Raw genomic sequence first — 144179 nt, forward strand, 5'->3', positions numbered from 1 at the left:
ATTTCTCTTAATGAATGTCACCCATAAGCATTGCTTATATGACCTCAAACATCCTCAATAATGAGAGCATACTTACAACGCAATAAAGATATATATAATTGCACAATTCGGGATGTTGCATATTAGAAAGCCAGCCAGGTCTTATTTCTGAAGACAAAGGATAATGTGTAACTTGTTTCAAAATCAAGTGGAATTGCGATTGCAAAACTCTCACATGAATAATAGCTTCACAAACATAATAAAAAAATAAAAAAATGTACACAAACTAAGCAAATAAAATAACCCTCTACAAGAACTCGAGACCTGAGCACCGATACTGGGAGATAGGAGGACTACAACTATGCAAGATGGCATTTACATGATGGAACTACAGACCGAAGGCAGAGACATAACATATTCTTGCAGGGGTCGACAAATCCCGGGCGCCAGGTCGCCATGGCGACTAGAAATAGGGTCCTGGCGACTTGGCTTGGAAGGGGGGGCAAAAAAAAATAAAAAAAAAATATATATTTTTTTTTTTTGTGAGCTGGCACCATCTGGTGGTGAGCCGTTGGTAATTACAAGTTATTACCACCAGATGTGAGCTGGCGCCATCTGGTGGTGGCCGTTGGTATTACAAGTTAAGCATTACAAGTTAAACAGCAATTCTAATGTTATTTTTCACTATTTTCACTGCCATCTTCTTCCCTCTAATTAGAACCCCCAAACATTATATATATATTTTTTATCCTAACACCCTAGAGAATAAAATAAAATGGCGATCGTTGCTATACTTTCTGTTACGCCGTATTTGCGCATCGGTCTTACAAGCGCACTTTTTTTGTGAAAAAATTACACTTTTAATTAAAAAATAAGACAACAGTAAAGTTATCCCCATTTTTTTTATATTTTGAAAGATAATGTTACGCCGAGTAAATTCATACCCAACATGTCACGCTTCAAAATTGCGTCCGCTCGTGGAATGCCGACAAACTTTTACCCTTTAAATTCTCCGTAGGCGACGTTTAAAAAAAATCTACAGGTTGCATGTTTTGAGTTACAGAGAAGGTCTAGGGCTAGAATTATTGCTCTCGCTCTACCAATTGCGGCGTTACCTCACATGTGTGGTTTGAACACCGCTTACATATGCGGGCGCTGCTCACGTATGTGTTCGCTTCTGCGCGCAAGCTCGTCGGGACAGGGCGCGTTTTCTGGCTCCTAACTTTTTTACCTGGCTCCTAGATTCCAAGCAAATTTGTCAACCCCTGATATATATATATATAGAGATATATATATATATATATATATATATATATATATATATATATTTTTTGCTATAAGTAAAAATATATATATTTTTTGATATTTAACAAAATGGCTTAATCAGTTTAGGCCAATATGTATTTTACATATTTTTGGTAAAGCAATAGGCGTATATTGATTGGTTTGCGCAAAAGTTATAGCGTCTACAAAATAGGGAATAGATTCATGGCATTTTTTTTACTAGTAATGGTGGCGATCAGTGATTTTTATCAGAATTGCGGAGGACAGATCAAACACTTGACACTTTTTTGGGACCATTGACATTTATACAGCGATCAGGGCTATAAAAATGCACCGATTTTTGTGTAAATGTCACTGGCGGGGAAGGGGTTAACACTAGGGGGCAATCAAGGGGTTAACCGTGTTCCTTAGGTGCGTTTCTAACTGTGAGGGGATAGGACTGACTAGAGGAGGAGCCAGATCGTAGTACCTACTTAGTAAGAACAGGTGATCGGTCTCTCCTCCCCTACCAGAACACACACACACACACACACACACACACACACACACGTCCCCATTCTGGCTCTCGTGTCCGCGATCATGGGTGGCCGGCAAAACAATCATGCCCGCCGCCCAAGCGCAGCGGGCCCCCCCGCTGTGCAGTGGGCGTGCCTGGTACGGCTCTTAAAAGAGCCGCTGTATGGGTGCCATTCTGCCAAAGTACATCACCGTGAGCCGGTCAGCAGTGGTTAACCTGGGCTTTGCAAAAATAATAATAAAAAAATAAAAAAAAATAAAACACACATTCAGCACCTTTGGCCAAATGCTGTACTGCACACTCCATTGGATTGACTCCTGCTCGTTTTGCGAGACAACACTCGCAAAACCGAGTCAGGATTTAAAAAATAAGAAATAAAATAAAAAACTTGCTTGTCTTTCAAAATGCTTGTTAACTGCATTACTCGTTAACCAAGGTTCCACTGTACATAAAATCAACCTTCGTTCAGTAGCATGAAAAGTTGTAGCATCGCCCACTAGTGGTGAAAACAAGTAAACATAAGAAAATTATTTACTAGTTGAATTTTTTTTTTTTTTTTTACATTTTAAATATAAATTATCTCCTAAAAGAAAAATGAGAGAATGCCTGCCAGAGACCAGTGTTCTATTTGTGCATGAACAAAATCTCTCTCTCAAACAGGAAGTGATAAAAAATAAATAAAAATCAGACAACGAAAATAACATTTAGAAGGGAAATCGAAGGAAAAGGTAAGTGAACCAACAATGCACTAGCTTAGGCCTCAACAAAATCCGGGCGCCAGGTCGCAATTGCAACAAGAAATTGTGACCTGCCGCCTGGGGAAGCTTAGAGCTGCAGAAGGCCGCAAAGCCGCGGCCTCAATTTACCCTTTAAAATCTCCATAGGCGACGTTTAAAAAAATTCTACAGGTTGCATGTTTTGAGTTACAGAGGAGGTCTAGGGCGCAAGCTTGGCGGGACGGGGTGCGTGTTTTGGCTCCTAACTTTTTTAGCTGGCTCCTAGATTCCAAGCAAATTTGTCAAACCCTGCAGTAGCTTAAAGGAACCTATTTAGAAAATAAAAAACAAACCTTTACAACCTCTTTAAGGGGTGGAAGAACCAAGATAGAAAAGGTTAGTTGAATAGTCAAAGGTGCCAGTCATGTGCATATATGTGCCAGCGTACAGCGTGCCATGTTTTGAGAGTGAGCTCACTCAACTAGCCCAGCACAGTGACCACGCTGTCACCAACAGCTCCTGTTCTAGTGGGGGTGCGCTCCTGATCCATGTGATCTCTGTTACAGCCAATCACAGTAATCACACACAAGTAGCTGACTGGATACAGACACTGGGATTTGTTTGAATCTCATACACAGTTCAATTCATAAATAAGGTTTCTCCCCCTGATATGGGTATCACAGTCTACACTACACAATGGTATCCAATTTGGTATACATCACATGGAAATATCTTTACTTATATAACCAACTCCAACCTGAATGTAAACAGGCACATGCCGTTCTTTACAGCTTATCTGCAATATAGCATTTTCTTTATCTAAAACACTATGTAAGTCCTGTTGAGAAATGTTATACTTTGTCAATGGCAAACATCAGCAAATCCTCTGAGCAAACAGCTCATTGCCTTTTCAAAAAGGGCAAATAGAAATGGAAAAAGGATCACACAATTATAAAATATTGGACTCTACTACCACATATCTGGTCCAGAAAGAATCCTTATGGGATTACCTCCTTATCCCAAACTTCCTGCTCCCCAGATCCTTTTTTTTAACTAATTGTTCTTATTCACCAATATGTATAATACATTTAGTATAATTTATTGATGTTGATTCTACTTTGTTTTGCCCATCCATTATGCTTTATCTGTGTCATTCTAATAATTCAAAAATGATACTCCCCCACCCCCCTCTTTTTTTTTTGTAAGGGCCAGTTCACACCACATGCAGTCCAGTGCATTTTTTTTCTGCATCAAAAACACATGGAAAGTAGGTTATATGATTTTTCAATGGCATAGTTCACACCAGTGCTTGCAGTTTAACCATATGCCGACCGCCAATGACAGATTGACGGCGGCAAAGTGGTTGCCTAATCCTGACTGGACGTCATATGACGTCCTCAGGATATTGAGCCACTGCGCGCCCCCTGGGGCGCGCATCACTGCGATCGTTGTTGCGGGGTGTCAGTCTGACACCCCGCAACACCGATCTAGGTAAATTGTCTCTCACGGAGACACTTTACCACGTGATCAGCCGTGTCCAATCACGGCTGATCACGATGTAAACAGGAAGAGCCGTTGATGGCTCTTGCTCACTCGCGTCTGACAGACGCGAGTAGAGGAGAGCCGATCAGCGGCTCTCCTGACAGGGGGGGTTCGCGCTGATTGTTTATCAGCGCAGCCCCCCCTCAGATCGCCACACTGGACCACCAGGGAATAAAAAATAAAAAAAAAGGGCAAAAAAAAAAAAAGATGCCAATCAGTGCCCACAAATGGGCACTGATTGGCAACATGGATCTATCAGTACCACCCCTCAGTGTCCATCAGTGCCACCCCACAGTGCCAATCCGTGCCCACTGCCAACCTATCAGTGCCCATCTGTGCCACCCATAAGTACCCATCAGTGCCACCCATAAGTGCCGCCTATGAGTGCCCAGTGCCGCCAATGAGTGCCCTTCAGTGCCGCCTGAGTGCCCATCAGTGTGCCCATGAGTGCCCATGAGCGCCCATCAGTGCCGCCCATGAGCGCCGCCTCATTGGTGCCCATCAGTACTACCTTATTGGTGCCCATCAGTGCCGCCATATCAGTGCCCGTAATTGAAAGAGAAAAAAAACTTACTTATTTACAAAAAAATTAACAGAAAAAATAAAACTATTTTTTTTCAAAATTTTCAGTCTATTTTTAGTTGTTGCGCAAAAAAAAAAAAAAAAAATCGCAGAGGTGATCAAATACCACCAAAAGAAAGCTCTATTTGTGGGGAAAAAAGGACGCCAATTTTGTTTGGGTAAAGTGTAGCATGACCGTGCAATGTCATTCAAAGTGCGACAGTGCTGAAAGCTAAAAATTGGCTTGGGCGGGAAGGTGTGTAAGTGCCCTGTATGGAAGTGGTTAAGTTCCAGTTCCAAAAAAAAATAAAAAAAATAAAAAGTAAAACATGCTGCATTTTACCTGCACTGGAACGCTGTAAAATGCATCAAAAACGCACTGGAACACACCTAAATAGACCAAAAACGCACTGGAACACACGTGTCCTTATCTAAGGTTAATATATATATATATATATATATATATATATATATATATATATATATATATATATATATATATATATATATATATATATATATATATATATATATATATATATATATATATATATATAAAAAAAGGAGGGGTTAAAAAAATAAATAAAAAAAAAAAAAAAAAAAAAAAAACACTGGACTGCATTAAAAAATGTACCAAAAACGCACCGAAATGCATAAAAAACGCGTCAAAAACGCACATGCAAAAAAGCACCTGGAACGCATCCGGATTGCGTTTCTATGGTGTGAACTGGCCCTTAAACGCAATACAATGTATTGTAAAACAGAATTTATCCCAAGGCTAGTTATAGCCAATAGACACAAGTCAGACATAGAGGTAGGACACACAGCCTGAGAGTACATATTTCTGCTATGGTGGCAAGAAGTGGAGGAGTCACTGGCAGACACCTCTGGCGTCAGCTTATCTTGAGGAAACAGATCTATCATTCAAACACATAGACTACTATCTCCCTGAGCTTTATTAGTCAAGGGAGTCTTCCACCACCCACACATACAAGGTCAACCAAATGGCCACTAGGATCAATTGCTCAAAAACAAAAATGTAATATATACCAGTTCTTTGATGTGGTGACTGCATTCGTTTTCCTTTCTTAAGAAGTGCTATAACAAGCCCATTCTATTGCATTAAACACACCAGTCATGAACATACAAGGCCCTGTTCTCACCTTGGCGTTTCGGAACGTGGCAAAATCGCTACGATGCGGCACGCGGTCTGAAAACACACTACAATCGCAAAACATATGTTCGGGTTTCATTATTTTCAATGGCACCTAAAGAGTGGTGCGGTTTGCTGCTATTTATCAGATCACATGAAGCTCGTCACCCAAAAAGGAGCAGAAGCTTCTTTTGGGCAACAAGCTTTGGGCAAAGCCATTTGCTGTAATTGCCAAATGATAAATTGCAATTACTATTGCAGCAAAATCACATTGCGTTTTAGGTGCCATTGAAAATATTGGCACCTGAACATCTGTGCCCGCTCAGTTTCTGCAAAGTGGACACGGACAAAACCTGCTCTGCTCTATGGCCGGCCGGGTGTAATGGACTCTGCTGTCCACATACATTCAACTACCCTCTGATCCTCCTAGATGGAAGAAGACGGATCCCCTTCCATTTTATTTTTAGCAAACTGAATCTCACCCACCTGTTCATAGGGGGAATGTGACCAAATATGCCTGAAAAACCGATAGGCAGATCTGATCAGTCTCCCTGTGTGAAAGAGGTCAAACGTGTGCACATTCACACCTCAGCATTTCATAGCTTGGAGCTCTAAAACACTGGAGGAGGAAAATAAATAAATACATTATGGAGATGGTTCACATCTCCACTCCAAGTCGCCTGAAGCTCAAAAGTTTTGGAGCTTTGCTTGTAGCTCAAAATGGGCAGATTTGCGCTTTTTTATTCCCACAGAAATTAATGGAAATGCACGATTTGCCAAGATTTTTTGCTCAAATGAAAAAAAAAAAAAATTTGTGTAATATATATATATATATATATAAAAAAAAATTATATTTATATATATATATATATATATATTTTCCATTTGAGCAAAAAATCTTGGCAAATCGTGTATAATATATATATACACACACACACACACACACACACACACACACACACGATTTGCCAAGATTTTTTGCTCAAATGGAAAAAAAAAATAAAAAATATATAATATATATATAATATATATATATATATATATATATATATATATATATATATATATATATATATATATATATATATATATATATATATATATATATTTATTTTTTTTCCATTTGAGCAAAAAATCTTGGCAAATCGTATATATATATATATATTTTATTCACATACATATACACACACTAATATATGAATAAGGAGTAGTAAAATAGATACACAAATAACTAAAAATCATAAATAAATATTAAACAAAATAATAATTAACCCTTAACCTTAATATTTAAAGTATTTTTGTAAACACCCAAACAAAAAATGTACATAAATAATTATTATTAATTTTGTGTTAGGGTTATTATTTTTATTGGTTAGGGGTCATTTATTATATAGTAGTTATTTATTGTATTATATAGGATTATTTTTACTTGTGTATTTACTTAAAATTTATTGATTTATTATTATTAGTTGTAGTATTACCATCCAAATAAAAATAATAATAAGCCAAAAAATAAAGTATTAACCGCAAACCCTAACCTCACCTCAACTTCAACCCCTTACCCCAACAATAAAAATAACAACAAATTAATAATAATATTATTATTAATTTAGTTTTTTGTTAGGGTAAGGGGTTAAAGTTAGGTTAGGGTTTGGGTTAAAATTGTATTTATTGTCTTAATATTATTTATTATTAAGAAGAAATAAAAGCTGATGGAAAAAAAAAAAAGCTGAAAAACCTAGCAATGAATGATGCAACAGATGAAAGTTTTCTCTATTGGCCAATAAAAAAAGTCAAAAGATCAAAAACGCTCTATAAAAATGCACAAAAAATAAACACCACACAGAAAAACATGCAGAAAATGCTCAAAGACGCTACACGGAGGTGTGAATTTGACCTTAAAGTAAAGATCTCTGTCATCTCCCTGACAATCTGTAACGCCTCCTTTCACACTGCTCTGTAGCAAAATTGCGTTAAAAACAATTTTGCTGTTCCATATGCGTTTCTGGTGCCTTTTTAGGCTACCTGCATCTATGAAAATTGGACGCGACTCAAAAAAGTACGTTTTTACCGCAATTTCAAATCGTTTCAATGGGAAGCTGCGTTTTTGGTGCGATTTTGAAAATTGCACCAATGATGCAGCATGCAGGACTTTTCAAAATGCATCGCACCCACAGCTCAGTGGTGTGAAAAGTCCCACAGGGTTATTAACCACTAGCCGACCAGCTCATGCAGATAAACTGCAGCACGTCAGCTCTCCTGCGCGAGTCGCCATACCTGTACGATGACTCTCTCAGGTGCAGTTGCGGGCCGGCGCGCTCCGCCACACTCTTCCTGCATGCTGCGAAAGCGGGCCCGTGGGTCGGGCGAACTCTATGTCTGCTGGCGACCTGCGATTGCCTAGTAGATAGGCAGAAAGGGGATCTGCCAGTGTAAACAAGGCGGATCCCTGTTCTGACAGGGGACATGTCAGAGATCTCCTGTTCCCAATGATCGGGAACAGTGATCTCTATCATGTCCCACTGAGCCCATCTCCCTTACAGTTAGAACACACTTATCCCCTTAAATCGCCCCCTAGTGTTAACCCCTTTCCTGCCAGTGTCATTTTTACATTGATCAGTGAATCTTTATAGCATTGATCAATGTAATAATGTCACTGTTCCCCAAAAAAGCAGGGTGGATAAAAATCAATCTTACCATAGGTATGCCTCATTTGCGCCACAATGTCGCAGTCCCACAAAAAAAAAAAAACACACACACCAATCACACACAGCCCAGCTACTATATGGGAATCAGTGTGAGTTGAGCCCCCCAATCACACACAGCCCAGCTACTATAAGGGAATCCAGTGTGAGTTGAGCCCCCCAATCACACACAGCCCAGCTACTATATGGGAATCAGTGCGAGTTGAGCCCCCCAATCACACACAGCCCAGCTACTATATGGGAATCAGTGCGAGTTGAGCCCCCCAATCACATACACAGCCAAGGTGCCATATGGGAAGGAGCTGATTGGTGACTTGCACTATCCAGCTGTCATTACCATCTCGGCATTTAAAGCGGCACAGTCCGTCCTCGCCCCCCAGCAGGTCCAGAGCCGCGTTCAGGTACATGTCAATCTTATGGACTCCGTTCCGGATCCTCTTCAGGGTCATCCTCCAGTCCGGGGTCTCCGGCTGCTGCTGGCTTGAGCCTAAAGAGCTGGAACAGAATAAGACGAGCAGCAGGATCCGGATCATCCTGAATGTCTGTACACCGGACGGCTTGTCTGCTCACCACACAACTCTCCGGCCACACAGCATGTGACAGGCGACACTCCTGACCTCCCAGATCTCACTATCCGTTCTGCTAGACCGAGCTCCTTTCTTCCACACACAGGCCGACACCTCTTCTCATCCTTACGGCCAAGCACTTCTCGACAGAACACCTGCTGGGATCTCCTCTACGGCTTGCGGGCATAACAACACAGTCCGGGCAATCCCTGAGTGCCCTGCCAAGGATGACATCATCATTACGTGACACCTGCCCGTGGGCGCTCACCCCTCTCCTGTACACAAGTCATAGGGCGGCCTGAGGGGAGGACACGCCCAGGGATTGAGGGCACTCGCTTACTGTACAGGAGAGATTGGGCTGCCTGAGGAAAAGACACGCCCACAAGTGACGGCCGCTCACCTGTATAAGAATGACAAGGCGGTCTGAGGTAAACAAGGGATAGGGCGGACACGCCCATAACTGAGGGAGAACGCGTCTAAGACTCCTGTAGAGCAGCGATAGGACAGTCTGAGGGAAGGGCACGCCCAGGGATTGAGGGCACTCGCTTACTGTAGGAAAAGACACGCCCACAAGTGACGTCCGCTCACCTGTATAAGAATGACAAGGCGGTCTGAGGTAAACAAGGGATAGGGCGGACACGCCCATAACTGAGGGAAGACTCCTGTAGTGCAGCGATAGGGTCAGCCTGAGGGGAAGACACGCCCATAACAGAGTGAAGAACGCATCTAAGACTTTGTAGACCAGCGATAGGACAGTCTGAGGGGAGGGCACGCCCAGAAATGAGAGCGTTCACCTTTCTCCTGTGCACAAGTGATAGGACAACTAGAGGGGGAGGAAACGCCCAGTTATGAGGGCACCCGCCTACTTTACAGAAGTGATTGGGTGGCCAGACGGGAAGACACGCCTAGAAGTGAAGGTTGAGTTGTAAAAAAAGTCTCAACTCATGTAGGATCTCGACCGCGTCACTTCCGTCATCAATACGACTCCACTGCGCATGCGCGACTTCACTGGCCTTAATCACGCATGCGCAGACGCTCAGTTCAGTCCAGGAAAATTATAGACTCGAGTGGGCAGGCGAAGGCGGAGCAAGATGCTTAAAGTGGATGTAAACCCAATTTTTTAATTTTTTTGTTCATTTCACAATGTACAGTATAAGATTTCCTATCATCTGTGCCCAGTCTTGCCACACAGAGTTAATCCAGCTCTGAGCAATCCTCTTTTATTGTTCAGTGAAATAAAACAGACTTTCAGAGAAAAACCTTGGTCCGTTCCGCCCCCTTGCTGTGAGTGACAGGTTATTTACATATCTCATGCACTAGCCTGGAGACAGGCATTATTTTTTAATTCCCACCCCCTTTTCTGAAGTCATGTGGTTACTTTTCTGGATTTTGACTGGATGTTAGTGATCATAGCAGAATTTAGTGTAAGGAATACACAATAGAAATGCATGTTGACAAGGGGAGTGTAAAGGTGGGCGGGGAGTCTACTGACATCACGATTTCACCCACAGAGCTCTAGCCACTTAACCACTTGAGATCCGCGCTATAGACGAAATACGTCCGCAGCGCGGCTCTCAAGTGCCAAGTGGCCGTTTAAAAACGGCCTTGTATGTGCATTACCCGCGCGCGCCACTGGGTGGCGCGCGGCGGGTAAAAACTGTCCCGACGCATCGCCGAAGACCTGATGCGTGTACCTGGCGGCCGCGATGTCCGCCGGGTACACGCGATTGTCGGTGACACGGCAGGTGACAGCAGGACGTGGAGCTCTGTGTGTAAACACAGAGCTCCACGTGCTGTCAGAGGAGAGGAGACCGATCTGTGTCTCTTGTACATAGGGACACAGCATCGGTCCCCTCCCCCAGTCCCCCCCTCCCCCCACACAGTTATAACACACCCAGGCTACACAGTTAACCCCTTCCTCACCCCCTAGTGTTAACCCCTTCACTGCCAGTCACATTTATACAGTAATTCGTGCATTTTTATAGCACTGATCGCTGTATAAATGTGAATGGCGCCAAATTTGTGTCAAAAGTGTCCGATACGTCCGCCGCAATATCCCAGTCCCAATAAAAATCGCAGATCGCCGCCATTACTAGTAAAAAAAAAAAATAATAAAAAAAATCATAATTCTGTTCCCCATTTTGTAGGCGCTATAACTTTTGCGCAAACCAGTCGCTTATTGCGATTTTTTTTTTTTTTTACAAAAATACGCCGAAAAATACGTATCGGCCTTAACTGAGAAAAAAAATAGTTTTTTAAAAAAAAATTGGGATATTTATTATAGCAACAAGTAAAAAAAATATATATTTTTTTTAAATTGTTGCTCTTTTTTTGTTTATAGCGCAAAAAATAAAAACCGCAGAGGTGATCAAATACCACCAAAAGAAAGCTCTATTTGTGGGGAAAAAAGGACGCCAATTTTGTTTGGGAGCCACGTCGCACGACCGCGCAATTGTCAGTTAAAGCGACGCAGTGCCGGACGCTGAGATTTCGCCTGGGAACGAAGGGGGTTTATGTGCCCAGTAAGCAAGTGGTTAAAGACCTTAGGTGTTTTTCAGATTTGGTGTTTGCAAGACTAAAACAGTTTTTTCTGCTAGAAAATTGCTTAAAACCCCCAAACATTATATATATATTTTTTCTAACACCCTAGAGAATAAAATGGCGGTCATCGCAATACTTTTTGTCACACCGTATTTGCGCAGCAGTCTTACAAGCGCACTTTTTTTGGAAAAAATTCACTTTTTTGAATTAAAAAATAAGACAACAATAAATTTGGCCCAATTTTTTTATATATTGTGAAAGATAATGTTACGCCGAGTAAAATGATACCCAACATGTCACGCTTTAAAATTGCGCCCGCTCGTGGCATGGCGTCAAACTTTTACCCTTAAAAATCTAGATAGGCGACGTTTAAAAAATTCTATAAGTTGCATTTTTTGAGCTACAGAGTAGCTCTAGGGCTATAATTATTGCTATCGCTCTAACGATCGCGGCGATACCTCACTTGTGTGATTTGAACACCGTTTTCATATGCGGGCGCTACTCGCGTATGCGTTCGCTTCTGCGCGCGAGCTCGTCAGGACGGGGCGCTTTAAAAAAATTTTTTTTTTGTTTTCTTATTTAATTTTATTGATTTTATTATTTTTTACACTAAAATATAAAAAAAAAAAAAAGATCACTTTTATTCCTATTACAAGGAATGTAAACATCCCTTGTAATAGAAAAAAGCATGACAGGTCCTCTTAAATATGAGATCTGGGGTCAAAAAGACCTCAGATCTCATATTTAGGCTTAAATGCAAAAAAAAAAAAAAAAAAAAAAGGAAAATTTGTCATTTAAAAAAATGACAAAAAAAAAATTGTCTCTTTAAGACGCTGGGCGGGACTGACGTTTTGACGTCACTTCCGCCCAGCAGAGCTATGAGGACGGGTGGGGGCCATCTTGCCCTCACTCAAGTCCTCGCTCTCCAGGCGGCAGCATCGGATCTCCTCCGCCGCTACCGACGGCTCCGGTAAGCGGCGGAAGGCGCGGAAAAGCGGCGGGAGGGGGGGGGGCCCTCTCCCGCCACCGATAACGGCGATCTCGCGGCGAATCCGCCGCGGAGACCGCCGTTATCGTTTACACGGCCGCCCGCTGAAAACATGGATATCTCAGTTGTGGCAGCAGCTGCTGCCGTTACTGAGATATCCATGTTTAAAAAGAGGACGTACATTTACAATACGCGGGTCTTTAAGTAGCTAGACAACAGACCCGCCCACAGAATCTGCAGTTTTTCAGTTCTTATAACAGACAGAGGGGAGACATTTGACAGGTAAAGATACACGCAGGAGGCATGTATATCCTTATAGATCAGCACTATGGCTGTAGTTTAGAAGGATGAGAGTGGGTTTACATCCACTTTAATTGCATCATCGGCAGCACCGCCTCCAGCCCCGTCCCTAACACGCCCCTAGCCTGCCCTGGAGAAGGGGGCGTCCCCCTTGCAACTTAGCACTGTGTATAGCAATGGGACCGTGGTCGAGAGAAAATATAGAGCGGCACCGCTACCAGCCTCGCCCTTAGCCTGCTCTGCTGAAGGGGGGGGCGGGGGCGCGCCCCCTGCATAGCATTGTGTATATCAATGGCAGGTCCAGGAAAAATATAGAGCTTTGCCTGTGGGAGGCCTGCAAAATGCATATACGGGAAGTCAAGGAAAATTCTATAGCAGTGTCTGTGACAGTTCTCCAATTTTTTTGGGGGGGGGGGCGCAAACAAACTGAACCCCCCAAGCAGTTGCAGCCTCACTGTGCCCGTCAAATGCAGCCATTGTGCCCACCATATGCAACCACTTGTGCCCATCATATGCAGCCATTGTGCCCACCATTTGAAGCCACTTGTGCCCGTCATACGCAGCCATTGTGCCCACCATATGCAGCCACTTGTGCCCGTCATACGCAGCCATTGTGCCCACCATATGCAGCCACTTGTGCCCATCATATGCAGCCACTTGTGCCCACCATATGCAGCCAGGCCCATCCCTGTCACTTCACTAATTCCCCCCCCCCGCATGCGCAGGCGGTTTTGGCGACACTTATCGAATGAGGGGGCTTCCTCCTTCTCTTCTGTAGCGGCGGCTGTGGCTCCTGTGTCCGCTCGGCTCCTCAGGCTTCCTCCGCCGTGTCTCCTCTTCCGCCAAAGCGTTAGGCATCCACAGGGCCGGCCCTATGATGGGACCGGGTGGTACCATGGGTACCAGGCAGCACTTTTAGGGGGGCAGCATACTGATGCCCACCAGCCCGTTCCGCCAGCTCCGCTACCCAAATAAAATTGATGTCCTTTTTTTCCCACAAATAGAGCTTTCTTTTGGTGATATTTGATCACCTCTGCGGTTTTTATTTTTTGTGCTATAAATATATATATCTTTTAACTTTTTGCTATAATAAATATCCCCAAAATTTAGAAAAATAAACAATTTTCTTCAGTTTAGGCCAATATGTATTCTTCTACATATTTTTGGTACAAAAAAAAAACACAATTAGCGTACATTGATTAGTTTGCGCAAAAGACATTGTGGCTGCCGGCAATTCACAGATCCCTTTATACTCCTGGATACATGTATAGAGCCATGGCAGGTCCTTTTATACGCCTATATGCATGTATAGAGCCATGACAGGCCCTCTTTATACATCTATAGAGCCATGACAGGCCCTCGTTATACTCCTTTATACATGTATAGAGCCATGACAGGTCCTCTTTATATTCCTTTACATGTAAAGAGTCTCGACAGGTCCTCTATATACATGTATAGAGCCATGACAGGTCCTCTTTATACATGTATAGAGCCATGACAGGTTCTCTTTATACATCTATAGAGCCATGACAGGCCCTTGTTATACTCCTTTATACATGTATAGAGCCATGTCAAGTACTCTTTATAGTCCTATATACATTTATAGAGCCATGACAGGTCCTCTTGATATTCCTTTACATGTGAAGAGTAATGACAGGTCCTCTATATACATGTATAGAGCCATGACAGGTCCTCTTTATACTCCTATACATGTATAGAGCAATGACAGGTCCCCTTTAGTTGATAAAGACAAGTCTCCTGCACTCCGGAATTTTCGAGAGGTGCTATGGGGTGGTGTAGTTCAATTTAAAAGCTATCTTCTAGAATCTTGCAGCCCTCCTCAGAATCGTGGGAATTCATAAAACTAGGAAAAAAAGAAAAGAGCGGAGGGAGCACCGACCTAGTGTGATACTGCTAAAATGAATTTATTCAAATGTAAAAATCAATCATTGTACTCACAATGTGAAAATTAAAATCAGGCTTTCAAAGACAGCAGCAATCCAGCAACATCAGTGGAACACGACAGTCTCTTGAACCAACGATCGATGTTGACGCTGACGTGTTTCGGGGGCGAACCCCTTTCCTCAGAGCTAGGTGGTCTGCAGTGCTCTCCTGCCATAAGGCTTGTGAGAACATATATACACACACACACACTTAAGCACAGGTGAAATGGGCATGTGCTGATGGAACGGGGGCGTGACTCGCCCCACCTACATTAGAGGTGGGCCCCTCTAACGTTGGTTCAAGAGACTGTCGTGTTCCACTGATGTTGCTGGATTGCTGCTGTCTTTGAAAGCCTGATTTTAATTTTCACATTGTGAGTACAATGATTGATTTTTACATTTGAATAAATTCATTTTAGCAGTATCACACTAGGTCGGTGCGCCCTCCGCTCTTTTCTTTTTTCTTAGGTCCCCTTTAGTTACCATGATATAAAATAATGAATGTGAGGGGCCTTTTGGTTGGCGTGATTTTTTTTCTGGGGGGGGGGGGGGGGGCAGCATTTCATTCTTGGTCCCAGGCAGCTCAATGTCTTGGGCCGGCACTGGGCATCCAGTAGGATCGCCTAATGCTTTGGCTAATCGGGAGACATGTTTTACTGACCTGCCTGCTGATTGTCAGGGAGGAACGTTAGTGTGAAAATAGTGAACATTCATTTGCTATGCCACACAACAGGGTGGGAGCAGGATGCAGTGCTCTGCGCCCCAAGCTCACCCTATTTTGAAGCCTATTTGAGCCTCTGACTCTAATCACGTGCTTCAAAGTACACACCCCCGCCTATCCCCACCATAGTATTTCATGTGTCTGAAACGGGCCGGGCACATGAATAGGGAGGGCGGCAGAGGTGACGGGGGGGGGGGCGATGCCCTTTTGCATTGTGGGCCCACAATGCACAGGCCACCACTGGTCTTTGATCTCTGTTAAGTGCTGGGGACTGGATCGCCTCCGCTGCTTTTCCTCCAATCCTGCCAAAGAAGCTCAGTGCGAGTTTATCCTGTCTTCTCTGATCCTCCTCTTCTTTAAAGGGGTTGTAAAGGTTCGTTTTTTATTTTCTAAATAGGTTCCTTTAAGCTAGTGCATTGCTGGTTCACTTACCTTTTCCTTTGATTTCCCTTCTAATAGCTGTATTCAGATAGAGTTAGGCTGGCGTATCAGTAGATACGCCGACCTAACTCGGAATCTGCGCCCACCTAAGTTTAAGTGTATTCTCAAACTGAGATACACTTAAACCTATCTAAGATACGACGGCTTGCGCCGTCGTATCTTAGGGTGCAATATTTAGGCTGGCCGCTAGGTGGTGCTTCCATTGCGCTCGGCGTAGAATATGTAAATCACTAGATACGCCTATTCACGAAAATACGCGCGCCCGTCGCAGTAAAGCTACGCCGTTTACGTAAGGCATTTTCAGGCGTAAAGTTATTCCATCAAATAGCTGGACTAGTAATGTTAAGTATGGCCGTCGTTCCCGCGTCGAAATTTGAAAATTTTACGTTGTTTGCGTAAGTCGTCCGTGACTAGGGCTGGACGTAATTTACGTCCACGTCGAAACCAATACGTCCTTGCGGCGTACTTTGCCGCAATGCACACTGGGATATGTACACGGACGGCGTATGCGCCGTTCGTAAAAAACGTCAATCACGTCGGGTCACAGTTAATCTACATAAAACACGCCCCCCCACATCCTCATTTGAATTTGGCGCGCTTACGCCGGCCTATTCACGATACGCCGCCGTAACTTAGCAGGTAAGTACTTTGTGAATACAGTACTTGCCTAGCTAACTTACGGCGGCATTGTGTAAATACGATACGCTACGCCGCCGCAAAGATGCGGCGGGCTACTTGAATCCACCTATAAATGTTTTTTTTCTTTGTCTGAATTTCTAACTTCCTGTTTCTCCTCAGTAAGCTTGCCCCCATTATCCAAGGGGGTTAGTCAGCCAGAACAGCTTACTGAGGAGGAACAGGAAGTGAGAAATTCAGACAAAGAAAAAAACATTTAGAAGGGAAATCGAAGAAAAGGTAAGTGAACCAACAATGCACTAGCTTAAAGAAACCTATTTTGAAAATAAAAAAAACAAATCTTTACAACCCCTTTAATTGACTCCAACCCATCGCTTGATAGAACAGAGCATTAAGAGTCAGGCTGCACATGATCAGTTTGGTGTGTATTGCTAGAGAGTTTTATTTGGAGGGTGCATGTGATCAGCACAGGGCCAATCGGCGCTGTCCAGACAAAGGGTGAGGGGAGAATGAAAACCCCTCCTACAACTTAAGCAGACACTGATACAAATCACAAGACTGCTATAAGTGCTAATGAAAAAATAAAACAGCCTTCTCTTAAAGACCCTGATGGCTCACTCAGAAGATGGCGAGAATCAGATCCGCCACAATAACGGGTAGTGGGGCTCCCAGAGGAAACCAAGGGCTCGCATCCGGAAACAGCTGCCTCTGCCCTGTGTCTCTAGTAAATTTCGACCTAGTCTTACCCATAAAAACGTTCCTGCTGCTAACCAATTTTACACTGTTTTTCCATTTGCAGTCTCTTAATTCTTGATCGTACCCTATAGTTACAGACAAGGGCCCAGATTCAAGAAGCACTTGCGCCCGCGCAACCATAGGTTGCGCGGCGCAAGGGCTTACTTGCTCCGGTGTAACGAGTGCTCCTGATTCAGGAACCTCGTTACACCGACTGCAGCCTAGGATGTGACAGACATAAGCCTCCTTATGCCTTCACATCCCAGGCTGCATTCTTGCGTTGGCCGCTAGGGGGCGCGGCCTTTGTGATCGGCGTATAGTATGCAAATTGCATACTACCACCGATTCACAAAAGTTGCGCGGGCCCTGCGCACGCAAGGTACGGAGTTTCCGTACGGCCACTTTAGCATAAGGCTGCTCCTGCTAATAGCAGGCGCAACCAATGCTAAAGTATAGCTGTGCTTCCCGCTCGCGATGTTCAAATTTTACGTCGTTTACGTAAGTGAACCGTGAATGGCGCTGGACGCCATTCACGTTCACTTAGAAGCAAATGACGTCCTTGCGACGTCATTTGCCGCAATGCACGTCGGGAAAGTTTCCCGACGGAGCATGCGCTGTTCGCTTGGCGCGGGAGCGCGCCTAATTTAAATGATTCCCGCCCCCGGCGGGATCATTTACATTAGGCGCCCTTACGCAGGGCTATTTAGCATATCGCCCGCGCAATTTACGGAGCAACTGCTCCGTGAATCGCGGGCAAAGCGCAATATTTGCGTGGGCGCAGAGAAAAATTTTTGCTCTTTGCCCACGCAAATATTGCGCAATTCTACCTGAATCTGGGCCAAGGACTGTGTTTTTTTCCATGCTACCCTCAAGGCAGGGACCTTCTTTGTGCTGTATGGTATACAGTGCCTAGTTTCCTGTTTCTTTAACAATGGCTCCCACAGGCACCAAAGGGACTCACCACTAGTATTTTGATATTATACATTGCATATAACATCGCAAAACTCTAAGTAAATGGAATAATGTTTATTTACTGCAAGGTTACTATAAAAAGTGTGATTCTCAGTCCAAGAAGAACTGTTGATCAGTAAAATGTTTTAATCCATAAAAAGCATAGTGACCCACAATCCTGCCTTGTGTAAGGTTGTTCCATGTTAGATATCTAGGCTACTTTGAAGCTTTGCATTGTGTAGCCCCTGTAGTGATTCCTCATTCAAATGTAGCTCAGGGGCGGCCCGTTCATTAAGGGCGCAAGGTGCCACCCCCTATTCATGCATCTGGCCCCTTACAGGACACCAGGTGCAGGAATTACAGTGGCTGTTTTTTTTTAAGCACCTGATTAGATCCAGAGGAGGAGGAAGGAGTAAGAAAGAAAGAAAAAAAGCTCCCCGTTTGTCCGATTCCTAGATGGGGTAAGTTTGGGGCTTTGATGTCCCGATTGTCCTCCTGGGGGGGGCTGTTTGCCATCCCCCCAAATTAAAAAAAACACCAGCTGCCATGATGTGTGCTAAACCGAAATATTGTGTACTGCCATCTCGAATCTCTGAAACCCATATACATTTCACTATACACTGTGAGGACAACCAATCTGTGTACAAAACCATGTTCATGAAACCGTAGACAAACATTCAGAAAATACTAAGGAAATAGGAAAACTTTATTTTACTACATAAAAAGGTAAAAATTATGAAGCAGTAGTTGAAAAAGCATAATATATTTCCAAATTGCTGATAAGCCATCTGCACATTGTAAAATATGGATAAATCAGATGTTATATTTAGAGATGAGAGCTCGTCCAACATGTCGGGATATCCACTCAAAGTAGTATGCAACCTTTGAGTATACTCCAGGGAAACCTGCCACTCCACAGTTCTCACCCCAACTTACAACTCCCCAAACATAAGCCACGTTATTAGCATCATAGCAAATTAGGGGACCTCCTGAGTCACCTTTGCAGGCATCTATGGATCCATCATATGTCCCTAAAACAAAAAGAAGGAATAACCATCATGGACATTACAATTAAGATAACAGCAAAAAAACGTCCTCGTCTCTGAACATAGTGGGGTAGATTCAGATAGATTAGCGGATCTTTAGATCTGCGTAATCTATCTGATTTACGATCCACCGGCGCAAATTTTAGAGGCTAGTGCAGTATTCAGAAAGCCCTTACCTCGAAACTTGCGCCAGCGGATCGTAAATCCCCCGGCGGAATTCAAATTCCGCTGCTAGGGGGAGTGTAGTATTTAAATCAGGCGCGTTCCCGCGCCGATTTAACTGCGCATGCACCGTCCGCGAATTTTCCCGGCGTGCATTGCTCCCAATGACGTCGCTAGGACGTCATTGATTTCGTCGTGAACGTAAATTACGTCCATCCGTATTCGCGACCGACTTACGCAAACAACGTAAAAATTCAAAACTCGTTGCGGGAACGACAGCCATACTTAACATAGGATACGCTGCATATAGCAGGGGTAACTATCAGCCGGAAAAAGCCGAACGTAAACGACATAAAAAAAAAAGCGACGGGCGGGCGTTCGTTTCTGAATCGGCGGATCTCCTCATTTGCATATTTGTCGCGTATACAAATGGAAGCGCCACCTAGCGGCCGGCGGGAGATTGCAGCCTAAGATCCGACGGTGTAAGTCACTTACACCTGTCGGATCTAAGGGAGATCTATGCGGAACTGATTCTTATGAATCAGTCGCATAGACCCGACCGTCGGATCTCAGAGATACGACGGCGTATCAGGAGATACGACGGCGTATCTCTATCTGAATCTGCCCCAATGAAATTATTTAAGTCGAGGGGGGGGGGGGTATGGGGACTGTGAATTAAAAATGTATCTAAAGATTCAGGAGCAGGATAACAATACTTTGAAAGCAAAAAAAGTGAAAAACAGTGACAAATCTCTGTTTTTAACCGCTTGCCGATCAGCCGCCGTCATAGGTCAGCAAGATCCCACGAACTGTCGTAGCTGTACGTCAGTCCCTTTAAGCGGGATAGCAGGCGTGTGCGTGCTGCATTGCGATGTCGACGATGCTCGTGACCAGCAGTCGTGATGACCACCAGCTGCGGGCACGAGAGGCAGAACAGGGACGTGTGTGTGTAACCACACAAATCCCTGTTCTGTTCTGTGAGGAGTGATAAGCCCCATACACACGGTCTGACTTTTTGTCAACAAACTTCAAAATGAGCAAGTTTTAAAAAAAAAAAAAGACTGTGTGTATGCTCCATCGGACAAACCTTTTCGGTTTTCATCGGACAAAAGTTCGCTCTGCAAACGGACAAACTTTTCAGCAACAAAAGTCCTACGGTGCAAAGTCCTATCGTGTGTACAGAAATCCATCGGACTTTAGTCCAAAGTACAAACACGCATGCCCAGAACCAATGTTAAAATCAACCAACAATAGCAGAAGTTGACCAAAGGGTGGCAGTAAAGAGCAGAAAAATCACGTGATTTTGGGAAAGTTTGCAGAAAAAGTCCTGCCGTGTGTATGCTATGGGCGTTCATGGCCAACTCGCTCCGATCGTGTGTACGAGGCTATAGATTGTGAGTTCCTAATAGCTAGGAACCATGATCTGTCATTTTCTCTAGTCAGTCTCCTCCCCCCACAGTTAGAACACACAGTGAGGGAACACAATTAACCCCTTGATCGACCCCCTGGTGTTAAACCCTTCCATGCCAGTGACATTTGTACAATAATCAGTGCATTTTTGTAGCACTGATCGCTGTATAAATGCCAATGATCCCAAAAATGTGTCAAAAGTGTCCGATGTGTCTGCCATAATGTCGCAGTCCCAATAAAAATCTCTGCCATTACTAGTAAAAATAAATAAATAATAAAAATGCCATAAATCTATCCCCTGAACTTAACGGAGGCGAATGTCATCCGCCAACGTCCACTAGCCCATGGACATACATGTATGTCTGTTTTTCATCAGCCAATGGATGGAGGAAAAACGGACATACGGAACGCCCGTATGAAAGGACCCTTAAGCCCTGTACACACGATCAGTCATCTGATGGAATCTAATCCGATGTATTTTTTCGTCGGGTTTAACCGATGAAGCTGACTTTCATCAGTCTTTCCCACACACCATCAGTCAAAAATCCGACCGTGCCGAAACGTGGTGACGTAAAACACTACGACGAGCCCAAAAAAATGAAGTTCAATGCTTCCGAGCATGCATCGACTTGATTCTGAGCATGCGTGGATTTTTATGCGATGGAGTTCCACACAGACGATCAGATTTTTCTATCGTTTTTTTATCCATAGGAAAAATTTAAAACATGTTCTATTTTTTAACACCGATGTAAAAAATACAGATGGGGCCCACACACGATCTGTCTGTTTGACCTAGAAAAATGGTGACACGTTCAATACTTATTTTACCCGCTGTACGTTGTATTGCTTAGTGTATGCTGACACTAATGGTCAAACTTTATAAAACTCCTACCTGCACATTCCATTCCATTCAAAAATCGATCTTTGTAGATTGAAGTACAGTTATTCATCAGATTAATATTTCCCCACTTTAGATGAAATACTTTAGTAAAACCTACAAAGAAAAAGAAAATAAGTCAAATTCCTTATCACCACCAGGGGCAGCAGCTATCTGCCCAGTCATTGTCATACTGATAGTTAATAGTGCATCTCCTTGTGTAACGCAAAGTTACAGACTGTCACACTGCCTGCCAGTTTCTTTCAACAAGGTTCTCGTTCCTACTGCCCCTGCATGCCTGTCAGGGCACTGCCCTTTACGGTCACATTTCCCCAGTTGGCTCTGGGTGGAATTGAACCTGGGACCTGTCCATTGTGAGTCCAGCTCTTTGCCTCTGAGCCACTGCTCAAGTATTACATTGCTTGCTGTCCCTTGGAGCCTGGTTCTGAACCCATGTTACTTTGGACCAATCAGTGGCCAGTGCGGCCTATTTAAGCCAGCCCCTTCCCCTCTGCTAATTGCTGGTTCGTTGTCAGCTTTACCCTGTGAGAGAACCTTGTAACCTGAATACCCTGACCTGTTTCACCCGGATTGGACCTTGACTATTCTCTGCCGTCTCCTACACTTGACCCCTGCCTGCTTATCGGATTTGCTGTTGTCTCCTGCCCCTTGACCTTGGCTTGCTCTCACGGACTTCCTCTGATCTCTCCAACTCCTGACCCACGGCCTGTGACCCGGATTTGCCTTGTTTCCTGTTGATCCCTTCTGGACTTACCTGCCTGTTCCTGCCTGATCAACGACTATCTCCAGTCCTCTGCACCTGCCCTGTTTTCGTCAGCTGCACCAAGTCTGCCTACCAGTCCCCGGCACCGGTGCCTCCTTGTGCCGTCCCTCCTCTGTTCTAACTCAAGGGAGTGGTCTGCACAGGGTCGCAAAGGTGAGCCGCCCTCAGCATCTCGGCCTCGGTGAGTACTTGCCTTAATGGTCCTGACAGTACGAACCAGCCATTATGTCTGAGGCCGACAGGGCATGCTCACCCCTTGAAAACCTGTGTCAACAGGTGTCTGTTTTGACGGTTGCCATTCAAAAATTGCAAGAAGGTAAACCCTTACATAATGGACTAACTAATAATATGGAGTCCGCAGACTTGTACAAGATGCTCACCTCCCTGGCTCTGCAAGTCTCCAGCCTGAACCATACTATTCAGGAACTACAACAAGAAGTCCAAAAATTTAAAGGGACAACACGTCCAGCCCCGGAACCAGCATGTTATGAACCTTTTGTTGTCATGCCAGAAAAATTTGATGGTAGCCGTGCATCCTTCTTGTGCTTTAAAACCGACTGTGAACTATTGTTCACCCTTAAACCTAGGACCTATGCCACGGACTATATTAAGGTTAGAGCCTCCGTCAACTTGCTAACAGGGCAGGTCAAATCGTGGGCTCACCTGCTGCTGCAGGAAAAAAGTCCAGTCTTGGACAGCTGGGAGACGTTCATGTCTGCTCTGGACTCATATATCCCTGCTTCCAAGAGGACCAGCACTCCCAGGTCTGCTCTTAGTTCACGGGGCCTACGGGTACCCAAGGATAGGAAGCCCCAGTACGGTCATGACCTCCAGCCAGCCCAGTGTGTGCCAAATTATGAGACTCCGTATGTGCCCAGCCTGGAAGTTTCCCCATCACAAGGTCTTGACATTTCTGTGGATGCACACACGCCTATCTTGGAGGAGGAAGAACCCATGCAGATCGGGGCCATCCGGTCCAGCCTATCTACGGCAGAAAGAGAGCGGAGAAGAGCCCATGGACTTTGCTTTTATTGTGGTGCTAGCGGGCACCTTATATCGCTTTGCCCAACTCGCCCACCTCGGCCAAAGCTTCTTCAGGTGGGTACTATTGGGAGTTTCTTCTATGCCTCAGAATCTGTGCCTACCTTCCCAGTGTCTTCAGTCCCAGTGTCTTCAGTCCCAGTGTCTTCAGTCCCAGTGTCTTCAGTCCCAGTGTCCCCAGTTCCAGTTCTTATGTCCTCAGTTTCTTCAGTTCCAGTGTCCCCAGTTCCAGTTCTTATGTCCTCAGTTTCTGTGTCCCCAGTTCCAGTTCCTGTGTCTTCAGTTCCAGTTCCTGTGTCTTCAGTTCCTATGTCCCCAGTTGAAGTTCTCCCTCCAGACTGCACGTATGCCTCGGATGGTACTATGGTCCGTAAACAGGATCTGGTAGTATTTGAACAGGCCTTACAAGCAAGGAGGGCGCCCCCTACCAGAACTTCAGGATCAAAAAAGCCCAAAAAGAAAAAGTAAAGATCTACATGCTCCCTGTTTGATCCATCAGGAGCATCCGGAACTAGTGGACAGTTTGGGCGTCCGGAGTCCGCCCCTAGGGGGGGGCACTGTCAGGGCACTGCCCTTTACGGTCACATTTCCCCAGTTGGCTCTGGGTGGAATTGAACCTGGGACCTGTCCATTGTGAGTCCAGCTCTTTGCCTCTGAGCCACTGCTCAAGTATTACATTGCTTGCTGTCCCTTGGAGCCTGGTTCTGAACCCATGTTACTTTGGACCAATCAGTGGCCAGTGCGGCCTATTTAAGCCAGCCCCTTCCCCTCTGCTAATTGCTGGTTCGTTGTCAGCTTTACCCTGTGAGAGAACTTTGTAACCTGAATACCCTGACCTGTTTGACCCGGATTGGACCTTGACTATTCTCTGCCGTCTCCTACACTTGACCCCTGCCTGCTTATCGGATTTGCTGTTGTCTCCTGCCCCTTGACCTTGGCTTGCTCTCACGGACTTCCTCTGATCTCTCCAACTCCTGACCCACGGCCTGTGACCCGGATTTGCCTTGTTTCCTGTTGATCCCTTCTGGACTTACCTGCCTGTTCCTGCCTGATCAACGACTATCTCCAGTCCTCTGCACCTGCCCTGTTTTCGTCAGCTGCACCAAGTCTGCCTACCAGTCCCCGGCACCGGTGCCTCCTTGTGCCGTCCCTCCTCTGTTCTAACTCAAGGGAGTGGTCTGCACAGGGTCGCAAAGGTGAGCCGCCCTCAGCATCTCGGCCTCGGTGAGTACTTGCCTTAATGGTCCTGACAATGCCCTGCTTATTGTCATTGGTAGAATAGTGTACTGTATACTTCCTACTCTGTGTGCCTATAGATCTACAAGTAAATTGCCAGCAGAACAGGACAACAATTGGCTCTACACCCCAAGCGGTCAATTTTAGGTATACCAATTCAGGCTGGGCAATTGGTTGCTTTTAGACACTCCTCTGCACTTCTGGCATTTTTTTTGCAGCTATGTCTTATCTAGTCAACCACTAGGTATCCACAGTCTGTAGATTGTTTCCAGGTAAAAAAGATTTTTGCTAATTTATAAGCAAAAGATATAAATTAAAATAGTGTATCAAATAAAAGCTTTATATAGTATATCATTAAAGTGATACTAAAGTCTCAGGCTTTTTTTCTTTAAAAATAACAAACATGTTATACTTACAGTGGTTTTACACAGAGCAGCCAAGATCCTCCTCTTCTCGGGTCCCTCTTCGTGTTTCTGCCCCCCCCCCCCCCCAAGTGCCCCCACAGCAAGCAGTTTGGGCCCCCAACAGTGACAGGGCCCTGGGCAGCTGCCCCTGTTTGACCTATGGTAAAGACGGCCCTGGGTGTGTCAAAACAGCAATTCATCTAAATCTTCAATTACTGATGGTTTCCAGTAACCGGAAGTGATGTAATTGGAGATCTCGATGACTTGGCTATTTTGACAGAACACCGGTCCTATTAAGTTTGTTTCCACTATAAACAGGTGGACACGCTGAACTCGCTAGATGTAAACAGACTCGGTTGTCCGTTTACATTAGGATCAGTCACATTTAGGTTTGGAAGAACCTGGACGGACTCAAAGGTAGGAGGGTGTAAATGGACACAATTCTGTTTATATCCGCATCAAAAACTGATACAGGCCTGATTGGAAAGTCTGTGTGAAAGGGCCCTTATGTGCCCTTATGTGCAAGCATGCACTCTTTACATGGAGCAGCTTTTAGACAAGTTCACTTTAAAACTGATCTATCTGTAAAATAATGATAGAGGGCCAGATTCTCGTAGATCTCCGGCGGCGTAACGTATCTCCTTTACGTTACTCCGCCGCAAGTTTTACGGGCACGTGCCTGATTCACAAACCACTTACCTGTAAACTTGCGGCGGCGTAGCGTAAAGTCCACCCGCGCAAGCCCTTCTAATTCAAATGATCCTGGTAGGGGGCGTGGATCATTTAAATTAGGCGCGCTCCCGCGCCGATCGTACTGCACATGCTCCGTCGGGTAAATTACCCGACGTGCATTGCGCTAAATGACGTCGCACGGACGTCATTTGTTTTGACGTTAATGGAAATGGCGTCCATCGCCATTCACGGACGACTTACGCAAACGACGTTAAATTTTCAAATTGCGACGTGGGAACGACGGCCGTACTTAACATTGAGTACGCCACCTAGGGGGCATGTTTATCTTTACGCCGCGTATCGCTTACAGAAACGACGTAAAATCACTACGACGGGCAAGCGTACGTTCGTGAATCGGCGTGACTAGTCATTTGCATATTCTACGTTGACCGCAATGGAAACGCCACCTAGCGGTCAGCATAGATATTGCACCCTAAGATACAACGGTGCTGGCCGTCGTATCTTAGGCATGTTTAAGTGTATCTCAGTTTGAGAATACACTTAAACATACGACGGCCTTAGATTCGGACTTACGTCGGAGTATCTGCTGATACGCCGGCGTAATTCTATGTGAATCTGGCCCAGTATTGGAAGATGACCTAAGAAATTCATTTGCTGTATAGTCACAAATGATCTGACATTGGTATCGCATCTATTTTTATATTATTTTGTACACGGCAAAAATAAAAATAACATGAACTCCATATACCTTCTTCTCTGCCCCATCCTGAAACTACGCAAGTGTCCCCTGTCTTGAACAGATGAGTTGACCAAGGAACACACGCAGGCACTAGATTATTGTCCACCTGCATACAAGCTGGCTCCTTGTAAATGTTGACAACCTCCAGCAGAGCAATATCATTTTCATAGGTTCCAGACTTATAATTCTCATGCACTTTCACAGTTTTCACTGGGAAAGAATCCACATTCTCAGATACAGACAGACGGTCTAGGAGCTCAATGATTACACGATACTTGTGCGGCTGGTCTGCCCTAAAAATATTGGTGTTATAGGAAGAATATTAGCATTATTCAAATAAAATCAGTATTAATCAGTAAGGCAAACAGCAATGTGCAAAGTGTAGTACAGTAACCTATATCAGCGCATCAGAATATGGATTTTAGTGATCTCAAATCAGTGAGCTGAAATGGCGCTTTTGGAATTATAGTGGAAGATCCCACTGTTGGTGTCAGGTCAGACTGCAGGGTGGTGGTTTTGTGTGTGTAGGGGATTAAAATAAATTGGAATTGGACTTTTAGAAAAACAAACAACTGTGTGAGGTGAGGTTCTATCTGACTGAATATAATTTAGATAATTTGTTCATCATCCAAGCAGTGGTTAGTCAGCCAGAACAGCTTACCGAGGAGGAACAGGAAGTGAGAAATTCAGACAAAGAAAAAAACATTTAGAAGGGAAATCGAAGGTAAAGGTAAGTGAACCAACAATGCACTAGCTTAAAGGAACCTATTTAGAAAATGAAAAACTAACCTTTACAACCCCTTTAAGGATAAGATAATAAGATAAGGTGTCTCTTGCTATGTAATACATTACTTCAATAATCTAAAGAACATGTTTATACCTGACACAATGGGCAGCTGTCAGTACCCAGCAGCCACCAATGTAAATTCCACCACAGTTAACCTTGGCCCCATCTTTAATTGCGACTTGCCAGGGAAACTGATTCTAAAAATAAAAAAATGAATTACGGTAAGCATGGAAAAACATTTCTGGATAGATCAGTTTTATGCAAAAACAGTAAATCAAAATGACTAACAAGTTAGTACAACAAACAAATACAGTTTAAAAAGGCTTTCAAGCAGAAAGTGAAAATTTACAGCTCTACTATTAGAAAAAATAGCCTGGAAAAAGAAAACTATTGCAACCAAAATGATCTAAAAGGCTGAAAAAGTTTTTGGATCTCTCCTGGAAAAATTGTGCTTGTGATTGATCGCTGCAATGTATCGGGTGGTATACGAAACACATCACCGATCTACAAAGGATGAACCCAAACGATCCATCTGGAGTTTTCGCTGAAGCATTTGTCTGGCTTCCCATGCTTGAAAGATCCACCGCCGTATGGTGAGTTGGATCCACGCTGTCCGGTAAGTGATCTGTTCCCACATGAAGGTGAATGAAGGTATAACTGATAATAGCTGTGTGACTTCCTACCTTTCTATCCAAGCAGTGGGGCAGACCGGACCGGCAGATGCTCAGGTTAGATGGATCCAGACTTAGACATGAAGATGAAATCAACGTGGGTTTATTCAATCCAGATAAAGCAATAAACGGTGATACAATACTGTTCTGTAGTAGTGGTATCAATGCTGTCTTGTTAGTATCTATCCTGAGGCTAACTGCTGTTCAAAAACTGATGCCTTCTCAAGCCCAAAAAATGTGTAGTGTCTAATCCAGGGGTGTCCAAACTTTTTTCAAAGAGGGCCAGATTTGATTAAGTGAACATGCGTGAGGGCCGACTATTTTTCCTGACATTCTTTTTTTTTCACAAGAAATTCCTGACATTCTTTGAACCATTAAGTGTGTTCGTCTGAGCACTAATACACGACCCAACAAGAATTCTCTTGCCTTTGTGGCTGTGTGTGGTGAAGAGATGAGCTTGGGCGTGTTATTTGGATATACTGTATATATTTTATTTGTGGCCCCAATGAATCCCAGAGCGCTGCTTAGGACTAAGGATGAGCTTGGGCGTGTTATTTGGATATACCGTATTTATTGGCGTATAACACACACAGGCTTACCATTGCCATGAATGCAGCCTCACCATTGCCATGAATGCAGCCTTACATAGTTACATAGTTACATAGTTAGTCAGGCTGAAAAAAGACACAAGTCCATCCAGTTCAACCACAAAAAATAAACAAACAAAATAAAAAACACAGTACAATCCCATACACCCAACTCCATACCCACAGTTGATCCAGAGGAAGGCAAAAAACCCCAGCAGAGCATGATCCAATTTGCTACAGCAGGGGAAAAAATTCCTTCCTGATCCCCCGAGAGGCAATCGGATTTACCCTGGATCAACTTTACCTACAAATCTTAGTACTCAGTTATTTTATGTACATTTAGGAAAGTATCCAGGCCTTTCTTAAAGCAATCTACTGAGCTGGCCAGAACCACCTCTGGAGGGAGTCTGTTCCACATTTTCACAGCTCTTACTGTGAAAAAACCTTTCCGTATTTGGAGGTGAAATCTCTTTTCCTCTAGACGTAAAGAGTGCCCTCTTGTCCTCAGTGTTGACCGTAAAGTGAATAACTCAACACCAAGTCCACTGTATGGACCTCTTATATATTTGTACATGTTGATCATATCCCCCCTAATTCTCCTCTTCTCAAGAGTGAATAAATTCAGTTCCTCTAATCTTTCCTCATAGCTGAGCTCCTCCATGCCTCTTATCAGTTTGGTTGCCCTTCTCTGCACTTTCTCCAGTTCCCTGATATCCTTTTTGAGAACTGGTGCCCAAAACTGAACTGCATATTCCAGATGAGGTCTTACTAATGATTTGTACAGGGGCAAAATTATATCTCTGTCTCTGGAGTCCATACCTCTCTTAATACAAGAAAGGACTTTGCTCGCTTTGGAAACCACAGCTTGGCATTGCATGTTATTATTGAGCTTATGATCTACCAAGACCCCCAGATCCTTCTCCATTACAGATCCCCCCAGTTGTACTCCCCCTAGCATGTATGATGCATGCATATTCTTAGCCCCCAAGTGCATAACTTTACATTTATCAACATTAAACCTCATCTGCCACTCAGTCGCCCAATTAGACAGAGCATTGAGGTCGGCTTGTAAATTGGCGACATCCTGTAAGGACGTTATTCCACTGCATAGCTTGGTGTCATCTGCAAAGACAGCCTTACCATTGCCATAAATGCAGCCTTACCATTGCAACCATTGCAGCCTTACCATTGCAACCTCACCATTGCAACCAATGCAGCCTCACATGTGCCATAAATGCAGCCTTACCATTGCCATCAGTGCAGCCTGAACGATGCCCATCTGCAGCCTCGGAGGGCAGAGGGAGGGGGCGGAACGAGTGCTGACAGAATACAAACAGGAGAATGTCTTGTTTACCCTATGGCCTCTTTAATACAAAGTCCTGCCTCCTATGATAGACAGAACAGTCATCCAGTGGCATCCCAGGAGACGGGACTTCCAATAGAGACGCTGCTGAGTAAACAGGAGATTCTCGTCATGTAATCTGACGGTGCTCGTCCTGCCCCCTCCCTGTCCTCTCCAAGGCAGTGCCAATTAATACAATATATTTCTTTTGTGGCCCTGGCCGCCACAAACAATATATATATCCAAATCCCCAGGGGGGGCATATTAAATCAACAGGGGGGCCACATTTGGCCTCCGGGCCTGACTTTGAACATGCCTGGTCTAGTCACACAGCCATGAGGCACTGCAATGGCTGCCCCCACATGATAAGGCCAGCCCTGCTTGAGTCCACACCCCCCGATTGAAAAAACTTTACTAACAAGAACAGAGGCGTGCGGCATGCAAATTCTGGCCAGCAGATGGCAGCAGTACAAAAGATGCATGAAAACAACATGGTGAAAGAAAGGTTGATAATGCAATGTACAAATAACTATGAGGAGGACAGCACAGTAAGAGTATCCATCTTTTCTTCCCCATATTTGGAAGGTGAAGGCACTCCGGGGTGTTTGATGGTTTATGCCGTTTCTCTTCATGTTGAAAGACTATTGAAACTTTTACAGCCATAATAGGTTTATTTGCATATAAACCTTGAAGATATCTATTTTCTATGGGCAATTACATTGCTCACTGTTTATATACATTGCTTGATGTTTCACATTCACATGTGGTTTTCATTAATATATTACATTGTTGCACATATGTTTGTGTTATGAAGGAATACATCTAGTGTTTCTTCTCTTAGATGACACATATCATTATAGAGTCCTTTACACTATTGTAGTAAGGGTATACCTTACACTCACTATTTGTGTTTTTTTCACGGTACTAACGGCACACTTTTATTATATATTATAGAGCTTAGTAACCACACAAAGAGTTGGGCAGTTTTTTTATGACTTTAGACTGTAGTTTGCTTTTATACATTTTCCTGCTTGAAAACAACTATTGGATTTGCATTGTGTATACATGTGAGCGGACTATCAAAACTTTATTTTAGTTACCTCTTTTGCTTTTGTCCCTCCAATGATTCTCTTGAATCTCTTTATGTCAGGTTGTTTTACTGGAATACCACAAGACACGCTGCTAATACTTTCTTTTATAAGCTTTATCTCTTTATGGATAAGGAAAAAATGAATAATGCATATTTTAAGACAAAGTTAACTTTAAAAAAAACAAATTACAGTAAATACAGACGCATTCTTTTACAAAATAGGTGACAATTGACTTTGTTTTTGGACAGTCACTATACAGTGCCTTGCAAAAGTATTCACCCCCTTGGCTTTTTACCTATTTTGTTACATTAGAGCCTTTAGTTCTATGTTTTTTTTAATCTGAATTAAATGTGATGGATTAAAACACAATAGTCTAAGTTGGTGGAGTAAAATTTGAAAAATATATACATAAAACTATTTTTCAGAAATAAAAAAATGATAATTGGCATGTGTGTATGTATGCACCCCCTTTGTTATGAAGCCCATAAAAAGCTCTGGTGTCCCAATTACCTTCAGAAGTCACATAATTAGTGAAATGATGTCCAACTGTGTGCAATCTAAATGTCACATGATCGGACATTACATATACACACCTTTTATATATTTGTATATACATACTGTATATATAGATATATCTACATACTGCAGATATAAAATCGTATTCATCATATACAATTCACTCACCTGCTTCAATGTCAAAATTTACTGCATTAACAAGATCTGCACAGAAAAATGAATCAGTTACCACAAGGATATGAGAAAAAATAACCCTTCTTTTTGCTTTTCTGCCATTTAGGCCTGCTCTTGCAGGTACCATAATACAATATCCCCTGTGTGCTGCAGTCTATTTACATATGGCATGTGGCTCCCAATTCCTTGTTTCTTCAATTGCAGGTTCATTTTCTTATTTTTTTTTAAACAAGACAGTTTTTATTAGGAAAAAATTTAAGTTTACAAAAAAGAAGACCTAAAAAAAGGCAATAAAATAAACTAAGTAACAATAGAACGAATACAGAGCTGGACAATATTATACTGTATATTTAGGTTATGCATACATATGTTCATCCATCTTGTATACAATAAAATAGTAATGCTCAACTGCAGGTTCATTTAGCAAAGCATGCTTAGTCCATTCTCCCTATGCGAGATTTGCATTTACCTACCTGTTTTCTTGTCCTGTGGAACTTGAGGTTCTGAAAACCAGAAAAAAATAAAATGTGTGAAACAGTTGTTCTCACCTGTAAACGTTCTCTAATCCTTAACCACTTATATGTAAACTTATATGTAATGTATATGTAAACCAAATAACTAAAATGTCATATAATGTTAATGGACGTTCAAAAGGTATTTCAATATTTTTAAATCTGAAGCTTTCATTTAAATAATATCTAGTGAAAACTAGCATTACTTCCGTAAAGCCGCATACACACAACCGGAAATTCCGACAAGAAAAACGTGGATTTTTTTCTGACGGAATGTTGGCTCAAACTTGTGTTGCATACACACGGTCACACAAATCTTGTCGGGAATTCTGACCGTCAAGAACCCAGTGACGTACAAGACGTACGATGAGCTGAGATCAATGAAGTTCAATAGGCAGTTCGGCTTTTCTGCTAGATTCTGAGCATGCGTGGTTTTTTGCGCGTCGGAATTGCATACAGACGAGCGGATTTTCCGATAGGAACTTTTTCTGTCGGAAAAATAGAGAACCTGCTCTCAATCTTTTGTTGGCTGAAATTCCGACAGCAAAAGTCCAATGGAGCATATACACGGTCGGAACTTCTGACCAAAAGCTCACATCGGACTTTTCTTGTCGGAATTTCCGATTGTGTGTACGCGGCATTACGATTGAACTGAGAGGAAAGAACTAAAATTAAATTTTTTAGGCCCTCTATTTTAGTTGCATTCGTTTTTAATAACCTTCTTCCAAGTGAAATCAGAATAATGGCAGCTACCGATACCAACTGCATTTATTGCAAAGTGTCTGCATTGTTTATTATCATAAGTAAGATTACACCAAACCACCAGTTGTACATATTGCTTTATATTAACCACTACAGACCCGCGCTATAGCCGAATGACGGCTTCAGCGCGGATCTGAATATCCAACAGGCCGTCAATTGACGGCCGCCCCTTTGGGCGTTCCCCGCGCGCGCTCCAGAGCGCGCTGCGGGGAAAGTCTGTGTTGGCCGTGTCACTTGGACACAGCCAATCACAGATCGCCACGAACGGCCAATCAGAGTGGCTGTTTGCGATACGATCTGTGCGGCCAATGAGAGATGATCTCATATGTAAACATATGAGATCATTTCTCATTGCCGGCTCACACAGAGACAGCGGTGCTGTCTCTGGAGAGGAGACCGATCTATGTCCCTTGTACATAGAGACACAGATCGGTCACCTCCCCCAGTCACCCCCCTTCCCCCACAGTTAGAACACTATATAGGGTACACATTTAACCCCTTCCTCACCCCCTAGTGTTAACCCCTTCCCTGCCAGTCACATTTATACAGTAATTAGTGCATATTTATAGCACTGATCGCAGTATAAATGTGAATGGCGCCAAAAATGTTTCAAAAGTGTCCGATGTGTCCGCCATAACGTCGCAGTCGCAATAAAAATCGCAGATCGACCGCCATTTCTAGTAAAAAAAATAAAATAAAAAAATAATAATTCTGTCCCCTATATTGTAGGCGCTATAACTTTTGCGCAAACCAGTCGCTTATTGCGATTTTTTTTTTTTTTTACCAAAAATATGTAGAAGAATACGTATCGCCCTAAACTGAGAAAAAAAATGTGTTTTTTTTTTAAAAAAACTGGGATATTTATTATAGCAACAAGTAAAAAATATTGTATTTTTTTTCAAAATTGTCGCACTTTTTTGTTTATAGCGCAAAAAATAAAAACCGCACAGGCGATCAAATACCACCAAAAGAAAGCTCTATTTGTGGGGAAAAAAGGACGCCAATTTTGTTTGGGAGCCATGTCGCACGACAGCGCAATTGTCAGTTAAAGCGACGCAGTGCCGGAAGCTGAAATTTCACCTGGGCAGGAGGGGGGTATATGTGCCCGGTAAGCAAGTGGTTAAAAAATACAGCCAAGTACATATAATATTTGATGAAAAGTATCATTACCAACATCATCGTTATTGTTTTCTGATCTCTCCCCTAAGGTAAAGAAACAAAAAGTTTGAAAAAATATTGCACATAACATTAGCCTTTCAAGGATAATCATGGTACCTAGCACAGAGGGAAAACAAATTGTGTTATATCCAAAGTATGATGTAAGGCCCACACTGGAAACACTGGGCCAGATCCACATACAATTGCATCGGTGTAGCGTATCAGAGATACACTACACCGCCGTACCTTACCTGGCGTATATTCGAATCCTCAGCGAGTTCGCTCCTTAAGTTACGGCGGCGTAGTGTATTTCTGGAGGCGGATTTGAAATTGGGCGGGTTTCATTTAAATGAAGCGCGTCCCCGCGCCGAATGAACTGCGCATGCGTCGTCCCGAAATTTCCCGCCGTGCATTGCGCTAAATGACGTCGCTAGGACGTCATTTTTTTAACTTAGACGTGAGTTACGTACATCCCTATTCACGGACGACTTACGCAAAAAAAAAAAAAAATTCAAATTTTGACGCGGGAACGACGGCCATACTTAACATGGCAATTCTATCTATATGCCGCAAAATACCAGCTCTAACTATATGCCGCAAAAAGCCGACTACAGACGACGTTAGAAAATGCGACGGCCGTGCGTACGTTCGTGGATCATCTTAAATAGCTAATTTGCATACCCAACGCGGAAAACGCCACCCAGCGGACGCCGAAGTATTGCATCTTAGATACAAATTCAAGGCGTATGAAGACGTACACCTGTCGGATCTAACCCAGAAGCCGTCGTATCTTGTTTTGAGGATTCAAAACAACGATACATCGCGGGAAATTTAAAAAGTACGCCGGCGTATCAGTAGATACGCCGGTGTACTTCGTCTGTGGATCTGGCCCACAGACTGTAATTTTAGCTTATGAAAAGTGAAAAGAAAATAGAGCAGTTACAGAGGCTAACCAATCAAGTAAAGACTTGAGCAGGTGGCCTTTTAAAAGGCAAATGGGGCATAGAGCTGGGACAATTTTGGCCCCAAAAAAATCAGCGATTTTTAAAAATAAAACTTGACTCACGATTCGAATCAAGTTATTTTTTCCTGATGGACACCGCCCTGGTACTAAGTTTTTAGGCAAGGCCGCGGCTTCAGCCTAGTCTGCTGTGTGTTAGCATACAAGGTTTGTATTTAATGAGCACCAACCATTATATGTCAATGCTGTGTGCCTATTACATTGTATGATCACTAGATGGCAGTGTTACGTTTGTGAGTTCATGTTTTGTCTATGCCTCATAAGTAATAAAAGAGTTCCTGCTCGTGTCGCAGATTTTTCACAGAGAAACAACAGACTGTTCTGCCTGTACTTTGTTTAGCCCCTGAAAGATTATATCTAACAGGTTATGGGCCCAGGACATGTTACAGAAGCCCAGGATATAATACAGATTACCCCTAGATACAGTGAGCTAAAGCAATTGAGTGCAGGAGACAGCAACAGAAAGACAAACAGCAGAAATGGCTGCTGCCATCCCCTCAGCAAAGTTCTCCATTGCAAATCTGACGAATCAGAACTACCAATCTTGGAAATTCAAGATGAAAATGCTGCTTATAAGAGAAGGTACGTGGAAATGTATAAATGAACCAAGACCTGCACAGCCCACAGAGGAGTGGTTAGACAGAGATCAGAAAGCGCAGAGCACAATCTCCCTGTGCATAGACAATGATCAAATCATACACATATGTAACTGTCAGGCCGGGTACACACGGACAAACATGTATGGTGAAAGCGGTCCGTCGGACCGTTTTCACCATACATGTCTGCCAGAGGGCTTCTGTACGATGGTTGTACACACCATCGTACAGAAGTCCGCGCGTAAACAATACGCGGGGCGTGTCCGCGGTGTCGCCGCGTCGATGACGCGGTGTCGCCGCGACAATGACGCGGCGACGTGGGCGGCCCGCCTTTAAAATGCTTCCACGCATGCGTCGAAGTCATTCGACGCATGCGAGGGACGGCGGGCGCCTGGACATGTACGGTAGGTCTGTACTGACGACCGTACATGTCCGAGCGGGCTGAATTCCAGCGGGCTGTTTTAAAACAAGTCCAGGAATATTTGCCCGCTGGGAAAAGGCCCGGCGGGCAAATGTTTGCTGGAATTCGGCCCGCTCGCGCCCACACACGAGCAAACATGTCTGCTGAAACTGGCCTGCGGGCCAGTTTCAGCAGACATGTTTGCTCGTGAGTATGGGGCCTCAGACTGCTAAAGACATGTGGGAAGAGTTACAGAAAGCACATGAAAGAGTTAATCTCAGCAATAAACTGTATTTAATCAGAAAGCTCTATCAGACTAAGCTACAAAAAGACCAGGACATGCAGGACTATATAAGACAGACCTTAGAGATGGTGGAGAGACTGCGAGGGATTGGAGAAGAGATAAAAGATTTCCATGTTGCAGCGCTATTATTAAGTGGACTTCCTGAAAGTTATGAGACACTTGTAACAGCACTAGATGCACGTCCAGATGATGATCTAACACTAGAATATGTTAAAGGCAAGCTTGTGGATGAATACAAGCGCAAAACTGAAAGCATGAGTAATGTGAGTGTGTGTTCAGAGACGGCTTTAAAGACGAAATACAAAAATAAACACAGTAACGTGCAGCTTGAAAAGCGGGAATGCTTTGTGTGCAAGAAACCAGGACACCTAAAAGCAGATTGTAGAATCTGGAAAGCTAGAATGCAAAAACAAAGTGCATTGCAACAAGCTAAGAATGTCATAGAAACAAAGGAGTATGCATTCGGATCCAAAAATGGTGTCACCTCTGTGCAAGCATGGTGTGTGGACTCAGGTGCTACAAGTCACATGACAAATGACCGAAGTTTCTTCGCTCAGCTTGATGAAAGCAAAACAGAAGGGATAACTACAGCTAATGGACAATTCATGAAATCAGTGGGAATAGGAGATGGCTTTCTATACTGTCCTATCTCTCCGGATATCACTAAAAAGATCCATATGAGTAATGTTCTGTATGTGCCAGATCTTGAAAGCAACCTTTTGTCAGTAAAGAAACTCACTAACCAAGGCAATGTAGTCACATTTCAGGGTGACAGTTGTATCATAACAAAAGGGGATTGCTTGCTTGCAAAGGCTAAAATCATAGATGAACTATATCAGCTGAACTGCAGTGAAATGGTTAAAATAGCCAAAGAGGATAAACATTCAAACTGCATCCACACTTGGCACAGACGATTGGGGCACAGAAATTCTGATACAATAAAGAAAATAGTTGAGAATAACTATGCAAGTGGTATTAAGATTAATCCATGTGATCACATAATGATTTGTACCAGCTGTATTAAAGGAAAAATGGCAAGGACACCTTTTCCCAAGCAGACCAACAGCAAAGCTCAAAAACCTCTGGACTTAATACATTCAGATCTTTGTGGTCCAATGAAAACTATGACTCCAGGAAAGAAAAAGTACTTCCTGACCTTCATTGATGATTACTCCAGATATACCACAGTATTTCTACTTCACAATAAGGATGAAGTGCCAGAGAAATTAGAAGAGTATCTCGCTCAAGTAAATAATAATTTTGGCGGAATGCCCAGAGTACTACGAACAGATAATGGCTCAGAATATACAAGTGGTAAAACACAAGCCATTCTCAGGAAGCATGGAATTATGTTCCAGACAACAGTTCCATATAACCCGGAGCAAAATGGAGTTGCAGAGAGAATGAACCGCACACTGTGTGAAAGTGGGAGGAGCATGCTATTTGATGCTGATATGCCAACTACATACTGGGGAGAAGCTATCACAACTGCATGTTATCTTCAAAATCGCTTGCCGGGAAAAGCAACAATAAAAACTCCATATGAACTGTGGAACAAAAGGAAACCAGATTTAAGACACATCAGAATTTTTGGAAGTAAAGCTTATGTACACATTCCAAAAGAAAAACGTACAAAATGGGATGCATGTGCAAAAGAAGGTGTACTTGTGGGGTACAGCGAATCTCAAAAAGGATACAGGATTTTACATCAAGACACAAACAAGGTAACAGTCAGCAGAAGTGTGATTATTGATGAAACATCTTTGTGCTCAAAGTTTGAACAACAGACACAAACTGTTCAAACTGAGAAAGAATCAACATCAGTCACTCAAGAAAATAAGGAAAGTGATACAGAAATAGAAATTACTGCAGAAGAATCAAAACCTGAATCTGAACCAGAAATACCTTCAGTCAGAAAATCAACCAGAATCAATAAAGGTGTTCCAGCTGAACGTTTATCTTACATAGCTCGCAGAGCTGTTCAAACTGAACCAGGTTCATGGAAAGAGATGCAGAAACTGCCAATGCATGAGAAACAAGTATGGAATAAAGCTGCTGATGAAGAAATGACATCACTCGAAGATCTCCAGACATGGACACTTTCAGAGCTACCTCAAGGTAAACATGCCATAGGATGTAAATGGGTTTTTAAAACCAAATGTAACTCTGAAGGGAAAGTCTGTCGGTACAAGGCAAGGCTGGTTGCTAAAGGTTACTCACAGAAGTTCGGTGAGGACTATGATGCTACTTTTGCTCCAGTTGCTAAACAAAGTACTTTCAGAACACTAATGACAGTGGCTGCCATGCGTACAATGATTGTGAAACATCACGATATTAAGACAGCTTTTCTTAATGGTGATATTGAAGAAGAAATTTACATGTCACAGCCAGAAGGATATTTGAAAAAGGGACAAGAGCATCTTGTCTGCAAGTTGAATAAATCTCTTTATGGCCTTAAACAATCAGCTCGAGCATGGAACCTGAAGATTAATCAAGTTCTACTAAATGAAGGATTTACAAGGAGCAAAGCTGATCCGTGCCTATATGCTAAACAAGTAGACACTGAGTGGATGTATCTGCTAATTTATGTAGATGACCTGATCATTGCTCACAAAAACAACAATGAAATTGCAAAGTTAACAGGAGTACTCAACGAGCACTTTGAAACTAAAGACCTAGGTGAAGTGACATATTATCTTGGAATTGACATCCAGCGTGAGAAAGATGGAAGTTTCCTGTTGAATCAGAGTGCAAAAATGTAATCTATTCTTCAGCATATCTACATGACAGAAGCGAAAGGAGCAAGCACACCTATGGATACAGCCTATCCAAAGCTAGAAGGAGAAGATGATCTTCTCACATCCAATGAACAATACAGACAAGCAGTGGGGGCACTTCTCTACATTGCAACCACTACACATCCAGACATTGCAGCCAGCATGTCTCTTCTTTGCAGGCGAGTTGATAAACCACGTCAAAGAGACTGGAATGCGATCAAAAGAGTTATGAGATATCTGAAACAGACAAAAGACTTAAATTTGAAACTGTCAGCAATTGGTGATTTAAACCTCGTGGGATATGTGGACTCCGATTGGGCAGGTGATCACAGCACACGCAAATCCACAAGTGGTTACTTATTACAATTGTGAGACAGTCCTATATCATGGTCCAGCAAGAAACAGATGTCAGTGGCATTGTCCTCTACAGAAGCCGAATACATATCTGCAGCTTATGCCAGTCAAGAAGTTGTGTGGTTACAGCAATTACTCAAGGATCTTGGAGAAGCAACATCAGAACCTACCGTCTTATTTGAGGACAATCAGGGTTGCATTAAGCTTGCAACAAGTGAGAAGATTAATGGAAGAACCAAGCACATCGATGTCAGACATCATTACATTCATGACTTAGTTGATCAGAAAGTGATTGAACTTGTGTATTGTGAGTCGGAAAAAATTATTGCTGATGCTTTGACAAAGCCACTAGCTAGAAACAGATTTGTTGATCTTAGATCAGAAATGGGATTGACATAGATAGTAGTTGTTGAGTGGGGGTGTTAGCATACAAGGTTTGTATTTAATGAGCATCAACCATTATATGTCAATGCTGTGTGCCTATTACATTGTATGATCACTAGATGGCAGTGTTACGTTTGTGAGTTCATGTTTTGTCTATGCCTCATAAGTAATAAAAGAGTTCCTGCTCGTGTCGCAGATTTTTCACAGAGAAACAACAGACTGTTCTGCCTGTACTTTGTTTAGCCCCTGAAAGATTATATCTAACACCGTGATCCTGGGAAAAGGCTGCGGACTAGGCCGAAGCCGCGGCCTCGCCTAAAAAATCCTGCCCGCAGCTCGCTGCGATCCTGGGAAAAGGCAGCGAGCAGCGTCCAGCCTTGCAGCCTTTTCCCAGGATCGCGGCGAGCTGCGATTTATGAAATATTAATAATTTGTAACTACTTGAATATCTATAGCCTGGTTACAAATACTCCTGAAGCTGTCCATACACCTTAAAATCAGATTGTGCTTGACTATTCTTAATGAGGCCACCCATATACTCTCCCCTAGTCAATCTTTATGGTTTAACCCTTGTCTTCCACACTTTTCCACCTTATTTCAAACTTTACTATGGGCCGATCGAGGCTTAAAGTACCTCCACTAGTTATACAATCATGGGGTATTTAAAATGTTTTTACAGTTACAGCAAGAGTTTCAGGTTCCCCCAGCATGGAATTTTAAATACTTATAGCTCGGCCATGCGGCAGAGGCCCAGTTGGGACTGCGTGATGTGCAGCTATGCAATACCAAACTGGAACGTGCACTGCTTTCACCTATTCACTCTAAACTTATCTCTACCTATTTTGCCCTACTCCTAGATAAACCATCGCCACATTTGGAGAAAGCCCAAGCCAAATGGGAGGGGGATGTACCAGACCTCACCCAAGAGGACTGGAAAGCAGTGTGCATCTCAAACCCGGATACAGTAATTTCCGCCAGGGCAAGTTGATACAGTTAAGGTACTTACACCGCACATATTTTATTCCCAAAATACTTTTCCTGATGCGCAAGAGGATCTCCCCCACATATCATAAATCTGACATAGAACAGGGAGACGTTCTTCATATGGTATGGTCCTGTACTGAGGTCAAACCCTTTTGGTCAACAATAACTGCCTTCATCTCTGAAGTCTTTGAGTTCCCTAACATCTGTAACCCTAAATGGTGCCTTCTAGGTGTGTTTGACCTAATACAGTACTACAAAGTAGTTTGCTTAGTAGTTTTAAGCAAACCTGAAGGGGGTTGTACAATTAGGTTTTAATGTGCGTGGCCAACTTTAGGGATCACTGCAACTTTTCTATCAAAATTTTGGTGAAGCAATTGTTAGTGTTAAAGGGGTTGTAAAGGAATTTTTTTTTTGCATAATAAGCATCCTTTACTGCAGACATTCCTCTTTTCACTTCCTCATTGTTCGTTTTTGCTCAGAAGTTGCTCTATTTCTTCTCTGTTCTGTTCATTTCCTGCTTGTCTGATTGTTACTGACCACCGTGAAAGGAGGCTTTACTGCGGTGGTCAGTGACGTGCTCACCCCCTCCTGGGAACTAAATCTGTGCGGCAGGACGCTCTCTACGTGTTAGAGACTTCAAGGAGGTGTGAATTACTGGGCGTGCCGCAATTCATACTGGGAAATGTAGTTCTTACATGAACGAGCGCCGCAAACCAGGAAGTGAATGAGAGAACAGAAACTAGAACGCCGGAGGTGATATAGATGAAGGAATTTAATAGGTATTTACTAGTTTTTTAACAGAATCATTACACTATTCTGTCTGTCTACCTTGCAGACATTAATTTTAGGGACATTTTTTTTTTCCTTTACAACTCCTTTAAGTTGTTTCAATTCCTTTAGCTTGCTTTTGTGATCCAAAGCTGGTTGAAGGTTGTTGTTTTTTCATTGTCAGAAAATTGAAAAGCTTTTAAGAAAGTTAACAATCTTGATAATATTAAAACAACAAAAATTATTATAAACTTATTATAATTATTATAGACCTAAAAAGTTTTCAATAATTCACTACTCTACTTTTGCTGATGATGTATGAATAATGCAAGTTACAGAATAGGACTTTTGCCACAAATTTTGCGTTTTTTTTTTTAAGTGTCCATTTTTTACCAAACCATCAGATGTGTACATACTGTAAACTATTATAAAAGTTGATTATATATTGGTCTGCACCCACAAACAAACACCTGTACATTTACATTTCTAAAGGAAAAGCAAAAATTACCTTTAAGATTGTGATCTTTGCCTTCATTATTTTCACGATTTTCTGATCCTTCTCCTTCTGATCCTTCGACTTAAAAGAATATTAGTTATTTTATACAGGGAGTGCAGAATTATTAGGCAAGTTGTATTTTTGAGGATTAATTTTATTATTGAACAACAACCATGTTCTCAATGAACCCAAAAAACTCATTAATATCAAAGCTTAATATTTTTCGAAGTAGTTTTTAGTTTGTTTTTAGTTTTAGCTATTTTAGGGGGATATCTGTGTGTGCAGGTGACTATTACTGTGCATAATTATTAGGCAACTTAACAAAAAAAAATATATACCCATTTCAATTATTTATTTTTACCAGTGAAACCAATATAACATCTCAACATTCACAAATATACATTTCTGACATTCAAAAACAAAACAAAAACAAATCAGTGACCCATATAGCCACCTTTCTTTGCAAGGACACTCAAAAGCCTGCCATCCATGGATTCTGTCAGTGTTTTGATCTGTTCACCATCAACATTGCGTGCAGCAGCAACCACAGCCTCCCAGACACTGTTCAGAGAGGTGTACTGTTTTCCCTCCTTGTAAATCTCACATTTGATGATGGACCACAGGTTCTCAATGGGGTTCAGATCAGGTGAACAAGGAGGCCATGTCATTAGTTTTTCTTCTTTTATACCCTTTCTTGCCAGCCACGCTGTGGAGTACTTGGACGCGTGTGATGGAGCATTGTCCTGCATGAAAATCATGTTTTTCTTGAAGGATGCAGACTTCTTCCTGTACCACTGCTTGAAGAAGGTGTCTTCCAGAAACTGGCAGTAGGACTGGCAGTTGAGCTTGACTCCATCCTCAACCCGAAAAGGCCCCACAAGCTCATCTTTGATGATACCAGCCCAAACCAGTACTCCACCTCCACCTTGCTGGCGTCTGAGTCGGACTGGAGCTCTCTGCCCTTTACCAATCCAGCCACGGGCCCATCCATCTGGCCCATCAAGACTCACTCTCATTTCATCAGTCCATAAAACCTTAGAAAAATCAGTCTTGAGATATTTCTTGGCCCAGTCTTGACGTTTCAGCTTGTGTGTCTTGTTCAGTGGTGGTCGTCTTTCAGCCTTTCTTACCTTGGCCATGTCTCTGAGTATTGCACACCTTGTGCTTTTGGGCACTCCAGTGATGTTGCAGCTCTGAAATATGGCCAAACTGGTGGCAAGTGGCATCTTGGCAGCTGCACGCTTGACTTTTCTCAGTTCATGGGCAGTTATTTTGCGCCTTGGTTTTTCCACACGCTTCTTGCGACCCTGTTGACTATTTTGAATGAAACGCTTGATTGTTTGATGATCACGCTTCAGAAGCTTTGCAATTTTAAGAGTGCTGCATCCCTCTGCAAGATATCTCACTATTTTTGACTTTTCTGAGCCTGTCAAGTCCTTCTTTTGACCCATTTTGCCAAAGGAAAGGAAGTTGACTAATAATTATGCACACCTGATATAGGGTGTTGATGTCATTAGACCACACACCTTCTCATTACAGAGATGCACATCACCTAATATGCTTAATTGGTAGTAGGCTTTCGAGCCTATACAGCTTGGAGTAAGACAACATTCATAAAGAGGATGATGTGGTCAAAATACTAATTTGCCTAATAATTCTGCACTCCCTGTAGTCTTTTTCTACATTCAATGTTGATTTTGCTTTAAATAAAGAGAAAAAAAAAAAAAAAAACGACCCATTTCCACTTGTTCCTGTTTTTCTCTACACCAGTACTAATAACTTAAAAAAAAACCCTCTCCTCTTTTCAGTTATGTTTGGCATAAGCCAAAGTTTGACCCTGGAAAATACTTTATTGTATTTCCCAGGACCCCATAAATTAGAGCTCTGCTTGATTGATTGGTTGATGACCATGCCCTAGCTCGCAGGGTTGCTATTGGCCATTAAGGCTGCCCATTATAGAAAGTTGCAGCATTTTTTACAGATATCGTGACAAGGCAAGCTCATGCCACAGTCTGAAATGGCAGTCTTGGCCAGATTTTGGTGAAAACAGGCACACTAATGATGCACTGTGTGCTGCATTTATATTAGAGCCAGAGTTAGAGGTCACGGCCCCTCCTGAGGGGGTCAGTGTGTGAAGGGAACAGAGAGAGGTGCACATCTGCACCATACTGTTAGGCCTCGTACACACGAGGGGACATGTCCGATGAAAACGGTCCGCCGACCGTTTTCGGTCGGCGGACGCCAGAGATTGGTGTGTGGGTGGGCAGACAGAGGAGTAGGGTTGGGAGGAGAAGCAGATCAAGCCCTTTCTCATCTCCTGTATAGGGGTGGGGCCTTTTTGCACACCTATGCACTTGGCGGTTGTGGTACTTGGTTATTTGGGGAGCCACAGACCATTCTGAATATTGTGTCTGGGTTTCAGGTGGTCTGTAACCCAGACAAACAATTCAAAACCCAGACTGTCCGGGTAAATCCCGGACAGGTGGCAACCCTACTCAAGATTATGTACCCTTGCATGCCAGGATAAAGGCAGGTTTTTTTTGACTAGTATGTCCTACGAGAAACTGACTGAAAGGCCACTGGTGTAGGCAGAAGTGGTCACTTGAGATGCAAAATCCTTCCTTTTAAATATTCTGATGTTGATTACAAGTGGAATGTGAAATGGGGTCTCCTCTGTGTTACAAAAAGGCATTTGTTTTTGACCATATAGAACTGTAGGCAGCCCACATACCCTAGGTGCTTTGGTGGTGAAATTTCTCAGCTGGAGCTTTCAGGGTATGAGGCCCCGTACACACGGCCGAGGAACTCGACGTGCCAAACACATCGAGTTCCTCGGCCAGTTCAGTCCTGGAGCCGCCCATAGAACAACGAGGAAATAGAGAACATGTTCTCTATTTCCTCGCCGAGGTCCTCGTCGGCTTCCTCGGCCGAAAGTGTACACACGGCCGGGTTTCTCGGCAGAATTCAGCCAGAAACTCGGTCGGAAGCTGAATTCTGCCAAGGAAACTGGTCGTGTGTACGGGGCCTGAGACAGTTCTCTTTATTGGTTGTGCATGATGGATTGGATAATGTACTGTAAGTCAGCAGAGCTTCACCCCATTGATTAGGCTATAGGAACATTCCAGGCAAAGTGAACAGCCTATTTGCCACAGGAAAATTCCGGGTAAAGTGAACAGCCTATTTGCCTTTAGTAAATCAACCCGTTATGTCCACGTTTGCTTCAGTCCTGTACTCTACTTCTATTGTTGTCCTGTTATTTTTGTAATTTAAAATGCATATCTTTTGCTCAGCTTTTACCATAAAGCTGGGCACTGTAGCGATGATGCAGTTTAAAATCGGTAATGACAAATTATTTTGCCAAAGCTTTACAGGCATGTGAATTGCCTCAAGCAGCTGATTGGTTTTTGATTTTAGAGCATTTTTTTTTTACTTAAAGTGTCATTAACCACTTAACAACCGAAGACGTCCATGGACTTCCTCGAGTTTGTGCGGTGATATCTGAATGATGGATGCCTGCAGCTACAGGCATCATTCAGATATCACCGTCTTCAGGCGGCGATTCTATGCACGATAAGAACGATCAAAGCAGCAGTTCCGCCACTTGATCGCTCTTATAGGCAGCGGGAGGGGACGTCCCCTCCCGCCGCCATCCGGTTCTTCTCCGGGCTCCCCCGTGCCATCGGGGGGCCCGGAGAACGAATCGGTCGGCGCTGGCTGGGAAGCATAGAGATGACTGGTGACCAGGTGGTCACCAGTTATCTCTATGACCGTCAGAGGCCCGAGCGCGACGTTATAAAATAAAAATGAATGCTCAGAAGTGAACATGCATGCAAGTCCTGCCCACATATGTAAACGCCGTTCAAACCCCACATGTGAGGTGCGTTAGAGCGTGTGCAACAATTTTAGCACTAGACCTCCTCTGTAACTCGAAAATAGTAACCTGTAAAAAAAATTAAAGCGTTGCCTATGGAGATTGTTAGGTACAGAAGTTTGGCGCCATTCCATGTGTGTGCGCAATTTTAAAGCGTGACATGTTAGGTATCTATTTACTCAGCGAAACATTATCTTCCACATTATACAAAAAAATTGGGCTAACTTTACTGTTTTTTTTTTTTAAATTCATGAAACCGTTTTTTTTCCCCCAAAAAAGGCGTTTGGAAAATTATTGCGCAAATGACCGCCATTTTATTCCCTAGGGTGTCTGCTAAAAAAAATATATAATGTTTGGGGGTTTTGATTCATTTTCTAGCAAAATAATTGTGATTTTTACATGAAGGAGAGAAGTGCCAAAATAGGCCCGGTGGGCAAGTGGTTAAACCCATATCATAAAAAACGTTCAATATATGCTGTATTATTACATACTGTTCATACTCAGTCAGTCACTATGAGATTTGTTTATGTATTCTGCAAAAAAACTTGGTTGATCTTGCTGCTCTTAATTTCAATCTTCTGGTCTTGTCCCAAATTCAGCCAGGGCTTTTTTTCAGCTGTATTAGCAACTCTGCACATGCTCAGTTTTCAGTGAGTTTCTATGCCGAGCATTTCCTCCCTCTCACATCTGAGCAGCCCATGTGACTATAGAGTCACAATATTTTTTATTGGAAATTGCGATCGTGTGTGGGCACCATCAAACTTTTTTCCGTCGGTGTTTAGAAATAGAACATGTTTTATTTTTTTCAGATGGAAAAAAAATGTATAGGAAATTCCTATCATCTGTGTGCAACTCTGACGGAGAAAAAAACTGTGCATGCTCTAAATCAAGTAGATACATGCTCAGAAGCATTGAACTTTAGTTTTCTAGGCTCATCGTAGTGTTTTATGTCACCGCGTTTTGGACGGTTGGAATTTGGTCTGACAGTGTGTATACAAGACAGCTTGAACGGAATTCCGATGAAAAATTCCATCGGATTTTAGGCCATTGGAAATTCTGATCGTGTGTACGGGGCATAAGTCTTATTTTTTTAGGACTACTTTCCACTAATATAAACTGAAAGTTCCATTGGACTTTAATGATATGACAGTGCTTTAACAGTACTATAAAAGCACATTACTTAAATCAAATAATGCAGTCTTGAGGCCTCGTACACATGACGGACCTGTCCAATGAAAGCGGTCCGTGGACATGTCCACTTCGACGTCATGCGCGGGTTCATACTGACCATCGGACATGTCCGGCGGACATCGTTCCAGCGGACAAGATTCTTAGCATGCTTAGAAATTTTTGTCCGCCGGAAAACGGTCGGCTGGACAAATGTCCGCTGGAAAACGGTCCGGTCGGCCGTACAGACGACCGAACATGTCTGCGGAAACTGGTCCGCAGACCAGTTTCAGCGGACATGTTCGGTCGTGTGTACGAGGCCTGAGAAGTACACCTGTACAAAACAGCTGTCGACTTCCTTGCATTTCTGGTGCCTCCCCTCTTAGGCCTCTTTCACACGGGCCTAGAGATACGGAAAAATGACAAAGGTGGGTTAACTTGGCTATTGTTCAAAGTGTGTTAATAAACACTGCCCACTTCTGATTTTAAGTTTTTTTTTCACTAGAGGAAGTAAGTGTTTTAAAAAAAAGGGTGCCAAACACTCTGAATTTACTTCAATGGAGGTGGTATCTTGTGGCAAAGCCTAGAGTATGCAACATGCTCTAAAACTCTTGGCGCAGCGCAATAAGTGATGCCAGCGCGCATGTGTGTACTGCTCCATCCACCTGCCATTTTTTAATAATCTACTGCATTAGAAGAAGGTACAAGAGCATTAAAAAATGCAGCTAAAATGCTAAAATGCTGCATCTCTAGGCTCATGTGAAAAAAAGCCAAAATCTAGTGGTGGTAACTCATTATGCTCTACCATGGATATTTTATTCATTTACGATAGCCTGGACTGTTGATTATGATTATAACAATAATCTGCTCCACATTTGCATCCTAGAATTATTGACCATTATCTTCTCATACATTGTAAACATTATTCCTTTTACATTTGTATTATTTTGTACCTTTGCATTTGGCTTCGTCCTCTCCTTTGAGACAGTCCATCTGACCGTTGCATACATAATGCTTTGGAATGCAGATATCTGATGAACAGTGAAAACTGTTTCGACAGTCTAAAACAACATTACAGAAAATGTTCAACATAGATTACTTAATGGGAGAACTAAGGTCATCTTAGAGTGCTGCACAGTCATCGACTCAATCAGGGATACATGATCACATGCCAAGGAGATAATGGCCTGTACACACAATCCGAATACCGGACGAAAACTGTTGTCCGAGGAAGAATCGTACGATTTTCAGATCGTGTGTACACTACTTTCGAGAGCCAACCATGACAGTTCATCTGATATTATTAGATCGGACAAGCACGAAAATTTTCCTTGTACAATACCAGATCGTACGATTTTTGTTTAGTCAGTATAGTTGTCGTCCGAAAATACAATACAAATACATTACACCACATGACATCACTTACGATTTTCTTTTCTGTCGTTCGAGACTCTAGTAACCTATTCAATTTCTACTTGCGACTATTAAGCGAAAAAAGTCGTACGATCTGTCGTACGATATTCGGATCGTGTGTACGGGCCATAAGCCTCAAATAATCCTACCCAATCATTGTGATGTATACAGTGGTCCAACTTTTAAATATATACAGGGAGTGCAGAATTATTAGGCAAGTTGTATTTTTGAGGATTAATTTTATTATTGAACAACAACCATGTTCTCAATGAACCCAAAAAACTCATTAATATCAAAGCTGAATATTTTTGGAAGTAGTTTTTAGTTTGTTTTTAGTTTTAGCTATTTTAGGGGGATATCTGTGTGTGCATGTGACTATTACTGTGCATAATTATTAGGCAACTTAACAAAAAAAAAATATATACCCATTTCAATTATTTATTTTTACCAGTGAAACCAATATAACATCTCAACATTCACAAATATACATTTCTGACATTCAAAAACAAAACAAAAACAAATCAGTGACCAATATAGCCACCTTTCTTTGCAAGGACACTCAAAAGCCTGCCATCCATGGATTCTGTCAGTGTTTTGATCTGTTCACCATCAACATTGCGTGCAGCAGCAACCACAGCCTCCCAGACACTGTTGAATGAATGAATGAAAAACTTATATAGCGCGGCACATGCGAACTGAATCGCCTCTGTTCAGAGAGGTGTACTGTTTTCCCTCCTTGTAAATCTCACATTTGATAATGGACCACAGGTTCTCAATGGGGTTCAGATCAGGTGAACAAGGAGGCCATGTCATTAGTTTTTCTTCTTTTATACCCTTTCTTGCCAGCCACGCTGTGGAGTACTTGGACGCGTGTGATGGAGCATTGTCCTGCATGAAAATCATGTTTTTCTTGAAGGATGCAGACTTCTTCCTGTACCACTGCTTGAAGAAGGTGTCTTCCAGAAACTGGCAGTAGGACTGGGAGTTGAGCTTGACTCCATCCTCAACCCGAAAAGGCCCCACAAGCTCATCTTTGATGATACCAGCCCAAACCAATACTCCACCTCCACCTTGCTGGCGTCTGAGTCGGACTGGAGCTCTCTGCCCTTTACCAATCCAGCCACGGGCCCATCCATCTGGCCCATCAAGACTCACTCTCATTTCATCAGTCCATAAAACCTTAGAAAAATCAGTCTTGAGATATTTCTTGGCCCAGTCTTGACGTTTCAGCTTGTGTGTCTTGTTCAGTGGTCGTCGTCTTTCAGCCTTTCTTACCTTGGCCATGTCTCTGAGTATTGCACACCTTGTGCTTTTGGGCACTCCAGTGATGTTGCAGCTCTGAAATATGGCCAAACTGGTGGCAAGTGGCATCTTGGCAGCTGCACGCTTGACTTTTCTCAGTTCATGGGCAGTTATTTTGCGCCTTGGTTTTTCCACACGCTTCTTGCGACCCTGTTGACTATTTTGAATGAAACGCTTGATTGTTCGATGATCACGCTTCAGAAGCTTTGCAATTTTAAGAGTGCTGCATCCCTCTGCAAGATATCTCACTATTTTTGACTTTTCTGAGCCTGTCAAGTCCTTCTTTTGACCCATTTTGCCAAAGGAAAGGAAGTTGACTAATAATTATGCACACCTGATATAGGGTGTTGATGTCATTAGACCACACACCTTCTCATTACAGAGATGCACATCACCTAATATGCTTAATTGGTAGTAGGCTTTCGAGCCTATACAGCTTGGAGTAAGACAACATGCATAAAGAGGATGATGTGGTCAAAATACTAATTTGCCTAATAATTCTGCACTCCCTGTAGTTTATGGGGCTAAGCAGGGACAGTGCTTTTTCAGGGTTATCCAAGCAATCAGTACATCTTGTTTTATGCAGTTTTTTTTAATTATGGATTTTTCTGAGGTTATGTTTGGCACCTTAAAGTCCTTTTTTATGGGCCGTTATGTTTAAAAGCAGACAGGTGCGCAATTCGAAAAAAATTGCTTTAAACTCTAGTAGTAATTTAGCAGGCTAGGGACATATTAAAGTATAACTCAAGACAAAACTTTTTTGTTTTGTTTTAGATAGAGTGGAGAAGAATTAGAATTCCCATCAGGTGTGTGTTGGCGCCTTTGTCCCTGTTAGGGAGATTCACCTTCTGTTCATTCCAGGGACTGAATGACTGAAAGATGTCTGAATCACTGAAAGTGAGAGAAAAACCCAACTTTTCAGTGGTCAACAGAAACGGAATGGTTCCAATGGGAACACTAGTTCTGGTCACCCTGGTGACTACTAGAGATTTCCCTAACTTTAGAGGGATTTCCTTTCACTTCCTGTTGGGACTATGAGACAAGAAGTGAAGGGAAATCTCCCCAATGGGATACAGGGGTTAAAATCCTCCCCTGCTCTATCCAAACTGAAAAAATATTTTTTTCCCAGTTTCACTTAAAGCATAATTTACAAACGACATGCACATTCTCTGCTCCGCACTTAATATTTTGGATAGCTCTTCATATATAAAATATATGTTTTGTTTGTCTTCTAAATGCATACTTACCTGAACAGCACAGTTCATCACTGCGATCTCCACAGTTATCATCCCCATTACAAGCATGTTCTGCAGGAATGCATTTCTCATTCACACATGTGAATTCATCATCTGTACAATCTGAAATATAATACAATGTATTCGTTATATCTGCATTTTAATAATGTAAACATTTCAAAATGTATCTGTGCTTGCTCAACTTTCAGAACACTCAAAAACAAAACGCTATGGAACATCTTGCCACGGCCATCCGGCACGACTCCAATATTCAGGGTCTTTCTATTGGCCATCGTCAATATAAATTGTCCCTATATGCCGATGACCTCTTATTATATGTTACTAAGCCCCACACATTTATACCAGCCATTATTGAGGCATTCACAGAGTTTGGACTGGCTAGTAACTTTAAAGTAAATTACAATAAAACTGAGGCCCTTAACATCTCCCTACCCAAACCTACAGTAACCCGGGTTCAATCCTCATTTGAATTTAAATGGCAGCAAAAAGCTGTCAAGTATCATGGGATCCAAATCCCTACCTCTCTACCCACCCTGACAGATCTAAACTATACGCCCCTAATAAGAACGTTGCAAACATGCCTCAATTCTTATCATAAACCGAACATCTCCTGGTTTGGCCGAATGAACGCCGTCAAATTGGACATTCTGCCCAAAGTTTTATACTTTTTTCAGGCAATTAATAATCAACCTCCTCATGGCTTCTTCCAATAGATCAACAGGGCTATTCGGGACTTCACATGGTGACATAGGAAGTCCAGGATTGGCTTTAATGTTTTAGCTTTACCTAAAAATAGAGGGGGCATCGTTCTCCCTGACCTACGGCTGTACTTTTACACTGCATCGTTGATCAGAATAGTTGATTGGTACCACAGTTCCTCCACTAAATTGTGGATGTCATTAGAAAACGACCGAATATCTCCTGACCTCACATCCCTTCCATGGACACACACGAGACACAGACCCCCTACAGACCTATTACCCCTTGTGACTTCCGCTACACTGCAAATTTGGGACAACTACCTTACCAAAGGTTTATCGTCCTCGAGACCCAGCCCCTTGACTCCATTATTTGATATCGACTCTTTCCCTCTGACTTGTGCTAAATCTAAATTTATTATGTGGCAAAAATCAGAGGCTCCTCTGTTGAGTCATACACTTCGCGCTGGACAACCGATTCCCTTACCAGACATGCTCTCATCCCCAACGCTCAAATCCCAAACGTTGATGATATGACTAGACCACATAAGCCTTTGAGTCATTGCTATCCCAGTCGGGCAGACCAGAGCATTCGCTATCCCTGATATATCAGTTACTGATTCAGTTCTCCTATCCAAACTCACAGCCATTTCTCTCAAGATGGGAAAGGAAGATAAATATGTCTCCGGAGGATATGGAGTGGGGCAAAACACTGGCGCTCTCTTTTAAATTATCTATCTCATCTCATGCCCAAGAACAAAATTATCGTATTTTCTCTAGGTGGTACCGTTGCCCCACTATTCTACACAAGTTTGATCCTAATGTTTCTGATGTATGTTGGAGATGTTTCCAGGCCCCCGGGAACATGACACACATTTGGGGTACGTGCCCACGTGTTACCCCCTTTTGGGACAAGATTCTCAAGCTTTATGACAAACTTGTAGGGGACAATTATCCCAATGAACCCCGCTTAACAGTCCTATCTATGTTACTTGGGTCATACAAACAAATTAAGAAGAGCTTAATTCACCATTTGCTGACGGCAGCACGTTCAGTTATTGCCAGAGCGTGGCGTCAACCTGTGGTCCCCTTTCTAGCTGATTGGGCCTGTGAAATGGACCGGATCGAACATATTGAAAGGATGTTAGCGTGGGATGCCGATAAGAGTAAGGCCGGGTACTAACGAGCAAACATGTACGGTGAAACCGGTCCGTCGGACCGTTTTCACCGTACATGCCTGCCAGAGGGCTTCTGTACGATGGTTGTACTAACCATCGTACAGAAGTCCGCGCGTAAACATTACGCGGGGCGTGTCCGCGTCGTCGCTGCAATGATGACGCGGCGACGTGGGCGGGCCTGCCATTTAAAGGCTTCCACGCATGCGTCAAAGTCATTCGACGCATGCGAGGGACGGCGGGCGCTCGGACATGTACGGTAGGTCTGTAGTGAGGACCGTACATGTCCGAGCGGGCAGGATTCCAGCGGACGGTTTTAAAACACGTCCAGGAATATTTGTCTGCTGGGAAAAGGCCCGGCGGGCAAATGTTTGCTGGAATTCGGCCCGCTCGCGCCTACACACGACCGAACATGTATGCTGAAACTGGCCCGCGGACCAGTTTCAGCATACATGTTTGGTCGTGTGTACGGGGCCTAAGGCTCACACTATTATGTGGACTGTTTGGTTACACTTCCAGTTCTCTGCTGATTTTTACTCTTTTATAACGTATACAGCTCCTACCGCCTCCCCAGGGCTCTCGCATGAGTAGCGTGATATCCCTTCTCCTCACTTTCCCTTTTTTTTTTCATTCCCAGACTCCCCTCCCCCCTTTTTTTTCTCTCCTTATTTCTCCTCCCCCCGTACCCTTATAAGATTATAGTAATCTTACTGGTAGATTCACTGCACTTTCAGGCCATATGTGTTGAGCCTTGTTTTTTTTTGTTTTCTACACCACTGTTTATAGTGGTCTACTGGTTACTTGATTTACCATTACTTGGTTTATTTTACTTATTTCTACGTTCATTAAGGATATCTACTGGACCATGCATATGTGATACATGCTCTTTTAGTGTCCTTCCGCTCCTAATGTAGACTTGTACACTCAATGGACATATGTTATTCCTGGCCTATGTTTAGTCGATATGTTTTACAAATGATTGAAACTCAATAAAACAGATTCAACAGAAAAAAACAACAACATTTTTTTCCTATGTATTTATAATGTAGAGTGTAAGCGTGTCGGGGGGGGGGGGGGGCAGTAACAGGTTAATTTTACTAGAGTAGATAGCTAGATAGCTTCGGAGGTTTACCTAAGCAAATTATTTAGTCCTAAGTGGATATTGGTGGATTGAATTATCAATGTTTTGTGTGCTTAGGGGCTAAAGCTAGCTATACACTAATGGGTTTTCAAATAACCATTCAAATTTAAGTTTTCGATACATTTGATGACTTCACAAATTTGTTTTTAACATTCGATTTTGGAGTGAATGGTCTTTCTGGAATAAAAACCACATACACTGTATAAAATTCATTAGTTTGAGAAATATTTTACATCCTGCTTCTTTGAATTTTCTTTTCACTGTGATCATAAGTTTTTGACTCAAGTACTTGCCGATACCGAGTACCGATACTTTGCGGTGTGATTCATGTCAATACAAATTTTTTTTACACAAATCGCACAGCAAAGAACATGTGATTTAAACAGGAATACAGTGCTATTCCTGTCTGAACGTAGTGTGTGTGTGTGTGTGTGTGTGTATATGTGTGTGTTTTACAAAGGGTCTAAAGCACCATCTAGTCAGGTTAAACAATGTTACAACTCACAGTACATTTCTGGTTGCAAATCAGGGCCGCTGAAGGTGCACACAAGGGCTGGAGGAGATGTTCCGGGACCCCATGGGCATAGGGCGAAAGTGATGTCAGCTTGGGGGCGGACCGCCTATACACCTACTACAGCTATCCTGATTTGTTACCAGATATGCACTGTGAGTTCTAACATTATTTAACCTGACTAGATGACAATTTACAAAAACTGCTGACTTCTCCTGAATTGACACCCTCATGCAGGCCCGGATTTACTCCCTGTGCCGCCCCAAGGCCGGTGTTTTTTTTTTTTCTCAGCACATACCTCTTAATCCCGATTTTCACCTCACGGCAATCCCGCGGGAGTGGGCGTTCCCAAGCACTGCCTGTGATTGACAGGCTTCCGAACGGCGCATACTGCGCGTCACAGGTTGCCGACTGAAACCGAACGTCGGTGCGCAGGCGCCGTATAGAGCCGCACTGACGTTTGGGTTTTTTCGGCAACCTGTGACGCGCAGTATGCGCCGCTCGGAAGCCTGTCAATCACAGGCAGTGCTTGGGAACGCCCACTCCCGCGGGATTGCCGTGAGGTGAAAATCGGGATTAAGAGGTATGTGCTGAGAAAAAAAAAAAACACCGGCATTCTGTCGGTAGGATGGCGCGAATCCCTGTGATGTCAGAATTTTTTTGGAGGGTGAACCTCCACTTTAAGTTACCCAGATAAAATGAACGATAGACATCAACAAAAGTTACGCCTAAGTAATTTATTCTACAAGGATACAAACCCCTTTTCTCTTTATAACAATTGACTGCCGCCCACAAGTTTTCACTGACTGTGTCTTTCTTCATTATACATTCAGCCATGGAGGTTTCGGTCCCTCTGCAGGTTACATGAAGACATTCAGTATGTTGTCCTTGTACATCTTCTTTGAAACTGGCCTTAAGTGGTTCTGACAATGCACCTCTAGAAAAAAATACATTATGGAAAAAGTTGTATTAATATGTTGTCACTTGGGAAAACATTAAAAAAAATATCTACTGGTTTACTCTCAGTCATGGTTACTTTGAACACTAGATCAGAGATGTCTAGAATTCTGCCAGCTTAACCTCCCTGGCGGTATGATTATGTCAGGTTTGTGGTGCTGAAAGAGGTATAAGAGGTATAATTGTTTTGCATGGCCTGTAAGCCCAGGTTCACACTGGGCTGCGGGAGTGAAGCCGTGCGAGTTCAGCTGAACTCGCACGATTTCACTCCCGCTGGCAGTCCTGATTTCGGCCGCGATTTATAAGACATCTGTGCAGGTTTCTGCACAGATGTCAATGTAAATCGCGGCCCGAAATCGCAAAAAGTAGTGAAGGATCTACTTTTTGAAATCGGTGCAGCGCCGCAGATGTGGCGTCGCACCGATTAGGACAGTGAAATCGCATCTCAAATCATACCCAGTGTGAACCTGGGCTTATTCTTAGGAACAACTCACTTAAATCTGGCCAAACAAGAGTCTAATAGACATCCCGGGTATAATAAAGTTTGAAACACGAAATCATAAATTATAATATAATAAATAACTATAATAATTATAACAAATAATAATGTAATTCTAATAAAAATTATTCAATAATGTAATCAAATCAAAAACACTGAAATTTGCTCAGTTGCAGAATTGTCGCTGTCATTACTTTTATTTTTTATGACGAATTTCCCCACAAATCACTATCGCTCAATTCTGCAAGTGATTCTAATTTATTATCTCTGTTTTCTAGTTGACATCACTTTTGACATAAAGGGACAGTTTTTGGTTGCTATGGACAATCTCCAGTTTCCAGGCAGAAAGAAGTTTTTATTATATAAAACTGCATGCAGGACACTGGACATACCACTAGGGACAAAGGGTGTGTGTAATTATTTTATACAGTACTGTAATCTGTAAGATTACAGTATACTGTATGTATTGTGTGTTTTTACTTTTTTAAATTTGGCGCCGATCTCTGCCCCCGTGCGTCGTAACGTCGCAGGGAATGAAGCTCGGCGGCACTCGGCACTGTGTGAATCGAGCGAGGCGACAGCTCTCTCACACAGCGGAGACGCATCGCAGAATCCAGGGGACAAGGTAAGTAAACTCTGCCTGGATACTGTGATGCGATCCCGAGTCTGGCTCTGGGATTCCGCTAATGGTACTGGATTTCCACCCCGAGCCAGACTCGGGATTACCGCCAGGGAGGTTAAAGAATATTTCAAGGCAAAGCTTTTTGTATATAATAGCTCATTGAAGGTTTAGAACCTCTGACGAGTTGTATAGAAGTGGGTTGCCACATTTTTTGAACAAAGATAGGGGTGGGTGCCATCATCCTAAAATATGAAATTGAAAGGGGGGAAGGAGATGAATCCAGGGTCACTCCAAAATAAAACCCTGATCGCCAGTAGTGTTTGGACTGTTGCGGCACCCAGACAAGAAACGTTTGGTTTATAAAAGTTAACAATTTATTACAAGAGTTTACAAAATGAAGAATACATAAATACACGATGGACGGTCACAATAGTGACCGGACACCAAAAGTTTAAATCATTACAAGCTCCACAGATATGCGGAGATCAAAATTTATGTGGCTAGTGACATATCCTCAACATATTTCGTGACCAAGTCACTTCCTCAGGAGGCATCTAGCTCTGACATCTGGAACAATATATAGTCTCATGATTAAATAGTCAAAATATACTCAAAGCTACGAATAGTAGTCGTTTAAGGAGTGTGGTAGAAAAATGATAAACTTGACTCACCACGGTGGCCCAATGGGCAGTATGCGGCTAATATGGGACACCCAAAAGAGTGTTCCCCCCGGGGACGGACACGGGAGGGCATTGGACGGTACTAGAAAATATATATATTATATAGCATAAGGTAGGCAGCAATAATGAGTATATGGGTAAAAAAGAGATTTACCCATATATACCCCATATACCCATTATTGCTGCCTACCGTATGCTATATAATATATATATTTTCTAGTACCGTCCAGCGCCCTACCGTGTCCGCCCCTGGGGGTAACACCCTTTGGGTGTCCCATAATAGCCACATACTGCCCATTGGTCCACCTTGTGACCGTCAATCGTGTATTTATATATTCTTAATTTTGTAAACTTTTGTAATAAATTGTTAATTTTTATAAACCAAACGTTTCTTGTCTGGGTGCCGCAACAGTCCAACCACTACTGCCGATCAGGGTTTTATTTTGGAGTGACCCTGGATTCATCTCCTTCCCCCCTTTCAATCTCTGCCGAGTTGTAATTGCAGAGACGGGTACACGAACCAGTCATGCCCGGTACCGATTTTGGAGTGTCCATACTGGACACTCCTTCCTCAGTGTGCTTCCTCCCAGGCCACTGACATAGTATATCTCCATTAGCAAAAGACACTCCAAAGCTTTTTGTATATAATAGCACATGGAAGGTTTAGAACCTCTGCCGAGTTGTAATTGCAGAGACAGGTACATGAACCATTCATGTCCGGTACCGATTTTAAAGTGTCCATACTGGACCCTCCTTCCTCAGTGTGCTTCCTCCCAGGCCACTGACATGAACATGGCTGAGAAATTTTGTAGTAGGGATGGACGTGTGAAGCACCGGCACATAGTATATCTCCATTAGCAGAAGACACTCCAAAGCTTCTAAATAAATGTTAATCGAAAAAAATGAAGCCTCTCATAAGACTACTCTAATGCGCAACTCTGACTTCAGGGTCCATTCCTCCCACACACAACTCTGCAAAGTTCTGGAGCTGCACATCAATTCCAAAGAGTGAAATCAACGTTTTTGCTCAGCACAAGCACAGACAGTCTACTTCAACATGTTTCGACCCAAGTTTATGCATGTATTTAGGGACTTCTAAGTATGTGCATAAATTGTACAGACCTGTCATATGAAACAATAACCAGTTTATAAATGTTCCCATATTTGGCAAAACTACTGTAGTATTGCCCCTCCACCCGCAGGTGCATAGTGATAACCCTCCGAAACAATGTGGGCTGACATTTCGCCTCAGGGGCAGATCTCTTAGGCGTAATGGGACATGTTAACAGATGGGTGCCAGTCACTTTAACCACTTGACCTTCGGAAGATTTACCCCCCTTCATGATCATTGCTTTAACTGACAATTGCGCGATCAAGCAAAGCTGTACCCAAATAACATGTATGTTTTTTCCCCCACAAATAGAGCTTTCTTTTGGTGGTGTTTGTTCACCACTGCGTTTTTTATTTTTTGCGTTAAGACAAATTCGAAAAAATATAAAAAAATAATTTACTTTCTGCTACAAAACATATTCAATAAAAAAAAATGTAAAACAAATCTAATTTCTAAATTTTGCCCAATATGTATTCTGCTACATGTTTTTGGTAAAAAAAAAAAAAAAAAAAAAAAAATTCCCAATAAGCATATATTGATTGTTTTGCATGAACGTTATAGTGTCTACAAACTATGGGATATATTTATAGAATTTTAATTAATAATTTGTTTACTATTAATGGTGGCGATCAGCGACTTATAGCGAGACTGTGATATTGCGACGGACAATCAGACACTAACACTTTTAATGCTTTGCAGGAACCAGTGACACTAATACAGTGATTAGTGCTAAAAATACTACCACTGTACTAATGACACTGGATGGGAAAAGGTTTAAACATCCAGGGCAAGCAAAGGGTTAATGGTGTGCCTAGCCAGTGTTTGTGTTTACCATGTGTGCTGCTTTTACTAGGGGAAGAGATGGATACTAGTCCCTGCTTAATCCTCAACATAATCCATTCATAATCCACCCCCCCCATCAGAACAGTGATCTGCCTTGTTTACATAGGCAGATCACCATTCTGTGTTGTTTACCGATGATCGGTGGGTGCCAGAGGACATTAAGTACCTGTCACCCGCAGTTTGGCTTCTGCTGTGAGGAATCACAGCAGAAGTGGCCTACCAGTGGCGCACGCATGTCCCCTGCAGGCAGAATTAGTTATATATACGTGATCCTGCGTAGGTTGCTTGCAGCAATAAAACTTCTATAGGGCGGTCAGCAAGTGGTTAAGGTACAAATCAAAAAGGAGTTTGTTGCTCATACCACAAAAACTCCAGGGAGAGAGAGCGTGATAGGGAGTTCTGAACACCCATTACTGGTCTGCAGACTCAACAGCACACAAAAAGACACCTCTACAGAAAAATAACCTTTAAGCTCAACCCTGCAGTCTGTACCTTCTTAGTAACAGCCATCTCCATTAACAACCACAACTTTCCAGTAGCAGCAGAGGTACTCTGGATGAGCCCATCTTGACACTTTCCCAGGCTCTCCACAAGTTTCTCACCCAGGACCTTATGTGGCCTCTGGTACTCTGGTGGCCTCTGGTACTTCATCACACTCATCAGTTCCTTTCCTGTCCTCAGCCAGGCTCCCAGACCACAGAGTTTCAAGCACAGTTAAGGCCTCAGGCCTTATTACTCAGCTGCTCCACATACATCCACCCTAAGCCAGAGCCTAGGTGAAAGAGCAATCACTTGGCCCTCCTCAAATATTTATACTCCCCCTAGCATCCACCAGTGGCTTTAAAACTCCTACTGGTTGGCTAGGGAAAGCATTAATATTCATAAGTCAGTTTTACTGTAGTTTTTCATACTAATACCAGAGGCACAAGTGACACCTACAGGCAGAATGGAGAAACCTTAGCTTCACTAAATCTAGGGGAAAACCAAAATAAACACACAGACTACAAATCAGGTTATCTATGACCCAGCAGAATTATATTTGACTAGTAGCCCCTGTTTAGGACAGGGTGGTTAAACTATCAAATGCATTTTAAAGCGGAGGTCCGCCTAAAAAAAAAATATTAAAAGCCAGCAGCTACAAATACAGCAGTTGCTGACTTTTAATAAATGGACACTTACCTGTTCAGGGTGCCCACGATGTCGCTCGGCTCTTGGCTGCCCCGCCGCCATCCTCGGTGAGGGAATCAGGAAGTGAAGCGCTGCGTCTTCACTTCCTGGTTCCCTACTGCGTATACACGAGTCGCTCTGCGCGTCCTCACTGGTCTCCCGGGACCTGTGTGTTTCCCAGAAGACAGCAAGGGGGGGAGGTGGGAAGGGGCGTGACTCCCACAGGAGTCTATGCCCGGAAGTGAGTGCAGACACCTGTATTATACAGGTATCTGCACCCCCCTGAAAGATGCCAACTGTGGCACCAGAGGGTTCACTTTTTGTGTTTTGTCTCAGCCCACATGTACCTAATAGCGGTATATGATGAGAAAGCCATTTACCCATGAAACAATGAAAAATTACCACGTGGAGGAGAACATAAAACACAAACTAGATCATCAGTAAAATAAAACTGCTTCGACTTACTGGGGAAATCCAAGTTGCTTGCAGGCTACGTTGGCTTCTGTGATTGTCCATTTTGCTGGGCACACAGGGAATTCCTTTGTATCACCAGGTAATTTTATTAACACAGTGCCGTTATTCTTCACAATATTGCCATTTCTTTTCTTCACTGATATTTCAAATTTTCCTAAATTGTAAAAACAAAAAGTAATGGTATGACAACCTGGGACCAGAACAGTGAGTGTCCTTCAATGTGATGTGCAACTGCCAAATGCCAATCAGGAGTGCAAATCTCTGGAGAGCCAAGACACTGCACACGATCAGACTTTTCGACAACAAGTGTCCGACAGACCTGTTTTATCGGACAATTTGACCGTGTGTATGCTCCATCGGACAATTGTTTACGGTTTTTCATCGGACAAATGTTCGCTGTGAATGCTCTCAAACTTTTCAGCATTAAATGTCCGATGGAAGATAATCTGATCATGTGTACACAAGTCCATCTGACTAAAGTCCAAAGTACAAACACGCATGCTCAGAACCTATGCTAAAGATCGGACAACAATAGAAGTTGCCCAAAGGGTGGCGGTAAAGAGCTGAAAAACCACCTGATTTGGTGAAAGTTGGCTGAAAATGTCCTGCCGTGTGTATGAAGAACAATTTCACGGCCAACGCCCATTTTGACCAAAATCCATGGAAAAGTCAGATGGAAGTCCGATCGTGTGTATGAGGCTTTACTTCTTGTTGTGTCTCTGGGACAGAAAGTGTAGAGAAATCTGTCCAATGGCTACAGATAGCAATAAAAAAATTAAAAACTGACAGGATTCTTACCATTCCATACACCATCCAGATAAAAAAAAAAAGCTTGGGCTTTGCATATAAAATACGTTATTGTAAACAATCTTATCAAAGTGTGTTAAAGGGGTTGTAAAGTTACATGTTTTTTCACCTTAAAGCATTCTATGCTATATCTGATCTGATTTCATTTTTGGAGTTATACCTTTAGAACAGGTAATCTAATTGGTTAAATGTTTTATAGGAAAGTATACACTGGATACCCTATATTACTATTCTATTATATATGTTTTCTATTATCTGAGAATACAATGCCTTACTGCTGTATCATCTGTGACTATCTTTAAAATAAGGTAGTATGTACAGTACTATAGCATGGGAAAGACACATAAATTGAGAGGGAATGGTAAAAGTGATCCATACACAGAAATGCAAACACAAGATTGTTACACAGCATTACATATCAAATGCATCTGTATATATACACAATACTGATGCGTTTCAACCCCTATGAACGGGGTCTTCTCTAATATGCATTTGATATGTAATACTGTGTAACAATCCTGTGTTTGCATTTCTGTGTATGGATCATTTTTACCTTTCTTTACCAGAGCTCATATTTTAACTGTCATGTTTATATCATATGTTTAATAAAATAATCCGTTTAATATATATACTTCTTGCAATCATTGAACTTTGCTGCTAAAAAAAAACATTGGGGGAACTTTTCCCATACAGTACTTACCTCTCATGCTGCTGGCACCATTCTGATCCTGAAATCCTGTGAACTCTTATAGGAAAATGACACTTCCAGGAATGTTGAAATCCTGATTCCCTGCAGCTCTCACTGGTCCCTACATGCTGACCATAGCTGTCTTTACCGCAGGGCAAACGGGGAAGCTGCCCAGGGCCCTGTCACTGTTAGGGGCCCAAAGCAGAGCCGCCCATTATGCCCGCGTGCTGCCCGCAAATCGGCGCTGAAAATCATCAGCGGTGTGCAGCCAGTGCTGCTTTCTTTTTAGATCGAGTAGTGGCCCTGGCCATGGGTGGGGGGGCCTTGAATTCCACTGACGCTATGGCCCGCTCCTTGCTATGCTTGCAGTGTTTAGTGACCAGTGTACCTCAGAGGAGCAGGGGAGGAGTGAGACCGCGAAATGGCGAGGAGTGCTGCCTGGTTCCTGCTTTGTCCAGTGAAACTAGGTAGCGGCTAGCAGTGTGTGTGGACTGTGGAGAATTATTTAGATCAGAGGCTGGAGCTGAGCTTGCCAGGACAAGGTAAGGTCTTCTTTCTCCTTCCCTGGCTCCCTATCCCCATGCCATGCCATGTGTAAAATAGAGTAACTTTTTAAAACACTGACCAGACCTGCAGTCCAGACTGAGTGAGGCCTCAGAGGACACAGCATAATTTACAGCACATGGCATTACTGTCTATATTTAACTGCTTGATGGACTTATTTTGGGCCTAGCTGGTTCACATGTATGTGTTTTGGCGGCCCACATTTGCGCAGGCACAGTAGCCCATTCATTTGAATGGGCCGCCATGCCTGCATTTCCTGCAAAAAAAAAGCACATGCATCATGTAATAGGCTGCGCACACGGCACACTTATGCCCATCAAGCAATGAAATACAACACTGTCTGTCCATTCTGCTGTGACTTATCTGCAGTTCCCGCACTGTCAAACTTTCTGCATTTTTAGACGTTTAGGTCACGCTTTTAAAAACACAGTGCATTTGTGTGTGCAAGAACTGCAGGTAAGTAGCATGGCGCAAAAGCAGAATGGATTTCAAGGCAACTATATTTTTAAAATGCTGAATGCACCTTTTTTTCCTGCAGGAAACAAAGGCATGGCAGCCCATTCAAATCAATGGGCTGCTGTGCCTGCACAAATGAGGGCCACAAAACACATACATGTGAACCAGCCAGGCCCAAAATAAGCTGGAGGGGGGCCCCAAAAAAATGTTTGCCCAGGGCCCAAACCATATTAAAGATGGCCCTGATGCTGATCTTAAAATGGAGCTTCACCAAAAAGGTGAAGCTCTGCTTGTCTGCCTCCTCCCACCCTTTGCTGCCACATTTAAAAACATTTTGGGGGGGGGGCAGTTACCTGGTTTTGACCCCCCTCTTCCTCCACAGCGTGATTTGCGCATGCACATTAGGGAACCAGCAGTGAAGCCACAAGGTTTCAATGCCAGTTTCCTTTAGTGGAGATGGCGGCGGTAGCACCCGATAGCTGATTGAAAAATCTGTTTGGGTGATGACATCGCTGGTTTTCTGGACAGGTAAGTGTCCTAATATTAAAAGTTAAAAGATACAGTATCTGTAGCCTGGTGCGCCGACTTGTGCGTCATTGACGTAAAGTCGTATTCAAGAACGACTTAGTAAAACGACGTACCCGACGGGAAAACACGACGCGGACCCAACGCTATACTTAACATGGCCTACGTGGGACTGGCGTAAGGTTACCCCTCATATAGCAGGGGTAACCTTACGCCTACGCAAACGACGTAAGCGACGGTTACGCGACACGATTTCGTTCGTGAATCGGCGTATCAGGCTCATTTGCATAAACAAATGAGGCCTGAACGTAAACGCCACCTAGCGGCCGGCAGAGAATTACATTTAGGATCCGACAGTGTAAGTGTCTTACACTAGTCGGATCCTAGCCTAAATCCGGCGTATATTGTTTTGTGAATACAAAACAATGATACGCCAGCGGGAATTTCGAATTATGCCGGTGTATCGGTAAATAAACAGGCGTGACTTGTTTAAGAATATGGCCCTTGATCTTCCTTTCTGAGCAAGCTATAATGAAGTCTGTGCTTGAAACAAACAGCAGTCTTCAGCCTAAGTAGTAGTAGTCAGAGCCACAAGAGCAAAGTCCCTTTAAAATAGGAGATTATCTGGACGGAAGCTCTTTAAGACACCAGCTGGTGTCTATAGGGTACCACAGCTGACTATAGGGTACAGAGGGGTAGCTAGAGCTTAAGGTTCCCAAGATCAGTGTCTGTACTCACAAGGCCCAAGGACAGATGGTAGCCTCCTTTTAATCTTCCAAGCAATTCCCTGCAGTGATACCAGACAGATCTTTGGCAGACAGCTCCCCTAGGTCAGGTTCTTTTAAGCACCTGGGTCTCAGCATTCCTCCCCTTGGGTCACCCACCTGAGGACTCTTGAACAGCAGCTTCTGACTGGGAGGCTGGACTCCTCCACTCTGGAACAAGACCCAGAGCTCTGTGTGCTCAAAGAATATTTGCATTGTCCCAGCATGCCATCAGAGCCTGCATCTCTGGGATAGGCTGGGACTGTATCCATATTCATGCTGCCTTCTGCATAACTCCACACCTATCATCCAGAAACTTCTCAAGTTACCTGGATACAGAGGAAGTTATCAGGCAGGCAGAGCACACAGGGCAGACCTAGAAAAACAATTACAGCTCACTGAGTACAGTGAGCCAAACTATGCTTTTACCTTATCCAAAATTACAGTCACACTGACTACAGTGTGGCAACTAAATTTTCCTATCAAAAACACACACTAATACTTACCTAAGCTATCCTAGCACCTACCTTGGAGGGTGCTACACAGATATAGAGTATGTAAATTGCTTTGGCATGTATGATAAAATAGCCCTTCGTATACAAGAGTTGCTGGTCAGGCACCTTGCAATCTGCACGTGCAATCTCTTTTAGATCTACCAAAACTATGAAGTAGAAGTCCTACCTAAACTATTTACTCAATGTCTATCTAATAAAGTAGGCTCATACCCCATAATTGTTGGTAGATATAAAGAACATTTTTAAATTAGATTGCAAGGTGTATGGCCAAGGTGTGGCATAGAGTTGCCACCTCATCCCTTTAAAAGCGAACACATGGACAGAGTACGCCACCGGGCATCCTTAGCATCTCCACACACTCCTTTAGCTCCTATTTTTTGTACTCCAGAGTTCCCACCTGGTTTGGCGCCACAATCATTTCACTGGTGGTTGAATAAGGGATTGCTTAGAATTGGGGAGTATCTTAATGGTTATCAGATACATTCTTTCCAACATTTTAAGGACGAGTTACAGGTACCCGATAGTGAATTGTTTCGATTTAACCAAATAATATCTTTTGTCAGACGCAAACTCAATCTTGTTACTGAACCACTTGCACTCACAACATTTGAGTTGGTTTGCCAGGCAAAGGGGCTAGTAACAGGACGGGTTTTTGTGGTCTATACGTCCCTCGTTGAACCAAACTCAAAGCTCCCTTATATGAAGCATTGGGAAAAAAACCTGAATATTGTTTTTGAACTGTCAGATTGGCAAGATATGGCTTATAACTTATCTAAAGTTTCTATCAATACTACGTTAATTGAAGCCAACTATAAAACACATTTTACATTGGTACTTGGTACCGATTCGGGTGGCTAAAATGCATGTGTCTGCTTCGCCTAATTGCTTTAGGCATTGTGGTCAATTGGGGACAATGTATCATGTTTGGTGGCAGTGCCCTACGGTGATCAGGTTCTGGATCAGGATTTTTAACTTGATACATTCAGTGACGGGGGTGAATATCCGTAGATCCCCCGAGATAGCCTTATTTCATAGATTGCCTGATGAGGTGCCCAGGACATCGGTGAAATTAATCACGTATATTTTGCTAGCGGCAAGAATCGCAATAGCCCGTCAGTGGAAACAATTGGGTATCCCTCTGGATTTTGTTAAAAATAAGGTAAATTGGATTATGGTAAACGATAAACTCACGCATATACTCCATAATAGATCTGAAAAATTTGAGAAAATTTGGGACCCCTGGATTCATTATATCTCGGTTCCCCAATGAGCTCTGAGTTGACCCTCTTCTGCTCTTTTATTCTCATACCCTTTTACTTTTTTATTTTTCTTATTCTTCCTCTCTTCATATTTTTAATTTATTTCCTTTTTCCTTCTTTCTCTTTCTTTTCTTCCTTTAATGCTTGATTGAGTTTGACTATATGGTATACTAGGTCATTTTGGAATCTTGTCTGATCTTTAGACTCTCAGGAAGTGGATAAAGATTCCTTGTCATGTATTACACGGTATTGCTCTTTGATTCTTACTTTACTTGTGTTAGATTTTATAATGGTGTCCAAGCTCCTATTGGGGCTTGTGGTGTTTTTGGCCTATCTCTGTTTGGGTTTTATTTTTTTATTGTATCTCTAATTACAAGGCATTAATACTGTGTACTGAATAGAATTGTTCTTATTTCTATTTTTATGTTTTCCTTCATTGGAAATTGTATTTGTTTGATGATTGGCCTGCGTATGCCGACTATTCTGCTCTTTTCTTTAATAAAAACATTGAAATATAAAAGCGAACACATATTAATTACACAGGTTCTGTGGCTAATTAAATTGGTAATTAAACTCACTTGGTGCCTTATCTGCATTTGCAAATTAGCCACATAACCTGTGTAATATATATGTGTTCCGGTTTAAAGGGATGAGGTGGCAACACTAGTGTGGCGGCATCAGCTGAGAGTACAATGCTTAATGCCGTATCTGTTGAAAACACAGCTCAAATAAAAGAAGAAAAAAAAAAGCTTTAAAACATATGTTTGAGATCACACTTACCTTTACATGGAGAATTGGATGCAAATCTGTAGGCAGCATTAGAACATTCAGCACTCTTTAACTGACAGTAAGTGAGGAAGGTCCTCTGTGATTCTGTGCACACACCCATTGTTTTATTCTTAGGACATTGGTAAGGAGGCTTACAGATACACTTGCCATCCACACACCTCTTCCAAGGATCACAGAACACTTTTTGGCATGAGTTATAGGTGTGCTTTTCAGTCAAACATTCTTTCTGCGTATATGTATCCTTTCAATAAAAATGAAAACATGTTATGCATCAATGATTTGCTTACTTTTTTCTTTTGATATGAACATCGTTTTCATCCTGAACTTCTGTACCTGGAGGGGCAGCTCCCCTGGTGCTTTACCATGTTAGGTGCAAACAGCACAATTACCAGGCAGATCAATCAGCTCAATAAAATTGGAAAGGGTCAGTTGGACCCTTTAGTCCACCTCCTACATAGTGGGTAGAAGGTGGAGCCCGCATCTATGCTTGGTGGGCATATGGCTTGCCCTATATTAATAATTTTGGGTGCCTTACGTCATCACCATATAGATATTCTTATTTGGATTTTTCCACATAATGTGTGCTTAGTCATGGTGATGTGGCACATAGAGCCCTGCAAGTTGACAGATATAAGTTGGAATTACCTTTTGTTCCATTCACTGGGTGAATGGGGGGACCCCAAGGATAGGCTGGGACCCGCATATATCTGAAGTATAATTGAGAAGGGAGCCTGCATTCTGAAATGTATTTTGGCTTATCAAAGTGGACTGATTAAGGCTCTGAATGACCCTTCTACGGCCGGGTACTCACGAGCAAACATGTACGGTGAAACCGGTCCGTCGGACCGTTTTTACCGTACATGCCTGCCAGAGGGCTTCTGTACGATGGTTGTACTAACCATCGTACAGAAGTCCGCGCGTAAACACTACACGGGGCGTGTCCGCGTCGTCGCGGGTGGGCGGGCCTGCCATTTAAAGGCTTCCACGAATGCGTCAAAGTCATTCGACGCATGCGAGGGACGGCGGGCGCTCGGACATGTACGGTAGGTCTGTACTGACGACCATACATGTCCGAGCGGGCAGGATTCCAGTGGACGGTTTTAAAACACGTCCAGGAATATTTGCCCGCTGGGAAAAGGCCCGGCGGGCAAATGTTTGCTGGAATTCGGCCCGCTCGCGCCTACACACGACCGAACATGTATGCTGAAACTGGCCCGCGGACCAGTTTCAGCATACATGTTTGGTCGTGTGTACGGGGCCTACTAGTTAAAATAATATTAGCAGCCCATGGTGTAAAAAAACAAAAAATAAGTTACCACGCTAAATGACCCCAAAACATAAGCTGCAACTAAAAAGTGATATACACACCAAAAAAACAAGAAAGAAATGTAGTTGCGCTGAGTGTATAACTAAAATAAATGAAAACCATAAATGCAAAGTCCAATGTGTGAATCTCTATAGAGTCAAATTCAAACATAAACCACAGGCTGATGTAAGTCCTGGCAGACGACGTCATTTGTGTGACGAAACGCGCGTCGGCAAGGAGACGTGCTGACGTGTGGCGTGATGGTCCGAGTGGACAGGCGTTCGAGTGAGCCGGCCGGCTTTACATTTTTACCCAATGCTTCTGTGAGAAATCCTCCTGTAAGTGTTTTTAATTCATTAAATTTACTCCTGATCTTACGGTACTTCACTATTGTGAGCCTATTGTTTTTCCGGAGCCTATACCATTGATGGCGTTGTGCCTGGAGGATCTATAATGTATCGGTGTATCAGTGCATGCAGCAGTCCCTTTACAAAGGCCCGGGCTGGGGTTTACAGCCGCAAGCTGGTTATGCTTGCCATCTGGTAAGCCTGCATCCCTTATGGTGATCTCTGTCGGTGGTGGTTTTTCTACATCAACGTTATGATCAGATTTATTGCATTTCTTGTTTGAACTTCACTGATCAACAGGACTTACATCAGCCTATGTGGTTTATGTTTGAATTTCACTCTATAGAGATTCACACATTGGACTTTCCATTTATGTTTTTCATTTATTTTAGTTATACACTCAGCGCAACTACATTTCTTTCTTGTAAAAAAAAAACTGTAGGATCAAGTGTGTTTAGCAAATAAAGCTAAAAAGTTGATTACATAGCAAGGCCCCTTTTTAAATGACATAATCAGTTTTTATTGTAGAATAAGATTACAAATTACAACACACAATAATCAGAAACAAGACTATATAGGGAAATATACATTAAGTTAATGAAAACAAAGGGTAAATACCAGTGGCGGCTGGGACTCAAATTTTTGTCAGTCCACCAGCCCCGCTCTTGCCCCATCTAGGTCACTGGCAGTGCCTCCTACTCGTTAATTTCACCCTGGGTCTCCTCCTCCTTGGTATCATGGCGGTCAATATGATCGCTTCTCCTCTTGGCCAATCGGGTCTCAGGAATCAGGAAGACAATATGAAATATTATTTTGCTATTGTCACACAACTGGGTGGGCTCAGGGTGCAGTGCTCTGCGCCCTGAGCCCAGCCTTTTATGAAGCCAATTAGAGCCTCTAGCTCTAAACACGTGCTTCTATAAAAATAATAAAAAAAGAAAAAATTTAAATCCATGCATCCAGCAACTTGCATGTAGATTAGGGGCTGGACACATGGATTAGGGGGGCGGCGCCCCTGTGCCCCCTTATGGACAGGCCGCCGCTGGTAAATACACAAAGATAACAATAGGTATAAATAAACTAGGAAATAAAAAATATAGGGGTAAGAAGATGAAACACTTTTCTGGAATGAACAACCTTCTAACAACATAGAGTTTTTGTACTAATATGGCCATCTTCAGAATTGTGATTAGGGCAGGCACACTCGTTGGTACTCATGTGTAACTTAAAGCGGAGTTCCAGCCTTTTTATGTTTATAAAAAGTCAACCGCTACAAAAAGTGTTCCACGGTTCAGCGATGCGGCCGCCAAGAGCGTTGCTCATCTGCCTCCATTCACACATTGTGGGCACCCGGCCGTGACAGCTGTCGGCTTCACGGCCGGGCACTCACTGCGCATGCATGAGTCACGCTGCGCTCTAGGAGTGGACAGGCGATCCCCTGGGTCCTGTCACGTGTCCCAGGAGATCGCCTAGTGGGAGGGGCCACCTAAGGCGAGAGGAGGAGTCGCCTAGGTGGCCTGTAGGTGGAAGTAGGAAGTGGGACAGGAAGTCCCACTCCTACCAAAGCCCCCACTCCCCCCCCCCCCAAAAAAATGACATGCCAAATGTGGCATGTAAGGGGGTGAGGAGTGCTTAAAGTGGAAGTTCCACTAACCATAGACAGGGCAGGGCAAATCTGACTAAAATAAATGCAAAACAATTGCACCAAACTTCCTGGATCCTAGTGGAATTTCTTTTTTGCCATTGCAAGCCACAGCAGCTTCTTTGATCCAAGAGAATACATTTTTTATCTAAATTTGTTTATATTCTGTATTTTTTTTAAACTTTATTGTAAGCATACACTCTATTCAAGTCTTCGCACAACAGCATGGCGGGGACCTCCAGGCCATCTAGTGCGCTGCAGAAGAATGCAATATGTCTGCATTTTTATTTACCACGCCTCAATCTAGCATTGTAGTATTAACAAGGCACATAAAAAACAATTGTCTTCTGTGTGCCCTTGCAGTGACTAAAGTGTTGACCCAGTGTGAAATGCTAAAAAAAAAAATCACCACACAAATGTAAAAGATCCCTAAGCATAAGTAGTGCACAGTTGATACAATGTTTACATCTGAGAGAATGTAACATTTTATTATAGTGAATGCAGGAATTTCCTTAGTCTTCTAATCTTGGATACCGCTTTCAGGGCTAGCCACAGATAGAGTCAGATTGAAAAAAATTGTACAAAACAATTGTGCCAAGCTTTCTGGTTCAGCCAATTTACCAAGCATTAAAATATCTGCTTAGCAACAAGATGTCATACGGGTCAAATGAGCAAAAAGCTTAGGGGGCCTATTTATAAATGTTTTTAGCCAAGATTCACCCGACTTTCACCTAGAATTCACACATCTTTCCAATATATTCCAATTAGAGAAATGTTTGAATATTGGGTAAAAATGTTGATAATCTTGTGTAAAAACATTTTTAAATAGGCCCTTTAGACATGTCACAAAATAAGGGATATTGCTTACACAATAGACTTTACCTTCTGAAAAGGATAGATTACTGTCTGGAATGTTGACATTTCTCTGACTGGTTTGATCTGTACTGACCTTGTCCCAGGTCAGTGACTTAAAGCGGAGCTCCACCCAAAAGAGAAAGCTCTGCTTGTTTGCTTCCTGCCCCCTCCGATGCCACATCTGGCACCTTTCGGGGGGGGGAGGGGTGAGCGGGTACCTGTTTTTGACAGGTACCCGTCACCACTTCCCGGCGGGCATGGGAGGAGAAGACAAGGGAGCTAGAGAGCAGAAGGTCTTGGGAGGGGCGGAGAGGATGACTTGGGTGACATACTGTATGTGCAGGTCGGGAACCTGCATAATCATGCATGTTTTTGACCCACAGGCAAAACGCACTTCTTTAGCAGACACGCAAGAGTGTTATTAATTTTAAATAGCACCCCCATGCATCGGGAAATCACCATGTGCGGTTCCATGCGTCACATTTAGAAAAAAGGGTGTGGACTTCTTTCTCCACATTTCTTGTGGGTACAGCATCCCATTCAAATTAATGGACTGCTGTTCCAGTGACGCTCACATGCATGCACACAAATGGACAAGTGTGAACCTAGCCTTAAAGTGTTTGTAACCCCCAACAAAAAAGATCCTGTTCCTTTAAAGCATGAACAACAGCACAGTGTGTGTGCTGTGTAATTTGGCCCCCTGTATCACCTGAAATACCTGGCTGATCCTGCCTGGTTCTGCCCTCCCCCACGGTTTATCACTGACACTGTGATCAGTTTAAGTGCCTCTGTCATCCGCAGCTCTCCTCTGTTCTACTCTGTCCTCCCCCTCCCCTCCCTGCCTGTCAGCTCCGACTGCTGCTATCATTTCTTAGTATCATTTCCACAATCCCCTCTGTTACATTAATTGATGAGTGTATGTGGTTTTGTAAAAATAAGCCGTTCTATACTGTATTTCCGAGCTTGGCTCTCACGTGACCGGCCACCTTTCTCCTCCTCTCCTCCTCCCAGCTGATGTCAGCGGAGGTTTTTCGGCCCCACCAGCTCAGGGTTGCCAACCATCAGTAAATTTACTGACAGTTTGTGGCTGTGGTTTTTTACAACTGTCTATAAATGTCAGGGTCTGATAATTTGTCAGGCTGTGTTGACTTTTTAAGTGTAAACCATGCAAATTTCCTGTTAGGAGTATTGTCGATGTTTCTATATTGTGTTTATACTGTTTGAATACCAGTTGTCTTCGAGGAGGTTCGATAATTTTTTCAGGTTGTCAGTAAAAAATGTGCTCCGCCAGTACATTTGACAGGTTTTGTCAGCAAAAAAATGATGGGGGAGGTTGGCAACACTGCTCCCGCTGTAGCTGTCAGTCTGGGAGAGGAGAGAGGTCACGTGAGTGCCGAGAGGCACACGGAAATACAGTATAGAACGGCTTATTTTTACAAAACCTCATACACTGGGCACATTAGTTATTGGGGATTGTAGATATGACACTCCATGGCTTAACACCCACTTTAAGCCAGGTACACACGTACCGAAATTTGTCCGGTTCAGCAGTAAACCTGTATATCCCTCTCTCCGGCTTCTGTTGAATGGTCCTGCTGGAAACCTTAATTCGTTCAGTGCTAATTAGTATATTTTGACGGGGGTCCCTGCTGTTAGGCCTCGTACACACGACCGAACATGTCCGCTGAAACTGGTCCGTCGGACCAGTTTCAGCAGACATGTTCGGTCATGTGTAGGGCCGACCGGACAATTTCCCGGCCGACCGGACAGGTTTCCAGCGGACAAATGTTTCTTAGCATGCTAAGAAACATGTCCGCTGGAAGCCTGTCCGCCGGACATGTGTGATGGTCAGTACGACTCATCGGACATGTCCGCTGGCCCGAGAACTTGCGCATGATGTCGAAGTGATTCGACGCATGCGTGGAAGCATTGAACTTCCGGGTTTCCTGCATGTCGCCGTGTTATCGACGCCGTCACGTCGCCGCCACGTCACCGCGTATTCTGTCCGCGGGGATTTTGGTTTGATGGTGTGTACAACCATCAGACCAAAATCTGCTGGCAGACATGTCCGATGAAAACGGTCCGCGGACCGTTTTCATCGGACAGGTCCGCTCGTCTGTACGAGGCCTTAGGCCCCATACACACGATAGAATTTATCCGCGAATACGGTCCAGCGGACCGTTTCTGCGGATAAATCCTCTCGTGGATTTCGGCGGATTTTCATGCGATGGTGTGTACTCACCATCGCATTGAAATCCGCGCCGAAATCCTCTTGCGATGACGTGTCGCGCCGTCGCCGCGTCATAATCGCGGCGACGGCGCGACACGTCATCGCGACGCTGTCATCTAAGGAATTCCACGCATGCGTCAAATCATTACGACGCATGCAGGGGATCCCTTCGGACGGATGGATTCGGTGAGTCTGTACAGACCAGCGGATCCATCCGTTGGGATGGATTCCAGCAGATGGATTTGTTCTGCATGTCAGCGAATATCCGATCTGCTGGAATCCATCCCAGGGGAGATATATCCGCGGATAAAGATCCGCTGGCGTGTACACACCATAGGATCTATCCGCTGAAACCCATTTGCTGGGATTTATCTGCGGATGGATTCTATGGTGTGTATGGGGCCTTAGAGTATGACAGCACAGCGGAGGAGATTCCTGTAATTACATCATTTGAATTGATGCAAGAATCTGTGAGTTTTTTTAGTTTAACCTGCTGGTTATTGGAAAAAAACTTGATGTGAGCACCCAGGTTAACTCTCTATATACTGTCCTGTTGAAGTTCAGATTATTACTAGTATTATTATTCATAATTTATAGTGTGCCAAAAGTTTATACTTTCAATATGTTTGGAGGTTAAAAACTTCCTGCGAGCTACTTAGCAACTAACATTCACTAAGCCAAAGACCGATATCATCAGTACAGGTTTTTTATCAACAACTTCCAGTCCAAGAACATCATCTGAATGATGTCTGCCGCTGCAGGCATCATGCAGATATCATCTTTTTCGGCCAGTGCTTCCCTGCACCATAAGAACAATCATAGCGGCAATTCAGCCATTTGATCGTTCTTACAGGTGCTTCTACCGGCTCGCGATTGGCGAGCCGGAGAATGAATCGGTTGCTGCAGGAAGTTGAGCATAGAGATTTCTGGTGACCAGATAGTCCCCAGTCATCTCTATGACCCTCGGAGGTCCAGGTGCAACGTAAGTACACAATGCCGGGGACACGGCTGGAAAGGCCGAGACAGTTTTTTTTTCTCAGTCTTTCCAGCCTCGAGGAGAAATGTGGGGTCTTACAGATCCCACATCTCTCCATAAAGAGGACCTGTCACGCACTATTCCCATTACAAGGGATGTTCACATTCCTTGTAATAGGAAAAAAAAAGCAATAAAGTGTAAAAAAAAAACAATAATTTAAAGCGTCCCCGTCCCTGCATGATCACGCACAGAAGTGAACGCATACGTAAGTCGTGCACACATACTGTATGTAAACACACACGTGAGGTATCACCGTGTGCGTTAGAGCAAGAGCAACAATTCTAGCCCAAGATCTCCTCTGTAACTGTAAACATGCAACCTGTAAAAAAAACTTAAAGCGTCGCCTATGGAGATTTTTAAGTACCGAAGTTTGGCGCCATTCCACAGGAGTGAACAATTTTAAAGCGTGACATGTTGGGTATCTATGTACTCAGCGTAACATCATCTTTCACATTATAAAAAAAAAAAATTGTGCTAACTTTTTTTTTATTCAAGGATTTTTTTTTCCAAAAGGCCGCCATTTTGTTTTCTAGAGTCTCTGCTATAAAAAACATATATAATGTTTGGGGGTTCTGAGTAGTTTTCTAGAAAAAAATACTAATTTAAACTTGTAAACATAAAGTTCCAGAAAAGGCCCGGTATGAAAGTGGTTAAAAACATAAAAATACAGTACATTAGCCGTTTGTGCATTTTTTCCTTACATGGACTCTCAGATGTGCTATTGCTATAATTTTGATACAGTAAGTATAGGTTGTTTTATGGCTTTTACTCTCCGTTCATTGCTGACTGAAATGTCCTAGTTTAGAAGAAAATAAAAATCTGTTTATCAGAGATTACAGTAACCTATTACGAAACCCTGACCACTGAATGTGTATATAGCTAAATAAATATTTAACCCAATTTCTCAGGAATTCTGTGTTACATATTATTAGACTGCCTCAACTCTGGATGAAGGCGCAACCAGGGGTCAAGTCCTGGGGAAAAAAGTGTGGCAACTCCCACCCAAGATCCACTCCCCCACCAAAAAAAAATAAAAAATGATACGCTCATATGCATAATTACTAAACCGCAAGTTCTTTCTAAATCCCACAATAACTCACGGCAGACCTCCACAATGTCTCCTGGGAACAATGACAAAAGCTCCCAGGAGACATTGCGGCATCGAGCAAGTGACGGAAAACCCGCACACTACCCGATGAATCCATATACAGGAAGCGACCAGTAACATAAAGGATTACTAAGTTTCGCCTGCCCCTGACAGTGACTCGAGCTGGGCATCGCTGCTCTAGTCCTGCAAAGGGAACTGCGTTCCTGCTGTGAAAAAAGTGCAGGAACTCCGTTCCCACGCGTTCCCGCAGGACTTGAGCCCTGGGTGCAACAGGCACATTTGGACAGCAGCATTGTTATTCTGGGGGGGAGGGGAAGTTAGATACACTAGCACTTTTAAATACACTAAACAAACTGAAGCCAAACTCCAGCTAACACTTTTAAGGCAATTACAGCAACGTTTTTTTTTTTCTCTTTTGGGATAAAGGTTTTCCATAAATAAATAAAAGCTGATCATTATTCTAAGCACTCCTGTCAGTGGTAAATGGTTTTTCTCAGCCCTTTGCAGGACAGCTTGTTCTGTTGAAAAACAACAGACTTACTGGTCAGATCATCAGGTCAAAATATAGGAAAGAAAGCCTAAAACAGACAACTATCATTAGTACAGTGCATTCAACAGGCAATTCTGACTTTTCGAACGACAAAAAACTGTAGGTGCAGGCTAGGAAAGTTTGAGTGTATGTGACCACAACGTCCCATTTTCGCTCAGTTGGTACAGTTTTTGTCCATTACAGTCCATTGAGTACATTTCCCCAATGGGGACACAAACAACAACTGACGTGATTGCTATTTTTTCCCCACTCTACCAAAACTAAAAACCAAAAAGTTATGGTTTTATATACTGTATACGTATAAAGCTTATATAAACCTAAAAGCAAACAATCCTTAGATGTGGTGGCTGCGTGTATTTTCTTTTTGTAGGCTTTTTTCCCCCTTTATCATCACCTATTGATCTAGCCAGTTAGTCTGTTATTTTTTAATTTTATTTCACAGACCAAGCTGTCCAGTAAAGGTGGCAGTTGAGGCAAACCATTTAAAGTGGATGTAAGTCTTCATGTACACTGCTGCTGGTAAACAGACGTTTAGCAGTAAGTGGGCAAAATCCTCAGCTGCAATTCCAGTGTCAAAGTCATGAAAGCAGCTCCTTTGCAGCACTTTAGAAGCGGTGAATACACCGCACCTAAAGTGCCCCTGCCCATTAAAATCAATGGGCAGTGCCGCTGAACCGCCGACAGAGCGCCGCTTTGCAGGTGCTTTGTGGGTGCTTTTAACCCTTTTCGGCCGCTAGCGGGGGTTGAAAGTGCCCCACTAGCAGGCGAAAAGCACTGCAAAAATGGCGGTAAAGCGCCGCTAAATATAATGGCGCTTTACCGCCGACGCCAGAGGCGCTGTGAGTGTGAAAGCACTCTTAGAGGCATTTCAACGGTAAAATGCAGCTAAATGCGGTAACTCGTGTTTAGAAGCATTTCCTTTACGGAAGTTTTTCATTTTAACAAAAAAAATACCAAACATATTTTTTTCAAACGCTTCTAGATGCCAACGTGGCTAAACGTGGCATGTAAACGCGTCTAAGCGTCTTTTTTTGACGGGTGTTCATTTACGAGTTAGACGGTACTAGCAACCTTCACCCTATGTTCATCTAGTCCCATTTTTTGCATCAATTATTCTGGATGATGGCACGAGTGGTAATTTATTTTATTTGTATTAACTGAGGCTATACTCAAAAATTTTAGCTGTCAAGTTAAATCGTTCAAGAGAGGTTGAACAACGTCCCGTGTACATGAAGCCTAAACCCTCACGTATACCAAGTGAAGTGACTAGCCTCACATGATACACAGAGATAAAACAAATCCTCCTACATATGTTTTACCTGTTTATCTGCAGCCATCTGTCCTGTACATCCGTTCAAAAACATTTTTTTACATAGGATCTCTGAGCTCTGAAAAGCAGGGGTGGGGAGCTGAAGTTACACTCTGCAAAGTTCTGCGAGGCGAGCTCTGATTGGAGGGAAGGGACACACCCCCTTCATACAGTCACTCAGAGACACAGACCAGTCCATAACTTGTTTAGTTTTTTTGTTTATTTGAGGGGATTAAACTTGGATGGGGATTTGGGGAATTATGGGATGCCCAGGAATTTCCAGTGCAAACTTGCTTGTGACTCCTATATACTCTCTAGTTTATACACTTCCGTCTTCTCTCCAGCAAAAAAAAAAACTTGCTGCACACCGCCACCATTCCTCCTCCAGCACTTCCCTTGCTGCAGACTGTTCCTCCTCCACCACTTACCTTGCTGCTGACTGTTACCCCTCCAGGCTAGCTAGCACTGCATGGGTAGGCCTGACATTGCTTCAGTCAGGCCTCAATGAACTGCCTTTTGCGAGCAGGGACCCTGTGGTGTAGAAAAAGTTTCAGGTGCTAGCTATCCTCTACTCAGCTACCAATCACAGATAGCTCTCTTTAGGCCCTGCCAGCCAGCCTGGCTGCTGCGACCTCTTTCCACTGCTCTTTTCCACAGTCCTCTCTCCACTGGTTCTGCACCCATCTCTCAAACTGCAATCTCCCAGGTCTCTCAAGCGTGCCTTCCTAGTCCTCCCGACTGTGCTCAATCACCAGCCCTCCTGGCTGCAACCAGTAGTAGGCTCCTAGAGTGTTCTCTCTGCTGTCCTCTACTCTAGGGTGATCAGACATCCCCGGTTTCCGGGGACAGTCCCTGGATTGAGGACACTGTCCCCGGACCAAGTCTGTCCCTAGTTTTGTCCCCGGATTGGATTTGAACAGGGCCTGGGGCAATTTCAAAGATATTCAGAATTTCTTTTTTTATTCTGCACTAACAACCCCCCCACCCCCTCCCCTGCTCCTACTAGCTTAGGGGGGTGTATTTTTTTTCATTATCTGTGCCCCTTTCTGATGATCATGTGCTGGTCGGAGTGGAGGAAATATTTCTTCAGTTTCGGGTGTATGCCCTTTCAGCTCCGCTCACATGTTCTTCAGCCTTGGCTCAAGTCCTGGCCAGCCGCCTGCCTGCTGATCTCCTTGCCTTCCCTGGCGGAGTGATCTTCCTCTGCTCCCCACCCAGTAGTAGCCGGGGCCCGGAGAGTAAGACTTGACAGGCTGTGAGGCGGGCAGCAACGGGCAGAGAGTTGCTGATTGCCACCATTACTAGTAAAACAAAATATGTCCCCGGATTTCATTTAAAAAATCTGGTCACCTTACTCTACTCACGCTCTTATGTGCTTCTGATTCATGGATCTCTTCACTCCTCCCGGATGCCCCTGAGCCCCAGCCCAGGGTCCCCCCCCCCCCAGACTGGGGAGCTCCCCGTGGGCCCAACAGCCTCCACACCCTCACACTCCAGCTCTTGCACCCGACAACTCCCCCCCAGCTGGGCTGACCCCAGGTATTTAAGGAGGAAAGTGACGCTGCCTGTAAGTCATCAGCTGTGTCACGGTCTGGAGTCAGGCTCAGAGGCCAGTAGCTATAGCAGCAGAACAGGTCACCCTGGCTGATGACACGGGGTCACCTGAGGTGCGGAATCTAAGCGCTAACCGGTATTCACCAGAGCTTCTGAAGGTGAAGATGGATTTTGCTGCGTGTTAGCGCCAGGTCGCGGTCCTCAGGATTGCCCCACCAGGAGGTGAGAAAGCCGGGGTACAATAGCAGATAAGCAGGTGAGGATCAAACAGAAGCGTAGTCGATAACAAGCCAAGGGGTCGGTAATAAGTATTTGTAGGTTGGGATCAGGCAGAAGCGTAGTCGATAACAAGCCAAGTGGTCGGTAACGAGCAGTAGCAAATATGGACGGCAGCAGGGAAGACAGGAGCGAGATATAGGCTGGAGATAGCACAATATTCTGGCAAGGAGGAAGTGCAGAGACATGGCTTATATCAGGAAGTTCGTGGGAGGAGCAAGGGGTTCAAGGTTCAAGACAATCAAGACACAAGGCAGGAATGTTCAATGGATCAGATGGGTTTGTCCAGCAGATCAGACAGGGAGCTGTCCAGCATCCCAGATAGCTCAGTGAGAAGGTTCACTGCCAGACATAGCTGAGGTCCCAGGTTCAAATCCAGGTCCTGACAGTACTCCCCTCCTCCCAGGACGTCCACTGGACGTCTTAGGGCCTGGTTTGTGAGGGAACCTCTGGTGGAATTCTCTTGTTAATCTAGGAGCATGAACGTTCTGCTCAGGCTCCCAAGAATTTTCTTCTGTCCCGTATCCTTCCCATTGAACCAGATATTGCAATTTGTTCCTATAGATCCTGGAATCAAGAATTTTCTCCACCACGTATTCTTCCTCACCCTGTACCTCAACAGGTGGAGGGGGTGGAAGTGTTCTTCCAGAAAAAGTATTTTCGTGAAAAGGTTTAAGTAGCGAAATGTGAAACACAGGGTGAATCTTCATACTTGCTGGAAGTTTTAGGCGAAAGGCAACTGGGTTGATCTGGGCCAAGATCTGGAAAGGTCCCACAAACTTTTGTCCCAACTTTGCAGATGGAACATGAACCTTCAGATTTTTAGTAGATAACCAAACTTGATCACCCACATGAAAGGTAGGAAGTGCTCTGCGATGTCTATCTGCAGCCTTCTTGTAACTTTCCTGAGCTTCCCTCAAAGTCTCGATCAATTTTCCCTGGATCTCCTGTAAAGCAGTTAATCTGTTGGTAACAGCAGGAATTGGAGTTGAGATAGGGAGATCAGGGATAAAAGCTGGATGAAGCCCGGTATTTAGGAAAAAAGGGGTCTGAGAGGTGGAGCTATGTTTAGAATTGTTATAAGCAAACTCCGCTGTAGGAAGATAGTCCACCCAGTCATCCTGAAGATAACTAACAAAACATCGGAGGTACTGCTCTAACGTTTGATTGGTCCTCTCGGTCTGACCATTAGACTGAGGATGAAAAGCAGAAGATAGATTAATTGTTACTCCTAAAGCTGAGCAAAAGCTTTTCCAAAATTTTGAAGTGAACTGTACTCCTCGGTCAGAAACTACATCTTCTGGAATTCCATGTAGTCTAAAGACTTCTCGAACCATCAACTCTGCAGTTTGTTCTGCAGAGGGTACCCCCTTCACTGGTATGAAGTGAGCCATCTTAGTGAAGCGGTCAATAACAACCAAGATAGTGGTCATTTCTTTAGAGGGGGGTAAATCAACCACAAAGTCCATAGAAATTGATCCCCATGGTCTTGATGGGACAGGGAGTGGCTGGAGCAACCCCAAAGGAGAAGCTCGGGGTGTCTTATTGCGAGCACAGACCAGGCACGAGGCTACATAACTTTTTTTTTTTTTTGAAAAATATTTTTATTGGAGATTTTTATACACATTAAACATCACATTTTAGACAAGACTAGACACAGACAGCTCAACATCATACGACTCTTAAGGAGAGGTAATTGGTACAACAGAGGGATAATATCATCTACCGTGCAAACATGTTAAATAGGCTGAAACCTGCAGTGAACGGCATATAGATACAGGGGGGGAGAATGGGAAAAAGGAGGTGTCACATCTCGAACCCTCAACCCGCAGTCTCGGATTCTTCCACCCAGACCCGCCATACCTTATCAAATTTCAGCGGGCAACCGCGATTGGCATACGTGTCTTTGTATAAGGGTAAGCTGGCATTCACCAGGCGCCGCCACTGCGCAAGGGACGGGGGCGAGGGCTTCTTCCAATGCATAGCTATGTTCTTGCGGGCATAAAAAAGCAACAGGCTCACCAGGGTACGTCTAGCTGAGGAACGGACAACATTCTCAATTATGCCCAGGAGGCATACCTCCATAGTGAAAGGAAGTGATGTGCCAGCAATCCTGTTGGTCAGTTCCAGCACAGCCTCCCAATAGTGCATCACCTCTGGGCACCGCCAGAAAATATGGGGGAAGTCGCCCGGGGAGGCGTCACAGCGCCAGCACTTCTGTGAGTGTGAAGGGTTCATCTTGTGTAACCTGTAGGGGGTGAAGTATGCTCTATGCACTATTTTGTATTGGACCAATCTATCACGAACAGACACCAACGTAGTGAAGGGAAGGTCCCATATGTCATCCCAGTCGTCCGTATCTAGCGTGGGGATGTCCCTCTGCCACCTGGCTCGCAGCCCGTCCAGGGGAGGGAGGGACACAAAGAGAAGATAGGAGTATAGGTGTGATGTGGGCTTTACACAACAATTAAATCTGAGTGTCCTCTCCAGCTCCGACTGGGCCACGATACAGGAGGACGAAGGGAACTGCGCCGAAAAAGCATGTGAAAGTTGGAGGTACCTGAAACAGTAGTGAGTGGGCAGGTTGAACTCAGATGAGAGCTCGGCAAAGGACTTCAACGTGTTCTGCGACACAATGTGGGAGATCAGTTTTACGCCGTGCTTCGACCACGCGAGGGGATCTAACAACCTATAGAGGTGATTCAGGGAGGGGTTTTTCCAGATTGGGGCGTTAGGTGAAATTTCAGAGGGCTTGCATTTTTCGATGGCTAGGCCGGTCCGCCATGCCCTCAGGGTGGTAAGCATGGAGGGAGTGAGAGAGTATGGCGCACGGGGGCCCCGAAACAGCAAGAGCTGGAGGGCCTCCAGCGAGCCAACCACCGACGCCTCGAGAGCAGTGGAAGTGTTGGTGCCATCTGGCCGCAGCCACCAGGCCGCCGTTACCAGTTGGGCGGCGAGGTAGTACTTGTAGCAATCAGGAAATGCCATCCCACCCTGCGTTCTCGGCCTCATTAAGGTGGATAGTTTGTACCTCGGCGGGGAGGACCCCCAGATAAAGGAAGAAAAGAGTTGGTTTAGTTTGGCAAAAAAGGCCCTAGGCACCCACTGCGGCGAATGACGAAAAAGATAAAGAAGTTTGGGAACTATTTTCATTTTAAGCAGGTTCACCCTCCCCCAGACCGATAGAGGGAGGTTGCCCCAGGCTTTAAACTTGGATTGGGCGTCCACCAGAACCGGAGTAAGATTAAGAGGGACAAAGTCAGAAGCCGAGGGTGAAATATGTACCCCCAAGTATTTGAAAGTGTCCACCCAGCAAAGGGGGTTATCAGGGGGGGATGTGGATCTGGCCGCCTGGTCTATCGGGAACAGGAGAGATTTGGACCAGTTCACTTTGAGCCCGGTGACCGGGGCAAAGGTGTCCAGAACAGACAAAGCGCCTTGCAGGGAGGGGCCTGCGTCATTTAGGAAAAGCAACATATCGTCGGCGTATAGGGCCACCCTCTCCTCTAACATACCCACCCTGAGCCCCTTAATATGGAGGGATGTGCGAAGAGCCTCTGCCACAGGTTCGATGGCAAGGGCAAATAGGGCCGGGGAAAGGGGGCAGCCTTGCCTAGTACCCCGAGAAAGCTGGAAGGGAACAGAAACTCCACCGCCCAAACGCACCGACGAAGTGGGGGCCCTGTAAATTACCTGCAGCCAAGTTATAAAAAGCAAGGGGAATCCCATCCGACGCAGGGTCTCCCATAGGAAGGGCCACTCGACCGTGTCGAAGGCCTTTTCCACGTCTAATGAGGCCACAGCCCTCGTTCCGGTGTTTAGGTGCTGGGTGTGAATGTTTGTAAAAAGCCTCCTAAGATTGACGTCCGTAGATCTTTTGGGCATGAACCCCGTCTGGTCAGAGTCTATCACCGTGGGCAGCATGGGGTATAGTCTAAGGGCTAGTAACTTAGTAAGCACTTTAAAGTCAGTGTTCAGTAGGGCAATGGGGCGGTAAGATGCACAGGAAGTAGGGTCTTTTGGAGGTTTGTAGATCAGTGTCAGGTGAGCATGATACATAGAAGCGGGGAGGCTGCCCTCAGCTAGGCATGTAGTGTAGAGCTGTGCCAATAAAGGGGCCAGGAGGCCCGCATGCGCTTTATAAAAGTCTAGAGGGAGACCATCTGGTCCGGGCGCTTTGCCCGGTGGGAAGGACTGGATGGCACTCTGAACCTCAAGAGCTGTGAATGGTTGCACTAGGGCCTCCCTCTCCTGATCGGAGAGCCAGCCTAGCGCCAGGGGGTCAAGCAGGTCACCCAGTGTCTCAGGTCGGAAGCCAGCGGGCAACCCAGAAGAGTAGAGGGTCCTGTAGAAGTCATTGAAAGTCTGCAGTATGTCTCGAGGGGAGGACACAGTTCCCCCTCCCGGAGTCTGAAGGATAGATATGGTCGTGAGAGGCTGGTCGTGTTGGGCCATCATGGCCAGAAACCGGCCATTCCGGTCCCCCTGTTCAAAAGCCCTCTGTCTGCCCTTATGTAGTTCCAGACGCGTCGCCTCAGCTGTGTGCAGATGTAAGTCACGTTGGGCCGCCATCATCTGATCAAAATGATCCGACGAGGGGTCAGAGTTGTAGGTGGCAGTTCGGTCTGTAACCAGTTTCTCTAAGTCTCCCAGCTGCGCTGCCTGTTGCTTCTTGACACTAGCTATAGAGGAAATGTATTGCCCCCTTGTATATGCCTTAAAGGTGTCCCACACTACGTCCGGGGAGGCCGTACCGGCATTTTTTTCCCAAAATTCTGTCAGTAGGGGGGGTACAATAGTGGTCACTTCAGGGTGAATGATCCACTGCGCGCCCAGCCTCCATAGTGCGGCACATCGCGAGGCCGGAGAGCGGAGCACCACCAACAGCGGGCTATGGTCCGACAGACCGCTAGGAAGATAGTCCGTCTCCAACACATCTGCTAACAGTGCAGGGTTGGAGAAGGCCAGATCTATCCTGGATGCGGTCTTGTAGGATGCTGAGTAACAGGAATATGCGCGCATATCCGGGTGCTTCCACCTCCAGACCTCCTCCAGGCCCACCGCCTGAGCCCAGGCCAGTAAGTCTGAACATCTTGACTTCGGTGGGGTAGGTCTGTCTAACTCATGGGACAAGATGGCATTGAAATCCCCCATCACCATAACCCTCCCAGGGCAGAAGGGCGTAATTTTGTCTAGTACTTCATATAGTAGGGCTGAGGAGAAGGGAGGGGGGATATACACATTAACAACAATGTACCTCTGTGACCACAGCGTAAAAACAAGTATCACATATTTGCCCAGGGGATCCGTACGGACTTCTTCAATGACACAGGGAAAATTCTTATGAACCAGGATAGTCACCCCTCTGGCATACGTAGAATACGTGGCATGTATCGCTCGCTGAACCCAAGGCTTTTTTAAGGTCAGGATCTTGCTGCCCATGAGGTGAGTTTCCTGGAGTAGGATGAGCTGTACAGGACGTGTTTTCAAATATTGGAAGAGGGTGGCCCGCTTAAACTTGGAATTAAGTCCCCTGACATTCCAGGAAAGGATAGAGAATGAGTCAGTCGGGCGATCAGCCATTAGGCATGGGGGGTGAAGGGAAGACAGGATACCCATATGAGAGCTGCTCGGGACACCTCAGGAGCAGCAAGACACCGAGTACACCGCTTGACACATAAGCCAGTTTTGCACATTCCATCATCCTCATAGAGTAAAAGACATTGAGCATAACACATACAGTAAACATATAAAATAACAAATTTCCCAGGCACTGGGTGCCTATCCGACTATATCCCATACCTCTAGCAACTGCCCGAGGGATGGGAATAGTTTTTCCCCAAAAAACAGTCAACCGTTAAGGGTGTAAATGGGCCCCTAAACTGGGGACCCTACACAGTATCCGCAGGGCTATCCTCTAACAGCGAGGGTCTGCGGTCAATGTTCATGCCCAGAGAGCCCAAATGGGACAGGGCGCAATAGTAGGTCCAAAAAACAATAAGTAAAAAATAGAACAAAAAATAAAAAGGGGGGACAAAACGAGCACTGGGGGGGGGGGGGGGGGGTAGCGGCGCCTGCTCGTCACAGTTCCGTGAAGTCTAGGTGTTGCGCCGTCGTTTCTATGCGCTGGGTAACCAACTCTAAAGCAACAGAATGGGCAGATTCCAAGCCTGAGCAGGGCCCGGGGGGCCGAAGTGTGGGGGGAAGAGACCCCCGTTCCGGGAGGTAGCGGAAGGAGGACAGTCCATCAAAACGGGGGGGAGAAAGTAAATAAATGAAATGATAAAGGGATGGAGCGATGGGGGGGATCGTATCTCAGTTAACTATGTAGAGAGAAAGCCTTTGGAAGGGCAGATGCACATTCGCCCCCCTGTAGCAGCTGGAATTGGGATCAGGGACTGCATCAGCCATCTTGCAGCGAATGACATACGTTATATTAGAAATAAAAAAAAAAAAGATGGACAAATGTAAAAACAGCCAGCACTGACAAAATGAAGGCAAAACAGGAACAAAAAAAAAAGGGGGGGGGGGGAGAGCTGGTCTCCATCTGAAACTCCAATGCTGTAGCCCACCACCAAGGATACCATCAAGGCGGGAGGTAGAGAAAGGGGTAACCCAGGGATAATCAGAAAACTGGTATCGATACTTGCCACGAGGTATGTTTCATCAGCGGGTCTCCAGCCAGGACATAGCCGCCTCCGGATCTGTAAAGAAGCGTGTGCGATCTCCGTCTATTACCCGTAACTTGCTGGGGTACAGCAGGCTGAACTTGAGGCCTTGGTCACGCAGGGTCCTTCTCACCTCAGTGAAAGAGCGGCGTTGGCGTTGCACCTCAGGTGAGTAGTCCGGGAAAAGCATGATCCTGGCTCCCTCAAACATCAAATCCCTCTTCTCCCTGGCAGCCGCCAGGATTCGATCTCTGTCACGGTAATTGAGTAGACGGAGCAGGAAAGGCCGCGGAGGGGCCCCAGGGACCGGAGGCTTGGGAGGAACTCTGTGTGCCCGTTCAACCACAAACGTAGGTGGCATAGCTGGTAGGCCCAAGAGGGAGATGAGGAAGGTTTCAGTGAACTCAGCAGGCTTGGGGCCCTCCGCCCGCTCCGGGAGGCCCAGGATCCTGACATTGTTTCTCCGGAGCCTATTCTCGGTGTCTATGGACTTTTCCTGAAGGGCTCTTACTTGTATCTGCAGGGCATGAAGATCTCTGGAGTCTGCCCTGGTAGAATCCTCAAGCTGCGAAATGCGGCCCTCCGCCTCGGCGAACCGGGCCCTAAATTTGTCCATGTCATGCCTAATGAGGCTCACATCTGCCACTAGGTGATCAATCTTCACCATCACCGAATCCCGGCCCTCCTTGATGGCTGCCAGGAGTTCAGCATGAGAGGCGGCTTGCGATGCCGACGGATTAGGCAAGGCTGGGAAGTCGACAGACATCTCTGTGGCTGAAAGCCTCGTGGGTAAGATGGCCGCTGCCGCCCGCGCTCCAGGCGTTGAAGACGAACGGAGCTTACCCGGCGACAGCGGAGGGGCTCTCGGGGTAGCTGGTGCCTTCTTTCGCCCCAGGGTGCCTGTCAAGCGGGTAGTGGAAGCAGGAATCTGCGCTGGAAGTCAGTCAGGATGAGGGTAAGAGCGGAGCCCAGCTAACACACGTCTGCTCCCGTTCACATCGCGGCCACGCCCCACGAGGCTACATAACTTTTGACATCTCTTTTGTACCCAGGCCACCAAAAGGAACGGGATAAAAGTTCCTCCGTCTTAGAAACTCCAAAATGTCCAGCAAGTTTGGAGTCATGAACCAACTTGAGGACTTCAACCCGAGCAACTTCAGGTACATAGAGGCGATGTGCTTGAGTCCAGAAGCCATTCTTGTAATCAAGGATGATGTTCATAGGAGGATCTTTGAGGAGTGGGTCATTCTCATACCCTTCCTTGAGAAGACTCAAGAATGCTTTAGAACTTGTGACACCTAGAAAGTTCTTTTGAGGCAGGACTGTGTATTCAGAGTTGTCTTCCTGGAGAGGCCCAGACAACATTCGTGATAAGGCATCAGCCTTACCATTCCTTGACCCAGGTCGATATGAGATAATAAAATTGAACCTGGAAAAGAATAATGACCAACGTGCTTGTCTAGAAGACAATCTCTTGGCAGAACGAATGAATTCCAGATTCTTATGATCAGTGAGAACGGTTACAGGATGCTTAGCGCCTTCCAGCAAATGCCTCCATTCAGAAAATGCTTCTTTAATTGCTAGCAACTCCTTATTCCCAATGTCATAATTTCTTTCGGCTGAAGACATTACACGAGAAAAGTAAGCACAAGGATGTAGCTGCATCTTTTCACCATGTCGTTGGGAGAGGATAGCTCCCACGGCAGAGTTTGAAGCATCCACTTCCACTATAAAAGGTAATTCAGGATTGGGATGTACCAATACTGGTGCAGAAGTAAAAAGAGTTTTTAACTTTCCAAAAGCAGCCTGTGCCTCAGATGACCACACAAAGGGCACCCCTTTCTTTGTTAGCTGGGTAATTGGAGCTATCACCTTAGAGAAGTTCCTTATAAATTTTCGGTAAAAGTTGGCAAACCCGACAAATCGTTGGATTTCCTTAATGTTTCCGGGGGCAGGCCAATCTACCACTGCTTTAATCTTCTCAGGATCCATGCCCACACCATCTGGAGAAATAATATACCCTAAGAACTGGATCTGGGTTTGTTCAAACTCACATTTCTCCAATTTGATGTAAAGTCGATTCTGCCTTAATCTTTCAAAGACAATGCAAACATGCTTGCGGTGCTCTTCCAGGTTATCAGAAAAGATAAGGATGTCATCCAGATAAGCAATGACAAATTGGTCCAACAGATCTCGAAAAACATCATTTATGAAGTGCTGAAAGGTCGCAGGGGCATTGCAGAGACCAAAAGGCATGACCAAGGACTCAAAATGCCCATATCTGGTTCTAAAGGCGGTTTTCCATTCATCTCCTGAACGAATACGGACCAGGTTATATGCCCCCCGTAGGTCAAGTTTTGTAAACACTTTGGCAGAACGAAGTCTTTCCAACATTTCCGAGATCAAGGGGAGTGGATAACGGTTTTTAATTGTGACCTTATTCATGTGCCTGTAATCAATGCATGGACGCAAGGTGGAGTCTTTCTTTTCAACAAAGAATAGAGCTGCTCCTGCAGGAGATGTTGAGTGTCTAATAAAACCCTTTTCTAAATTTTCATCAAGCCACTCCCTGAGCACTTTTAATTCAGGTTCTGAGAGATTAAAAAGGCGGCCAAAAGGTATTTCGGCCCCTGGAAGCAGCTCAATGGGGCAATCGTATGGGCGATGAGGAGGTAATTGATCTGCATTTTTCTTATCACAGACATCCCGGAATGCATGGTATTGTGGAGGCAAGTCGTCATATGACTGGGTAGTTACCACACCAACTTGCAATTCCTTGACCAGCGGAGAACTTGTTTGATAAGATTCCCTACAGTGTTCCTTGCAGTGGGAGGATGTGAAATCTATGGTCCGTGCTCCCCAGTTGATAGAGGGATTGTGAGTGGAGAACCACGGAATGCCCAAAATGATGGGAAATTTGGGTGATGTGATCAACTGAAAGCTGATGGTCTCACGATGATCCGCCTCAAACTGGATTACCAAAGGAACGGTTTTATGGGTAACAGGTCCTGAGGATAAGGGTGAACCATCAACTGTCTCCATCTCAATAGGAGAAGATGTGTTTATGGCTTGAATGTTATTGTGGTGGGCAAACTCTATATCCATAAAGTTTCCTCCAGCCCCAGAGTCCAGCATAGCAGAGCAGGGGATTTCACGGCCCTCAGAAATTAGCTTAATGGGCATGACAAAATGAGTTAATAAAGAATTAACCTTATTTGCTTCCTGAATTAAAGGAGAGACGGACTGAGAAATTGAGTTTATTTGTTCAGATACTGTAATATCTGTTGCTGCAATTGTTCTTTTAAATTTATTGGGACAATTAACTGCGTAATGTCCGGAGTCTCCACAATAAAGACATAAGTTCTCTGAACGTCGTCTTTCTTTCTCCTGAGTAGTAATAGATCTTTTAAGAGCATCCACCTGCATAGGTTCAGGAGTGTCAGAATCAGGAGTAAATCTTGAAACCTTAGGAGGATACTGAGTAGTAGAAAAACGCATGCCACCATTACTGCCTAAGATTCCCAGTCTCTCCTTTCTCCTTTCAGTAAGTCTTTGATCAATTCGAATACACAATTTAATAAAAGCCTCAAGGTCGTCAGGACTTTCTACTCTGGCAAGCTCATCTTTTACTTGTTCCGCGAGTCCTTGACGGAACTGACTCTTTTGTGCTGCTGGATTCCAATTGGTATCTGAGATCCAGCGTCGAAATTCAGTTGTGTACTCTGCAACAGAGCGTCTACCCTGCCGTAAATTGTGCAATTTTGCCTCAGCAGTAGTGCAGCGGTTAGGATCATCGAAAACTTGGTTCATCGCAGTCACAAAAGAATTGAAATCATCCAGGACGACATCATCTTTCTCCACATAAGGGGAGGCCCAGGCTAAAGCTTCCTCAGTCAGGAGGTTGATAATAAACAGCACCTTTTTCCTGTCCGAAGTAAATGCAGCAGGTTGCATCTGAAAGTATATGCGACATTGATTAAGGAACCCTCTATAATGGCGGCGGTCTCCGTTAAACTTAAGTGGTAGGGGCATTCGTGTATTAGTATCTACGGCAGTAGTGTCTCGAGCACGAAAGTCACGCAATTGTTTATTCATATCAAGGATTTCCTCTTGTAGTGCTTTCACTTCAATTTGTAACTCAGAACATTTTTCCTGGTAGTTAACAGCAAACGTCTGCAACTCAGCGATTTGCACCCTGAGAGGAGCTACAGCAGCTGCTACAACGGCCTCCATGTTTTGGGCCAGAATATTCTGTCACGGTCTGGAGTCAGGCTCAGAGGCCAGTAGCTATAGCAGCAGAACAGGTCACCCTGGCTGATGACACGGGGTCACCTGAGGTGCGGAATCTAAGCGCTAACCGGTATTCACCAGAGCTTCTGAAGGTGAAGATGGATTTTGCTGCGTGTTAGCGCCAGGTCGCGGTCCTCAGGATTGCCCCACCAGGAGGTGAGAAAGCCGGGGTACAATAGCAGATAAGCAGGTGAGGATCAAACAGAAGCGTAGTCGATAACAAGCCAAGGGGTCGGTAATAAGTATTTGTAGGTTGGGATCAGGCAGAAGCGTAGTCGATAACAAGCCAAGTGGTCGGTAACGAGCAGTAGCAAATATGGACGGCAGCAGGGAAGACAGGAGCGAGATATAGGCTGGAGATAGCACAATATTCTGGCAAGGAGGAAGTGCAGAGACATGGCTTATATCAGGAAGTTCGTGGGAGGAGCAAGGGGTTCAAGGTTCAAGACAATCAAGACACAAGGCAGGAATGTTCAATGGATCAGATGGGTTTGTCCAGCAGATCAGACAGGGAGCTGTCCAGCATCCCAGATAGCTCAGTGAGAAGGTTCACTGCCAGACATAGCTGAGGTCCCAGGTTCAAATCCAGGTCCTGACAAGCTGCTACCCTGAGCCACTCCCAGGACAGAATGAAAACAAACAGGCCTAGCAACCAGCTAGGCCTGCCTAAATTTACCTATACTGCCAGAGAAAAAACTCACTCTAGCACCTTACTACCTAGAGAGGGTGCTACACTTGTAAACTGATGGATAGCTGGTTAACTTTATGAGTAGCTCCAGTTTGTACCTTGACATTATTATTTTCCACAAGGCTGCCTGCTAGCATTCCTTTGGCTATCTATACAATTATTTGCCAGAAAATTCAGGTCAGTGTGTTTATTTTTTAAGCACCACCCATTCTAAGTTTACATTAAGGAAAAACTCCACTAAGCACTATTTAAATTTAAACTGCCTACATAGGTCAGAATTTTAATTTGATTTCAGTTCCACTCACACACCCCCGCAATATTATGTGACAAGGGGATGAAAAAAACAGGTAAGCAGGCTGCTAAATATGGCTACAAGTTTGAGTTTTATTTTATATAATTCTGAGTGACTTCAATACTATTAGGATACTAACGGGACATTTCTTTCTCAGGCTTGGTTCACATGTATGCAAATTTAATGTGTTTTGAACCGCATCCAATTTGCATGACATGTGAACTGGCAGCCTTATCTTTGGAGCCGGTGTTCTGCCGATGAGTGTCCCCCCCCGGGGGATTATGCCCCCCCTGGACCTCGCTCAGAAGGCTTGCTACGCTCGCTTGGCCTCCTGGCTCTTTTTTTAACATCCTCCATGTCCACAGGGATGGTAAGGAATAAGCCTGGATGTCAGAAGTGTGCGCAGGCGCCATCTAGAGCTACATGTTCGTAAATGTTCGGAGGCAATCGCTGCGCCTGCGCAGTACAGGGGGAGGCATAATCCACCGGGGGACCTTTTTCGGCAAGACACCGGTTCACATATGTGTGGGCCGGCTGTGGTACAAAAATCTCCTGCGCTCTGGCGTTTTCGCTATAGGGTGATGTAGTCCGATCCTAAGGCCAGGTCTAAAGTCTTACAGCCCTCCTCAGAACCATGGGCGTTCATAACAAAGAGAGAAAGGGAAAAAGAAAGGGAGGGGGCGCAACCACCTAGTGCATTACCATAAGAGGTTTTATTGAATAAATAAAAGCAAAAAGTCCTACTCACAAAGAGAGCTTGAATACAGCTTATCAGACAATCAGACCAGTCTCTTGGTTCCTGCCAACAAGACCTGATATTGCAGAGGATCCAATGGTACCCCAATGGCGGAACGGCTAACGTTTCTGGGGCGCACCCCTTTCTTCGGAGCCTGGAAGGTCTGCGGTCCATTTTTAAAAATAATCCTGTGCGTTTTACAGTTTGGTTCAGGTATTTTAAGTAAAAATTTGCATCTGAATCGCACCTGAACCGTTGAATAAATCTGCACCACACTTCTTTTAAAAACCACAGGGAAACCGCGACCAGACAAATGTGAACCAAGCCTCAATGTTATAAATATGTTTATAACAGCATATTACAGACAGTTGGTATTAGGGATGGGACTATACATTTTTACAACCTAAAGTTTAGTGAGGACCTTAGGTAGGTTTCCCTTTGGGTCTTTATGGCATAGTTGCAGACCTGAGAGTATCCCCAGTGACCCTGGAAGTATTTTCCTCAACAAGTGGGAGATGAAGGCAAAAACTATTTTATGTGGTTAAACAATCTTTGTAAAGTACTATGGAAAACGTGTCAGTACTATGTAAGTGGTACAATAAAACAAATAACTATAAATTCCTTTTTAGGAAGCATCAGGCTAGGTCAAGAGTTCTATCAAAGAGATTTTTCATCAGCATTGGGATTTCTACTGATTCTGTAACTAACCTTACCATATTCTTAATAAAAGGCAAACTCCACCCTTTACTGATTTTTGCTTATTAAGAATTCCAATAAAATGGGTGATACACTTTATTCATTTCTTGGCTCTTGGCCACAGTTATTACAAAACTGTGTTAGTATGTCACAAATAAAAAAATAAAATGCATGTAAAAATGTAGAGTTTGACACCCTTTAAATCTTGGAATGGGTTGTAATTCAGACCCAAGTAGCGATAATTCATCAGCTGATTCGAGAAGAAATACTGTATATAAAATCAGCAGATAATCCCAGGAGCATTTGACCCAAAATATTCTTCCTTCACTTCAGCAGCACAAAGGACACAGTTGAACCTAACATTTTGACCTACCTGATGTATCAAATTAGGACTTTGAGAAAGCTTTAGGCTGGGTTCGCATAAGTGTGGCCACAGTTCCCAACATGGGGTCCAGTGCGTCCCTGTTCACCGGTTCAGGTGCGAATCAGGTCCAAATTTTTGCCTGAATTCGCACCTGAATCGGACCCAGAGACACACAGGACCTTTTTGGAATGTGGATCGTGGCCGCCACAGACTTGTGTGAAACCAGCACCATTGCTAGCCGGGCACACTCGCCTGTAATGGGAATCAATTCGCACATATACAAACCCAGCATTTTTCATTCTTTTGGCCCCAGAAGAACCCTTGAAATAATTTTCAGCTTACTGGAAACCCCTGCTAAGGTTAATTATTGGGGGTCATTGGGGAAAATGCCCCTTAAATTGGCAGTTAATAAGAAGAATGTCCTTACTACAGAATGCCACCCTTACAGCCAGCTAAAAACATAATTTTGTAATAGTGCTGGCTCTGCCTGGTGTTAAGCCTTGTACTTTTGTCAACCTGTTGGGTTGAACGAAAAATAAACTAGTAGTGTGTACAAGGCAAGAAACTATACAGGCATCAAATTGGAGGTCAATTAAGCCTGGTACACACTTATGCCCTGTACACGCGATCGGTTCGTCCAATGAAAACGGACCATCGGACTAACCGATCGTGTGTGGGCCCCATCGTTTTTTTCCCCCATCGGTGAAAAAAATAGAACCTGTTTTAAAATTTTCTAATGGTTAAAAAACCGATAGAAAAAAAAAACGATCGTCTGTGGGGAAATCCATCGGTCAAATATCCACGCATGCTCAGAATCAAGTCAACGCATGCTCGGAAGCATTGAACTTCATTTTCTTCTGCCGTCGTTGTGTTTTACGTCTCCGCGTTGGACACGATCGGATTTTTAACCGATGGTGTGTAGGCAAGACTGATCAAAGTCAGCTTCATCGGATATCTGATGGAAAAATCCATCGGTTCGTTTTCATCAGACGAACCGATCGTGTGTACAGGGCATAACTGTATATTTCGCAGCAGCTGTAACTGATTGCAGGTCTTCATTTGAGGCATGAATATAAGTATCTCTATTTAAGGCCAACAGCTCAACATTTATTATTTGGACTGGCCTGGGGGGGCAAATGCCTCCCCTGGTAAGTACACAATCCAGTTTCCAGTTGCTTTTTATAGTTAAGTTTATTATTATTATTACAAATTATTTTTGTGATAATATAGAGGTAAGTGGTGTCAGATGTCAAATACTGTAGGTATGCCTACACCGATTTAAATTTAATAAGACTGCCAAATCGTTTTCTTAAAGTGGTTGTAAAGGCAGAAGGTTTTCCTTCTGTGTGCAGCAGCCCCCCCCCCCCCCCCCCCAGCACCCAGCATGCACATCCGACAGAAGCCAGCCAAACGGTCGGCTTCTGTCGGAGAGAACGACATACACACGTGCCGATTTTTTGCCATTTCTTTTTTTAACCGCCCTTTGTCTTCCAACATTTGGCCCATGTGTACGAGGCTTTAGACACATCTCAAGAAATCTTTAGCAAAGTTAAATGCCAAACTTCATTTAACAAAGAGTTTTTTATCATTTGCAGAATTACATTGTAACACTTAGAACAAAGGGATCATTATTAGAGGGAAAAGATAAATACTCAAATCCCGTAAACAAATAAGTATGTTATGCAATATGTGCGAGTTTAATGTACAACAACCTCTCTCTTCCCGTCAATGACTTAAAGCTCCTATCTTGATTTATTTCACAATCCTAGAATGTATTTCTCAACAGCATTTCAGTTCATTGTTGAATATGCCAAATGAGAACAACAGTTATTTTCAAGAGAAAGGTGAGCACCGCTCCAGGTCGCTCTCCTAAAACAGTCATTTTCAGTTTGACTTTTCAACTTCTTTTCATTAAAATGTAGTTTTAGTAAATATATATATGCTTCGGGCCCATTGACAACAGAATGATTTGCACTGGAACACACGTTTTTGTGCATTCAACGTGAATAAGCTGATATGGACCTCAAAGCACTAAAAAATTGGTGCATTTTGAATAACTTTCACTGCACAATGCCTAGAACACCATGCAGTCACAACATATGTGCATTTTGGAGGTATATTACTGTGTTCATATACATGTTACCACAATGTGATTGGTGTGAAAGGTATAAGAATAATAAAAGAACTCTATGGCCCGGATTCACAGCCGCTGGCGCACATTTATGCCGCCGTAACGTATCTCTGATACGCTACGCCGACGCAGCGCATGGAGGCAAGCATTGAATTCACAAAGCACTTCCTTCCAAAACTGCCCTGGGTTTCCAAGGCGTAAGTCGGCGTAAGTGGAAGTAGGCGTGAGCCATGCAAATGAGGCGTGACCCCATGCAAATGAAGGGCTGAGCGCCAGAAAGATACGTATAACGAACGGCTCATGCGCCGTCCCGTGGACGCATCCCAGTGCGCATGCTCACAATCACGTCGGAACAACTGCCTAAGATACGCCGGATCACTGCCTACGGCGGGAACGTAACCTACGCCTAGTCATATTCACGTCCAACGTAAACTACGTAAAATATGCGGGCTTGAGTTCCCTGGTGCAGACCTTTCCATGTCTGCTGCTGAGTTACACCTGCCTTATGGGGCTTAACTTTACGCCGGACGTACAACTTACGCGCACCAGTCGTAGCCTGCATCGGGCGCATGTACGATCGTGAATCGGCGTATCTTCCTCATTTGCATATTTGAATAGAAAATCAATGGGAGCGCCAAATGCGTCCAGCGTAAATATGCTGTTTTTAGGCGTATGTTAGTTTGTGGGTACGGCGCACAGATACGACGGCGCATATTTGCACTTACACGGCGTATCTCGAGATACGTCGGCGCAAGTGCTTTGTGAATCCGGGGCAATGTGTACTGCAAAAACCTCCTTTAACATTTTAGCTGTTGAAAATTCCTACAATGTCCTTTGTAATGGTACCTCACATCCTCTAGAATCACTATGTACATATCTCAGTATTCACCATTATGTTTCCAAGTGTGTGGTCAGAAGGGTACAAAGCTTCACATGTGGTGAAAGTGTCCAAAAGCTTTGTATCAGGGTCTTTACCTTAATACATACAATATTAGGCTGTAATCTGCACAAGGACTTGATAGAGCAGGGTTCTTCAAACTATGGCCTGCCAGTTATTCAGGAACTACAATTCCCATCATGCCTAGTCATGGCTGTGAATGTCAGAGTTTTACAATGTCTCAAGGGATGTGTAGTTTTGCAACAGCAAACATAACATACTATAAAGTGCAACCATGCAAAAATATGCAAAACATGCAATATTGAAAATCAATGTGAACAAATAAGTAAAAAAATAAAAGTTCATATGTGGCTGATATACAAATGGGGGAGATCCAATGAAGGAAGAAAAGTTCTTTGTAAATTAATATTCAGTGGAAGAGATACCATAAAAGGTGGACAGCATTGTTTAGAGGCTTGGCAGCGTGTTACCCATCACCATAATTAATTAAAAGGCTTACTAGAAAGCCAGCAACAACCCTTAGACCCCTTTCACACCGAGGAGTTTTTCAGGCGGTACATCGCTAAAAATAGCGCTGCTATACCGCCTGAAAAACTCCTTCACTGCCTACTCAATGTGAAAGCCCGAGGGCTTTCACACTGAGGCGATGCGCTGGCGGGAGAGAAAAAAATCTCCTGTCAGCAGCATCTTTGGAGAGGTGAGAGGAGCGGCATGTACTGTATACCGCTCCTTCACCGCTCCTTCCCATTTAAAACAATGGGAAACCGCTGCAATATGGTTGCAGAGGCGCATTGCGGGCGGTATTAACCCTTTATCGGCTGCTAGCGGGGGTTAATACCGCACCGCTAGCGGCCGATTCCCGCGGCAATCCCGGCGGTATATCGCCGCTATTTTTAGCAGCGCTATACCGCCACCGCGGCTCCCGCTCCAATGTGAAGGGGGCCTTACTCATTGGGGGGGTCACAAACTCTTGTTTGAATTCAAAGATTCAATGGAGGAGTATCCAGGTGTCTCTCACCAAATCCTTTAGGTGCACCAGACGGTAATCGGCAACAAGGGAATCAGACAGCCTCAGCAACACTGTGTGTAAAATATGTGAAGAGGCAAGAGACTCAGAATAGTGTAATATTGTCTCTTAAGCGGTTTATTGGCAAGTGCTGTAGTGCGGCATACATATGTTTTCAAACTGGAGATACAGCTTCAGTGCAAACAAGCCAAAACAATTCTAAAAATCTATGGAAGCGATCGCACATGTGCAGAACGTGTGAGCATGGCGTCTCGACGATCGTTTCATCATATGTGACGTCATCAGGGGTACATGTGTGTAATGTTACTGTACAAAAAGGTAAGCCACTGCCCCCACCTTAGAAAAAGACCAAGAAAAATCCAAGGAAAATTCCAAGCTCACTTACTGACCAGCCTGCAGACAACTAAATTAACCTGTCTAACAGTATGCATTAAAAACAGGGATTTAGTCTGCACACATTTGCAAATACATGTGTAAGCTACCGGCCCCGCCAAGGCACCCTGGTATCTGTAGTCCTACCACTAACTTTAAAGTGGCTCCACAGTGGAAGCACATGCATTCTGATGGATAAATAGAGGGCAGGTAGACTGAAGGGAACCCACCCCTTCTTAAAGGCACAGGGGCACGCTGAACAACTATCACATAGCACAATGGCTGAAAAGGTGTCAGTGCCTTGCCTGACCAGTATATCAACAATACAAAAAGGTAAGCCACTGCCCCTACCTATAACTAGCAAGGAGCATTGGAGGGCAACATATTTTTTTTAAAAACACAAGGAAAAATCCAAGGAAAATTCCAACCCCCCTTTCTGACCAGCCTGTGGACAACTGAACAGTATGAGTTAAAAACAGGGGTTTAGTCTGCACACAATCTTGTGCAGACTAAACCCCTGTTTTTAACACTAAAGCCCCATACACACTATCAGTTTTCCTGCAGGTTTTTCTCTTCGGGTTTACCAAAACCATGTAGTGCAAGGGCCTGCCTGATTGCATACGAATTGAAACTCTTGAGGTTTGACCTCATATTAGATGGTTTCGGTAAACCTGAAGAGAAAAAATATTGTGTTTTTTTTTTTGTCTTTTTTTTTAAAAGCGCAAAAAAATTAAAATCGCAGAGATGATCAAATACCACCAAAAGAAAGCTCTATCTGTGGGGAAAAAAATGATAAAAATATAATTTGGGTACAGTGTTGTATGACCGCGCAATTGTCATTCAAAATGCGTCAGACTGAAAGCTGAAAATTGGTCTGGGCAGGAAGGAGGTTTAAGTGCCCAGTAATGAAGTGGTTAAGAAGTGCTGACTGGGAAATAATAGAATACTAGCAAAACAATACTATTACGCTATAGAAACATAGAGACATAAAATAGTGACGGCAGAAAAAAGACCAAGTGATCCATCGAACCTGCCCAGTGAATATAAGAATGATTTACTAAAGCTGTAGAGAATGTTCATATTGCAAACTGAATATTCACGTACTTTAATAAATAAGGTGAAGCTATGTTCTTTTTAAATATCAAATCATTTGAAAACAGTGACTTTGTTCATACATGTTTGGCTGATTGAAGTGAACAGATTCAATTCACCTTTAAAGTTCTCTATTCTTTTAGTAATCATTTATAATGAATAGAGCATATAAGCTCTAGGAAATATGAAATGCACCGATTGCTAAGACCCTTTAAACCTCATTGCATTTTTCTAACCAGTAGCCAGTTTCTAATCACAAGCAGGTATCTAAGGCTCATGGTGGACATAAGACTGTTGCCCAATTTATCATCACACATTAGTCCTGCTAAATCCTAGAACGTTTTTTTTTTTTAATGTATAGTACATACCCATAAACAGGCAAATACATAAACCACCATATTTATCTGCTTTTTGTGATAATTTTGTAAAAGTTAAAGTGAAATGTTTTACTATATTTATCAGAATTATCAGAATTGATCAATCTTTATTTTATGCCCTCTGAGGTGGCATCAAACAGGCAAACCTTGGCATCCCCTTGAGCAATCAGATATTTGACCATTGTTATGCCCTGCACACATCAGCTATGTGAAGAGTTTAATTCCGTGTACACACGGTCGGAAATTCCGACAAGAAAAGTCTGATGTGAGCTTTTGGTCGGAAATTCCAAGTGTGTGTATGCTCTATCGGACTTTTGCTGTCGGAATTTCCACCAACAAAAGATTGAGAGCTGGTTCTCAAATTTTTAATGAAAAAAAATCCTATTGGAAATTCCGTTCGTCTGTAGCAATTCCGACGCGCAAAATTCCGATGCATGCTCGGAAACAATTTGACGCATGCTCGGAAGCATCGAACTTAAGTTTCTTGGCTCGTCGTAATGTTGTACGTCACTGCGTTCTTGACGGTCGAAAGTTCAGAGAACTTTTGTGTGACCGTCTGTATGCAAGCCAAGCTTGAGCGGAATTCTGTCGGAAAAACCATCCAAGATTTTTCCAACAGAAAATCTGATTGTGTGAACGCGGCATTAGTCTTGTATTGCATGTTGGTCTTAGATTGATGGGCATGGTATCATTTTCTAGCTTATACATATAATAAATATACAAACAGTTACAATGTAGAGTATGTATATTAAAGCGGAGGTTCATCCATGGAGAACACATTTTCCCCTTAGATTAATGCTCGTTTTGTCTAGGGGAATCGGCTAGTTGTTTTAAAATATGATCCGTACTTACTGTTTACGAGATGCATCTTCTCCATCGCTTCCGGGTATGGGCTGCGGGACTGGGCGTTCCTTCTTGATTGACAGTCTTCCGAGAGGCTTCCGACGGTCGCATCCATTGCGTCACAATTTTCCGAAAGAAGCCGAACGTCGGTGCGCAGGCGCAGTATAGAGCCGCACCGACGTTCGGCTTCTTTCAGCTACTAGTGACGCGATGGATGCGACCGTCGGAAGCCTCTCGGAAGACTGTCAATCAAGAAGGAACACCCGCTCCCGAAGACCCGTACCCGGAAGCGACGAAGAAGATGCATCTCGAAAACGGGTAAGTACTGCTCATATTTTAAAACAAATAGCCAATTCCCCTAGACAAAATGAGCATCCAGCTATGGGGAAAAGAGAAAAAAAACTACAAATGGGTGAACTCCCGCTTTAAGATAAACATTTTTTTTTCAAATGGTGATTTGTTAGTTGTAAACCAAAACGTTATGACATAATCGGTGTAAAAGAAGCTGTTCTTACCGTTGCAATACAGACACAGGCTAGGCTTAGAAGAAACCATACAAGACTTGATGTCTTCATTGTGATGACTCCTCCAAAGCTCTGAGCCCTCTCCAGGACGAAACCTCAATTTTAAGAGAATTTAGGCAGAATCAGCTATCAATCTTTAACCACTGATCCAACAAGTTTAAAAAGGTTTGTTTGTAGAACTGCTGTGTATGTGCAACCTGGAATCTGAACTCTAAAGCTGTAGAAAGCCAATCCAGTCAGGGAAATTCTAATGCTAATTCAGTGAACAAAGAACTGGTACAAAGACAATAGTGTACTTTTTAACAGTCATCATGTTTCCCAATCAACTATTTCCTTCTAAGGGTTTTCAATTTCGAAGCTCAAGGAGTGGCTTTGCCCCATCAAGTGTTAAAAACATTGCGAATCAACAAATACATTGTACTTGCCAAAATTTGCATGTCTAAAAAAAAAAATCCATGTTCCTTTTTAATAAACGCTCCAGGTACGATAAGTGGATCCAGAGTAAGTGGAAATTGCAGTTTAATGGTTCTAAAAGTGTAAAGTAATGCATCCAGAGAAAAAGGATCTCAATAGAGTACATTATTGGGAGTATAATAATGGCCAGAATGACATAGGTATAGGGGTACTTAATTAAGATTATTGCAAGTAGGAAAAGCACTGTAAAAGTAATTCTAGGGTGTATCACTAGAGTAGGGTTTCTCGATCTTTCTTTCCTCGGAGGAACCTTTGACAAAAACAGATCTTAGGGAACGAAAATGGAAGGTAGAGGGCGCTCAACCACACAATAGTGATTGTGAAATGTGGGATACCACACAACAACGTGCAACAATTAATAAATATTAAAAACAAATAAAATACGTTTCCAAAGGCATTAGGGAAGCCCTGAAATAATGTTCACATCTACAGCTCATTGATTTACAACAATTATTTTTAGAAATGGCAGTAAATATTAGAAGTAGTATTAAAACTTACCTATTGTATGTGAAACTTGTGTTTGCTTTATTTCTGCACAGATTCTCAATTCTTGGTTCAATTTACGATAGGCAGTGTACCAGGGGACAGCAGCAGGGCCATCTTAATAGCATCATGGGCCCCTGGGCAAAGTAATGCTGTGGGGCCCCTACAATGATGCCAGTGCAGGTAAACAGACATCAAGTAGGTAAGAGGCAGACTGCCTCCCCTGTGTATCTATCACTCTCAGTGCCATCATGGGGCCCCCAATTTTGGGGCAGCGTGGGCTCAAGGACCAGCTGCTTTGGAGAAAGTGCAAGGGCCCCCCATGCAGCTGGGGCCCCTGGGCAGTGCCCAGGTGTGCCCTCTCATTAAGACAGCCCTGGACAGCAGGGTGGGATACAGGGGGTAAGAAATGCACAGCACATGGAGGTCAGCAGGGCACATTATGTGAAAGAAGGGCACATTACATGAGAAAAAAACACATTATGTGGAAACAGGGCACATTACATGGAAGCAGAGCACATTACATGGGAACATGGCACATTATGTGGGAGCACAGCACATTAAGTGGGAGCAGGATACATTATATGGGAGTATGGGAGTGGGGCACATTACATGGGAGCAGGGCATATTACATGAGAGAAGGGAACGTTACATGAGAGCAGGGAACATTATGTGGAAGCATGGCACATTATGTGGGAGTAGGGGACGTTATACGGGAACAGTGCACATTATGTGGGGATATGGCACATCATGGGGAACACAGTAGGGCACTTTACATTGGACACACATCAGTTAGACCTCATTTAGAATCGTACGTCCAGTTCTGGTGGCCTTGCATATAAAAAGATATTGATAGTATAAAACCAGTCCAGAGACGGGCAACAAAAATGGTGAAAGGTTTAAGGGATAAAATATATCAGGAACTTAATATTTACAGTCTGGAGGAAAAAGGGAAAAGGAAATATATAAGCATGTTGGTTCAGGAGAGCAGTATTTCCAATATGAAGCAGTAGAGGTAGTGAGCCAGTCAACAGTAATGCCACGTACACATGATCGGTTCATCCGATGAAAACGGGCCGATGGATTTTTTCATCAGATATCCAATGAAGCTGACTTTCATCAGTCTTGCCTACACACCATCAGTTAAAAATCCGATCGTGTCCAACACGGTGACGTAAAACACAACGACGTTCCCTGGGATAATAGGGGGGAAGAAGATAGAGGTTGTTTGATCTTGACTATAAGGTAATAGGAGATGTACAATATTACGCCAATTGTATGTTGAGTGGTATTATTTGTATTATTTATTATTATTTATTATGTATTGCTATTTTGTTTTACAATAAAAAAAAAGTTATAAATAAAAAAAAAAAACACAACGACGTGCAGAGAAAAATTAAGTTCAATGCTTCCGAGCATGCGTCGACTTGATTTTGAGCATGCATGGATTTTTGACCGATGGATTTTCCCACAGACGATCGTTTTTTTCTATCGTTTTTTTTAACCATCAGAAATTTTAAAACAGGTTCTATTTTTTTTCACCGATGGGAATAAAAACGATGGGGCCCACACACGATCGGTTCGTCCGATGAAAACGGTCCATGGGACCGTTTTCATCAGACGAACCAATCGTGTGTACAGGGCATTAGTGGATTCAAACATGCTTGGGATAAACATAGCTCTATACCTAAGCAAAATAATTTTAAATACAGTATCTTATCTATGTGACAACACTGAAGAAATTACACTTTGCTACAATGTAAAGTAGTGAGTGTACAGCTTGTATAACAGTGTAAATTTGCTGTCCCCTCAAAATAACTCAAAGCTATTAATGTTTAAACGGCTGGTAACAAAAGTGAGTACACCCATAAGTGAAAATGTCCAAATTGGGCCCAAAGCGTCAATATTTTGTGTGACCACCATTATTTTCCAGCACTGCCTTAACCCTCTTGGGCATGGAGTTCACCAGAGCTTCACAGGTTGCCATTGGAGTTTTCCACTCCCCCATGACGACATCACGGAGCTGGTGCATGTTAGAGACCTTGCCCTCCTCCACCTTCTGTTTAAAGATGCCCCACAGATGCTCAATATTGTTTAGGTTTACCCTCAGCTTCTTTAGCAAGGCAGTGGTTATCTTGGAGGTGTGTTTTGGGTCGTTATCATGTTGGAATACTGTCCTACGGCCCAGTCTCCGAAGGGAGGGGATCATGCTCTGCTTCAGTATGTCACAGTACATGTTGGCATTCATGGTTCCGTCAATGAACTGTAGCTCCCCAGTCCTGGCAACACTCATGCAGCCCCAGACCATGAAACTTCCACCACCATGCTTGAATGTAGGCAAGACACACCTGCCTTTGTGCTCCTCACCTGGTTTTCGCCACACACACTTGACACCATCTGAACCAAATATGTTTATTTTGGTCTCAGCAGACCACATGACATGGTTCCAGTAATCCATGCCCTTAGTCTGCTTGTCTTCAGAAAACTGTTTTTGGGTTTTCTTAGGCATCATCTTTAGAAGAGGCTTCCTTCTGAGATGACAGTCATGCAGACCAATTTTATGCAGTGTGCGAAGTATGGTCTGAGCACTGACCTCCCACCCCTTCAACCTCTGCAGCAATGCTGGCAGCACTCATATGTCTATTTCCCAAAGACAACCTTTGGATATGACACTGAGCACGTGCGCTCAACTTCTTTGGTCGACCATGGTGAGGCCTGTTCTGAGTAGAACCTGTCCTGTTACTCGCTGTATGGTCTTGGCCACTGTGCTGCAGCTCAGTTTCAGGGTCTTGGCAATCTTCTTATGGCCTAGGCCATCTTTATGTAGAGCAACAATTCTTTTTTTCAAATCCTCAGAGAGTTCTTTGCCATGAGGTGCCATGTTGAACTTCCAGTGACCATATGAGAGAGTGAGAGCAAAAACACCAAATTTAACACACCTGCTCCCTATTCACACCTGAGACCTTGTAACACTAACGAGTCACATGGCACCGGGAGGGAAAATGGCTTATTGGGACCAATTTGGACATTTTCACTTAGGGGTGTACTCACTTTTGTTGTCAGCAGTTTAGACATGAATGACTGTGTGTTGAGTCATTTTGAGGGGGCAGCAAATTTACACTGTTATACAAGCTGTACACTCACTACTTTACATTGTAGCAAAGTGTAATTTCTTCCGTGTTGTCACATGAAAAGATACAATACAATATTTACAAAAATGTGAGGAGTGAACTCACTTTGTGAGATACTGTGTATATATATATATATATATATATATATATATATATATATATAGTGAGTGTATATAATTATCTTATAAAAAAAATGGGGCAGACTTAACTGACCACTTGGTCTTGTTTCTGTCATCACTCTTATATGTTTCTATGCTAGTCACCAACAGGAACAAAGAAACAAACCGCACCATGGACCAATCCCAGAGCTGGGGACAAGGAAGTCAGGGAAGATACAGGGCAGCAGATAGTAACTGCTGGGAAGAGACTGTATCACAGACACACACAGACATGGCAAGCAGATAAAGGGGTGGCACTGCGTCCTGTTGCCTAACAAATGGAACATAAGTCACCACTGGGAGCAGACTTCGAGGATCACTGGGTTGAGCCAAATTTAAGATTAGCCTTTCCTATGCTCTCCTATATGAGCAGAAAACAGCTCAGTTCTGTTTTCTAATTCTATTCTATAAGGCCTCGTACACACGACAGAGTTTCTCGGCAGAATTCGTCGAGAATCTCGGTGAAGAGCCGGATTCTGTCGAGAAACTCGGTCGTGTGTACATTTTCGGCCCGATGGAGCCGCCGAGGAACTCGTCGAGCAAATAGAGAGCAGGTTCTCTATTTTCTCGATGGCAGTGGATTTTGGCTCGACGAGTTCTTCATCGGGCTGTTTTTTAAACGAGAAACTCGGTCGTGTGTATGCTAAGAAACCTGTCAAAAACTTAGACACTGGAGACCAACATAGGTAAAACTAGCGTTTGGAATGGAGATAGCACATTCGTGTCGCTTCCAACATTATTTAATCGTTTATTTGCAGCGCTTTACACAATTTTTCCTAAGGGCACAAAACAGCAATATAATAATTTTTTTTTACGATATTCACACAGAGGGCCAAATTCTCAAAACCATGTGTAAATTTAGGATTATCTAACTTATGTCATTTAAGTTAGGGCGCCCTAAGTTGGTGTCGTAACTACCGTATTCTCAGTGCATTTGCGCTCAAAACTGCGCCATCCTTAACTTAAGTTTCAATGCCTAAGGCGTGGTTATGGCAAGTGGGATTGAAGTGGGTGTGCTTCATTGTAATGAGCCGTGACCCCATGCAAATGAAGTGCCGGCCGTACTGCGCATGCGCGCACGAATCTGGACCTCAATGCGCATGTGCAGAACTTTGGTCAGCGCAATCAGTGAGATAGGTAAAAGGCCAAGCGTACTTAGTTTGAAGATCGCCCTGTGTCTAAATAGCCCCAGTCAAACACACTTCAATTGCAAAAGTATTTCCCTGTGTTCCCTTCCTAAAGCAAGTTGCTTCTGCTTTGAACGTTTGTCAGTGTTTGTTGGTAAGATTGTTTTGTGAGAAAAGTGTTTGTGGAGTTGGAGGGTATAGTTGGTGTTTGTTTTTGCTAATTTGTTTTTTGTTTTGATTGTTTGCCTGTTTGTTTTTACTAATAGTTTTTTTTGGGTTTTGTTTATATTTTTTGTTTTTCTTTTTTGCCTGTTTGTTTTCGAATTAATAGTAGCTGTCTGTCTATTTTTTATTTTGGCTTGTTTGTATTTTCTTTGGTGTGTGTGTGTATTGTTGTTTGTTTGTTGGCTGAGTTCCCTGTTGCTGGGTGTTGTCTGTCATGGCTCCCAAGCGCAGGAAGCTAAATTTTTCACCGGCAGAGAAGCATATACTTGCTCAGGGCGTCCTTAAATTTGGGCGATTTCTCCATGGCCCTGAGAGCCACACCACCACCCCGGCCAGGAGGAAGGAGATCCTTCAAAAGATCACCGATCGGATCAATGCGGCGGGGGGGGGGGGAGACCAGGACCATCGCTGGAGTTCAAAAAAAAATAAATGACTTGAGGAGCGTGTCCCGGAACAAGCTGGCAACGCTGCATGCCCATACCAGGGGCACTGGAGGAGGGGGACCCTGCCCAGTCAGGATGAGTGAGGAGGAATGGGCAGTGGCCCAGTGTTTCCACCCACAGCAGGTGGTGGGCCTGCCTGGCTTTGACAATGATCCTCTTATGAGGACAGGTAATTTTTTGGAATTTCTATCTGGTGATTAGTATGTGTGGGTGGGGGAAGGGAAGATGTGCCAAGTGTATGGATCCAACAACCTGTGATTGTTTTGTGTCCTCCCCAGATGGCCAGGAGGTGGCAGCCCCATCAGCCCAGGAGGTGGCAGCCCCATCAGCCCAGGAGGTGGCAGCCCCATCAGCCCAGGAGGTGGCAGCCCCATCAGCCCAGGAGGTGGCAGCCCCATCAGCCCAGGAGGTGGCAGCCCCATCAGGTCACGAGGTTGCTGGCCCATCAGGTCAGGAGGTTGCTGGCCCATCAGGTCAGGAGGTTGCTGGCCCATCAGGGCAGGCTGCTGCACCACCCCCAAGACAGGCTCATGCAGAGTCCCAAGAAGGGCAGGATTCGCCATGGGAGGATAATTTGGATGTTGAGTGGGAGGAGGATGAGGGGGAGGAAGATGACAATATTCTGATTGGGCAGGAAATAATGATGGGCCAAGATATGACCTTTGAATCATCCCCTGAGGGAACCCCACAGGCGCCCAGAAGTCAGGCCACCATCATGGGTCGCCCCTTCCAACCCTCCTCCAACATGCAGCAGCACCCATGGCTCACTCCAACTCCTCCTCCAAGGCCACAAGCCTCAGGGGCAAGTAGGATGCCGACCCCTGAAAACAGGGGGGGGTTGGTGCGTCTGCCGGTCAGTCTGTTGAGGGACAATGTCCGGCAGACCCGCAGTCTGTCTGCAATACAAAAAACTATCAGCAAGGTGGAGCGCAGCCTGGGTGCAATGAGGGAGTCACTGGGTGACGTGGCCACCAACTCCGTGGGGGTCATCACCTGTTTGTGGGACATGAGGAACGCCACAACAGGTGTGGCCCAGGAGGTGACTGCCCTCACCCAGGCTGTGCAGGCCAATACCCGGGCTGTGCAGGCCAATACGGCTGCCATAACTTCCTGTCTGACAAGGATAGCCGTTGCCTTGGAGGGAAGGCCAGCAGGAGGACAGACACCAGGGGAGGCTGCTTCCTCCCCTGTACAGTCCCCCCGCCCTCAAAATACTCCCTCCCCTGCACAGTCCCCCCCCCCCTGAGAATACTCCCTCCCCTGCACATTCCCCCCCCCCTGAAAATACTCCCTCCCCTGCACAGACCCCCCCCCGTGAAGATCCCCCAGTTGGCCGTGGCCGTCCCCGTGGCCGTCCCCGTGCCCGTCCCCGTGACCGTGCCCGTGCCCGTGGGCAGCCCAGAAGGAGCACTCGGCAACATCCCTAATTTGCAGGGGTACTTTTTTTTTTTTTTTTTTACACTGTACTTATGATTTGGTATATGTGTGTGAATGATGTGTGAATGTGGGGGGATGGCATTCCTGAAAACATAAGGGTGTCACCCTCAGTTTTGGTGGAGTAGGGATCCCCAGGACCAGGGAGAAGTCATCCTAGGTTCCTGAATGGTGTATGAATGCACAGTGACATAATTGGAGCCGTGGCGGGGCGTTACTGCTCCCAAGTACCAAAGGGGGGGGGGGGTACTTGGATCTAATCCAATTCTATGTGCATGTGATGTGTCTGTGCTAGGGACCACAGTGACGTGCATTCATGCATTCTCATTGTGAGATAATTAATGTGCGTTTTGTAAATCAAAATAAACATTCTGTTTGGCATATAAGTAATGTGCATTTATTTAACAAAATAAAGATTTAAAGGTCACATAATCTCTGTGATTTGGTCTTGGCAAATCAAAAACAAAAATTGTATTAGGATGCATTTACTGGGCAAAGATGCCTTCAGACAGTTGTCTCCTGATTGCCTGGCCCTCAGCAGACCGGGTAGAGGGGTTTGGGGGGGGGGGTTTGCCTGGGTGGGGGGTTAGGTCAGGAGATATCTCCACATGCATGCCCTTTCTTAATGCAAAATTGTGCAGTATGCAACATGCACCAATAATTTTGCATACAAAGTCTGGGGAATACAATAGTGTACCCCCAGTCTTGTCCAGGCATCGGAATCGTGACTTTAGCATGCCAAAAGTCCGCTCAACTATAGCCCGGGTCTGGACGTGCACCTCATTGTATTTTCGTTCTCCGGGTGTTTGGGGGTTTCTAAAGGGGGTCATCAGGTGGGGTCCCAATGCATATCCTGAGTCACCTGTAAGGGAAAAGACAGGAGAATATTAGTCATGCATGTGCCCCTTGTGATGTCTCCATCATGGGGGGGGCATACCTGACACCAATGTCACTCACCAATCAGCCAGCTGTCTCCATAAACGTTCATCTCCAAGTCTTGGTAGATCTTGGTCTGCCGTAGAATAAAACTGTCGTGGCACGACCCTGGAAACTTGGCACAAACGTGCCAGATGAGGCCATGGGCATCTACAATCATCTGGACGTTGATGGAATGCCACCCTTTTCTGTTTCTGAACAGGTGTTCAGTTTCATGGGGGGGCTGGAGTGCCACATGGGTGCAGTCAATCGCACCGATGATCTTAGGAAAGCCAGCAATATTGTAGAAGTCTGTCATGGCTTGCACACGCTGGTCCTCCTGGGTGGGCATGACAAACTGATGGCTCATGCGCCGCAGTATGGCAGGGACCACCTGATGTAGGCATTTACTCATGGTGGACTGCACCATCCCAGCCACACCTCCAGATGCTCGCTGGAAGGAGCCACTCGCTAGAAAATGCAGTGTTGCCATAACTTTTTCCAGAGGTGTCAGGGCATGGGAACGTAGGGTTGGGGCGATTAGATCCTCATGAAGGAGTTGGGTAATCTCCAGGATGGCCTCCCTATCAAATCGGTAGTTGCCAATGACCTCATAAACTGGCATTTGCCAAATATCACGGCGTGGCCGATAAACACGCGCCTGTGCCCTCATCCTCCTCCTCTGTGCCCTCCTCCTCCTTTGTGCCTGTAAGGCAGCAAGTGCCGTCAAAATCATTGCTGGTCCTGGCATTTTTCAGCAACAAACTTCACAACTAGAGCTGTAACTCCCTTCTGCAAACCCTTCCACAGCATGTGTAAAATTAGGGCTGGTTTTATAATGTGGAAATTTAGTCAGAAAAACTAACAGGTGCGCACAGGGCGGAAAATACGGCACACACACTTAATTCTGAGAATCCCCCTAACTCCCTCATTTGCATCTTTGCCTATCAAAAACAGCGGCGAGCCTAGCGTAATTTGCGCCCGGGAATGCGCAGGTGTAACTACTTTAAGTACGGCTGAAAATACGGAAATCTTTGCTCATTTTGACGATCGCGCGCAAATATACGCGCCGTGTAAAATTAGAAAAATGGAGTTAAGTCTGCGTATCTCTTTTGAGAATTTGGCCCAGAGTTCCTTAAAATTAGGTGGAACCTTTTTCTTACTGGACTCAATATTTTTTTTTTTTTTTATTGTCACCTTATTTTGGTCGTGTGTTTTAAATCCTGCTTTTAATCACCTTAATTTTAAATTTTTAAAAAATGCAAATCCTTTTATTTTTTGTAATGTCAAGTTCCCCCCATAGAAACCTTATTGCTTTGTCTTATCTCATGTGTCCCTTTCAAATTACACCTTATATCCAATTTTTACAAAATAAGAACCTGCCTTCTCACTTGCAAAATTGAAATGTAAAAAAATACAAGGACAAGTATGAACTGTAAAAAAAAAAGGTACCATTTATTTTGGTAATAAAAAAAAATTTTAGATGCAAAAGTCAGCACTGGAGAGCTTGCTGCCATTTGTGCACAGCCAGGTGTGGCCTGATGTGACTGGTGATCAGTTGGAGGCCAAAATGGGGACTTGAGAGGTTCATTCAGGAAGTCACGCATCAAGGTCTTGGACTCCCCGAGGTCAGAAACTGGAGCAGGGCAGGCAGATGTCACCAGGTTGTGGTACTACAGCAGCCTGAACTCTGGTACACCACATGGAAGTAAGGGAGTCACTTTCTTGATTTCTTCAAGGCCTTCCTTGGTGGCTTCCCTGCAGCCTGCTCTTTCACCTTCTCTGCAGCCTTCTCAGCAGCCTTCCTCTTCTGCCTGGCTGGAGGTGGTGCCACAGGGGTAGTACTCATGCCAGGAGGAGGAGTAGACGAAGGTGGTGGAGGATGAGTAGCCGACGGTGGTGGAGGAGGAGGTGGAGGAGGAGGAGGAGCAGTAGAAGGAGGAGGAGTAGTAGAAGGAGGAGTAGAAGGAGGAGGAGCAGTAGAAGGAGGAGGAGTAGAAGGAGGAGGAGCAGTAGAAGGAGGAGGAGTAGAAGGAGGAGGAGCAGTAGAAGGAGGAGTAGAAGGAGGAGGAGCAGTAGAAGGAGGAGGAGTAGAAGGAGGAGGAGCAGTAGAAGGAGGAGGAGTAGAAGGAGGAGGAGTAGTAGAAGGAGGAGGAGTAGAAGGAGGAGGAGCAGTAGAAGGAGGAGGAGTAGTAGAAGAAGAAGAGGAAGCAGAATGTTCAGATGGAGCAGGAGAAGAAGAGGAAGAAGAATGTTCAGATGGAGCAGGAGAAGAAGAGGAAGAAGAATGTTCAGATGGAGCAGGAGAAGAAGAGGAAGAAGAATGTTCAGATGGAGCAGGAGAAGAAGAGGAAGAAGAATGTTCAGAAGGAGCAGGAGAAGAAGAGGAAGAAGAATGTTCAGGTGGAGCATGAGAAGAAGAAGAAGGTGGGGGAGCTTGAGAAGGAGCATGAGAAGAAGAAGAAGTTGGGGGAGCTTGAGAAGGAGCATGAGAAGAAGAAGAAGAAGAAGAAGAAGAAGGTGGGGGAGCTTGAGAAGGAGCATGAGAAGAAGAAGAAGGTGGGGGAGCTTGGGAGTTATGTGGTGTGTGAGGATGGGGATGGCGGCAAATCACAGTGTCCTCCGTGAGAAGACCCCTCACCCCTTGATTTGCGAGGGTGATGAGGAGGCCCTCAAAGAGGAGGCGTTGGTCTAATGTCATTTCTGACATTTTGGCCAAAACCACTGTGACAAATCCCTCCTGAGCAGTGGGAGGCTGTTGCAGGGTTGCATGGGCGTCCCGAATGAGGGCTAGTGAGGCGTCACGCACCCTTGTATCCCTCACCTGCCTTCTCGGACGCAGACGAAGAGGAGACACCTGGCATCTTGTGCTTGGCCCAGCAACCTCGTGCAACCCACTTGGGCCTGCCACCTCATCCGCTCCACTTGGGCCTGCCACCACGTTACTGATACTTGGGCCTGCCAACACGTCCAAGATACTTGGGCCTGCAGCCTCCTCCAAGCCACTCACCCTGTCCTCCTCCTGCCTGGCATTTTCCTGATCCTCCTGCTGCCTGGTCTCGTCCTGTGTATGGAAAAAAAGTAAAGTTTTACTATTTTAAAAAATTTTTGTTTTATTTATTTAAGCTCCTGACTGTTGCATTTTTTTTTGTCACGACTTAGCTAAGCCAATCATTCTGACCCATGTTTTATGGTCAATCACACCACAAAAATTCATGGCCAATACTGACAAATTTTAGGAATAACACTTTTAGATCTAATTTTTATTTACCTTTAATATCTTAATTTACATCTCTTTAACAACATTTAAACACCACACATTTGCACATTGAAAGTACTATATACCTGGCTCCAGCTGGGCAAATCCGGATCTTCATCCAGGATGGAAGGCTGCTGAGAGGGTTCTTCTGCAGAGGGAGCAGCAGGTTGGCTGGAGGGAAGGCTGGACCTTCTGTGGCTTCTGGGGCGAAGGCTAGAAAGTGACTCCCTAACCTCCAGGTGTTCATCCAGGAAGCTCAGTTTGCTGTAGTACCACAACTTGGGTTTAAATACCCGCCCTGCTCCAGCTCCAGACCTCATCGAAGCCAAGACCTTGTTGCGTGCCTTCCTGTAGGTGCCTCTCAAGGTCCCAATTTTGACCTCCAACTGGTCAGTTGTCACATCAAACCCCACCTGTCTCCGCACAAGTGGGAGCAGGCTCTCCAGTGCAGTTTTGCGCAATTCTCTATTTCTAGAGATGGGGTCTTTGGTGGCCCACAGAACAGGAAGTTCTTGCCACCTATCAATGAAGATCTCCAAGAAGTCGGGTCGGTTAAAGAGATTCATCTTTTCCTGTCCAAAACCAAGGATAAAAAAATAATGTCACTACACAATCTATAAAGTCAATTACTCTTTCTCACAAGCTAGCCCTTAAAGGGTCACTAATGGATAACTATATTTTTGGAGGAAATGACTGTTTACAGTGTCTAGAGACATACAAGTGCATACATATAATGTGCCTCTAGTTTCACTTTTGTTTTTAAATTTAGTTATTGTTTCTGTGAAGTAAAGAGACACACAGAACCCAAAAAAAATAAAAGCAGGGCATATTTTAATTTCTAAAATTATTAGCATTGTTTTGGTTGATTTTTATACACACAGCTTAGACCACAGTGACAAGCTCCCCTGATAAATTTGAGAGGGAGCAGAACCAGGAAGTGATGATTTATGCAAATGATTACAGCTGCTTAAAAGCAAAAAGGGACAATGAGGACATGAAATCAAGACTGATATAATGTAAAGTTAGTTATTTCTGCCCCAAACAATTTTGGCTTATTGCTCCTTTAAATGTCTGTCTTTCCTGAATATGCCACTGCTGTCCCAAGTTCGAAGCATACCTACACGCTTGTCGTTCAAACGTCTTTCTTACACAACCCGGTCGTATGGACGCTACATGTGTTCGAGCCTTATATACACTCCGCACACGACATCCGCCCATGCTTAAAAAAAATTGATGTTTCCCCCCCGCCCCTTATCTTCTGTCGCAAAAACGACAAGGTGGAATTGGCAGCAGATCATGTTGGGTCAGTTCCTAGGAAACAGATGACCAGTTGTGTCGAACTAATAAGCCAGATCTCATCCTCATTTGTGTATGAAACGTTAGTTAGATAAAAGCACTCCCGATATAGTTTGGTCAAGACATAAAAGCGACCATTTGCATCATGTTTAAACCGATTTGTTTTTAGAAGACATCCTGATGAGAACCGAGATTGCCCACACAACAGTAGTTGGATCAAAATGCATAATCAAAGCGTTGTTTACGTACGACGGCACTATAGCGGACCATTACCTTCAAATTTCAAACTGGCTATGTTTTAATTTATGAACCTAAGATGTAGGCCACAAAATCATTCAATCAAGAAAAACATGTAAAATGTAGTTACATACCGGTCTTTGACCCGATCGTTATCTCCGCCGTCTTCCACAAACTGTGAACGCCCCTTTTACTCACGTGGTAGCCCTTTATACACGCGCATGTGGGACTTTACGCACGTCTCCCCGCCCCTGACGTTCATGGTATCGTATTTTCCCCGCCCCTTTTCCATCTTTTTTTGGTTGGAAGCACATGGAGAATATGGCAGCACGGCGAATCCGTTGTAAGGCCTCCAACATGACCTTTGAGGAAATGGTGGAGATGGTCCTCATCCTCAAAGCAGAGGACTACGATGGGAGGCATGGGCCATATAAGTACCCGAACAAGGTCAAGGCCACAATAATGGAGAAGGTGAGGAGGAGTCTCCATCGCAAATTTGGAGTGAAAAGGTCCAAGGAACAGATCCGGAAAAGGTGGTGTGACCTTAAGAAACGTGAGCCGGAACAAATGAAGAGGATCAGGAGAGTGATTAGAAGAAGTAAGTTTGTTATATATTTTGTAAGATTTGTTCCGCGCCATGTGTTTTTTATTTCAGGTTGTACTGTAATATTTTTTTAGGCACAATAATTTGTCGTCAAACTGGACGTCCATTCGGAACGACTAAATATTGTGTTTAAAATCCTACAAATTATGACATTTTTTTAAAATTGTGGTGAGATCAATCGTGAAAATTATGTAGATGTGCTATTAAAACCACAAAACTTTTTTTATTAATTAAATATACAGTAAAAGGAGAGTCTGCTCAGCAGTCGGTGACACATGTGGACTCATTTGCATAATTGTTGTCCCCTTTAATAACCCATTTTGGGCTTCACACAGAGCTGAGGTGATCCAGTGTATACTTTGTTGGCTTACATGTTTAAAAGTAGACCAAAGCTACAAGATTTGTCAGGATCTTTGTGAATGCCTTCAATCCTGTGTTTTGCCCTGAGGGGTTTTTCTAAACATCAATAGTCCCAGAAATTTTATAAAGTGAATCATATTCCTCTTTCAGGCCTATAAGCTATAAAAATCCTGTTTCCATTTTCTTCATTCTCGTAGGGCGTCATGAAGCAAGAAGGGAGCAAGAAGTCCAGCAAGCCACACCCCCGAGGGATGGTGATGATGCGCAGCCTGCCACCACATCAGGTAAAGTAACATATAACTAACCCAGCTTCAGGTAATGTAGATGTAGGCCTGCCTAATTTAAAAAAATTGTTTTGTCCCACATTTCAGGATCAGGTGGTGGCTTGGACAGGCATACTAAACAGATGCTGATCTCCGAAATATGGGCCTGCAGAGAAGAGGTGGAGGAGATACATCTGGCCAACAGAAAAATAAACGAAAGAGCAAGGAGGGTGGAAACTAAATTAAAAAATTTATTGGATGTTTTGGGGAGAGTCTGAATCTGAAAAAAATACCAAAAAAAATTTTAAATACCAGATTTTGATGTTTATTTAATTAAAAAAAAAGAAAAAAAAAAGAATATAACCAGATTTAGCTGTTTATTTAATTAAAAAAAAACAAAAAAATAATAAAACCAGATTTTATACTTTATTTAATTAAAAAAAAAACAAAAAAATAATAAAACCAGATTTTATACTTTATTTAATAAAAAAAAAAAAAAAAAAATGATATAACCAGATTTTATACTTTATTTATTAAAAAAAAAAACAAAAAAATAATAAAACCAGATTTTATACTTTAATAAAAAAAAAACCAAAAAAATAATAAAACAAGATTTTATACTTTATTTAATAAAAAAAAACCAAAAAAATAATATAACCAGATTTTAATGTTTATTAAGAAAAAAAACCAAAAAAATTACAAAAATGATTGTATATTGTATGAGAAAAATCACCCACAAAAATACAAAAATGATTGTATATTGTATGAGAAAAAAAAACCAAAAAAATTACAAAAATGATTGTATATTGTATGAGAAAAATCACCCACAAAAATACAAAAATAATTGTATTCCACTTATATTCCGCCATGTGGAGAGAGGTGAGGAAAAGGCGGAACCGGCTGGCCATGATGCCGAAAGCGTTCTCAACCACTCTACGTGCTCGGCCCAGCCGGAAATTAAAGACACTCCTCTCTGGGGTGAGGGTGCGCTGAGGGAATGGCCTCATAAGATGGGGTCCCAGGGCAAACGCTTCATCAGCCAGGAAAACAAATGGCAGGCCTTCTACATTCTGGTCATCCGGTGGCAATGACAGATCATCATCCTGAAGGCGAAGCGCGAACTCCGTCTGCCTGAAGGCTCCCCCATCCGATACCCGTCCATTCATCCCGACATCCACAAAAAGGAATTCATACTGTGCTGACACCACCGCCATCAGCACAATACTGTTGAACCCCTTATAATTAAAGAACTGGGATCCTGAACGGGGTGGAGGCACGATGCGGACGTGCTTCCCGTCGATGGCTCCCCCGCAGTTGGGGAAGTTCCATCGGGTCTGGAAGTCCAAAGCCACAGACTGCCACTCCTGTGGTGTGGACGGAAGCTGGGGAAGAAAAAAAAAAAAATTAGCCACATAACCTTGCAAGCAGATTATACAAAGACATTATAAGCATTATAACATTTCTGGGAACTAGCATATTATATCTAAATATATTTAGCCAATTAACACATTAAACACCCCCTCTGATGGGCCAATGCCCAAGTTTGGGGGAGGGCTAGATGAGTTTGGGAGTACTAAAAAAAATTAATTTTGATTATTGGTGAACATAGACTTTACAACACATTTTGGAGGGGAGGGCTAGATGAGTTTTGGAGTCCTAAAATTAAAATAAAAAAAAATTAAATATTGGTGAACATAGACTTTACAACACATTTTGGAGGGGAGGGGGGGGACATTACAATGGATATAACACAATACATTGGGAAGTGACTAGACTAGGTAGGTTGGGGCCCAGGATAGCATGCTGGGGAGGTAAGTGATGGGAAATATGCATGTAGGCCAAAAAAGGGGCATCAAAGTTTACATCATGCATGGGGGCAAAGGGGACATTCACAGCATATTCCAGACATGGTAATTAGGGAAGGAGGAGATAACTACAAGACATTAGCATACATTATAGACATAAAATGTGAGATTAAAGGAGAAAACTTACCCTCATATATTCCTCCTGCAGAACCTGGATGATGGCAGAGCAGGTGTCAGGAATGATGAGGCCCAGAGCCTGGGGGGAGATGCCCGTCGAGAACTTTAAGTCCTGAAGGCTTCTCCCAGTTGCCAGATAACGGAGGGTGGCAACTAGCCTCTGCTCAGCACTGATGGCTTCCCGCATAACGGTGTCCTGCCTGGTAATATAGGGGGACACCAAAGCCAACAGGTGCTGAAAGACGGGATCAGACATCCTCAGGAAATTCCTGTAATCAACAGGATTATTTTCCTGAAGCTCCCGCAGCAAAGGCATGTGAGAGAATTGGTTCCTACGGAGCAACCAATTCTTGGTCCATGAACGCGTCCTCCTCCTGTTCATGAACTCCTCATCGTCTAGGTCATAAACAAACAGACCTATAGACAGAAGATGCTTAGCACGAAGTCGGCGACGACTAGGTGCCTGCAACATGGCTACAAGGCTAGTTACGAACGACAAATCAGAATTGCACTAAACAGACCGCAGTGAAGAACAGCAAGACCTATGAAGAACGACCCTGACAATGAAAAACGCGGGGACAGGACCGCAATGTAAAACAATACGACCTGACCGCACGTCTCGATTGCCTAGATACGACCCACACAAGTACAAACTGAACGGCAGAGATCAATCTGAAAGCACAAAGACTGAAAAGCACGAATCGTCACTCACCAAACTTTTACTAACACGCGTAAACACGGAATCAGCAAAAGGAGCCCCAAGGGTGGCGCCAACAAAATCAAACCTCCCCTTTATAGTCGCGTCATACGTCGTGAGCGTCATCGCGCCGGAGAACGACCAGATTTTGGTATGTTACGTGTGTACGCAAAGCAAGCCTGCCGAGCTTCTCGACAAGTTCAACAAGAAACTCGACGAGCAACTCGACGGGCTTGGCACGTCGAGTTTCTCTGTCGTGTGTACGAGGCCTCAGAATGTTTTTGTTTTAGCTAGGGTCCTTTCACATGGGTGTTCCATTTTTACTTTTTTTATCTGTCCTTCAATGAATGAGATAACAGACAGCAATGCATCTCTATAGACTTGCAGATGTAAATTATGACCAGGTGTATACATCTGCTTTCATCCGTTGCTGTTCAGGTCTGATTTTAATTTACATAGACTGCTTTAGAGCTGTTGAGATTCGATATCAGTCCTAAAAGGTATGCATTGTTCTTAAAAATTATGTTCACATCCAGCATATAAAGGGCCTCATGCACACTGGGCATGCTCCAGGGTTTAGGTATGGGTGGAAGGCACCGGTGCACCACCCAACCTGCTGTCGGGAGTCTGTTAGCAGTACTAACTGTTCCTACGCACATGCTGGCCTAAATGTTACTACAGCAAGGTAGTTCCTTCAGCGCTGTACAGTTGCAACAGCTGTTGGCCTCTCACAGGATTTAACAGGCTGCCATTGGTAGGGTTGGGCAGTGCTCCTGTGCCTTCCGCCCACTGAGCATAAGGCCGTAGGCAGATTCATTGTAATAGCCTATTTACTCTTCCTCTGTTGACTTATATACAAATCTCTACATTTAATACAATACAAAACATGCCCACATGTAATTCTCAGCCTCAATGATTGAAAAAAAAATTGACATCCAATGAATAAAAGTGGCAGACCAAAGGCAGTCAGATTGTGAGGGGATGGCTAGATGATGCTGGACTCCCTTTGGCTAGTTAATGAGATGGGCTCTCTGTCTGACTTGTTGTAGCCTACAATGAACACTATGGGAAGCTCACAGGGCCAGATTCACAAAAGAGATATGACGGCGTATCTCCTGATACGCCGTCGTATCTCTGAGATACGATTGTCGTATCTATGCGCCTGATTCATAGAATCAGGTTACGCATAGATAGCCCTAAGATCCGACAGGTGTAAGTGACTTACACCGTCGGATCTTAGGCTGCAATTCTAGGCCGGCCGCTAGGTGGCGATTCCATTGCGGTCGGCGTAGAATATGCAAATGACTAGTTACGCCGATTCACGAACGTCCGCTTTGCCCATCGCTTTACGTAGTTTCCGTAGAGATACATCGCGTAAAACTAAGCATGCCCTCTAGGTAATAAGCAATGTTAAGTATGGCCGTCGTTCCCGCGTCAAGTTTTTAAATTTCACGTCGTTTGCGTAAGTCGTCCGTGAATGGTGCTGGACGCCATTTACGTTAACGTCGAAACCAATGACGTCCTTGCGACGTCATTTAGCGCAATGCACGTCGGGAAATTTTAGGGACGGAGCATGCGCAGTACATTCGGCGCGGGAACGCGCCTAATTTAAATGGTCCCCGCCCCATTTGAATTAGGCGGGCTTGCGCCGGGCGGATTTGCGATACGCCGCCGCAAGTTTACAGGTAAGTGCTTTGTGAATCAAGCACTTACGCTGTAAACTTGCGGCGGTGTAACATAAATGGGATACGTTACCCTGCCGCAGCGTAACGCATTTGTATGTGAATCTGGCCCACAGTGTATAGTGAAATCAACTTAAGCTATTGACTTGCAGGAAAGGAGCCTGTGCAATGTTGTAAGAGAAAAGTCAAGCCTGGAGTTTATAGACCTGTTATTTTTAAAGTATGAAATAAATATTTTCTCCTGTTTAGTGTGTCTGTTATGCAATTTTAAGCTTTATGTTATATTTGTTCGATAAGTGCAATATACATACGTTTTGATTCTGCCAAAAATCTTCCTGTGCACCTTTTTTGAGAATATGTCTGGCTTTTTATACCCAGTCACTGTTGTTGGTGTTTGTACCGTGGGGCCTATAAGACTATTACCCATTTAGAAATAATACTTAATTTAGGCCACAGCAAAGAAAAATACCGTAACTGTTTTAGTTAAAGCGCCAAACTGAAAAGACACCCTAATATACATCAGGAAATTTCAGAAAATATTTGGGATGCCTTTAAAGCTAATATATGAAGAAAATGTTTTTAACCTTTCAGTAACCTTTCAGCCACAAGATACTGTAAGAAAAAAGTGATTTAGCAAGCACATTCTATTTCTCCCACCATTGACACTTCTTTGCTGGGAGCTGGGTACAGTTGTATCTAGGGGAGGTCAATGAACATGAGTTGTTAAAAGAAACCAGCTATTATTTAGCCAAGCGATAAAATGATAGGTTGTTGCCAATGTTAGCTCAGGATTGCTGCCCTATCATGTAAATTTCAATAATATTTACTTACAATAGGGATGAAGTATCCAACCCAGAAAAAAGTGTTGAAAGTCTTTGCAGACCTCTGTACAAATGTATTCGCAGCCGTTGCGTGCGCACATGACTTATTCATAGCCGTCAACATCCTGGACACTGTGGGCCAGATTCTCAAAAAAGCGCCTATCTATAGGCGGGCGTAGCGTATCTCAGATACACTACGCCGCCGTAACTTAGTGAGGCAGGTCCCATATTCTCAAAGAACTTGCGGCCAAAGTTACGGCGGCGTAGCGTAACTGTGCCGGCGTAAGCCCGCGTAATTCAATGTAGGCTAGTGTGGGCATGTTTTATGTTAATGTATCGTGACCCGACGTGATTGACGTTTTTAACGAACGGCGCATGTGCCGTCCGTGAACGTATCCCAGTGTGCATGCTCAAAATTACGCCGCAAATAGTCAATGCTTTCAACGTGAACGTAAATGACGTCCAGCCCCATTCACGGACGACTTACGCAAACGATGTAAAACACGACGCTGTTCGTACGTTTTCGACGTCCATACCCAACATGACTTACCCCTGCTTTATGAGGGCTAACTTTACGCCGGCATATGTCTTACGTAAACGACGTATCTTGCTACGCCGGGCGCACGTACGTTCGTGAATCGGCGTATCTAGCTCATTAGCATATTCAATGCGGAAATCTACGGAAGCGCCACCTAGCGGCCAGCGTAAATATAATCAGCCGCATAGATACAACGGCTCTCATTCGGACTTACGACGGCGTACATGGTGCTACGCCGTCGTAAGTCCTATTTCTTTAGGATGTGCATCCCAAAGCTCAAAACACACATGCCTATGTGTGTGTGTATATATATATATATATATATATATATATATATATATATATATATATAATAATAATATATAATAATAATCATTTATTTATTTCAGGTACTTATATAGCACGTCAATTTACCCAGCGCTTTACATAAAGAGTACATACCAGTATATTGTACATTCACATCAGTCCCTGCCCTCAAGGAGCTTTCGATCCAAGGTTCCCTTTCTCACGTTTATACATACATTACACAGTACACATACTAAAGCCTTATACACACGATCAGACTTCCAACAGACTTTTCCGTGGATTTTGCCTCCGAAGGGCGTTGTCCGTGAACTTGGTATGCATACACACGGTAGGACTTTTTACGTAGTGACGTAATAGACGTACTACGTGTTTTTTCTGCTCTTTACCGCCACCCTTTGGGCAACTTATGCTATTGTTGTCTAATCTTTAGCATTGGTTCTTAGCATGCGTGTTTGTACTATGGACTTTAGTCCGATGGACTTGTGTACACACGATCGGATTAGCCGTCCCAGGACTTTTTTTTCCCGGAAAGTTTGTCTGTTCCCACAGCAAACATTTGTCTGATGAAAAAGCAAAAAAGTTTGTCCAATGGAGTGTACACGCAGTCGGATTGTCTGCAAAAACAGGTCCGTCGGAGGTTTGTTGTCAAAAGTCAGATCGCGTGTACGGGCCTTTAGGCCGATTTTTAGAGAGGATCCAATTAACCTACTTAATTTACTTTTTTATTATTTTATTTTGTTATTATTTTTTACAATGTTTATTTAAAAAATATATATATATGAAGCCCCATTGGGAGGCTTTGGTGAAATATCAGGGCTTATAACAGACCCCTGATGTCTCACGTTTGAGACAAAGGGCCAAATCCACAAAGCAGATGCGCCGACTTAACTCGAGATTTCTAATTTTACACCGCGCGTATCTTTGCGCCCGATCCTCAAAACGAAAATTCCGGTTTTTCCGTCCTACCTAAAATAATTACACCGGCGCATCCTCTGACGCAAATTACGCTAGTCACGCCGCTTTTTTTGATAGGCAAAGATGCAAATGAGGGAGATAGGGCGATCCACAAAATTAAGTGTGTGCCCTGTAGATTACGCCCTGTGCGCCGTAGATTACGCCCTGTGCGCACCTGTTAGTTTCCTGGAGCAAAATTAGACTTTATAAAAGCAGCCCTAATTTTACACCTGCCCTGTAAAGGTCTGCTGAAGCAACAGCATTGAGGAAGAGCTGACAACACATCTTTGCTGGACTTCAATCTGACTGCCAAAATGCCCGGCCCATCCATGATTCTAACGGCACTCGCTACATTACAGGCGCAAAGAAGGAGGAGGGCACAGAGGAGGAGGAGGAGGGCACAGGAGAGGGTATACCGCCCACGCCAAGATCTCTTTGGCATGACTGCCTCTGAGGTCTATGGCAACTTCCGCTTTAACCAGGAAGCCATCCTGGAATTAACCCGAATCCTGCAGGATGATCTCACCACCCCAACCCAACGATCCCATGCCCTACCACCTCACATCAAAGTAATGGCAACCCTGCATTTTCTTGCCACTGGGTCTTTCCAAAGAACATGTGGAGGTCTGGCTGGGATGGTACAGTCTTTGATGAGCAGGTGTGTCCATCAAGTAGTCCCTGCAATACTAAGACGCGTGGGCAATCAATTTCAAAAGCCCACCCAGGAGGACCAGCGATTGAAGACCATGGTGGACTTTTATAACATTGCTGGGTTCCCACGGACCATTGGGGCCATTGACTGTACCCATGTGGCACTACAGCCCCCCCATGAGACAGAGCACCTGTTCCGGAATCGCAAAAACTGGCATTCCATAAATGTCCAGGTGATTGTAGATGCCCATGGCCTCATCTGGCATGTCTGTGCCAAATTTCCTGGTTCGTGCCATGACAGCTATATATTCCGGCAGACCAACATATCTCGAGATTTGGAGCTGAACGTGTATGGAGACAGCTGGCTGATTGGTGAGTGACATGGGTGTCAGGTATGTCCCCCCCCATGATGCAGAGATCACAAGGGGCACATGCATGACTAATATCCTCCTGTCTTTTCCCTTCCAGGTGACTCTAGATATGCCCTGGGACCACATCTGATGACCCCATTCAGGAACCCCCAAACCCCAGGAGAGCAACGCTACAACGACGCTCATATTCGCACCCGGGCAGTTGTGGAGCGCACATTTGGGCTGCTGAAGTCCCGCTTCAGATGCCTGGACAAGACTGGGGGTACACTGTTGTATTCCCCAGACTTTGTGTGCCAACTAATCGGTGCTTGTTGTATTCTTCACAACTTTGCCATGAGAAGGGGACTGGAGATTAACTTACGTGCTGACCTGACCCCCCACCCAGGCAATCCCCCCCTAACCCACTCTACCCGGTCTACTGAGGGCACAGTAGCCAGGAGACGCCTCGCAGAAGGCGTTTTTTCACAGTAAACGCACATGAATAATGTCACAATGATAATATTTGTTTTCACTGGAAACGCACATGAATAATGTCACAATGAGAATGTTGCTTTGCACAGTAAACGCACATGAATTATGTCACATTGAGAATGTTTTTTTTTCTCTGGAAACGCACATTAATTATGTCACAATGAGAATGCATGAATGCACACCACTGTGGTCCCTAGCACAGACACATCACATGCACATCGAATTGGATTCGATCCAAGTACCCCCCCCCCTTTGGTACTTGGGAGCAGTAACGCCACGCCACGGCTCCAATTATGTCACTGTGCATTCATACACCATTCAGGAACCTGGGATCACTTCTCTCTGGTCCTGGGGATCCCTTCTCCACCAAAACTGAGGGTGACACCCTTATTTTATCAGGAATGCCACCCCCCCACATTCACACATCATTCACACACATAAACCAAATCATAAGTACAGTATAATAAACAAAATCATAAAAAAAAAATCAAAAGTACCCCTGCAATTTAATTCCGGCGGCGAGTGCTCCGTCTGGGCTGCCCACGGGCACGGGCACGGACAACTGGAGGATCTTCATGGGGGGGGTGTGAGCAGGGGAGGGAGTATCTTCACGGGGGGGGGGGGGTGAGCAGGGGAGGGAGTATCTTCATGGGGGGGGAGCAGGGGAGGGAGGAGCCTCCCCTGGTGTCTGACCTCCGGCTGGCCTGCCCTCCAAGGCCACTGCTATCCTGTTCAGACAGACAGAGATGGCAGCCGTATTGGCCTGGCCAGCCCGGGTGTTTTCCTGCACAGCCCAGGTGTTGTCCTGCACAGCCCGGGTGAGGGCAGTCACCTTCTGGGCCACGCCTGTTGTGGCGGTATGCAGGGACCACAAACAGGTGATGACCCCCAATGAATTGGTGGCCACATCACTGAGTGACTCCCTCATTACATCCAGGCTGTGCTCCATCTTGCTCATAGTTTTTTTTTATGTCACCCAGACTGCGGGTCTGCTGGGCATTGTCCCTCAGCAGACTGGCCGGCAGACGCTCAGACACCCCCCTGGTCTCCTGGGTCGCCATCTTGCCTGCCCCTGAGGCTTGTGGCCTGGGAGGAGGGGATAGAGTGACCCTTGTGGGTTGCGGCCTGTTGGGGGAGGAGTGGGAGGGGCTACCCCTGATGGTGGCCTGACTGGTGCTAGCCTCTGGGGTAGCCTCTGGGGGAGCCTCAAGGGTATCCTCAAATGTCATGAAATCAGTGGCAATAAGGATTTCCTGGCCAATCTGGAGATCTTCTTCCTCCTCCCCCTCATCCTCCTCCCCCTCAGCCTCCTCCCCCTCAGCCTCCTCATGAGGGGAGGTTTGGCCACTCCCCTCCCCTGGGGACTCCTCAGCAGCCTCCTGTCTTTGGGGTGGTGCAGCAGCCTGGCCTGATGGGCCAGCAATCTCCTGGTCATCTGTGGAGGACACCAAACAATCACAGGTTTGAGGATCCACACACTTGGCACATCTTCCCTTCCCACACCCACACATGCTAATCACCAAATAGAAAAACAAAAACCTTACCTGTCCTCACAGGAACATCAGACTGATAACCAGGCAGGCCCACCACCTGCTCTGGCTCGAAACACCGGGCCACTGCCCATTCCTCCTCAGTCAGCCGGATGGGGCATGGTCCCCCTCCTCCAGTGCCCCTCCTATGGGCAGTGAGCTTGGCCACCTTATTGCGGACCAGGCTCCTCAGATCATTGATCTTTTTCTTGATGCCAGCGGGGGTCCTCGTCTCCCCCCCCCGCCGCATTTATGTGATCTGTAATTTTTGCATATATCCTCTTCCTTTGGGCCGGGGAGGTGTTCCGGCTATCAGGCCCATGTAAATATCTTCCATATTGGATGATATACCTGGCAAGGATTTGCTTTTCAACATGCGAAAAATTCAGCTTCCTGCGTTTGGGGGCCATCACAGACACCACCCAGCAATAAGAAAACAAACAGGACAAACACACAAAAATACACACACAACAAACACACAAAAATACACACACAAGCAGACAGCTACTACAAAGTCAAAAACAAACACAAAATCCAAGCAGAAAAAAAACCAAACAAACACTTAGCAGAAACAATCAAACAAAAAATACACTTATCAGAAACAAACAACAACTACTATCTAATACTCCTCCAACACTTCTCTATCACACACAACTTACCAACAAACACTGACAAACTAAGAGCAGAAGCAAATTGCTCATGGAAGGGAACACAGGGAAATACTTTTGCAAGGGAAGTGTGTTTGACTGGGGCTATTTAAGCACAGGGCGATCCTCAAACTAAGTACACTTGGCCTTTTACCTATCTCACTGATTGCGCCCAGCAAAGTTCTGCACATGCGCAGTGAGCAGCAGATTTGTGCGTGCATGCGCAGTACGGCCGGCCCTTCATTTGCATGGGGTCACGGCTCATTACAATGAAGCACGCCCACTTCCTTCCCACTTGCCATAACCCCGCCTTACGCCTCTGAATTTAGGTTATGGCTGGCGCAATTTTGTGCGCAAATGCGCTGTGGATACGGCACTTACGACACCAACTTAGGGCGCCGTAACTTAAATGACATAAGTTTTCAGAAACTTAATTTGCGCCGCTGGCTGTGGATTTGGCCCCAAGTGTTGATTTAGAAAAGGAAGGGGCTGGTAAATTACATTTACTGGTCCCTTTCCCCTGCTCTCCATCTTGAAACATCCCCTGTAGCAACTGACGGGAGAGGAGAGGAGGAAAGCCATCAGCGCTGTGGGAGGAACACGGGGGCCTGGGCAGCAGGGGGAATCTGCACCACATGGGGTGATTAGGGTGTGCCTAGGCACACCTGGCACACCCTATGCGTGCACCTATGAGCATTAGGATGTCACGAGTTATCTGTTTCTAGAAAGGAACTTCTGAATTACTTCTATCTTTCATCAAAGTTTTTAAAGTTGTAATTTTTTTCTCACAATTTTTTGGGGAAAATTAAGAAATTAAAGGAGTTGTAAAGGAAAAAAATGTTTAGCCTAAAATTAATGTCTGCAAGGTAGACAGACATAATAGTGTAATGATCTCTCATTCACTTCCTGGTTTGCGGTGCTCATTCATGTAAGAACTACATTTCCCAGTATGAATTGCGGCACGCCCAGTAATTCACACCTCCTTGAAGTCTCTAACACGTAGAGAGCGTCCTGCCGCACAGATGTAGTTCCCAGGAGGAGGCGAGCACGTCACTGACCACCGCAGTAAAGCCTCCCTTCACGGTGGTGAGTAACAATCAGATAAGCAGGAAGTGAACAGAACAGAGAAGAAATAGAGCAACTTCTGAGCAAAAACGAACAATGAGGACGTGAAAAGAGGAATGTCTGCACGTAAAGGATGCTTATTATGAAAAAAAAAAATTCCTTTACAACCCCTTTAAATAACATTTATGTATGGGAATACCACATGTGTGAGACTTTTCCACTGCCTAGATGCATAATGGAGCCCAAAATCCAAGGAGCACCTTTGGACCTTCAAGGAGCATAAACTATGCATCTAATTTCCTAATTACCTATCACATTTTGGAGGCCCTGGCCTGACAGGGCTTATTATAACCCTTCCTAATGCCTAGTACACACCATGAGATTATCAGACAAATGATCGTCCGTAATCTCATATCAAAAATAAAGAGGTTACCAAAATTCTAATTAGACTGAATAAAAGTGAAGTGATGTCATGTATTCTATTGTGTTTTCGGACAAAAACTGTACTGATTAAACAAAACTCATAATATAGGAGAAGAGTTTCCGTGCTTGTCCCATCGGTTAATTTTACATGAATTGTCGTGATTGGCTCTTGAAAGCTGTGTACCAACGATCAGATTATCGTACGATCTTTTCAAAAGCGGTATTTTTCAAGCGATTTTCTGATCGTGTTTACAGGGCTCAACTCAATCCAAAATGAAAAAGTTTGCCTGTAGTTCTACTTTAAAGCGGAGCACCGCCCAAAAGGGGAAGCGCCGCTTGTTTGCCCTTTCAGGGGGAGGGAGAAGCGGGTACCTGGTTTTGACAGGTATCCAGTCCCACTTCTGGCTGACTTTGCCACGGCGAACTCAGTTGGACATTCGGCCCCCCTCCTCTTTATAATACCCATACAAGAAAGAGATATAAGTATATTTAATGTAAAAAAATAAAAATAACTGCAGCATGAGCAAGTTAAAGCAATAGTAAGCTCTGAAATGGGGGAAAAAAATCCCCTGCAAGGGAATGGCATAATCTGCTAGTATGCATCTTCTTACCTAAAATGACACAGAGCTCTGAAGTAGGGTTGCCACTAGGGTTGCCAACTAATCCCTTTAAAACAGAACACATATTAATTACACAGGTTCTGTGCCTGATTAAGGAGGTAATTAAACTCACTTGGTGCCTTATTTGCATTAAATTAGCCTCAGAACCTGTGTAATTAATATGTGTTCTGTTTTAAAGGGATGAGTTGGCAACCCTACCCCAGACAGATGCCCACAGCTCCCGGGTGGCAATAGATTTATGTGTGACTATCTTGCTTACTTAATGGAAACTGGGTGTTTCCATTATGAAAGTGTGCCATTAAACCGAACCGTACCGGACCATTCTGGGTCCTGCTTCAGATGTGGGGCCATAGAAAATGGAACGGTTCCATTAGGGGAGGAGATGCAATACATTCCACTGATTGGTGGACGCGCTAGGCATTTTTTCTAAATCCTGTATGGTCCCTGACGGTCCGATTTGCAGTGGAAACGCTCACGAGAATAGATCGGTCCATTCTAAACTGTTCCAAACTAACTGACCCGAACCGTTCCGTTCAGTGGAAACAAGGCATTAGGGAGCCACAGCCTGGTCTGAATAATGTGTCCAGGTCTCAGCCCGCCTGAAACCCGAACACCTGATATAAAACCCAAACTGTCCAGGTGAATCCCAAACAGGTGGACGCTGCCGATGCTTGCTCCACTCTGCAAGGGGGGCATGTATATTACAATTATCTCGTATAAGGGGCGGTTGCCACAAACTCCACCATCAACAGTGGAAAACTCGCCCTACTTTTCATACACCCGCTCCCCCCCTTGCCGACGATATTATAGTAATACACACACCACTCCCCCGTGGCCTGTGTATTACTATTATATCATCTGATAGGGGGGCGGGTGTATGAAAAGTAGGGCGAGTTTTGCACTGTTGATGGGGGAGTTTGTGGCATCCGTCCCTTACACAATATAATTGTAATATACACGCCCCCCTTGCAGAGTGGAGCGAGCATCGGTAGCGTGCGGGACTGTCACTATGCCCTGTTCATTGCGCAGGCGCAGTTTACAGCTCATGCCCAGCTCTTCATGTTCAGTAATTTTTGGAGCTAGAGCGCTGCGCCTGCGCAGTCCAGGGAGGGCATTATCCGCCAGGGAAACACATCTGGGCAGAACACCGTCCCTTCAGAGCGCATGCTTCAGCTGCAGCAACAGTGAATATCTCCTAAATGGTGCACGTTTAGGAGATTTTTACTGCCCAACTAAAAAAGTGGAGTGCACTAGCACTATGAGGACGTAGGTGGGTTTTTCAGTTTCACAAAACAAGAATAAACGTTTTTTTTCTTTCTGGAATTGTCCTTTATTAAAGAAGTTAGCAGAGTCATATGCTGCAGAAAGTTGACCAATCCTCTAAGCATGCATTTTATTCACGCTTGGCGAGAACGCAGTTTCAAATAAAGTTTTGTGATACTTCTTCCTTCCTCTCTGATGACGCAATCAGAGTGCGCCGGATGTGTGATTTCAGAGCCCCCACGTGTCTGCTGAGGAAGGGTGATTGAAGACCGGTACGCGAGTAGTCAGGTATGTTAAGAAATAGATTGTGTTTCGGTTGCATAAACTTTAGCTTTCCATATAGCGATGAACTACAGCTACCAGCGTGCCTAGCGGCGTCATCTTAATTTAATTTCTGCCCAGATTTCTGTCTCTCGAAACTTCTGAACGGGCGAGGGTTTTTTTTTGTCTTGCTGACCGAGTGTTGAAAACTAACACAAAGCAAAGCACACAGTCGGTATAGTAATCTGTGCCTGGTTATGTTATCCTAATCATAAAAATGTATGGCCTGAGCGTGCAAATGAGCTAAATGTTTTGGTTTTTAAAAGTAAAACTAAATTATTTATTTCCCTATGTATTTAAATAAAACAAGGGCCAGATCACACCTTTTGTGGTGCAGGAAACACTGCCCCCTACAAATGTGTGTGTGGGTGGGTGGGTGGCATTAATTCTCTGTTTGTACCCACACACATCTTGTATAAAGTGTGTTCCTGGCCAGCAAAACGCATTGTGTTGCAGTACCATGCAGTTTAGTACAGCACAATTTTTGAACATCATGTCAGCCATATGTTTTGTGCATTCATTTTGTGTTTAGCAGACCATTAAATGGAATTGGGTGTCAAAAATGCACATGTTTAAGCACGCCTATTAGCCCCCATTCACACCTAGGCGTTTTTACGCCTGTAGCGCTACGCCGCTGCCGCCAGAGGGCTGAAAACAGATGTCCCTCTATGGAGATGGTTCACATCTCCACGCCGAACGCCTGTCGCCTGCCGCGTGAAAAAAGGTCCCGGACCTTTTTTTCAGGCGTCTTCGAGCGTTCGGCTAGGAGATGGGAATCATCTCCATAGAGGGGGTCATCTTGGGGCACATCTAGGCGGACAATACCGGCGTATTGTACCGCGATTTGCGGCGACAAAACGCCGGTATTGTCCGCCTAGATGTGCCCCAAGATGACCCCCTCTATGGAGATGATTCCCATCTCCTAGCCGAACGCTCGAAGACGCCTGAAAAAAAGGTCCTTTTTTCAGGCGACAGGCGTTCGGCGTGGATTACCGCGATTTGCGGCGACAAAACGCCGCGATTTCGTCCGCCTAGATGTGAATGCAGCCTTATGGTGTGAGCCGGTGATCTGCCGTGCTGGTTCCAGGTATCATGGAAGTTCCAGCGCATGCGCGAACTGATGCGCTGAGATGGTTCCAGCTATTGGGAAAGTTCCTTCAAGCACTGCGCAGGTGCAAACTTGCTGACGGAAATCCCCGAACGGCGGCCGGCATCCAGGGCGACGTGGATTTAGAGGAAAGTGGCCTCACGTCCTCGCTGCGCTCGGACGGCTCGCTTCGCTCGCTCGGCCTCCTGGCTCTTTTTTTTAACATCCTCCAATCCACAGGGATGTTAAAGAATGAGCCTGGATGCCGGGCGAGGTTCGGAGATTTCCGTCGGGAAGTTTGCGCCAGCGCAGTCAGTGAAGGAACTTCCCCCCCATAGTGGAACATTGAGGACAAGTCACCGGCCCTAAGACCCTTTTCACACTGGGGCGTTTTTCAGACGCTTTAGCGTTAAAAAAAAGCGACTGAAAGAAGCCTCATCTGCAATCCCAATGTGAAAGCCTGAGTGCTTTTACACTGAGGCGCTGCGCTGGCAGGGCATCAAAAAAAGTCCTGCAAGCAGCTTCACGTCCCAGCGTGAAAGGGGTCTTAGCGGAGCTTTACCAGTGTTTTTCGGGTGCTGGCAGTGTGAAAGGGCTCTGAAAGCACTCGGACTTTCACATTGGGATTGCAGATGAGGCTTCTTTCAGGTGCTTTATAGGCGATTTTTAATGCCAAAGCACCTGAAAAAACACCCCAGTGTGAAAGGGATCTCAGAGAGAATTATAACTTCTGTAATTTTTTTGCCATCTGTGTCCTATGAGGAGAATTTAATTTCCTGTCCCATAAAGATCTGACAGATGTTTAATACCAAGTGAACAAAAAAAAAAGATGGCTGCACTCTCACAAACAATGCCATTTGACTTTATTCAGAAAATCAATAATGGCATTACAGGATGAGCACACAGGCAGGAGTGTAACAGGTATCTGTTCCTCTCCTGCCTGTCTGCTCATCCTGTAATGCTTTTATTGATTTTCTGAATAAAGCCAAATGGCATTTGTTTGTGGGAGTGCAGCCATCTGATTTTTTTTTTTTTAATGTTGACTTCGATCTCTGCAGCAGTGTCAGGGCACTCACCCCGCCTTGCGGATCATACCACTTGGATTACAGCCCTGCCAACCCACCTGTGAGTAGCTGGACTTTGCTTCATGTTCTAATGCTATTTAGTAAAAAAAAATACAAAAGCAGACGCGTTTCAGCACACCGCATACCGCATGTGCCGAAACACGCCTGCTTTTGTATTTTTTTTGTTCGGACAACAAACAGAGCGCCCTATTGTGGACTTCACTTTACATCCAGGAGGCTTCCTTTGTGAGAGCGCTGCAAATCCTTGTCTACATTGAGCTCTCCTGGTGATGGGGCGGGGCAGTAGGAGGGAGGTGCTTGCAAATGCGCCGTGGCCTGGACTCCTGGAAGTGGGGATAGGGTACCTGTCAAAGACCCCCCCCCCCCCCCAAATGGCACCGGAGGGGGGAGGAAACAAATGAGCGGATGTTCCACTTTTGGGTGCTCTAAAGCGGAGTTCCTACTAAAATAATAATATTAAAAATCGGCAACTACAAATACTGCAGCTGCTGACTTTTTTAATAATCGGACACTCGCCTGTCCCACGGTCCAGCAATGCGGGGGAATGACGCCCTGCTTGTCTCTCTCCGCTGCGCCGGCATCACTACTGTGGGGGCCCGGCTGTGGCTTCACAGCCAGGCATGGACTGTGCATGCGCGACCCGTGCTGCGCATCGTGATTGGCTGGGCAATCATCTGGGACCTGTGACGTATCCCAGATGATTGCCGAGAGGGAGGGGGGAGAGGTGACCTTCTGGCGTCGTAGTGCCCAGGAAGGAAGTAGGAGCTGAAACCCTCTAAAAAAAAAGCCCCCCCCCCCCCCCCAAAAAAGACGACATGCCAGATGTGGCATGTCAGGGGGTCACCTTCCCTTAAAGCGGAAGTTCAATTTTTGGGTGGAATTCCGCTTTAAGTAAACAAAAAACAAATTACTAAATCTTCTGTAGTGACAATTCTTTCTCCCTGGTGTGGTGTCGTGCTCGCCCCCTCCCTTGGACTACAGGAGAGTCAAGGTAAAGGAAGCTATTTAGGAAAAAAATGTTGTACCTTTACAACCCCTTTAAAGCGGGAGTTCACCCATAAACAATTTTTTCCCCTTAGATGGATGCTCATTTTGTCTAGGGGAATCGGCTAGTTGTTTTAAAATCCAAGCAGTACTTACCGTTTTCGAGATGCATCTTCTCCGTCGCTTCCGGGTATGGGACTTCGGGAGCGGGCGTTCCTTCTTGATTGACAGTCTTCCGACGGTCGCATCCATCGCGTCACTAGTAGCCGAAAGAAGCCGAACGTCGGTGCGGCTCTATACTGCGCATGCGCACCGACGTTCGGCTTCTTTCGGAAAATCGTGACGCGATGGATGCGACCGTCGGAAGCCTCTCGGAAGACTGTCAATCAAAATAGGAACGCCCAGTCCCGCAGCCCATACCCGGAAGCGGCGGAGAAGATGCATCTCGTAAACGGTAAGTACAGCTCATATTTTAAAACAACTAGCCGATTTCCCTAGACAAAACGAGCATGAAGCTAAGGGTAAAAAGTGTTATGTACGGGTGAACCCCCGCTTTAATCATAGGCTTTTCATTACAACTCCCACCAATCCCTCTGGGCTGGATGCATTCCTTCCCTCCTGGGATCTAGTACTCCCTTCTTACCCAATATTCCTCATACGAATTGGATGAAATATAAAGGCAACTGCATAGTGCTCTCCATGTAAACAGATTATTAAAATGCTTCAATTAAAAAATCACTTACAGGAAACCGGTAAAAAAATTTGCATATCAATCTGTAGCTCGCCACACTCCTCTGTGGCTGCGTAACGTCAGACTCCTCCCTATATGTGTGTAGTCCTCTGATTGGGCTTTCTTTAGAATATGGTAAAATGTATAAATAACCAAAGTAGTATAATTAATAAATTAATATGCAAATAGACTGACTGAAAGATAAAATCACTATAAATGCTAAGAAAAGGTGCATCCAAAGGTGATCTGAATGAATGTGAAAACAGTGCAGATAAGGTGACTCGGGTGCATAAATAAATTCACAACGTGAAGATAATATTTGCAGTCGCAGAGGAAATTGCAGGATGGTGTTATGCTCCAATCAAAATGAATGACTGAACATAACTGATATACAACAATGATGGATGAATAAAAGTGAACTGAATAAGAGTGCAAATAAATACAAATAGGTGGCTGTTTAATGTAAGTAAAATCACATTGTATGAATGGTGGATGGAACCACAAGATTGTCCAATTGTTGCAAAGTGCACATGGTGCAACTGCGACTCAGTCTAAGAGGTGATGCAATTTAATCAAAAGAAATTGCAAAGTGCGAGTGAAGTGCTGGGTGCTAAATGACATCAGCAGGTGGCAAGGTGAATCTTCGGTGTATGGCGACACCCGAAGGTGTGCTAACAAATTACCTTACGGCTGCAAGGTAAGCAGCATTCAATAAAACCAATGGAATCACTCGGGGGTAGAGGGGAAAATATCCGTCCTTCCAGTAGTGTGGCGCCTAGGAGGTTAAAGCGGAGCTCCACCCTAAAGTGGAACTCCACTGATCGGAACCCTCCACCCCTCCGGTGTCACATTTGACACCTTTCAGGGGGGAGGGGGGTGCAGATACCTGTCTAAAGGTATTTGCACCCACTTCCGGCCACACAGTCTTGGGCAGACTGCGGGCATGACGTCACCTCATCCCCCCCCCCCCCCGTTGTGTTCTGTGAACACTCGGCTCCCAGCACACAGTGCGAGCCAATCGGCAGGCGTAGCGCGACTCACGCATGCACCGTAGGGAACCGGGCAGTGAAGCCGGAGCGCTTCACTTCCTGGTTCCCTCAACGAGGATGGCAGCAGAGTGACGAGCGATCACTTGTCCTCTGCTGCGGACGGTGCTGGACTCCAGGACAGGTAAGTGTCCTAATATTAAGTCAGCAGCTGCAGTATTTGTAGCTGCTGGCTTTTAATAATTATTTTTTTTAAGCGGACATCCGCTTTAAGGCTTCCTTCCAGGCTGGGTGGTCAGCAAGGTAAGACAGCTCCAAAGTTTCACCAGGCAGGGCAGAGAAAACAGGAGGCTCTCTAGTGTAATATGTTTTAAGCACTCAGCGGTTTATTCAAACGTATAACAAGCAGGGTACTCGCATTTAAAACACTAATGTAGTGTATATCAGAAATCTTCGGTATAGGAAATCGGAAGCAACAAGCAGTTTTGTCTCTGAGTGCGTGCAATAATTCTAGCACAGAACCTCAAGCTCTAAACTGGTAACCTGTAAAGGCTTTAAAGCATCACCTATAGCGACACCATTCCACAAGCTTGCACAATTGTAAAGCATGACATGTTGGGTATCTATTTACTTGGCATAACGTCATCTTTTATATTTTGCCAAAAAAGTGGAGCTTATATTGTTTAATACATTTTCAAAAAAGCCTGGTCTTGAAGTGGTTTATGTGTATAGCCAGCTTAATTTGTCTCCCAGCTCTATGGGTGTCTGCTGAGGGAGGGTGATTGCAGACGTTATATATGTTAGAAAATATGTAATGTCTGCATAAAATTTAGCTTTCTGTATAGAGGTAAACTACAGCTACCAGCCTGCCAAGCATCTCCACCTTAGTTGGATTTCTGCTCGGATTTGTCTCTCACAAAAACTCCCATAATAACATAACGCAACGTGCCCCTGACCTTTCCCTACATTAATTTAAAATTAAAATGTTTCTAATGAGCTGTTTTTGTATTTAATAAAATGCTAATTGGCTGCAGCCTTTTCCATTTCATATTGTTCACTTATTTAATTCACTGTTTTTTCTTTTCAGGATGTCCCAAGGACGAGGAGGCTTTAATCGTGGAGGAGGTGGCGGATGGGGTGACAGAGGAGGAGGACGCGGTGGAGGTGGCAGAGGGGGCTTTGGTGGAAGAGGCGGTGGCTTTGGTGGAAGAGGCGGTGGCTTTGGTGGAAGAGGCGGGGGCTTTGGTGGAGGACGTGGAGGTTTCGGTGGAGGACGTGGAGGTTTTAACAGAGGCTATGACCAAGGACCACCAGAGAGTGTTGTCGGTATGTTGCATTTTAAGTACAATAATCTAGCTGTTTTCCAGACAGAACATGTGTCTAAAATATTGCTGGTAAAGCCTGAGCCTTTTTAAATGTCTGCAAAAATACATCTTTTTACTGGCTGAATATTCTTTTTCTGTCTATGTGCAATTACTTTTCCACTAATCATTTTCTTGTTGCAGAGGTTGGAGAGTTCGTGCATCCTTGTGAAGACGATGCTGTGTGTAAATGTACAACAGAAGAAAACAAAGTGCCTTATTTTAATGCCCCCATTTACCTTCAAAACAAAGAGCAGATAGGAAAAGTGGATGAAATATTTGGGCAGCTGAGAGACTTTGTATCCTTTTTACAATTTTTTTAAGATATGAGAAAGATATTAAAAATGTGAGAAATGTTTTTTGTAAAGCAGAAGAATATTTTTATATTTGTATCCATGATCAGTCCAGGCTGTATTTAAAGAAATATATTGTCAACTTGCCTATGCCTTTTGTAAAGGGCCTCCCCCCGACCCTATTATGCTCATCGAGCTGTCGTTCCCTTTCTACTTTTGCTCTCGTCGCAGCTGTGCCTAAAACCTGGCTCCTCCAGACACGGAGGGGCATGTGACTTTCTCCTATGTGACAGTCCTCAGGACTAGCAGTGATTTGCTTCTGTGAAGCAGTGCTGACAAAGGGAGTGTCAGGGCCCTTTAGGCTTACCACCCATGTAACAATCGACTGTACAATCTCCTTTGGATCTACCAACAATTATGTAGCACAAGGGCCTGCCTGATTGCAAATTATTTGGATTGATTAATAGGTCTTCATATTACATAGTTGTGGTAGTTCCGAGATTGATTGTACTGAGATTGTTTGTACTGAGATTGTATGGTCAGATTATAACATGTATATGGACCCTTACAAAGGCACCCTCCTTAGCCCTGTATGTTCAATGTGACAATGCTTCTCTGATGGATTATCATTAGTCACCCCCACATTTGTCTGATTTGAAGGCCTAGATATGAGTATAAATCCAGTGTAAGGCCCCTTTCACACTTGTACGGCTTGTCCCACGATTTGTGATGGCAAAAGTAGCATGACAAGTCGTGTCCCATGTTTTCCAATGACGACCATTCATATTGGTACGACTTCAAAGTAGTTCCTTAAAATCGCGGCCGCGAAATCGCACATGTGTGAAAGGGGCCTTAATCACATTCATGCCATCAACAGCGTTTGCCCATGTTTGTAATGTAAACAGTATGATGCCTGCATATGCTATTGTTTTTATACTTTGGTGCTGAATATTGTACTGAAAGCTGAACTCCAGGAAAAAGATATGCCCTTACAATGGGGTTCTCCCTACACTGCAAGTGTTGATTGCTCTTTTATCCCTAGGGTACTCGTTACGAGTACTTTTACCTCATTGTTTGGCAGCTGGTGCTCAAATATTCTCACTATGCTCCAACTTGCGGGCAGTCCCTCAGCTTCCTCTTGTTCAGCGCAGGGTTGTTGGTCATCTATTGTATTTGATGACGTCACAGTGCCTGCCACTCATGTAAAGGCTGCAGGACCCAGTCTTGCAGCGTAGAGGGAGCATGCGGGAGTGGGGAAACTGGTAAGTAAACGGCTGTATTATGGAAAACCTAGGCATATGAGTATCTAATTCTTGCAGTGTGTGTGTGGGGAGAGGGGGTTCAGTGTAAGGTGTGTGTGTGTGTGTGTGTTTGTTTTTTTTTTTTTTCCACAGCTTTAAATGTTGCTTCTAATACACATTTCTATATTCCTTAATGTTTTAATTCAGTATTTTTCTGTAAAACTATCTGATAACATGAAAGCATCATCATTTAAGAAATTGCAAAAGGTAATTATTCTTAGCTTTAAAATACTTTAACAGCTTGACCTCCGGAAGATTATCCCCCCTTTGTGACCAGAGCATTTTTTACTATTTGGTTTGCCTGAAAATTATAGCATCTGGTATAGATATTGGAGTTTATTTTTATACTAGTAATGGCAGTAATTGGCAACTTAAATTGCGACTGTTAGTGTGGCGGGAAAATCTGACACTAGCTGACTTTGACTAGGGGGGGTACACTGATGCTAAAACAGTGATCAGTGCTAATGCTATACACTGTCACTGTACTTATGACACTGGCTGAGAAGGGGTTAACATCTAAGGGCAATCAAGTTGTTAATTGTGTGCCTAATAATATATTATGTATGTTATGTGCTTTTACTAAGCGATCTTGCTGTTTTTTCCCTTTGCAGGGAATAAAAAAATCAGCAAGATTGCCTGTCAGTATTCGGAGCTCCGTGTTTACAACACAGAACTCACTTCCCTAAGACAGAGCCGATCAGCGGGTGCTGACACCTGCTGATCGTGTGCTGTAACTAATCACAGCACAGCTGTGTGCGCCCCCTACCCAGAAGGGCTGGATCACATAGCAGATACATGATCCAACACAGAGAGGCTGCTTTGCCGTTCTACTTGTAAGTAAGGCAGTCGGCAATCGGTTAAAATCTGAATTTGTTTGCTAGAAAATATATTTAAAGTGACTTGTAAAGCTTTTTTTTTTTTTTTTTTTTTAAATAACAAACCTACTTTTTTTTCTCATACATCATGGGATGCAGAACGGGCTTAATCATGACCACCTGGCAATCGATGACACAAAGTACTCCTCTATATAATCTTGCCCCCTTAGCAAAGACTTCATTTTTTTTTTTTCACCAATATTGAAGGTAATTGTCTGATGTGCAGGTCATTGCACAGTTTGCCAGATTCTCAAAATTCCCTGTTAGGATCAAGAGATTTGTGTTCCAGATCCAGTAAGTTAGCTGTCTTGCTAAGATGATTGATGCCCAGGCCTCGCTGCAGCGGACGATTGACTTTCGCAGTGTTTGCCTGTAATGCTACTTTTTAGCGCTGGACCCTGCAGAAATGGAACCCAGTGCTTTACAGGTGGACCCCCAGGTTGGGGAATTGAGTGCTCTGAAAGTCGATTAGACACTGCCTGCCGTGATGGGTAATGATTGAATGCAGTTTTGTTATTGGATCCTGCAGCCGGAATGTCGAGCCTCTGAGTAGCCTTAGTCCTGTACATTTCCCTTTTGTTAGTGATGCTTGTCCTTATTCTGTTTCCAGGCAGGTGTTTCCTTTGCTGTGAGTATTGATGTCGGTTTTGGGCTGTTTTCTCTTGTTGGTTCAGGCTTCCGGTATGAGACTTCCTGTGGACAAGGCGTCTTCCATTTTCTCCTGATCGAACATGGGTGTATTAATGGCTACAGGGAGTTTTTTCTCAAATTTTGCCAGCAAAAGCGTGTGCACGTGACCAGTAAGCAATGGAGCGCATGCATATGGCCTTAATGCCACAAGCACTGGAGGGGGTGCCTGGCAGCTGTGGAGACTTATGGGGACCTGGATTGAGAAGTAAGCCAGCCTGGGTGCACAGGGCATCTTGCGTGGGTTAAAGTGTTACTAAACCCAGGACCTTGCATTCATTATATATTGTCTGGCACAGTATACAGAAAATAGAAATGCAATTATTTTAGTAAATCTAAACTGCTAAATTCCTTTTCTCATCAGCAGTATATAGCAGTTTCAAAGGGACGTACGGGTACGCTCATTTGCCCGTGCCATTCTGCCGACGTATATCGACGGTCGGCAAGCGGTTAAGGATCCAGGGAATGTCCATTCTCGGATATATTTTGGACAACCTGCTGATCAGGGAACAGTGGTTGCTGCAGCATAATGTGGACATCATGGTTCAGACATTGGAGAGGTTTGGTTGGATTTTCAACCATTGGAAGTCAGTGTTACTTCCAACCTAGAGACTAGAATATTTGCGCCTAATTTCTGATACAGTTCAGACAAGGGTTTTTCTTCCCCCCAGAGAAATGTGTGTCCCTGAGAGGGCAGATTGCTTCACTCACGGAAATGGGGAATCCCTCAATTTGTTTTTGTATGAGGGGAAGATGGTGGCCTCATTCGAGGCAGTGCCTTTCACTAGATTTCACACCAGGCCTCTAGCTAAATGTTCTCTCAGCTTGGGACAGGAGATCTCAACCTTTGGACTCATGGATGCATCTATGTCCCAGTGTCCGGCGGTCACTGCAGTGGTGGATGTTGCTGCATACATTGGTGATAATGAAATGGTTTCTTCTTTCTTACCTTTTTTTTTAAAGTAGTCTCGACAGATGCCAGTGTGTTGGATCATTTTTAAGTACAGGGAAAGTGGTCCCCACAGGAAAGATTGTTGCCCATCTATGTGTTGGAGATATATGGGCAGTTCACTTGGTGCTGCTACATTGAACCAATTTGTAATGCAATACAATCTGACAATGCCACATTCATGGCATACATCAAGGAGGCACCAGGAGTTGGGCAGCTCAGGAAGAGGTCGATCTCATTCTGTCCTGGGCAGAGGTTCATGTTCCCACCTTATCCGTTGCCTCCATGGGGTTTGAATTTGGTTTTGTCAGTCCTGCAGAACCATTTGGGATATTATTTTTGGTGCTTTTAAACCAGGAAAGTGGTCTTCCTGGTTGCTTTTCAGCAAGGAGGATGGCTGAGCTGTCTGCTCTTTCCTGTAGAGAGACATTTCTGGCACTCCATACGTACAAGGTGGTAATTCCATCTTTTTTTTGCCAAAGGTGGTGTTGTCTTTTCATTGGAATCAGGTTATTGTTTTCCTCTCGGGCACATCGCTGGGTCGAGTTCGGGCTTAGGTTTGTATTTAGGGGTGGCTGCTGGGGAAGCTGCATGCGTAAAGGTGTGTGTGTGTGTGTTTTTTTTTTTTTTGTTTTTTTTTTTTAACCTTCCTACATGGAATGCAGTAAGGTAAAAGCCCACCTGCTTTTTCAATCGCTTTAATCCCCCAAACACTTAAAAATTTACTGACATCAGAGGCTCTGTAGCCTAAAATGGTGGAAGTTGCAAGATATTTACGCAACTGTTCGTTTCAACACGTTTTGTTTCTATTCTGAAACTGCTCTGGTCCAGTCACATGACCAGCTTCCAGCGCTGACTTCGATGTAGAGGAGGGACAGCCGACAATGACTGCCATATAGTAAGCCTATGGATGAAGTCATGGCCAAGGCTCTGCAGCCATTGTTGCTGCCTCTCTTCTACATCAAATCTGGCACTGCAACCCAATCACGTGACTGGACCAGAGCAGCTTCAAAATGGGCAAGTATAAGCATCTTTTATTTTACAAGGTGTGTATATATAGAATAGTCTTAGAATGGGGGCAGGGGTAGATTTCGCCTTAGTTGGTTATAATATGACTGAAATTCCACTTTAACTGTAAATTATGGTCCTGGATCTATTGCTAACTAGTGGGTTTAACAAGCCCCAATGTGATGGCATGGACAAGTGATAGGTACTCCTTATGGAGATGTGTGGTCTATTGGACCCCTAATGTGAGCTCTGCAATCCACTGCCTCTAACGAAGCACAGATCATGCTTAAAGAGGAGCTCCAGGCTCCTTCAGAAAAAAATATGTCGGCAGCTACAAATACTGTAGCTGCTGACTTTTTTTAATTTAAGGACACTTACCTGTCTAGGGTTAATGCGATGTCCTAAAAAAGGAAGTGAAGATTTGCGGTTTTACAGCCTGTTTCCTACTGCGGTGCTGCACCTTTTGGATGGTCCCGTAGTCTTAAGACCTGTGATGTGTCGCAGATAACTGTAGAGGAAGGAGGGTGGCCGAACGTTCGACTTTTGTTGCAGCGATCTGAGCCAGAAGTGAGAGCAGGTACCTGTCAAAAAGTGCCAAATGTGAAAGGGGGGAAAATGCAAGGTCTGAACCCGGACGCGTAAAATGTTCTGCTTCTTTTTGGATTCATTAGTCGCGAAGGAGATTGGGAAAATGACTTTCCCTGAGCTCCTCTTGCTAGCCATCCTGACACATTTACTGCGGTTCCAGGCTCCCAGCATTACTCTTGCATGAAAGCCATCTAAAATGAGCAATACCAAACACGGTAAGGCTTTACATTTGGACAAAGTGAGGAAGGCAACATCTGTCAGTGGTTTTAATTGCTGTCTATGTCCATCTTGGGATGATTTCTCCCATCATCACGTCCCTGGAATAGCCTGTGTTTGTAGGATAGGAGGTAGAGCAAAAGGAACATGGACAATATTGAACGCAACAAGGGCTAATCCTCCTCCAGTCCAGCCAAAGTAAGAAAAAAAATATTGTCTTTAGTTGGGTTTCAAAGGGCTGAAAACTCAATCGATTGCAAAATGATATACCTATAATTATACTATTTATATTTAATTTGTTTTTAATACCCTGGATTGCAGTATACTCTGGTTGTTCAAACTGCAATTTTTTTCAACTTGTATGTTTTAAAAAACGATTTGTTCTTCTCCTCCAGTTTTATATAGACCCAGCAAAGCTACTGCCACTGCAGAGGTTCCTTCCTAGGCCACCTGGTGAAAAGGGTCCTCCACGTGGTCGTGGAGGAGGAAGAGGGGGTGGACGTGGCAGAGGTTTCAGAGGAGGTGGAGGAGGAAGAGGAGGTTTGTATTAAAAAAAAATTGTGATGTGTATTTCTAAAAGCCTACACTGTAATGGGTATAGTGAATTGCATATTTATATTGTATAGTATTCAGCCATCAGGTGGAATGCTAGTTGCCTTTAAACACACAAAGCAGTGTCACTCAAGTTAGGGGTCTCCAAACTGGAGGCCCAGGAGCCAGATGCGGCCCTTTGCTTGCTTTTAACTGCCCATCAGGGCACCATTTTCATCCATTGATACCAACAAGCATAATTTGACACCCCACTCAAATTAATGAAGGGGCAGAATTCATCCCACTGACACCAAAGATGGGGCGTTGTTTATTCCCACCAACGTCGGGACCTTTTCTACTCCCAGTGCCCCACAGTCTGGCCCCCCTTACGTCTGAAGGACAGTAAACTGGCCCTTTGTTTACAAATTTTTCGAGACACCTGCTATAAATCGTACTGAAAAATGCTCCTTTACTGAACCACTTACCCCTCAGGACAATTTTAAAAATTTTTGCACACCTGGTAAAATCTGCATTTTTTTTTTTTTGTTTTTTTTGGGCAAAGGTCCTGGAGAATAAAATGATAGTAGAAAATGTACAGAAATAACAGGCGCAGCTTATCTATCTACAGCTCTGCGCTTTAGGATATAAACACTCAAATTGTCCAACTTCAATGATAATGTACCATGGATAAAAAGCAGCTGCTAAAAAAACAGTCCAAAAGTGCAAAAGGCAGAAAATTTAATGAATTGACTCCCAATGGGTCCAATACAGTCCTGCAGAAGCTCTGCAAACTCTACGCTTGCTGTGATCCTATACAGTGTAGAGGTAGAGAAGATGTGCTCCAATCACCATTGTTGTTCACCACGTGGGGGATAGGAAACCCCCTTCAGGGGATACACTTACCAGATGGTAGATAAGAAACAGCATGTAATCCACCTCACTTAGTAATCGTCAGACTTTCACCATAATCATGATATTCAGCATGTATGAGGAAAAGAAAGCTCATATAGAGGAGTAACATTTGGATAATTTATTGAAAAAACTCCCCCAAATATGCTCTCCCCTTCAATACTATGCGTACCACATAAAAATGAAAAACAGGCATGTAATTTGTGTTTGCCTCGCGATTGTTGACCCTGAAGACCGCTCTGTCTAGTTTCCTCACGGCGGGTTACTGGTTCCTTCCTCGTGGAGCGCAAACGTCACTTCCGGTTGTTGTGTTTGGAGAGTCACGCCCTGACGCGTTTCGTCACTTCCGGGCTTCAACTGAGGGCGTGACTCTCCCAGGCACAGACCGGAGTTATAAAGAGCAGCACCGCCCGTCATCCCAGAATGATCGACGCCCACTTGCGTCATTCTTAATGCTTGGCCGTGATTGCTCACATTATCCCTACTAAGGGCGGAAGTCTCTCGGGCATTAGTAGCGCAGTACAGATTGCATGCAGAGACTTCCGCCCTTAGTAGGGATAATGTGAGCAATCACGGCCAAGCATTAAGAATGACGCAAGTGGGCGTCAATCATTCTGGGATGACGGGCGGTGCTGCTCTTTATAACTCCGGTCTGTGCCTGGGAGAGTCCACGCCCTCAGTTGAAGTCCGGAAGTGACGAAACGCGTCAGGGCGTGACTCTCCAAACACAACAGCCGGAAGTGACGTTTGCGCTCCACGAGGAAGGAACCAGGAAGCCGCCGTGAGGAAACTAGACAGAGCGGTCTTCAGGGTCAACAATCGTGAGGCAAACACAAATTTATTACATGCCCGTTTTTCATTTTTATGTGATACGCATAGTATTGAAGGGGAAAGCATATTTGGGGGAGTTTTTTCAATAAATTATCCAAACGTTACTACTCTATATGAGCTTTCTTTTCCTCATACATGCTGAATATCATGATTATGGTGAAAGTCTGACGATTACTAAGTGAGGTGGA

General features: G+C 44.3%; 3 protein-coding genes across 3 annotated transcripts in view; 1 reads left to right on the forward strand and 2 right to left on the reverse strand.

The window, feature by feature from the left end:
• PLA2G12A (phospholipase A2 group XIIA) overlaps positions 1 to 9475 on the reverse strand; it is a 44023-nt gene extending 34548 nt beyond the window's left edge. The window contains exon 1 of the mRNA XM_040329165.1: positions 8795 to 9475. Coding sequence (XP_040185099.1) covers positions 8795 to 8990 — 196 coding nt within the window. The 5' untranslated portion in view covers positions 8991 to 9475. The remainder of the gene's footprint in view (positions 1 to 8794) is intronic.
• A 9489-nt stretch (positions 9476 to 18964) lies between these two features.
• Positions 18965 to 100959, reverse strand: CFI (complement factor I). The gene is made up of 15 exons (XM_040329176.1): positions 100812 to 100959; positions 67601 to 67850; positions 61234 to 61396; positions 55648 to 55826; positions 51356 to 51466; positions 48347 to 48454; positions 42368 to 42436; positions 34284 to 34316; positions 32313 to 32342; positions 31834 to 31869; positions 31159 to 31268; positions 27552 to 27655; positions 26681 to 26964; positions 21790 to 21891; positions 18965 to 19310 (listed from the first exon to the last, which is right to left on the reverse strand). Exons 1-15 carry the CDS (start codon positions 100869 to 100871, stop codon positions 19093 to 19095), a joined length of 1857 nt encoding a protein of 618 aa, XP_040185110.1. The 5' UTR covers positions 100872 to 100959; the 3' UTR covers positions 18965 to 19092.
• Positions 100960 to 129436: 28477 nt separating this feature from the next.
• GAR1 (GAR1 ribonucleoprotein) overlaps positions 129437 to 144179 on the forward strand; it is a 19878-nt gene continuing 5135 nt past the window's right edge. Inside the window, exons 1-5 of the mRNA XM_040329189.1 lie at positions 129437 to 129537; positions 135530 to 135768; positions 135948 to 136102; positions 137545 to 137604; positions 142116 to 142260. Coding sequence (XP_040185123.1) covers positions 135531 to 135768; positions 135948 to 136102; positions 137545 to 137604; positions 142116 to 142260 — 598 coding nt within the window. The 5' untranslated portion in view covers positions 129437 to 129537; position 135530. The remainder of the gene's footprint in view (positions 129538 to 135529; positions 135769 to 135947; positions 136103 to 137544; positions 137605 to 142115; positions 142261 to 144179) is intronic.

The sequence above is a fragment of the Rana temporaria genome, chromosome 1, assembly GCF_905171775.1.
Source record: "Rana temporaria chromosome 1, aRanTem1.1, whole genome shotgun sequence".
Classification (NCBI taxonomy): Eukaryota; Metazoa; Chordata; class Amphibia; order Anura; family Ranidae; genus Rana; species Rana temporaria.

Bases quoted from the DNA above. Each gene is read 5' to 3' on its own strand.
- CFI (XM_040329176.1), bottom strand. From the start codon at position 100,871: ATGAAGACATCAAGTCTTGTATGGTTTCTTCTAAGCCTAGCCTGTGTC. The intron at 32,343-34,283 runs GTAATGATACTT...TCTGGTTTTCAG, and splicing joins AAACAATAACGATGATGTTG to AACCTCAAGTTCCACAGGAC. The intron at 27,656-31,158 runs GTAACTAAAATA...TTTTATTTTTAG, and splicing joins GAGGGACAAAAGCAAAAGAG to AATCAGTTTCCCTGGCAAGT.